Source organism: Aotus nancymaae, unplaced genomic scaffold (assembly GCF_030222135.1).
Source record: "Aotus nancymaae isolate 86718 unplaced genomic scaffold, 86718_ANA_hifiasm-v0.15.2.pri h1tg000051l, whole genome shotgun sequence".
In the NCBI taxonomy this organism is placed as follows: domain Eukaryota; kingdom Metazoa; phylum Chordata; class Mammalia; order Primates; family Aotidae; genus Aotus; species Aotus nancymaae.
In genome coordinates this window covers 24,866,314-24,988,209 of record NW_026988465.1, presented here as the reverse complement: position 1 = coordinate 24,988,209, position 121,896 = coordinate 24,866,314, and the positions used below count along the sequence as shown (strand labels likewise).

Here is a 121,896-nt window from a genome sequence, read left to right as displayed (position 1 = left end):
CTACTGCAATATTCATTTATTATCTTAATGCTAACTTTTAAAGCAATCATTATTGTCTAAGGATCCCTGTCTTTGAAAAAGGAGGGAGAGTGTCTCTTAGAGATATAATAAAACTTACAAAGACATTCCATGGAACATTCCCAGTTAGGGCTAAAGCATTTACTCCTGAGAAAGGAAAGAAGAATGTCAGTATTACGCAGTTTCTATGTGTAACTTTCATCCTGACTGATCTTTTGAGAGAAAAGAAGAAATGCACATATTTTTATTCAATTTATTTAATTATTTCCGTTTTTAAAACAAGCACTACATTCACATGATTAAAAAGTATAAAAAGTTGTATAGCAAAGTTTTGTCACTAATTACTCTTGCCACAGGTAGGACATTGTTATTAGCTTTCATGTGTCCTTTCAGAAACATAGATAAGACTATTATTTATAAGACTTGCATGTATAAGACTACTTATCTCTCCAAGATATACTGTTAAGTGAAAAAAAACATGATGCAAGACAATATGTATAGATGCTACTTATAAAAAGAGGTAAACATACCTGTATTTGAATATATATATAATTTTGAATATAGCATTTTACATGTGTGTGTCTATATTTACAATATAAATGTCTAGGTGTAGATACACTGTGTACTAGGAAATATTCATTTACAAGATATTGCCAAATTTCTTCCACAGAAGTTGTGTTGATTTACCCTCCCATCAATGTGAAAAGAAGATCAGACCACACCTGCTTATGTAGCCCTTACAAGAGAGATTATTGTTTCAACTAGCATTGTCCCAGATCATCTAAATGGAAGCTCAAGCACTCACAGTGCAGAGAAAGTGATTGAGAATCCTGGATTCTTATAAACTCAGTGAACTTGGTTTATTGTAGATTTTCTGGGTAACTACTGGCAGTTTATAAATTGGACTTCATAAATATTCAATATTTAATGAATTTTTAGGGATTAATGGTGTTGAGCTTTGTGTGATTTGAGAATATGACTCTTGATTTTTTTTAATGGTATTGAGCTTTGTGTGATTTGAGAATATGACTCTTGTTTGTTTTTTTTTTTTTTATAGTGAATGACAATTTTAAAGTTTCTAAGTTAGAGATCTGAAGTTGGATCACTGGCTTCAAAGCATTATTAGCTTTCGACCCGGTGTGATGGCTCATGCCTGTAGTCCCGACCCTTTGGGAGGCCGAGGCGGTGGATCACCTGATGTCAGGAGTTCGAGACCAGCCTGGCCAGCATGGCTAAACCCTGTCTCTACTAAAAATGCATAAATTAGCAAGGTGTGGTGGCACATGCCTGAAATCCAGCTACTCAGGAAGCTGAGGCAGGAGAATCGCTTGAACCCAGTAGAGCGAGGTTGCAGTGAGCTGAGATGGCACCACTGCATTTCAGCCTGGGTGACAGAGTGAGACTCTGTCTCAAAAAAGAAAAAAAAAAAAGCGTTATTATGCTGGCTAGATTGCTCTAGTTCGGTGGTTCTTGCAAGTGTGGTCTCTGATGCCTATAAGCCCAGCACTTTGGGAGGCTGAGGCAGGTGGATCAGGAGGTCAGGAGTTCGAGACCAGCCTGGCCAACATGGTGAAACCCCATATCTACTAAAAATACAAAAATTAGCCGAGTGTGGTGGCACGTGCCTGTAGTCCAGCTAATCAGGAGGCTGAGACAGGAGAATTGCTTGAACCTGGGAGGTGGAGGTTTTGTGAGCTGAGATCAAGCCACTGCATTCTGGCCTGGGCAACAGAGCAAGACTCCATCCAGAAAAAAAAAAAAAGAAAGAAAGAAAAAGAAAAAAAAAAAGTGTGGTCGCTGGAAAAATAACATCATTATCACCTGGAAAAAAAACCAAAACTCTAGGTCTGGGGTCCAGCAGTTTGTGCTTTAACAAGCTCTGCAGGTGACTGACGCTAAAGTTTGACTCTACCGCTCTAGTTTGGTCTTGTCTGTCCCTCCCCTTCTAAAACAGGGTTAATCTAGATTCTGTCTGATTTGGTAAAATCTCTCTCAGGATCCACTTTTCTCTCATCATTCCAACGACGTCAGTGTCTATCCCGCCAGGATCGATCCCTCCAACGCCTGCACTGTCGGGGCCCAGAGCAGTAATGTGGTAGTAAAGACACGAGCCGAAGATCACCGGGAACGAAGCAAAATCAGATTTAATACATAGAAGTGACAAGGCACTCCAGAGCCACGGGGACACGCAGCTCAACGGGAGGCTGAGAGAACTGTCTTTTCTAACGTTTGGGTTCTCACTGGAGGATTCCGAGGAGTCTAAGAGAAGCGGGACCAGTCCTGGGTTGCTTGGGGTTTCTGAGTAGCGGGGATTAGCTGGGGACTGGGCGTCTTCACGAGAGGAAAGCGTGCTCTTCGGTATCCCCAATAACACCGAAGTACCAAGTACCCAGTACCGAAGATGGGTGTGGCAAAGCGAGTCTGGCACTCGTACAAAGGCAGCAGGTGCTCCGAGGGGACACTGCGACATTTGACAGCCGCTGCAGGATCTTGGAAAACAGCGTTTCCTGTTAACTTTGCGTCTGGCGTCACCAGTGTCCTCCCAGCCCGGTAACAGCGGCGCTGCGCGTTTTGTTTTTGGTTTTGTTTCTGGGTTTTTTTTTTTTGTTGTTGTTGTTGTTATTTCAGTTGGAGCAGATTTCCTTTCTTCTCGTGGTGACAGGTTTTCACTCTTGCCAACGCTTAGGAAACCGTTCTCCGGCTCAGAGGGGTGGGAAGTTCCCGGGGACGCAGTTGCTCCTCCGGCCTGAGGTCGGGTTGGCGGTGGAATTGCCAGATAAGATCGGAACACACAATTAAATTTGAATTTCAGATAAAGGACGAACAAAATTTTGCATACGACTCTAGCAACACTGCTTGGCGACACCCCGCGCCCGCGAGCCGGTGCCGGGCGAAGCAGAGGGGAGGAGCGCTTTCTGAGGCCAGTGGCGTCTCATCCCGAGAAAGCTTCCCACTCGGCCTTTCCACCTGGCTGCCCAGGAGCTGGTACCCTAAGACAGGGTCCGTTTCTGGGGTCTCCAGGGCTCTGCCCAACCTGAATCACAGAGAGGGGGTGTTAAATCACAGAGAAGAGTAAATTAAATTACAAGGTGAGAACTCTTTCGTTTTGAAACATAATGTTCTCATTCCTTGGAATTAAATATATCATTAAGCTGGAAAGGAGTTTTTCTCAGAAAAGGAGAGAAATGAGCAGTTACTGGAGAGTGAACGCAAAACTAGACTCCCAGGTCTGGTTGAGTCCTAAACTGACATCCCCAGATTCCAAACGCTTTAACAAATCCTTACCCAACAGAGTAGTTGCCTCCGCAATACCTAGTGTAGTAAAATGAATTGGCTGCCTCATAAAGAGTTTCTGGCGAATGTGGAAGTTGCTATGCTGTTTGCTACAAGCATCACCTGTCTGCATCACCTTATGAGACTTAAGAAGAGCTAGGTTTGGGCTGAGGGAAAAGAAACGGGCACAGGTCCCCACTTCTGTTCCTGGTAAGGAAGGGGCAACCAAAGGGACTGGCAGTCAGCTGTAAGGTCGCTGTCAAACATTTCTGCTGGAGAGGGCAAATTCGCTTATCATTTATCACAATTCAAAAGTAGATCTCACGGTTCAAAAACAGACTCACGATACGAACTAATTTTCATCAAAGTTGTCAAGGTGATTCACTGAATCCTTTAGAGGGGAAAGGAAGGTCTCTTCAACAAATGGTGGTGTAACAATTGGACAACAGCCATGTGCAAAAAAAAAAAAAAAAAAAAGGATAAATCTCCATCCTCAACTCACAATGTATAAAAAAATTAACTCACAATGGCTTATAGACCAAAATAAAACCTAAAACTAAATCTACAACTCTGAGATTTCTAAAAGAAAATTTCAGAGAAAATCTTTATGATTTTGTTAGACAAGGATTTTAAAATAGGACACAACAACATAAATCACAAAAGAAAAATTAATAATTTGACTGTCAAAATTAAAAACTTCTGTTCTTTGAAAGGCACTTTAATAAAAATGGACAAATCTCAGACTCAGAGAAATCATATGTAAAGATTTTGCACAACAGGAAAACAATTCCATCTCCCAATAAAAATGGGAAAAATATTTGAATTACACTTCAACAAAAACGATATACAGATAGTCAATAAGCACACCAAAAAACCTCAATATCATTAGTCATTAGGAAAATTTAAAACCATACCTATAACATGCCTATTAGGAAAATTTAAAACTACATGCCTATTACAATGGCAAAACAAAAAAAATTTTTTTTTTAAACCTGATAATATTAAGTGTTGATGAGGATATGGAACAATTGAAATTCTCATACTTTGCCAGTGAAAATGCAAAAATGGTATGGCCACTGGGAAAAACAGTTTGATAAGTTTTTTTCAAAAAATTAAGTATATTCTTACTCTATGACCCAGCAATCCTCCTTCTAGATATTTACTCAAAAAATTGAAAACATGTCCAGCTGTAGATGAATGTTTATAGTAGTTTTATTTACAATTGCCTTAACTGGAAACAAAATCCAAATGTCTATCACCCAGTGAATAGATAAGCATATTGTGATACGTGCATGCAATGGAATATTACTCAGCAACATAAAGAACAAACCAGACACATGCATCATAAATGAGTCTCAAAAGCAATATGCCAAGTGAAAGAAACCAGAAGCCAGACTTAATTGCTTATACTGTATGATTCTATTCCAGATTAGGCAAAAGATAAAGTAAAAAATCACATTAGTAATTGTTAGGCTGGGAGTGGAGGGAAAGGTTGACTAAAGAGAAGTGAGGAAGAATGTTGGGGTGATGCTGGAAATGTATATCTTGTTATTGTAGAGATCTTTACGTGACTATATGTGTTTGCCAAAATTCATCCAACTACATATAAAAGGGTAAATTGTACTGTATGGAAATTAAACTTCAATAAACTGACTTTTTAAAAAGTAAGTATCATCACTCGGCTATTCAACTTTTAAAACTCCATTCTACAGAAATATTTGCATAAATTCAACAAGGTATGCACAGAGCATAAAAGAATGTTCAAGGTAGCAGTCTTTGACATAGAGGGTTGATATAAGTTTGGTTAAACAAATTACGATGTATCAACTACATTGAACTACAATATAACCAGTGGTGAGTTCCTGTCACTGCTTTCACTTGCTGATCCTTGCTATGGTGGTAGTAGCAATGCTCGTAACCACAAATGCAGATAAAATTAAAAGATATTATTTTGTTCACTATTCTGCAATATAATTGAAAAACCTGGTTGCAATGCATTTCTAGAAAATATACCAAAAAAACCTTTAGAAGAAATGGAAAATCACATATACCAATTATAACAGAACAAATAAAAGTTGTCAACAAACAGCCTGCCCCCAAAAAACATCAGACATAATAGCTTCACAGATAAATTTTTAAAAACCATTATAAAACAGATAATTTAAATGCATTAAAAACAGTTCCAGAACCTAAAAAGTGATGGGAATATTCTATTTTTTCAGAAACAATTCTTTTTGTTGTTGTTAAGACAGAGTCTTGCTCTGTTGCCCAGACTGGAGTGCAGTGGTGCGATCTCAGCTCACCACAACCTCCGTTTCCCAGGTTCAAGCAATTCTCCTGCCTCAGCCTCCTGAGTAGCCGGGACTACAGGTGCATGCCACCATGCCCAGCTAGCTTTCATATTTTTAGTAGACACGGGGTTTCACTATGTTGACCAAGCTGGTTTCAAACTCCTGACCTAGTGATCCACCCACCTCAGCCTCCCAAAGTGCTGGGATTATAGGTGTGAGCCACCGCACCCAGCTTTTCAGAAACAATTCTAACAGTAATCTCAAAACTGAAGATAATTACCAATAGAAAAATCCCAGTTTTTATTCTTTCTTATGGGGAATCCTAAATAAAACGGGAGCAAATAGAATCTAGCATCACACTAAAGGAATAAATAATTCACAATTACAAAATGGAGATGAGTGTAAGTATTGTTTACAATGGAGACACCTTTAGACATAATTCACCATATTAGCATATGTGAGGAGAAAAAGCATAAAAGGATTTGAGTAAATGCGGAAATGGCATTTGCTTGCATTAGGTCCATTTTTTTGGTAATAATTCTGGAAACTTTTAATAAAAGAAGATAGCTCCTTACTTCACATTAGAAAACATATCTAACTTACATCAATGGTCATCATCCTGCTTTTCAGAGAATACATTATATGCATTGTCTTTGAAATTAGCAGCAAGTTAGAAAGATGTCCACTTTCATGACAAGTATTTTGTAGTGTTCTGGGTTACTGAGAATTATTTAAATAAATAAATTTAAAAGAAGGAGATAAAATGTGGGAAGTTGAAAAGTTCCTCTTTAAAGTTTCCTTTCTTGTTAAAGAATAAATCATAAATGTGCTAATAACTCTTTGTTAAGCCCTATCCTATGTAGCTGTTAAACATGCCAGGCTTACAGGCATGTAGTACAGTCTTTGTCCTTTTACTTTAACCAAAATATCCATGCTGAATGTGCTCACAGGCATGTCCCAGCTCTCCATTGCTTTTGCCTGTTTAAAAAAGTTTTACGTTGTTTGCCAATCCAGTTTTAGTTTAAATTGTAAGGTCTGGCTCCAGCCAGCAGAAATCAGACACAGCAGTAAGGATGAACCCAAATGCATAAGGGATAAATATGTCTGCTTTCCCTTGTTTGTTGTACTCTCGTGGCAAAATGGCTAGTGAGAGTATCTTTCCTGCAGCCCAGGAAGTAAAAATTGCTGCTAAAAAATCCTTTGTCTCAGTGCTAATTTTTCTTTGCAGCACCAAGCATTTGTTTCCAATATAAAGTTATCATTATACTAGATATGTGAAGGTACACTAGGATTTATTTATAAAATTAAATGTACTTAAAAAATAAATAAATCACTTGCCTTCCTACCACAACACACAATAGAAGAAAAGACCCCATTTACAATAGCAACAAAGGAGATAAAATATTGAGAAATAAATTTAGAAGGAAATTACAAGACTAATATAAAGAATACTTCATCGATTTTCTCTACAAGTTAGTCTACATATCTAATACAATGCCAATACAAATTAAAATAGAGTTTTGTTTTCAAAACAAAACGCTTGATTGAATATAAAGCCCTTCATTGTATTCCTCCTTCACTAAAGATAAAAACTCATGATTCTGCTGCTGCCCTGGCTCCGGGATTGCCTCAATGCCCCCTTCCCATCTCTAGAGAGAAAACTAGAGAATCTACAGTTCGCTGCATTGAGGAAAAGACATCATTCTGGACCAACAGTTTACATTTTTCACAAAGAATCTAAAGTTTATACGAAAAATAAACAACATTAGTAGCCAAGAAAATTAAGAAAAGAATAATAAGGAAGACATACACCTTTTGGGTATGTAGACATATTTTAAGCTACAGTGAATAAAACATCGTAATACAAATAGGATAGAAAATCCAGCAGCAGGCACAAATATTTAGGCATTTGATAAAGTTGACATTTCAAAGCAGTGGAGAAAAGATGAGTTAGACTATAAAAGTTACTGTAACATCTAGATAGCTATCTGATACAAATAGAGCATAATCCACACCTCACATTTCACAATCGGGGGTTCAAAATTTAAACAGAAAAAGAAAATACCATAGAAACACTAAATAAATAAATAAATAAATAAGAAAGAAATAATTTGTTTTATAGTTTTGGCACAAGGGAGCTCTTTCTTAGTATCACACAAAACCTAGAATACATAAAAGATTCATAAATTAAACTACTTAAAATTTCTGTATAACAAAAACCACAAAGTGAAATAGAAAAATTCAGTGTTTATCACAAAGGACTAATTTCCCTAGTACATGATAATCATACAAGTCAACAAAAGAAATGCCATCACAGGCTGACCACAATGGCCCATGCCTGTAATCCCAGGACTTTGGGAGGCTGAGGTGGGCAGATCACTTGAGGTCGGGAGTTCAAGACCAACCTGGCCAACATAGTGAAACCCTGTCTTTACAAAATAATGCAAAAATTAGCCGGGTGTTTTGGGCACACCTGTAGCCCCAGCTACTCGGGAGGCAGAGGCACGAGAATCACGAACCTGGGAGGTGGAGGTCATAGTGAGCTGAGATCACACCACTGCACTCCAGCTCTGGGTGACAGAGGGAGACTGTGTCTCAAAAACAAAAAGAAACACCATCACAAATAGAAAAAGTGGAAAAAACATAAACAGAAAATTTACAGAAAGGAAATATACATGAATACTAATTGATTCAACCTCGTTCATATTTAAAGAAATATTCCTTTCTCGTTCCCTTGCAGCATCTTGGCTGCTCTCGGTTGGGGACCGTCTGGCACCTAAGGCAGGAAGATGGTGGCCATAAAGAAAACAAAAAAATCGCTGAAGTCCATCAACTCTGGCTCCAGCTCGTCATGAAAAGTGGAAAGTACCTGCTGGGGTACAAGTGAACTCTGAAAACGATCAGACAAGACAAAGCGAAATTGGTCATTCTCACTAACAACTGCCCAGCTTTGAGGAAATCCAAAATAGAGTACTACAGAATGTTGACCAAAATTGGTGTCCGTCACTATAGCAGCAATAATATTGAACTGGACACGGGATGCGGAAAATACTACAGAGTATGCACACCCGCTGTCCTTCATCCAGGTGATTCTGATATCGTTAGAAGCATGCCAGCACAGACTGGTGAAAAGTAAAGCATGCAAAAATTTCCTTTAATAAAACTTGCCAGAGCTTGCTTTTTTTAAAAAATGTTAATACTACAATAATGTACCATTTTTTACCTATTAGATTGTCAAAGATGAAAAAGTATGATGAAGGTGGGAGGGAAAATAACTTTCAGATATTGTTAGAGAGCTGTAAATTTTTATAACTACTTTGAAGGGCAATCTAGCAGTATGTATACATTCTAAAAAATTATATATTATACTTTTAAAACAAACATAAAAAAATCTGGAACAATAGAAGTTCTACAGATTTCATAAATCTTTTTTTGTTTTTAAACTAAAATCTCTAAACACACCTATGTCCCATTCCAAAATACTGCACAACATTCTGAATACAAAACGCTTGATTGTATTCCTCCTTCACTAAAGGAAAGGAGAGGTCTTTGTTTGTTTGTAGTTATTTTTTACTTTTATTTTTCAGAGCCATTAAGGGATAAGTAGACATCTTCTTAGCAAAGGTGACAGGTGAGCCTTCAACGCTAAAGATCCTAAGTGCAAACCTCTGAAAAGAGAGTATTGTTAGACTTCTCTCCGAGTTTAATGAGGAAACAGAGACCGGAGTGAGGAAATTAAAAGCCAATTTATTCGGCTCCCGGGCGAGGTTCTATGGTCCGGGAAGGGGCCAGAGAAGTCGCGCTTCTCTTCTTGGGGCGTGGGGTTTTATAGGGAGTAGAAGTGGCTGATTGACTACGGGGGAAACAAAGACAAGGTAGTTCTATTGGGTATTAAAAGACTGGGGATGGGCGAGGTGAACAAAGCGGGGGCATTTCCATTGGGTATGAAGGGAGTGAGCACGGACGAGGGGCTGGCCGAGGATGTACGGGGGAGCTACCATAGGGCAGGCTCTTGGCAGGCCTTTTCAAAATTTATGGCAGGTGCAGGCTGAGATTGGAATGCGGAAATGGGAAAGGGGAGCCTGCGTGGAGAGGGCAAATGCTGAGCAATGTGCTCAGTATGATGACGTAGTTTTTAGGCACGGAGAGAGAAGGGCATGTCCATTCGGCTCCCAAGGAGGCACCGGCCTTACAAGTATGTTTTCACTAAAGCAATATTCTGGGTTAATTATAAAGCGCACTCTGTGAAATACAGGTAAAGGAAAGTTTTAGAAAACAAATGCAAGGCATTCAACTAGAGTAGAGAGATAAGGGAAATACCACACTCTGTCAAAGACATCCATATTTAGGTGACTCTGTTCTCGAACAATATTGCTGATTATGTTCATATTAAATAGGGATAAAATCAGTATTCAGCATCGGCCCTTAAAAGGAAAATTATCTTGCTGACTATATAAGCCCTAGCAACTTTGTGCAATGAAGTAATCCACCTAATCTTTTAAGTGCATTCTAAGATTATTAACACACTGGTCAAAATAGGATAAAACAAAGAAACGGGAGGAAGTCATTTTTAAAATTAGACATTCCTAGTAAATAAACAGTAAGATATAATGTTTTCATATATAGTGTTTAAAATGCGATTTTTCAAAATAAAAACAAAAGAAAAAATAAAAAAGCTTTCACTCTTACATAGCGAAGTTTTTATGGATAAAATTATATGCTTGCTTTAAAATGCAGGAGGAAAAAGTTTGAAATAGATATAAAAAAATTGACAAAATATTACTAATTCTGAGGTTGGGTGATGGATATGAGGCTACATTATATTAGTTTTTCCATCTTTTTTATATTTTACATTTCCATAAAGTTATATAATATGTTCAACAACTTTTTTTCGTTGTATGAGTATCCCAAATGTTGTTGTTCCTGCACAGAAGAAATTAATAAAATGGTCAGGGAGAGTGTCAGTAGATAAGCAAATGCACTCTGCTGACAAGAAAAGTAAAGGCTGAGGCTTAATACCCTATTTGTCGGAAATTCCTCCATAACCTAAAAAAAAAAAGTAGATGCAACTACAAAATTGAAGAAACATCGCCGTTCATGGAATTCAAACCCGTGCGGAAAGTGCTCGCCGGCCTGCAGGTGCGGAACTTTCCCAGCGCCCTGGAAGGCTGTGGGTAGCTGCGGCCCCGCGCTCCACAGAAGCCGGGGCTTCATCTGCGCGCAGCGCGGGAGGCGGACGCCCGGAGACCTAACAGGCTCCGCGAGGCCTCGCACCGGCAGCGGCCGGGGTTTGGGGGACCACCTCTCTGCAGGTTGACTTTATTCCCGGCTTCTGTCTTCCAAGACCCCTCACACCTTAATAATAATAATGGCACACACCTGAGCAGCGCGGAATCCCGCCGGCGCTTTCCACGCAGGATTTCGTAGACTCCTGAACCGCCCTTGGGAGGTGAATGCCGGCCCGGGGTCGCGCTGCGGAGAGCGGCTGAGCTGAGGTTTCCCGGGACTGTTTCCACGGCCCGCGCTCTGAACGATCACACAGTGAGTGTTTCAGACGCCGGAATCTTAAGTTATTTCCCCCAAAGCGCAATGGAGACACAATCGTGTTTGAGCGCTTTGTTTGAGGCTGGTAGGGGTGGGGTGTGAAACCCGTGGTGTCAAAAAATTAAAAGCGGACCAAAGCTTCTGATATCAGAGCCGCTTTAAGGACCCAATTTCCCAAAAATCACCCCAAAAGCTGTGAAACTAAGTTTGCTCAGTGAGCGGGTAAGGAGCTCCCCGGGGCGGAGACTGGATTTATAACCAGCTCCACGCGCGGCTCCACGCGCGGCCGCGCGGCCCCGCGGCCCTTTGCCCGGCCGCAGCCTCCACCTCCACCCAACCGGCTGTCCCTCTCTGCAGCCGCGAGGGAATCGGGGACCCAGTCCTGACCGCCGTCTCCTACAGAATCACATGTCCCTGGATGCACGGAGAGGAGAGCCAAGAAGGATAGGGGTAAATTATAGGGAATTTGGGCGGTGCTGACACCGTTAAGGCCATTCCCGCCGCGCTGGGCCGCGCACTTTGCGTTTCTGAAATTCTCAGTCTATGATGTGATATCCCAGGAAAGCTGCCTGAGTCTTCCCTTTTGTTGAGCACCGTTGGATTCATTCTGTGGGTAAACCAACTGTTAGGACAGGAAATGGAAATATTTGGAATATTCAAATGTGTGTGTGGAGCGGGGCGGGACGTTAGGGTAGATGGTGACCAGGGGAGCTTCCAACATTTTCCCCTCTTGAGATCTGGAGTACAGCAGAGCCATAACTTTCCACCCACTTGTGATCGGTGCCAAGTAGCTTTTGGACATTCCAAGACCACAGATGTTTCTCTCAATCCCCCCACTCTGTTAGAATCCGTTGGGGAGCGTAGCTGACTTGCTCGCGCCAGAAACGCGAAGGAGCTGGATGCAAGACGGGCCTTGTGGAAGCTGAGCCAGTGCTGGAGCACTCCCTGAGGTTTGGAAGGATCTTGGGATTAAGAGCCCTTATCCAGTCCTCCAAGGGAGGCCTGTTCTGTAGTTAAAGGAATTGCTTTCCCAGACGCTAATGAATCAGTGCTCGTTATTTTGCCCGCGTTTTAAATTTTCTTATTTTTAAGATTGTGATTACCTCAAAAAATTAAATTACAAACATTCCTAAAATTCTTCCTTTAACATCACTTTTAGGAGAATACAAAACTGTCATATACCTACAGTTAAATAATAAAACCCTAAAATATTTTTTATTTTTCCATTTTCTGGGAGTGTCTGTTTGCCCTAGGTGAGGATCTTTATACGGCTTAGAAGATTTTACTGTTATGGGCCAGGCTGTACCTTATCAAAGGTTTATATCGGTTGATAATCCAGTACTGGAGGCTGGGAACCAGTATTTCTACGGAGATAAGAATCCCTTATATGAAATTACATTTAAACTTAGACCCTTGCCTATTTGTCTTAGTGTTTCGAGACAATTCTCAGAGAAAATGTCTGCCTCTTAGTAAAACTGTGGTGAGAAACCAGCCAAACATTATTCTTACCCTCTCTCAGATGATCTTTCAGCAACAGTCAAAATAACAGCTATTATCCAGGACAATGATGCTTCCAAGACTGTAGTAAAGTCTACAAAATGTAAAATAATCAAGTTTATGTACAACTGTACAGAATTTTAAAAATTAAAAATACCTCTGTCTTTTTCTTTAAAAGCTAAATCTGTTATGTCTCTGAACTCTCAAAGGTCTTTATCTACATCTACTGTAGTGTGTACAATATTCTCCAGATATTACAGTTATTTTTGCCTATGTCTCATTTTCTGTACACAGCTATAAAAATTTTGTAGACAAGACCGTCAATGACTGATTATCCTCTTTTTTTTTTTTTGAGACGGAGTTTCGCTCTTGTTACCCAGGCTGGAGTGCAATGGCGCGATCTTGGCTCACCGCAACCTCCGCCTCCTGGGTTCAGGCTATTCTCCTGCCTCAGCCTCCTGAGTAACTGGGATTACAGGCACGTGCCACCATGCCCAGCTAATTTTTTGTATTTTTAGTAGAGACGGGGTTTCACCATGTTGACCAGGATGGTCTTGATCTCTTGACCTCGTGATCCACCCGCCTCGGCCTCCAAAGTGCTGGGATTATAGGCGTGAGCCACCGCACCCGTCTTGATTATCCTCTTTACATGTCCTGGCACATAGCACATGGGCTTAGGAGTGCAAGTAACAGATATGAATTCTGTTGGAATTAAAGGTTAGTGTAGGAGAACCAGAGACAAATAACACTGAGAAACTAGATACAGTTTAGTGCCTGCCGTTAGTGAGCCAGAGCTTCCAAGTGCCAATTCCAATAGTCATTATCTCTTTCCTGAGTAACAAGAACCCCACCACTACCATCACCATCACCACCAGATGTCTACCAGTGACATGTATAAATAAAAATGTTACATGACCTCACATCTGTTAGAATAGCACACACACACACACACACACACACACACATATACATGCTATATATAGAGGGGGAGAGAAAGAGTTGTACACATAACGTGTTACTTTCATGTATATTGTATGTATGCTATATTAACAGATAGGATGTCACTATGTGTGTATATATATACACACACATACACACATATATACCTATATATGAAAATAACAAGTGTTGGTGAGAATGTGGGGAAATTGAAATGGCTTCAAAACAAAACAAAAGAAGAATTCAGTAGAAAAATATAACTTTTAAACAACTGCCCTTGTGTACTTTTTTATTGTACTGACACTTCATTGCATTTAAAAATGGTAATTACAGGTAAATTCCTTGACGTTTATTTTTCTAAATTCTCAACTCTCATAGTATTTGTGATTTTTATAAAAAGTCTTCAATGTGGCATCCATGATGTTCTTAAACAATGAAGTCCAAGAAACATTTTATCTCAGTAAAAAAAATCGTGGATACTCCTTGAAGTTGTCACCAAATAACTGGGCAAGACGTTCAGTTGTAGTGGATTCTCTGGTGTATATAATCAGGGCGGAGCTTCCACTGTAGGCTTTGCACCGCTCAGTCCACTCCCAGGTCTTTGCATAATGTGGCTTCTCTGACGTTGCACCAGTGTTGCTCTCTACCTATAGGCCTTACCACAGTCTTCACATTTATAGGGTTTTTCCTCGGAGTGAACGCTTTTCTATTTGTTGAGATCTAACTTCCAGCAGAAAGCTCGCTCACATTCAGAACACTCAAAAGGTTTCTCTCCTGTGTGGCTTCTGAGATGATGACTAAGACCTGTCTTCTGACTGAAGGCTTTGCTACACACTTATACTGATATGGCTTCACCTTGTGAATGCCTTGGTGTTTGATAAGATGCTCTCCCCTTGTGAAGGCCTTTCCACACTCAGGACTTTGGTATGTCTTATCCCCAGTGTCGATTCTCTTATGGTTCCTCAGACCAGTTGACCGAGTAAAGGTCTTGTGGAAAGATGTGTATGTATGCTATATTAACAGATATGTGGATGAGTGTGGAACTCATCACATTTATATTTTCTTGGCTCAGGAGGGCTTCCATGCTTGCCTTCTAACTTGTGTTTATTAAGGCCTGAACTTTGACTAATGGCGTCATCACATTCATCACATTTATAGGGCTTCTCCCCAGTGTCACTTCTCTGATGTATGATCAGGGTTGAGCTCACACTAAAGGCTTTTCCACACTCAGCACATTCATAGGGTTTTTCCCCTGAGAGAATGATTCTGTGACGTATTATTAGTTCTGAGCTCTGGCTAAAGGCTCATCCACATACAGGACATTCAAAAGGTTTCTCTCTAGTGTGGATTCTCTGGTGTTAGTTAAGTCCTGCATACTTAGTGAAAGCTTTTCCAAATACTTTACACTCATAGGGTTTTTCTTCACTGTGAATTTGTTGATGTTCAGTAAGATATGAATGCTGCCTGAAGGCTTTTCCACATTCATTACATTCATAAGGTTTCTCTTTGTTGTGGAATTGCTGATGTTGAATGACGTGTGAACTATGGCAGAAGGCTTTCCCACATTTCAAAGGTTTCTCTCCAGTGTGGAGCCTTTGATGGTTCATAAGAACTGATCTCTGACTGAAACATCTGCCACATTTACTACATTGATGGGGCTTTTCTCCAATGCGGATTTTAAAATGTTAGAAGAGTCCTGCCTTTTTTCCTACACTCTTTACATTTATAGGGTTTTTCCTTACCGTGAAGCCCCGATGCTGGGTAAGTTCCATACATGTGATGAAGGAGAAAATTAGCTGTTCAATGGAGGGATAAGACTCTTGTTATCCTAAGAAAATAATTTCATAGTGGATCATCTAATATTAATTCTATCCCCCAATGTTTGACTCGAATCCTTCAATCCTTTTGATCTAATTTGCAGTTTATAGGAAATACAGGGAATGTGAAGTGAGATAATGAAGAAACAAACAGAGAATTTCAGAGCATGAGTCAACTAGCCTGGACTCATCAAAAAGACTATGTTATGGGGAAAAAAGAGGCAGGAGGACTGCTCTAGAGTCAAAAATGAAGAGGCCTCACAACCATATGTATCATGTGCTTCGGGTTTGGGCAAATCAACTTTAAAGACATTATGGAAAAAATGGGCCAATTTGAATTTGGACTGAATTCAGGTAACATTAAAATATATTGACAGGAAAAGGAGAAGATTATTAACTGAAGAGAATCAGTTATAAAATACCATGTATAATATGAGCTCATTTTTGTAAAAGGTATATGTATATATGCATATATCCATGCACACAAATGTATATACATATGAACATGGAAAAATATGTGCATATATAAAAGTCATCAGTCATAATCTCTGGGTGGTAGAATATAATGCTTTATTTTCTTATGTTGCTACTCTGAATTTCTTTCTATAATGCATATATACTTCTTTGGTAATAATAAAAGGTAACTTTCCAAAAAAATCAATACAGTTTTACAGATTAGTACCCTATGAGAAATACTGAAGAATGTAACCATCAAAATATCTGAAAGTAACATTTATTATCAGACTATATTAAAAAATTCAACTATGGATATTTAACACTGTCCACATTACTGAGGCTGTGCTGAGATGACCTCTAACCTTTAAAATAATTATTACCTAGAAAGTCACCTTTGCCATATCCTTTTGTAACCCTCAGTAAAAGTAATTAACAAGTCGCAATGCAAAAATACCCGACTCAGCGTTCATTTCGGTTGAAATCCCCCAGAGAGGTTCTTGCCTCACCTTGTTCCTCCAGTGGTTGGGGTTCAGGTCCTTTTTCCTTGAAGTGGATCTCTGGGGGCTGAACCCAAGTGTGTGAAGAGTCTTCACCTGGTGTCTGAATGGTCATCGTTTGCAAAAGGACTTTCTGTTCCAGAGCACAGGCTGAAACCTGGAGACAAGCATTTCTCATTAAGCCTGAAGGATATCATGACTTTAACAGAGACTAAACCTCAGGAAGGAGTCCACAAGAAATATTCCCCAAGAGAGACTTGGAAGAAGAGAAACCAAAGCCTTATTTACCTCCCAGGATACTGAGTAGCACCAGAAAGGTTTGACCAAATCTCGTTTCTGTCACTTAACTTACTGGCTGTGTGCCCTTAGCCGTTATACAACCTTTCTGAACTCAGTTTTTACGTGGGCAAATGGGAGTAATGCCACCTACCTCTTTTTGTTGCTGGGACCTGAGTGATCTGTAAGGTAAGGAGCACAATGCCCATAAAATGCCTTCAGTAATTTTAGCCACCCTCCCTGAATCTGCTATGTTCCCCACTCCTGCCTTCTTTTTGCTAAGTCTGGCTTAACAAAATGCTCTATTTCCTGCTGAATGCTGGTCTTCCCATTGTTCTCAGAGCCTCACACGTTTGAGAACGTTTTGCTCCCAGTTCCCCACAACCATATCAGACCAGTGCCTTCTTACATTTACATGTCTCTTCCTTTCCAGATCCTCCCGCATGATCAGTGCTTCCTCCTCATTTTCTGGATTATGCTGCTGCCGCCAGCCCTGGTTCCTCAGGAAGGGTGGACAGGAAGTGCTCTAGCACCACCAGCTCCAGGATTTGCTCCTTGGTATGTGTATCCCGCCTGAGCCACTGATGGCACAGGTTTTGAGCAGGCCCAGCGCCAGACAGGGTCCTGGGGATTCCTGGTAGCAGAAGCATCTGAACTGCTGCCTACATATCCCAGGTAAGAGGCTGGTTCTGCGCAAGGCTGAGACCCTGATTCCTGGGGTGGTCCTCTTCCAACTTCACCTTCACAATCACAGACTCCTGCTGACCCCAAGGGCCGTGGCACAGTTGACCAGCAGCCTTTCTTTTGTCCAAGTCATCCTGCCTGGTTTCTGCTGGAGTTTGAACAAGAGCCTTCTGAGGGCATCCTGGGAAATAAGAATTAAATGATAAGGGGAAAATAGCAAATGCTGCCAAGAACCCATACAAGTAAGAAGACTTGTGACTAGAGTAAGTAGTTTATTCCTTCATTAAATCCATAAATGTTAGAGGCCTACCATGTGCAGAAGCTGTTTTAGGTGTTTGAAATATGTTAGCGAACAATGCAAAAGACCCTTTCCATTGTAGAACACTTGTTCTAGCTTGGGCAATGAATAAAGACAACAAATATGAAAAGTATATCGTATGTTAGATTGGGATACATAAAATGACATTGGAGGGGTGGAACAAGGACATGAGCTTAACGGGAGAAGCCTTCTCTAAATCCGATACTAAGTTCATGTATGTGGTCTTGTTTGTTTGTTTTGAGATGGAGTTTCACTCTTGTCGCCTAGGCTGGAGTGCAATGGTGCAATCTCAGCTCACTGCAACCTCTGCCTCCTGGGTTCAAGCAATTCTCCTGCCTCAACCTCCCTTGACTCTTTGTTATATTCCAATTATCAGGTATATCTCTGTGTTCTCCCATTTCTTCACAAGTTTCCTGCTTGTGAAGGTAACATCAGGTTACCATCTGAAAGAGTATACCATGAAAATGTGAGGGGAGAAAAAGATAAACATCTATTTTTAAGGTTTGAAATGATGGAGAAGTTAATTTTTAAAGGGAGAAATTTACATTTACTTAGTTTTAGGCATTTGAAGAAAGAGATCAATATTTAAAACACCTTGGCTAACATTTTTAAATTTTTACTTATTTTTGGAGTCTTGCTCTGTCACCCAGGCTGTAGTGCAGTGGCACGATCTCAGTTCACTGCAGCCTTCACCTCCAAGGTTCAAGTGATTCTCCTGCATCAGCCTACAGAGTAGCTGGGACTACAGGCGCGTGCCACCATGCCTGGCTAATTTTTGTACTTTTTTTTTTTTTTTGAGACGGAGTTTCGCTCTTGTTACCCAGGCTGGAGTGCAATGGCACGATCTCAGCTCACCGCAACCTCCACCTCCCGGGTTCAAGCAATTCTCCTGCCTCAGCCTCCCGAGTAGCTGGGATTACAGGCACGCGCCACCATGCCCAGCTAATTTTTGTATTTTTAGTAGAGACGGGGTTTCACCTTGTTGACCAGGATGGTCTCGATCTCTTGACGTCGTGATCCACCCGCCTCGGCCTCCCAAAGTGCTGGGATTACAGGCGTGAGCCACCGCGCCCGGCCCAATTTTTGTACTTTTAGTAGAGACAGTATTTCACCATGTTGGCCAGGCTGGTTTTGAAGTCCTGACCTCAAGTGAACTGTCCACCTCAATCTCCCAAAGTGCTGGTATTACAGAAGTGAACCACCGCGCCCGCTGGAATTTTTCTTTAAGGATACTGAAAATAGGCCCGGAATCTGTCCTGGCTTGTAATGTTTCTGCTGGGAAGTCTGCTGTTAGCCTGATGGGATTCCCTTTGTGACATGACCCTTTTCTCTAGCTGGCTTTAAAGTTTTTCTTTCACTTTGAGCTTGATGTGTCTTAGGGATGCTCATCTTCTATAGCATCGTGCAGGGAGCTAAATTCCTCCCTCCCTCCCTCCATTTTTGAGACAGAGTCTCACTCTGTCACCCAAGCTGGAGTGCAGTGGTATGATCTCAGCTCACTGCAGCCTCCACCTTCTGGATTCAAGTGATTATCATGCCTCAGCCTCCCAGGTAGCTGGGATTACAGGCATGCACCACCACGTCTGCCTAATCTTTGTATTTTTAGTAGAGACGGGGTTTCATGATGTTGGCCAAGCTTGTCTCAAACTCCTGGCCTCAATCAATCTGCCCACCTCCGCCTCCCAAAGTGCTGGGATTACAGATGTGAACCACCACACCTAGCTGAGCTGAATTTCTTGAATTTACATGTTGACCTCTCTAGCAAGTTTGGAGGAATTTTATGGATTATATCCTCAAATATGCTTTCCAAGTTGCTTACTCTCCTTGTCAGAAATGCCAGTGAGTCATAGGTTTGGTCTCTTTGCATAATTCCATATTCCTCAAAGGTTTTGTTCATTTTTTAAAAATTATTTTTTTCCGACTGGGTTGATTTGAAGGACCAGTCTTCAAGCTCTGAGATTCTTTCCTCAGCTTAGTCTATCCTGTTTTTTTGCTTTTATTTTTGTTTTTTTTTTTCATTTGCTCGTTTTCTGAGACAGGGTCTCATGCTGTTACCCAGGCTGGATTGCAGTGACAATTGATCCATTTCATCTAGATTTTCAAATTTGTGGGCACAAAGTTGTTCATAATATTCACTTATCACATTTTTAGTATCTATAGGATCCATAAAAGAACCAGGTTTCTGTAATCCCAGCACTTTGGGAGGCCGAGGCGGGTGGATCACGAGGTCAAGAGATCGAGACCATCCTGGTCAACAAGGTGAAACCCCGTCTCTACTAATACAAAAAAATTAGCTGGGCATGGTGGCGCGTGCCTGTAATCCCAGCTACTCAGGAGGCTGAGGCAGGAGAATTGCCTGAACCTAGGAGGCTGAGGTTGCGGTGAGCCGAGATAGCGCCATTGCACTCCAGCCTGGGTAACAAGAGCGAAACTCCGTCTCAAAAAAAAAAAAAAAAGAACCAGGTTTTGGTTTCACTGATTTTCTCTATGGATTTCCTATGTTCAATTTCATTAATTTCTGCTCTCTCTCTCTCTCTCTCTCTCTCTCTCTCTCTCTCTATATATATATATATATATATATATATATAAAATAGACCTAGGGCCTCACTTTGTCTCCCAGAGACGCATGCAATCATAACTCATTGCAGCCTTAAATTCCTGGGCTCAATTAATCCTCTCACCTCAACCTCTCAAATAGCTGGGACGAGGTGTGTGCTACCATGCCTGGTTATTTCTTTTTCTTACTTTTTTTCATTTTTTTTTTTTTTTTTTTTTTTTTTTTTTTTGAGACGGAGTTTCGCTCGTTACCCAGGCTGGAGTGCAATGGCGCGATCTCGGCTCACCGCAACCTCCGCCTCCTGGGTTCAGGCAATTCTCCTGCCTCAGCCTCCTGAGTAGCTGGGATTACAGGCACGCGCCACCATGCCCAGCTAATTTTTTGTATTAGTAGAGACGGGGTTTCACCATGTTGACCAGGATGGTCTCGATCTCTTGACCTCGTGATCCACCCGCCTCGGCCTCCCAAAACTTTTTTTCATTTTTGATTGTATCACACCTCCATCACAGAAGCCTGGCTAACTTTTTTTTTTTTTTTTAAAGATCTTTTGTAGAGGCTGGGTCTTGCTATGTTGATCAGACTGATCTTGAGCTCCTGGCCTCAAGTGATCTCGCACTTCAGACTCCCAAAGTACTGAAGTTACAGGAATGAGTCACTGTGCCTGGTATAAGTTGCATTTTCATTTAGTTCAAATATTTTTTCTCCTGAGACTTCTTTGAACTTGTATTACTTAGAAGTGTGTCATTTAATCTCCAAATATTCAGGGATTTCTAGTTTAGTTCTATTGTGGTCTGAGAGCACAATGAATTGTATGATTTCTATATTTAAAAATTTGTTAAGGTGTATCTTATGGTCCCAAATTTGATCTATCTTAGTGAATGTTCTGAGTCAGTTCGAAAGGAATGTGTATTTGTTGCCATTGGATGAAGCATTCTATAGACAACTAGTTCCAGTTGACATCTACTGCCGTTCAGTTCAATTATATTCTCGAGGATTTTTTTGCCTGCTGGATCTGTCATTTACTGATAGAGGTATATTAAAAAGTCCAACTATAATAGTGGATTCACTTATTTATTCTTGTGGTTCTATCAGTTTTTGCTTCATATATTTTGATGCTATGCTGTTAGGTGAATATACATCAAGAATTGTTACATCTTTTTGGAGAAACTGACTCCCTTATCATTATGTAATGCCTCTCTTTATCCCTGATTTTTCTTGCTCCAAAATTGACTTTGTATTGAAGTTAACATAGCACGCCAGCATTCTTTTGATTAGTGCTATTATGGTGTATCTTTCTTCATCCCTTTAATCTATCATGTCTTCATATTTAAAGAGTTACTTGGGCCAGGCGCAGTCGCTCACACCTGTAATCCAAGCACTTTGGAGGCCAAGGCGGGCAGATCACCTGAGGTTGGGAGTTCAAGACCAGCCTGACCAACGTGGTGAAACCCCGTCTTTAAAAAAAAAAAGTTACTTGAAGACAACATATAGTTGAGTCTTATTTTTTGATCTAAGTCTTTTTTTTTTTTTTTTTTTTTTTTTTTTTTTTTTTTTTTTTTTTTTTTGAGACGGAGTCTCGCTCTTGTTACCCAGGCTGGAGTGCAATGGCGCGATCTCGGCTCACCGCAACCTCCGCCTCCTGGGTTCAGGCAATTCTCCTGCCTCAGCCTCCTGAGTAGCTGGGATTACAGGCACGCGCCACCGTGCCCAGCTAATTTTTTTTTTGTATTAATAGAGACGGGGTTTCACAATGTTGACCAGGATGGTCTCGATCTCTCGACCTCGTGATCCACCCGCCTCGGCCTCCCAAAGTGCTGGGATTACAGGCTTGAGCCACCGCGCCCGGCCTGATCTAAGTCTTTTTTAATTGGTGTATATAGACCACTGATATTTAAGGTGATCACTGATATAGTTGGATTAATATCTACCCTATTTGTTACTTTTTTCTAATTCATTGTTCTTGCTATTTCTATTTTTGTTTTCCACTGTTCATCTATCTTCTCTGGTTTTAACTGAACATTTTATATGACTCAATTTTTCCTCCTTTCTTAGTATGTCAGTTATTCTTTTCTTTTTTTAGTGGTTGTTCTGGAGTTTGCAATACACATTTACAACAAATCCAAATCCATTTACATACTTTATGGGTAGTGCATATGCTTTATAATAGAATATTTCCAATTCTTCCCTTTTGTTCTTCATAACATTGCTGCCACTGATTTCACCTAACTGTAATCAACAAATATGTTGCTATTATTTTGAACAAATTGTTATGTCAGATCAGCTAATAAGAAAAATATTTTATCTTTATTCCATCTCTAAAGCTCTTTTTATGCGCATCACAATTTCCGACCTGTATCATTATTCTTCTTTCCAAAGAACTTTTAACATTTCTTCCAAATTATGTTTATGGGTGACAAATTCTCCCACTTTTTGTCTAAGGAAGTATTTTTTTCCTTCACTTTTGAAGGATAATTTTGCTGAATATAGAATTTTAGATTGGTGAGATTTTTTTCAACATTTTAAATATTTCACTCCACTCTTTTCTTCCTTGCACACTTTCTGAAGAGAAGGCCAAAGTAATTCTCATCCTGGCTCCTATATAAGTAATTTTTCCTTTAGCTTAAGGTTTTCTTTCTCTGGTTTTCTGCAGTTTGAATATTATATGCCTAGGTGTAGATGTTTTGTTTATTCTGCTTCATACTCTCTTGAGCTTCCTAGATCTGTAGCTTGGTGTTTAACTTTGGAGAAATTTCAGTCATTATTGCTTCAAATATTTCTTCTGTTCCTTTTTCTCTTCTCCTATGGTATTCTCATTACATGCTGTTATGAACTGAATGTTTTTGTCCCCTGCTCCCATTCGCATATTGATGTCCTAAATTCCACTGGAATGGCATTAGGGGAGGGGGACTTTGGGAAGTAACTAGGGTTAGATGAGGTCATGATGGTGGGCACTCATAATGGGATTAGTACCCTTATAAGGGGAGACACCAAATAACTTTCTCATTCTCTTTGCCATGTGAGTATACAACAAGAAGGCAACTCTAACTAGAAACCAAACCATGGGAGGCACATTTTTAGCTTAGGCTAATGTAGTAGGCAGAAATTTCCCCACCACCCAAATATGTCTATGTCCTAATCTCCAGAATCTGTGGCTATGATGTTATGGGGCAAGAGGGAAGTTTAAGGTTCCTTATCACCTGACCTTAAAATAGGGAGATTGTCCTGTATTATCTGTGTAGGTCCTGTGTAACTACAAGTACCCTTAAAAGTAGAAGAAGAGAATCCAAAGAGAACATGGAATGATATGATGTGAGAAACATTCAACTCAATGTTGGCTTTAAAGATGGAGAAATAGGGCCAAGGGACATGAAAAACCTCTGGAACCTGGAAAAGACAATAAAACAGACTTTCCCCTTTAAGTCCCCTAAATGAATGCATCTCTGCTGACATCTTGATTTTACCCTTCAAGTTCTTCTGCTCTGAAAAAAAAAAAAAAAAAAGATTTTAGCCCAGTAATACCCATTTTGCACTTCTAATTCCCAGGACTGGATCATAAATTTGTGTTAAGTGACAGTTGCTCTCAAAAGTCCCTGAAGAAAAGGGGCTATCATGATAAGGCTAAGATGCCGAACAGTCTCTTAGTTCACGAAGAACAGAAATCATTACATTCTAGTGATACTGACACTGTGCATACTTGTGACCCGGCAATTGGCTCCTTGGTATGTTCCTCAGAAAAACACTCCCAAAGGTGTTCAGAGCAAGACTGTTTTATTATAAAGAGTTGTTTAAAATGACCTTCATTAGAGGAATGAATCAATACATTCAATCACTGTACAGCAGTTAAAGGGGTGAACTAGACCTTCATATACCAACACGAATAAATCTCAAAAAGTAGAATGGCATAGAATGATACATATCAACACAAGACCAGTTTTGTAAATCAAGTATTTAAGGATGGGAGAAATAGGATTGGGATGAAAGGAATGGAGAAAAAGTGTGTAAGAATGAAAGCAAGGCCACACACAGACCAAAGATTATGATGTGCAATGCAGTGAGTTCATAATCAGTCCACACTGAGCACCCGAAGTTATTCATTGATCAGGTCTGGGAAGATGGTAGAATCCTATGGCAAACTTAATTAGAGGCCCCTCAGTAGGCTGGATTGAGCCAACCCACAAACAGAACCCTTGGAGCAGTCATTCGACAAGCATGTGTTAAGGGCTTTTTCTGTATCAGTCATTATTCTGTATATTAGAGACACAAACATAGATGAGGGCAACAGGGTCTGTTGCTCAGCATATTGCAGGTTCACACAGACTATTCACATTTCTATATGTTTTTTTTTTAAACAAAGGAATAGGAAATTTTGGAAAATGATTTGCCAAAACACACATTTATTTGCATCATTTCTGAGACTAACATCATAAAAACTAAAAAGGAGTAAGTCTGGAAGAAGTGATACACTTATTGGGTCTCAGGAATAAATGTCAAAATCATTCTTAGAAAAATTTTAATGAGCATTATGAATTCCAAACAAACAACAATATAGTCAATAATGTTTGGATTATCTAGGTTATAGTTATGTGATTAGTTATAAAGACTTACCTTTACTCTCTACCTTTACTACAGAAAATAAAAAGTTAACAGTATCAAAGACAGTTCAATATCCATAGAGACTGGTCACAGAAGTTTAATTCCTCAACTTTACCCATGAAGTGACATGACAATCTTTTTCTAACAATATTTGTCTTTAATTCCATAAAATAATGCCAGTTAAAGTGATTATATGCATTTGGTTTTTTTTTTTTTTTTTGAAATTTTCATTGTTACCACTCCATAATCATGACAAGTGATGTTGAAAAATTCCTCTACTATCTCTCTATTACATATTTGATTATTGAGGTTCATTTTTGTTGTGTATCCTCTGTTGCTTAGGAAAGGATGGGTTTATCAAAATGTTTCTTACATTTGTCCAAGTCATAAGGCTTCTATCTAGTGAGGACTCTGATGCTGGATAAGATCTGAACTTTGATTGAAGGTTTTCCCACATAATTTATAAAGAGCTTTACTCCATATGGGAATCCTGATGCCCTTTAAGTAATGAGCTAACACTATGGTGGTCATATGTATACAGTTTTGTTCCAGTGTGGAGTTTCTGATGCATAAGACTGAGCTTTTGGTGAAGGCCTTCCTACATTTTTACATTTATAAATTTTCTCTCCAGCATGGGTATTCTGATGATTGATAAGTGCTAGCTTCCAAATAAAGGCCTTCCCTCACACGCTACATTCATAATGGTGCTGCTCTCTGGTGTGGATTGTCTGGTGGGTGACCAGAGCTGAACCACAATGAACCTTTTTATTATCTTCTTCAGACCTGTAGGATTTTTCTCCAGTACAGATTCTCTGATTTTAATAAGGCTGTCACAGCACTTTGAGACTTTGCTACACCCACAAATATAGATAAGGCTCTTGTCCAAAATGAATTTACTTATGTTCAATAATACTGAGCTCACACAGAAGGCCTTCCACACTGAAGATAACCACAAGACTTCTCTGATGTCTGACAAGATGCAATATCTGAAGATTTTGCCATAGTCTTTACTCTCATGCAAGTCCTCTCCAGGATGGCTTATCTGTTGTTTCATGGGACTTGGGTTTACATTGAAGGTCTTTGCATGTTGAGGATACACATTCCAGTTTGGACATGCTGGTGTTTAAGTCAGGGCTGCTGGTGTGTTAAGGCTTTTTAAAATAGGGAGGGATATTTTCATAACAATGACTTTTCCACTAACTTTACATTGAGAAGCTGCTTCTTTTATTACAGTTGCTGAAGTTGAAAATCATGTGCAAACTGAATGAACAGTTTCCCACTCTCAGAGCATTGGCAGGACTGAATTTCAGAGCAAATTCTCCCAGGTGTCTCAGGTTCCTTTATCAGTGATATTCTCCTCAGCTTCAGGCAATGTCTGTTGTGCTTTTTTCCAAGGGGATGTCCCCTCACTTGGGTAAACTATTCACAAGCCCATGAACTTGTTCAGTGTTGGGTCCCTGATAAATGTTTCTATTTAGTCCCCTGGACATCACTCTGTGTTGGACTTCTTCTGGAAAACTCTGCTTTGAAACAGACTCCTTGTTTAAGGCCAGGAGAAAGAACAAGTTGATTATGCAATTAGCACCTTTTCCTGGAGACAGGGGAATTCTAATGTAACATATATGAGCAGCCTACAGAGAGAACCTACCTAAAACACACTCTTTATATATGAAGGCTCTAAGTAAGGATATATGTTTGCTTTTTCATTAATTTCTGCTCTTATTTTTAGTACTTTCTTTGTTCAGTTTTCTTTGGGTTTATTTTCCTGTTCTGAAACAGTAGGTCTAAATAAATGGTAGAAAGTAGTAGTATCATTAGAGTAAAACAGGAGAAGTAAAATAGAAGGAAGAGGATTGGGGAGATTCAATACTGATACAAGATCTACTATGAAGATATAACATAGAAAGCAGAAGATGAAAGAGGTCATCACATCAACATCAACGAAGTATTTTACTATGCACTTGGAGAAAGAATAAAAAATTCAAAGCTGAAGAGGTATCAGAGAATATCTGGTCTGTTTACCTTATTTGTAAGGATATAGAAAGTGAGGCCCAGGTAGGGGGCATGAGTCTAGGTAATATGGCTACTCAGAGGTAAAGACAGGATGAGATCAAGGGCTCCTGAATCTCACTTTTAGAGATTTTACTAGCACACTTCATAACTCTTCAAAGCCCAGCATGGTACATGAACATAAACCTTCAGATTAAAACTCTCATAATACAGCACTGTGGTTAAGAGAAAAGGTTGTGAAGTCAGACTTCTGGTTTCAGTGCCTGGCTCTACCATTTCCTAACTGTGTGATCTTGGACAAGTTATTCAATGTCTCTGTTCCTCAACTTCTTCAGCTGTAAAATGAGAATACAGAAGTATCTGTCTTAAAACATTGTTGTTCATTGAGAAAAATATACATATAAGACATTCAAGAAAAGCCCTGGTATAGAAAGCATTCCAAAAATATTGGCTTTCAGAGTATATACACTATTTCAATAACAGACTATGTTATTGTTCTTAATTACATACTGCCTTCTTTGTAAGGATTATTTTCCCAATCTCATAGATACTAGGCTTGGTAATTTTACTTGTTTTAGCTAATGAAGTGGAAGTGACATATGCTCCTCCTATAGCTAATTTAAATCCATCACATAATTCTACAATTGTTCTTTTCTATTGCCATAGAGCAGCACATTCAAGGTAGTACTCTCCTCTAGCCTGGATCCTAGAATACAGAGAATGTATTGCACAACAGCAAATGTCCCATAACTGATGTGTGATAAGAATAAAGCTATGTTATTGCAAGCCACTGAGATATGGGACGTTGTTGGTTACATAATAAACAATTAATTGATCATAATTAGCCCAAGATGACTTGTGCAATCTCAAGCTATCTCACCATATGCAGGGCTGCAAAGAATCCATAAAGAATAATAATCGTCCTGTAGTCAAAGAACTCACAAAGGATTAGGCATAGAGACAGATACAAAGTAAAACAGAGCCAGGCGCAGTGGCTCAAGCCTGTAATCCTAGCACTTTGGCAGGCCATGGTGGGCAGATCACCTGAGCTCAGGAGTTTGAGACTAGCCTGGGCAACATGGTGAAATGCCATCTCTATTAAAAGTAAAAAAATTAGCTGGGCATGGTGGTACATGCCTGTAGTCCAAACTATTAGGGGGCTGAGGCATAAGAATTGCTTAAACCCGGGAATTGGAAGTTGCCTTGAGTTGACATCGTGCTACTGTATTCCAGGCTGAGCGACAGAGTGAGACACTGGCTCAAAATAAAAACAAACAAACAAACCAAAACAGAAGATAAATCTTCTGAGAAAGAAACAGTGTGCTATGGGAGGTCAAAGAAGGGAAAGATTGGAAGTAGTTAGTTATAGTAATGGAAATACGTTTGTTTAGAAATCAGACGTCAATAGAGCTCACCCTAAAATGTTTTAGTGAACTGTGCAGCCACCAAGTGCGACTTGTTCTAAACATCTTCCAGGCTGAAGCTTTCCAACTTTTTGATAAAGAAGTTTGGAATCCCAACTAAGCACCCAAACTGTGATGTAGAAGACCCAAAGTTTTTTCCTGAGGAATAAATAGTGTTTACTTAGAAATTCCTCTACTACTCATGCTCATGCTGAAGTGGGTTGGCTTTATATATGGGTAAGAGTAAAGTTTAGCTATCTATTCACGCCTCCATCCCCTAAATCATCATAAAAAGAATCTGAGGTAGCTATAAAGAATATGTGATCACAGATGCTTTTCACAGAATTCAATCATGAATCTTAAGTGAATACTTGCTTAATGTGTGTGAAATCTGAGAGACACTACTTGATGATCATTTAACTTTCCATTCAGATTCTTTAAGTCTAACCCTTTTGATTATCAAAAGCAAGATTATATAAAGCAAATCCCTGAACATACTCTCTTAGCCCCATGTAGAAATGCTTCACTAAGTTAGAAATTTCATGGGAGAATGAACTATAACTATATTCAATAACATGGCTACATCTCACAATGTTGAAAGAAATAAGCCAGCCACAAAAGAGTTACATGGTATACACAAAGATCTGCTTTCAAACCCTGATGAGATAGACTGGTTTGTTTTATGATGCTGGCAAACAAATGGTTACAATGCCAATGACATATGAACTGATGAAAATGTTGTGACAAAAGGCTCACAGAAATTTAACCCTGCATTTCCTCTAGAAACAAGTTTAGTACTTATTAATTTGGTGTTTGTGGCAAACATAGGATCCAACTAACTATAAGTAATGAGAACTGACTGTATATAGTCTTTCCTCGGTATCTGTTGGGGACTGGTTCCAGGACACCTCAGCATGCATAAGTCCTTCATGTAAAATGGCATAGTATTTGCTGATAACTACATGCATCCTCTTATATACTTTAAAATCATCTCAAGGTTACTGATCATACCTAATATAATGCAAATGCTGTATAAATAGTTGTTATACTGTATTTTAAAAATGTTTTATTATTTTAGAAATCAGATATCAATGGAGCTCAACCTAAAATGTTTTATTGAACTGTGCAACCACCAAGTAAGACCTGTTCTAAAGTCTTGTTTTTATGCAGGTTGAACAGGGTCAAGAAAATGTGAAACTATTCTCAGCTAGTGCTGGCTGGCTCACACATAGGTAGTGTGGAAATGTTAAACTTTCAGGCAAGGTAGGTTCTAAAGATCAGGATCAAGATAACTTATTTATTTATTTATTATTTATTTATTTTTGAATACTGACAATACACAGTTGGTTGAATCCATGCAGTGCATTGGCTGTGCCCCAAATCTGGCATGAGCAGGGTAACTTTCCTTCATGAGGCATAAGGCCTTTGTAACTCCCTATGGTTGTGCCTGAAAAATGACACGTATAAACTTGGCCTGGAGTCTGAGTCTTCAGGTGGGATGTTTTGCTCTACTGGATACCAGAACAATGTAAAGCTATACTCATTAGGAAAATCTGGTATTGATGCAGGGCTAGACAAATAAAGCAATGGAACATAACAGAGAAACTAGAAACAGATCCATGCATTTTTGGAAAACTAATTAATGACAAATTGGCATTAATTAAGAACAGTGGTAAATGATAGGCATTTCTATAAGTGATGAAGGATGAAAAGAATATCTATATGGGAAAACAATAAAATTAGACTTTACCTCACTCAGGCAGAAAAATAAATTTCAAATGGATTACAGATATAAATGAGAAAGGAAATTAGAAAAGTTTTTAAAATGGTAGAGATTATCTTCATGATCTTAAGGCAGAGAAAGAATTCTTCCAAAGACACAAAACAAGACATGTGAGAAAGAAAAAGACTGATAAACTGGACTATATTAGAATTAAAAACTTATATTCATCAAAAGACACCATTAAGAGAATAAAAGGCAAGCTATAGAGATGGAGATAATATTTCCATCTTCTATGAAAAGAGCTCATATCCAGGATATATAAATAATTCCTATAAACATGTACAAGAATTGAAGAGGAACTTTCCAAAAGAATACCAAACAGTGTTCTGTAATAAGAATTAAGTAAGCAAGCAAGCTAACCTACTCTTGTTCCAAGAGATGTCACCTCGTCTTTCAAGGTTACTAGCTGAATAACAATAAAAAGTGCCCAAGTAAAAGAGCTGCCATGCCCTTGCAATGTTGGCACACTCAGCAAGGCATGTAGGAGTGCAAGGCCCAAGAAGGATGGCCTCTCCCAAAAATGGTACACTGAGTTCACAACATAAAATGCGTTTCTTACTGCACAAAAACACTGGCCTAGAGAATATGTTTCATGCTTTTTAGGAGAACGAAGAATATCATGGTGTAGTTATAATACACTACTTTCATATGCACATTCTATGATCCTTGAAACATAATCAACGTCCTTGAAAACTTCCTTCTTTCCCCCCAGAGGCACTATGCTTTTCCATATGCTATTCCCACTGTGCCTTCCCTCCTTCTTCTTTATTACGTGGCTCAAGAACTCATTTTTTCCTCCAAGCTTTCGTCCTCCTCCAAAACCGTTTCAATTGTTTTTGTAAGTCACTGTTAAATCTTCTTCGGTGCAAAGTACTCTATGAATTCGGTGGTTTTATTAGAGTATTTGTTGTTTTCTATCTATTCCCTTCTCCCTGTCACCAAATAGACTGCAAGCCCCCTGAAATTAGGGTGCTTTTTTCACTGATTTTTGTATTCCTAGCACCTGGCACAACACCCAACCTAAAACAAATAATCACTAGTACCTTACTTAGAGCTCTAAAGAAATAACTACAGTACACATGTCCTGCTCCCTTAATGCTTAAATTCCTCAACAAAATACATTTATTTTCAGACATAGCTGCTCCTTCAAAGTCTTCAGAATAACACTCACTCCTTAGTATTTATAGTCGTGCTGGTTTGGTGTGGGATATGGCATTCATTTCAGTACTGATTCCAGAAGGCTGTCCCCCAGCCAGATGACTCTGTCTGTAAACCTCCATTCTAGAAACAAACCAAGACAGCTGGGGTTAGAAAGGTAAACACTAAAAACATTAAAGATAACAGCACAGAAATGGGTTACAGGTCAAATCAAGGAAAAACTAGTCTCCTTCAATTGCCAAAGACAGGAAGAAGCAGGCAAAGGAATTCACACATGAACTTAGCACAACAAAGAGAACTTCCTGAAGCCCCTCATTTCTGCTATAAGTACAGTATGTGTTTTACCTTCTCTAATGTGCCACATTCCCTGAGTGAGGTTCATTTCCTCAACCTGAGCTCCAGAACCATGATCTTCTTTGCCTTCAATCCCCATATCCAGGCCTTGTGCAGGGTGGTAGGCACTACTCCAATATCAGAGGCTTCATCATGTGCTTTTTCACATGCATCTCTGACCTTAGTGCCTACTGGCCACAAGTTGGCTCAGAGCCTCATGAAGTCCAGTGTGTTTTACAGCTGACCTGCCTGAAGTGCTGATTAGGATAATTCATGGAAACTGGGCATCCCTTTGCAACACAGAGTCTTTCCAAGAAGTGAACACCATTTCACCTTCCCAGATAGTGTTCTCTACAATTTATTCCAAATGTGAACCATCAAAGCAATCTGCAATTTCCACTGATTTGGCATATTCATCTTGAACCTCACATGAATTAAATTTTAGGAATAAAAAATTTCAGGACTATTACTGAGGAGGGAGAAATTACTGTTAAAATAGAAAAGTAGCCTAACCTGGTGGCTCATGCCTGTAATTCCTGCACTTAGGGAGGATAAGATGGGAGGATCACTCGAACAGGGGAAGTGGAGACCAGTCTGGGTAACATAGTAAGACTTCGTCTCTACAAAAATTAAAAAATTAACAGACATGGTGGTACACACCTGTAGAACTAGCTATTTGGGAGGGTGGATGAGAGGATCACTTGAGCCCAGGAAGCTGAGGTGGCAGTGAGGTGGGATCACACTGCTGTACTCCAGCCTGGGCAACAGAGCAAGACCTTGTCTCAAAAGGAAAAAAAAATAGTAACAAAGTACATGTGCAAATATAGGCTTTGGGGATTAGGGTTAAGAAGTCAGATTATGGTCTGGTGGACAGCTGTAGTAGGATTCCCATACACAGCAAAAACATTTTCAAAATCAAACACACCTATCAAATCTGAGCTCTCTTGGTTGCATCAGGTAAAACCTACACCGAGTTCAGCAATTCCCCAGGTGTCCCATTCTTATACCTCAGAGCCTTTGCATATATGACACTGCACACAGTAGTGAGCTATGATCAGCTATGAACAAGGGTCAGAAGTCAGAAACACTTAAATCTCCTTGGAAAGTTCTTGTCTTTGTTTTGTTTGCATTGGTTGAGGAACCTCAGTCAAATTCAAAGGCTTACTGAGTCAGTAAGTCAAAAGCTTTGAAGCCTTCTGACTATGTAAGAATCACCTTAAAAAATTATCTATAGGGATTCCAACCTAAAGAGATACTCTATCTTCTGCCAAGAGGTCACAAACACATCTAATCATCCTAAGAGCAGAGTGGTACATCAAAGGCAAAGAAAGATCAATGGGTTGTCATTTTCCAGATTCAACTATGCCCTTCCTCTTTCACCAACCAACATTGCTTCTACTTTCAAAATCTAATGTTTTACCCATAACATCAATAGCAACAAAACAACAACAAAAGGCTTCCTCACAAGAGAAAAATGTTTGAATTGTTGGTTTGCTCTGTCAACACAAACTACATTATACCATATGGTTTTTAAATGGCTTTACCTTATGAGTTGTAAAATTACATTCTCAGAAGTAGATGTGATTTTAGAGCCTGAGCCACAATGCTGATGGAGCTACTTTTCAGTGATTTCTCACTTCAATATTTGAAGGGTGATGTGTCAATTAAGGTATTAACTTTTACTATACTCTTCTTTCGATGGTATCTTCTGATGTAACAAAAGCCCTTTGGAATATACTTCCCACATAAATCACTGATGACACTTTCCTTTGGCATGTATTTTCTGGTGTTTAGTAAGATTAGAACTCCCACGGAAAGCTTTTCCACACTCTTCACACTCATATGGTTTCTCTCCAGTATGGATTCTCTGGTGATGAATAAGGGTTGAGATCTGGCTGAATGCTCTTCCACACTCTCCACACTCATAAGGCTTTTCTCCAGAGTGAATCCTCTGGTGATTAGTAAGTGCTGAGTTCACATAGAAGGCCTTTCCACATTCCTTACACTCATACGGCTTTTCTCCTGTGTGGATTCTCTGATGCTTGATGAGGGCTGAGCTCACACTGAAAGCTTTTCCACACTCATCACACTCATAAGGTTTCTCACCAGTATGGATTCTCTGATGTTTGATAAGGTCTGAGCTCACACTAAACGCTTTGCCACACTCATTACATTCATAGGGTTTCTCTCCATTGTGGATTCTCTGATGTATAATCAGGTGTGCCCTTACACTGAAGGCTTTCTTACACTCATTACAGGAATAAGGCTTCTCACCAGTGTGAATTCTTTCATGCACAGTGAGGGTTGAGCGCACGCTAAAGGCTTTTCCACATTGATCACACTCATAGGGTTTCTCTCCACTGTGGATTCTCTGATGTCGAACAAGCCCCGAGCTCTGGGCAAACTTCTTTCCGCATTCACTGCATTTATACCGTCTTTCTTCCATGCGCCTACCCTCGTGCCTTTCTAACTGGTCCTTATACTTAGAGACTTTTTCATACCCAGGAGTCTGTAAAGTATTCCCATTATATATGCTAGGGACCTGCTGGTGTGGGTCCATCCTTAGAAAAATCTTCGCTTTATAGTTGACACCTTGTTCACACCTCTGGCCTTGATTCCTAAAATAATAAACAGACCTTTGAAATGTGCTTTATTCTCTGTTTCTAAAGCAACATAATATGATACAGACTAGAGCTCTCAAAACATGTTCAATAATCCCAGGACACACCAGTCATATGGCACTCAGATAAAATGTTTTCATTCAGCCTGTATCATGTCTCAATAATATCAAAGAACTGTTGGAATGAATACCTGCCTCAAATGGCTATTTAAATATATCTTCATGGCACACGCCTATCATCCCAGCTACTTGGGAGGCAAAGGCGGGATTGCTTGAGTCTGTGACACTGAGGCTGCAGTGAGCTATGATCACGCCACTGCACTCTAGCCTGGGCAACAGAACAAGAGCATGTCTCAAAAAATATAAATAAATAAATAAAATATCCTCTATAAAGGCATCTAAAACACATAATCTGGAATATAAATGAATATAAAAATAATATATAGTTCCTACTTTGAAGGGCGAATCATATTTAATTAAATAGGAAAACAAGACAGAAATGGAAGAGATTTGCAGATAGAGCAGATGGAGTACGGGAAAAGAGATGGCAACAGAAACAAATTCAACTGATAAGAAGTTTGGGAAAATGCCAATAACACCACTAACAGGTATGTTTTACCACCCGCAGGAGTCCATAACACTTGGGATGAGAGACATGGGGACCAAAAAAGCTCTGCTCATTGCTATGCTACTATGCTCCTACTATCTCTGCAGTTGTTATTGCTATGATAAACACTATCTCAGCAACAGGGATGCTTTGTCTCTGCTGGAATTGTGACAGAATAAACCCTCACCTCTCCAAAGAAAAGGGATGGCTGCTACTTTCTTGGGCACAAACCTAGTTTTGTGTCCAAACTTGATAAAATATTTGCTCCAAACTCAAATTACACTAATTACCCCTCTCTTTTTCCACCTTACAAATTGTTTTATGTCTCGACAGTTATAAGTTGACAGCATGCACCTTTGATATGATGAGAATGGCATTTTACCCTTGTGGTTTTCCTCCCCAGAACCTATAACCTCAGTATAATAATGACAAAAACAGTTAAATCCCAATTGAGTGACATTCTACAAAACATACTAACAACAACAACATCAACGATAAAAACCAATGCAAAGCAGAACTGAGGATCCAGGACCAAGAGAAAATAAGGCCTCTATTCCTGCACCCACCCTTGGAAATTTAGCCCTGTCAGAAAAGCAAGTTGGAGTCACTCCTGTAATTAGGAGTCTTATAAGCCTCAGAGACAGCCAGGGACAGGACGCAAACATCAGCCTGCCCCAGCTATCTTCTCTCCCAGGGCTTCTGAGGGTCCACTGCCAGTGCAGAAGGGCCAGGCAAGGATGGGATAGGGAAGCAAAAGAAAGCAGAGGCAGGTTGATGGGGAGGAGGGAGGTTGATGGGGAGGGAGGAAAAGGGGAGGAGTGTGAAAGTAGGTGGAAGAAGGGAGGGGTGGGGAAGGATGGAGGGAAAAGGTAGGCCTGAGGCAACCTGGCACAGTACAGTTTTTTCCATGTCCGAGGGTGTTCACCCCAGGACACACGCAAAACCCTAGAAGAAAGAGGAACTTACCTGGAAAACTGCGATTAGACTAACTGACCAAGTGACAGGACAGCTGTTGGCCTAGAAAGGTTGACTTTGACTTCTGCATATCCTGTGTTTGGGCATCTGGTCATCCACTCTAGGATCCTGGAGGCTTCCCTCTCAGTGGTTTGTGAGCTGACCAGAATGGAAAGTGTGAAGAAAGGATTGCTTACTCCCAAAAAGGCGTTTTATGCTTTTTATCTCACTTAATCTTACAGGGCAGACATTAAAGTCCTCCTCTCATATATATAAAAACTGAGAAGCAAATAAATTTTCTGAGGTCAGACACCTGTTAAAACAGGCAGGGTGAAATTTCAGTCTAGGGCTTGCTTCCCAGATTAAGCCACTTTATGGCTCCTCAGTTAGCACTCAGAGAGTAATCACCAAATTAATTCGTAAATTGAACACTATTTCCATGAAAATATCAACTTTTTAGATTTTAATGTTCACGTAGAAGACTAAACACGCAGGACTACCTGGGGAAACTAAGAAAGAAGGGCACTTGTCCTAAAGAACTTTGAACATATTATAAAGACTTAATACTTAAAGTGTGTGGTGCTCACGACAGACAAATGGTGCAGAATAGAAGGCCCAGAAATAGACACAATCAGGTATTAATTTAGCATGTTGATAAAGGGAGCAAATAAGTTAAAAAAAAAGTGAACTCTTCAAATGCATGGGGAGAACTGGATAATCATCTGGAAAGATAGTAAATTAGATTTCTATCTTACTCTATAAACTAGGATATATTCCAAATAAATCAGTTTTAAATGTTATAAATGAAACCATAAACGTACCAGAGAATACATGAGGTGAGTCCTTTATAACCTCAGAGTAGAAGGCCTTCTTCCTTATGAGCCAAAATCCAGAGGTCATTAATGAAAAGTTTGATAAACCTGAACCACATAGAGAGAATAAAAACTCCTGTGAGGTAAAACAAACAAAAGTACTTTCAGCAAAGTCAAAGACAAAAAATGGAAAAATATTTACAATTTCTATCTCTGACAACTGGCAGCCAAGATGAAGCTCCTGAACAATAAAAAATGTGGAAATAGCAGATCTGAGCTGGATTCTCTCCCATTCCAGCCTCACTCTGAACTTAATCAGACTCTGCTAAACATTCACAACTCACCTAACCTGATCCTGTTACATAGCAGTTTTTTAAAAGTCTCCTTAGGTCCCTTACTTCCAGACTTCCCAGAAGACCAGACAATGCCTAAGTTTAGCACAACTTGCCTGTAGAGGGAAAAGTCTGTCACTGACATTTCAGTGGTATATTCCCGGTGGCACTAGAGAATAACTATCTTATTCTCCCTCTGCTTCCAGAGCTGGCATTTCTTGCCTACTTCCTGACGGTATGCAAGAGCTGGGGCCAGAAAAAATTAAACACATGAATTTATGAAAGAATAACTGTAGAAAGGAATAAATCATCAGAAAAGGCCAATTCTAGGGAAGTAAGGACAGTAAGAAATAATTACAACGAATACCTAGATAGCATTTCCTATCTAGCAGGTACTGTTCATGTAATCCGCATAACAACTCCAGACAGGTGCTTTTATTATACCCAATTACAGATTGACATATAGGCACAGAAAGATAAAATGACCACGCGAAAATCACAGGTAGTACAGCTTCTGACTTACATGGTTAAAAAGTAGGATAAAAAAGAGAAGAATTCCTAAGAGATTAAAAGTTTTAAGGTGACTTAATACTATCTCTCCCCACCTGCTGTCTGGATTCACCCAATCCCTTGAAATCATCCAGCTTAGCCACTTAACCAAGGAAAATCCTCTCTCCCCTTGGTCAGTGCTGCTCCCCTCTCCCAGACCTGGTGTTTCTCAGACAGGATGATTGGGAACTGGCCTCAGCCATCGTCAACTGGGCTGTTGGAGCCAGCTTACAGTATGCCGGACTGCGGAGTTTTCTCATTAGCAGAATCCTTGGTACCAGCGAAACCAACTCCTCTAAAGATGCAGTCATGCACCTTTTCTTGCAATTGAAGAGTTTTCTGGAACACTTCTGTAAAAGAAACATTATTTTATTCAAAGAAAAAGCAAAGATTGCCATAGCTGTTACACTAACTACTAAGGGTTGGGGGGCGGTGGGGTGGGGAGTGCAATGTTAAATAAGGAGCTAATTTGCAAAGGGCTTTCAGATCACATGCTAGGGCAGCAGGTCTGCGGTGGTAATCTTCCCCATTGCCTTTGAACACTGCTTGGAGTAGAGGAAGGCCTCATGAGAGAACAGCATTGAGGTGCTGTAAGGTGGCCCTGGCGTGAATGGAAGTGACTGCTAAAGGGAAGGGTAGCCATTTATTGCCAAGCTGAAGCAGAGAGAAAACAAATTCTGCTTTCAAAAGGAATGTCAGCCAGGCGCACAATGGCTCACACCTGTAATCCCAACAGTTTAGGAAGTCAAGGCGGGTGGATCAACTGAGATCGGGAGTTCGGGACCAGCCTGACCAACATGGAGAAACCCCATCTCTACTAAAAATACAAAATTAGCCAGGCGTGGTGGCACATGCCTGTAATCCCAGCTGCTCAGGAGGCTGAAGCAGGAGAATCACTTGAACCCAGGAGGCGTAGGTTTGGAACAGTGATCTGAGATCGCGCCATTACACTTATCAAACTGGACAATGAGCGCGAAACTCCGTCTCAAAAAATAAAATAAACAAAAGGAAATGTCACGGGCACAGTTAGGTGGTGGAAGAAGCCTCTCCTGAATTTAGAGCACTGAACACTTTATTTCCAATTATTTGCAATCTCCCGCTTTTGATTGAAAAAGAGAGCTGAAGATCTGGTGGGCAGTGATACCAAATGGCACCAGAAGCACACTTGAAGTTGATACTCAATGAAGCTCTCTGAAGACGGCAGTAAAGACCAGGGTTGTAACTGAAAGGGAAGAAGTCCCAACTCTGGGCCCCTGCAGCACTAAATCTCGAAAAAAAAACCCTTTCCTGGAAGACTGCATTTGGGTACAATCCCCACCGTCCCAGGAGGGGTTGCCCCTCCTGGGTTTCTTGCCCACCCAGGGAGGAGCGGAGAGGAGGTCTGAGGGGTTGCAGCTGTGCAACACACACTCCAGCGGCACCAAAACGCATACCAGTGTTTCTCCGCCAGTGAGGAGCAACTAGCTCCGGGGCCTCGCCGCGGGGCGGAAGTCCCTCTCAGCACTTCCGGGGCGTGGCCCGGAAATAGCTGGGCGGGGCCTGGCTGTGCTCGAGTTGCCAGAGAGGGGTTGCAACCTCCACTTGTGCCGGTCGCAGTGCAGGCAGGGTTTAGACTGCTAGCGGTTTGCTCCAGGCCATGGGCAATGCTGTGACTTCTTTTCTCACCTCTCCCGAAAGTTGCTTTTACTTCTTGAGTTTTACCAAGGGCAGGACCACCCGTGAATCTTGGAATTTAAAGTTAGTGCAGCTGGTGAAATATCTTGTATGGGCCTTACAGGATGCCTTAAACCGACACACGGGGCCACACAACTCTGGTCTTAATTATTTGGGATCTGAAAGCCAACGCACTATATCTCGTGTGCTTTCTTAAAGTGAAAGCACCAGACCTAAGAGCAATAATGTCAAAACATGACTGCTATACTGCAAAATCTCTCTGGCTATTGTTATTTATGAAAGAATCTAACTCAAAAAAAACACTGTGGCCAGTAAATATAATGGTTTGGATATAAAACAGATAAAAGGAATAATTCCTAAAATGAAACATTACACGTGGAGGCACAAAGTTTGAATCCACCTTATGGCAGAGCATGAATTAAGAATATACAAGGATCACACCTGAAGACATAACTAGAGGAGAAAAGAAATGGGCAAAGCCCCAGGAAACCGAACCAAGTGGCCTCTTTGAGCCTCCATTTGTAGAATAATGGATTGCAACACTAAGCCTAGCGTTCTAGACTATGAATAACTAAATACGACAGAGCAAGCACTTATTTCTTTAGTGTATTACACATTTAAACTGATTTTCTAACTTGAGCTGAACTTTTCTTATTTTGAGACTGTTGCCCAGTGGCATAATCATAGTGGCACTGGAGTACAGTCGCAATCATAGCTCACTACAGGCTCAACAGATCCTCCCACCACATCCTTTTGAGTAGCTGGGACTATAGACGCATGCCACCACAGCCGATTAATTTTATTTTTTGAACTTTTTTGTAGAGACAGTCTGGCTGTAGCTCAGGCTGCTCTTGAATAGCCTTAAGCAATCCTACCAAAGTGCTGGGATTACAAGCATGAGCCACTGCACCCAGGGGTTGAACCTTTCTAAACCTGCTGAATAAAGTGCCATTGAACTACAGATAGAAGCTAGCGCTTCTAAAGGCCTACTTTTTAACGATTTAATCTAGGGAATCACATTTCCTCCTACATATTTGCCTTCCAAAATAAAACAGTATGTTAAAAACAAGTAAAACTGGAATGGTTTTATTTGGCAAACCGACAATATTCTGGCTTGTGGTTTCCTTGGAGAGCTGGTAATTCCAGCCTAGTGGTTGTCCATGGAACTGAGGGTCATGTTGTTCTCAAGGCTAAATCTTTGATATTACAGCCCCTCTGCTAAAGATAGCCCCCAGTGTTTCGCCTTTGATACTATAATGAACCAAGGTGTGGAAGACTAAAACTAGATTTGTTCTTCTGTAACACTTGTATGCCGAAACATTTGGCATAGGGATGATGGCAGATCTGATGTTGAAAGCAACCTTAAAACATCAATAATTTTATGGTTTATCAACACTCTTGACATATGTTGCTGTGAACAACAAACACTAAGGCTTCTTTTCATTTTATAATTTTACAAACCACAAAATATGCACACACTTAGGATTCTCTTAAAGCTAGGCAGAACTAATTTTTCTAATTGTATTGTCAGTACTTCATATCTCTTTCTCCTATTTACCTTAAATATATTGAGTCTTGAAATCTCAGCATTAAGGATTTTGGGCCAGATAATTCTTTGTTGTGGGGCGGGGTGGGTGGGGGGTGTCCTCCGCAAACATGATGCTTAGCAGCATCCCCTGCCTCTGTCCACTAGATGCCAGTAGCATCCCAGCTGCCCACCAATGGTATGACCAAAAATGTCCCCAGCCATTGCCAAATTTCTCCCAAAGAGAATCACTAATCTGATATACAAAACCTATTCTCAAGCACTTTTGGAATTATAACCTTAACACAATAGTCTTTAGTGCTTCTTATTTTCTTTCTTGACTAACAAGGCTAGCCAAATGGAGAGCTTCAGCTTTTCACACATACTCTCCTAAAGTTGAATTTTTTTGGCCTTACTCTTAGGTATAGGTAGATCCTGATATACTATACTAGTATATGGAAACAGGTTACATTTTTAAGCACCCGAAGTGGTAACAGACATTCTTGAAAACAGCTTAAAAACTTCTGTAGATAACACCACAAATAATCCACACAATACTTCAACAAGCATTTATTAAATGCCTACTATGTGCTCAGCACTATACTAGGCACTAAGGGGTGCAGAGATACAAATATAAAAGTAATTTTTCCTGCCCTCAAGGAGCTTACAATTTAATTTTGGAAATAAATACAAATATGAAACGGTAACAGTGCTAGAAAATAATCACAAAGCAACATATTAGTAAGTGCATGGAGACAGTATAAACTCAAAAGATAAGTGCTGAGGCAGCACAGAATGAGGGAGGTCACCACATGAGGTGATGGCAATCAGGGAGAGCTCACTCAGAAGATATAAAGATAGCTAGGCTTTGAAGGGAGTGATGAACATAGCTGGGACCAAAGAGCAATCTAAGCAAAAATAACAGCATGAGAAAGGCACAGAGGCAAGAGCTGGTAAGACATCAGCAGAGGCTGTAGGAAGTTTGAATCTGTTGAATCAAGGTGAATATGCTAAAGAGTAATGAAGGCTGACAACTATTAACCACAGAGGTAATGGAGAATTTGGAACACCACTGCTTGACAGGAATTATCTACTGAGTGTTACTTAGTGAAAATTAGATATTGTAAAAATGGACTTTCAGGAGGATCACCTTGGAAACTTTATACAAGATGGGGATCCTGAGAGCAAAGAAATTGGAAAAAAAGAATTACAGTAACCTAGGCTTCTTATCTACATGAAAGGCTAGTACAGAGATGAGAGAAATGGGAGATCAAGCCTCAAAGACAAAACTGATTAAAAACTGGACTGACAGCAAGTTTTTGGACATGGAGAATGGAGAGTAGAAAAAGGTAACTCCAAGTTTAGGGTAAAAATATGAAGGGTGGTGACACTTTTCAGGACAAAGGAATTAGGCAATGAGGCCTATTTAAAAAGAAATTGGGGGTTTGGTGTATATGATAATGAATTCTATTTTCAAATACCAAGTTGTATAAACAGGAGTATAGAAAATGAAGTGAGCCAGGCATAGTGGCTCACACCTGTAATTCCAGCACTTTGGGAGGCCGAGGTGGGCGAATCACAAGGTCAGGAGTTTGATACCAGCCTGACAAATGTGGTAAAACTCCATCTCTACTAAAAATACAAAGATTAGCCGGTTGTGGTGGTTCATGCCTGTAATCCCAGCTACTCGGGAGGCTGAGGCAGGAGAATCGCTTGAACCCGGGAGGCGGAGGTTGCAGTGAGCAGAGATCGCACCACTGCACTCCAGGCTGGGCAACAGGGTGAGACTCCATCTCAAAAGAAATAAAGAAAAGAAAAGAAAAGAATGAAGATGAAGTGAATAGAAGTAAGACAGGGAGAGTATTCTCAGTGGAGAAGGGGAGAAGAGGGAATGGGAAAGATCAGTTAAAACAAAAAGCCAGATATTGGAGAAAAAGGCTCATACAAGCCAAAGGAGGGATGATCCAACAATATAAAATATAAATTAGATCAAAAAGGACAAGAACTTTAAAAAAAAAAAAAAAGGCCTTACTATTTCTCCACAGGTGAGTCTAAGAACATTTCACTGGAATGCTATGTATAAAAGCCAGTAAGAAGTTGTTTTAGGAACAGATTAATGTAAAGTGGGGGTTGAGAAAAAGGGGGGTTGAGAAATGGAAGACACGTTTGAAAAATCATGAACCACAGAGCAATAGAGGAGAAACGGAATGGTAGTTGGAAATGGGCAATGAGGTTGAAAGTAGTTCACATTTTATGCTGTAGATGAATTTACTAGTGCCATCCTAAGTGACCATCTGCCTGGCCTGGTACATGGATATTTCATTTTCCTCCACCATTCTGCTTCCCCTTAGGCAGTTTAGAGAAAAATATATTTGAATTTATTACTGCTTTATCCTCCCAGTTACTCTGTTAAATATGTTTTATTTGCACAATTTAACTCTGTAGTACTACAAAGCATCAACATTTAAAGATGATATAATTATAACCCAAAAGGGCATTTTCAACCAATTTTCCAGTAATTGTAAAGTATTTGCACTCTACTCCATACTCTCTTCCCCCCACCCCTCATAACAAGGGCTACGTATTTTTAAACAGCTGGCTAGAATTACCATGTTCGTCATACACAGCATAGCACAGTAGTCAGGAGCATAGGCTCTAGAATCAAACCCTGTGGGTCAGAATCAGTTGTATCACTTACTGGCTGTGTGATATTCGTCAACTCATTCAACTCTCTAAGCCTCTGTTTCCTCATCTATAAAATGGGGGATAAAATACTGATATGGTTTGGTTGGGTCCCCATCCAAATCTCTTCTTAAATTGCAGCTCCCATAATTCCCATGTGTCATGGGAGGGACCCAGTGGGAGGTAACTGAATCTTGGGGGTGGGACTTTCCTGTGCTGTTCTTGTGATAATACGTCTCATGGGATTTGATGATTTTATAAAGAGAAGTTTAGTTCCCCTGCACAAGTTCTCTCTTTGCCTGCTGCAATCCATGTAAGACATGATTTGCTCCTCCTTGCCTTCTGCCATGATTGAGGCCTCCCCAGCCATGTGGAACTGTGAGTCCATTAAACCTCTTTCCTTTATAAATTACCCAGTCTCAGGTATGTCTTTATTAGCAGCATGAGAACAGACTAATACACCTATCATTACCCTGAGAAAGGCATAACAGGGTTGGGTACACACTAAGAGCTCAATAAATGTCAGCTTTTATTATCTGGAGACTCAGAACCAAGAGTGAAGTTAACTGCTCTGTATGGGAATCAACCACCACATTCTAGTACTGCACCTTGCTCCATGGAGAAAATCTCTGAAACCTAAGATGCCTCTTCCAGGGCTATGTTGGATGGCGTTAAGAGTTATGGAAGAATCACCTTATCATGTTAGGTCCTAAAATGAGAAGCTTAGGATGGGAGGAGAAAGTACTGATGAACGATTCATTTCAGATGAACATAAAGATAGAATCTGTAGGATAAAGGAGCTTAATGCATACCATTCACAGTTTAAGAGCTCAAAATGTCATATAGCCTAGTCAACAATATTTTATGCTAAGAGTGTGAACTTGAGACAAAGAATGACTTCTGCTGATGTCCTCAAAGAATCCACAGCCTTTTTCTATTGTTATACTATTTGGCTAATTCTACGTATGTGCTGTATCAGCTTTGATAATTCTTTCAAGACACAGTCTTTTCACATACTCCAATATAACACTAATTTTTCTAGTCATATTATTTTCTCTAAATTTATGCCAGATGCTTAGTAATTCTGAGATTTAAGTAATCTGGCTATACATTACTCTGAATACTGATGCATAAAGAGATTTTAGCTGGTACATCTGTATATATTTCAATATGTTGCTCTGGTCTATGGCCATACCACCCTGAATGCACCTAATCTTGTTAATATGTTGTTTTGCTAAAAGGGCTTTTTATTGGAATAGAAGGGAATTGTTCCTCTAAAATGTACAGCAGGTGTGTGTGTACATACACATGTGCACACACACGTATTGTCCCTCTGACAATGTACCCATCATACTTAATATTTGCATACAAGGTAGTACTGGCCCCAGGAGGAATCAGTATCTTACAAAGGGTAAGGCACAACTGAAAACAGAGAGTGAAGATCTAGATACAACCAGATTTACTTGTTTTTGGTTTCTTGAAATTTCAAGTACAAAGAAATTAGGAATGGTAACTTATAAATCAAAAAAAGAAACAAGAGAAGGGAGGATAAGAAAATAAATGATAATGAAAAGGACTGTTGAAAACCAATATGACAAATGATGGGTGCCTTCATTCACCAACTGCTTAATGAAATTGATGTAGATTAACTATGATGTTGGTGGTGGTCAAGCGCTTTAGGGAGGCAGAGAAGGAAAGTTACAGGGAAAGAATTTATGACTCAAAATGTGGTCCTCTATGAGGAAAGATTTTGATTGCTTTTTTTGACCCATCAATAAAAAATAATATGATTAACTGTTATTCCTTTTCAGGACAGTCACAGGGTGAAATCATGAACTTTTCACCAGAACCTATATAATTTTCTTCTGAATAGGTTTAATGGAGTCAATTAAGTTTGAAGGTAAATTTTGGTAAGCCAAAAATTACTCAATTCCAACTCTGGTAAATAAGTGGCTACTCAAATGATTAAAATGAAGTGTAACAGAGGGTTTTCTCATATTGTTTATTAAATGGGAATTCTAAGAGTGTTCCAAATATCTGGAAGCATATAGTAGTACTATTGGAATAATAGTACTTGGGAATAAGAAGTGATAACCCACATTGCATGTTACTTTAAGCAAGTCTCATTACTTTATACAGTATTCCTTGGTATAGTGAAAGCCTCAAAGATGAAATATAGTACCTGATGATACTGAGTTTAATAGTTTATCTTTGTTGGTAGATTACAGACATGAATTATGGATGGAGTACACCAGAGTTCAAAAGAATGAAAACTGTAAGGTAAGGTATTAGATTATCACTGTGGATATTAAAGTCATATAAACTACTGGCAAGAAATAGATGGAGAATAATGAGTGAGGTGCTGAGGCCATCTAAAGAGGTGGGTGCAAGGTAATGACAGGAGTGACAGACTATCTTGTGAGGGAGTTTGCACAGGCTGATAAGAACCTGAGAAAGCAGTACTGTAATGGGCCAAAAAGGACGAGTATACATTCTTTGTAAGGAGTTTTGTCTTCCTAAAGTACCTCTGTCTCCTTCTCCTATCTGATGCCATAACTAGGATAGTGCAAACATCTATTTGTACCACAGTGTACAATGGGGACGTGGAAGGAGAGTCGTAAGTCACCAAAATGTATAACTATCCAAGCTCAAGAACAGCTGGGCTGAGTTTCCACTCACTTCTTTCTCTGTATTAACTCCCATAACCATCACTAGTGTGCCCACTTCCTATGTTGACACAGGTACTGGGACTGGGGGTGGTGAAGGATATGTATGAATGCTCAGTGACTCAATGGAGTCAGTGAAGGTCATATATGAAGAAAAATGAGTGCTGTTAAAAATATAGCATTCTGAGTTTGTATGGGAATACAAATTCCCACTGACTAGAGGGAATTTAGAATAAAAAAATGCACACTTAAGCATAAATACATTAAGTGTCTGTAAAAATTTTTCTAGAAAGCTACATACAAATATAAGTTTCATGTAGAAGCTACTTCTGCCTCTAGAGCAGCTTCTTAGATCAGATTAGGAATACAAGGGCACCTCCAAGGGAATAAATGGGAGGGGGACCACAGGAGATAGGAAGAAGCAGAGGAACTAGGAGTAGCAGCCTGTCTCAATCCTATAGCTACTCACCCAAAAGACAAAATTAAGTGCCTCAAGCCATGACAAGCAACTTGCTCTAATGCTATTTTAAATTTCTAAAGGATACATTAGGCCATCAGGAGCTCCATCAGATACTTTCAAAGACAAGTCAAGCTAATCAATCTTCATGAAGGCACTGGGCCCAAATTACTAAAAAGCTATTCTAACTTTGCCACCACTATAGATTCTGGCACTAAAGTTGCAATGACCTTTCTGCCTTTTAGTACACTGAAAGACTTCTCACCAGTGTGTGGTTTCTCTAATGCTGAATAATGCTCAAACTATAACTGAAGCTGTTCCTAAACTCCTACAGATTCAGATTTTTCACCACTGTGGATTCTCTGATGTCGAATGAGACTCGACCTCTGAATAAAGGCTTTCCCACACTCATTACATTGGTAGGGCTTCTCCCCTGTGTGAATTCTCAGGTGTTGAATGAGACCAGTGTTCCCATTGAAAGCTTTCCCACATTCTTTACATTTATAGGGTCTTTCTCCAGTGTGGATTCTCTGATGTTCAATAAGACCTGACTTCTGACTGAAGGCCCTCCCACACTCATTGCATTTGTAGGGTTTTTCCCCAGTGTGGCTCCTCTGATGACCAATAAGATGTGAGCTCCGCCTGAAGGTTTTCCCACACTCATCACACTCATAGGGCTTCTCCCCAGTGTGGATTCTCTGATGTCCAATGAGGTGTGAGCTATGACTGAAAGCTTTCCCACACTCATTACATTCATAGGGTCTCTCCCCACTGTGGATTCTCTGGTGCAGAATAAGGCCTGCACTCTGACTGAAAGCCTTCCCACACTGATTGCACTGATACGGCTTCTCCCCAGTGTGGATTCTCTGGTGCAGAATCAGGCCCGTGTTCTGACTGAAGGCTTTACCACACTCCTTACAGTGATAGCGTTTTACTTTGTTATGGATATCCTGATGTGAAAGAAGGGCTGACCTGTAACTGAAGGCTTTACCACACACATTACACTGATAGGGTTTCTCCCCAGTGTGGATTCTCCAGTGGCGAACAAGGCCTGAGCTCTGAGCAAAGCTTTTCCCACATTCATCACATTTGTGTCGTCTCTCTTGTGTAGGATTTCCCCGCTGCCTCTCTAATCTGCCCAGAAGGTCTCGGGCTTCTCCATGCTCAAGACCCCCGATAACATCCCCGTTGCATTTGGCAGCTGTCTCTCCATGTGGTTGGATTCCAGTAGGTATTACCTGTTTTGAAGCCAATTCCCTGTTCTCACTCCTGGTCTCACCACCTGAAATTAGAATGTAAAAAATAAACATCAAGCCAATGTCACTTCTTATTCTTTATGCTAGCAGAAACTGAAGATAGGGGAAAAGGAAAGTACACATGGAACACCTGTAAGTAAACACAAAACTTCTATCTCCAAAATGGCTTCTTAATAGTGACTTTGCTTAATATGAGCTAGTCAACTAGGAAAGAGGTGCCATTAAAAAAAGAGAGTTATTGGAAGGGGAACTAAAAGTCAGGAAAGGATCAACTGAGGTGAGGTGAAATTGGGGAGTGAGAAGGAATATGGAACTGCTAAAAGAACTAATTAGCAGGATAGAAATGGGCAAATGCCCCTAAAGAGTCATCAAAAGGAGAAGAAACAATTAATTTATGTGAGAAAAATCTATGTGGGATTCCCATGACAACTTGGATAGGAAATGTATGAACTCAGAGAGTATCTGTGAAATGTCAATTCCCAAATGGCAAACATGCCAGTACCCAGGTACAAAATGTAAGAAAGTTCTGGACAGGAGAACAGAAGTTTCATGTAAAACTTCAAGAAGTCTCAACATTATAACCCTCTGTTGGATCTTGAGTTTAAACTCAACTATGTCTTTCAGAACGGTTGTAACTACCATACACATAAACAATAAACAAAACAAAAAAATCTAAAATGACAATAATAATGACAGCTCTCCTTACCCAGGGAGAACATGTTTCTGAAATTTTCTGGCCTGTTATCTCTACTCAGATTCTTCTGTGATGGATCAAGAAGCCACTCCTCTCGAATAAGGGACACAGCCATGTCTTCAATCTTCTCCAAAGTCTGAAACAAAACAAGATCCCCATTTGGGGACTGGACTGTTTCACAGCTCAAACCTAGAGTTTGAGAGATCCATCAGTATTGGGAGAGGATTAAGACTTGGGAATGTACTATGTAAAGGGATCTGAATAGCTGGGAAGAAGAGGAAAATGCATGAGATTTATCGGGGAGAAATTCAGGATCAATCTGTCCTTAGGCAAAAGAATTTTTGAGACAAGTAGGTACTGCTACAAACTAGACAGTCTAGATACTGGGCAGATGCCACAAACACTGCCAAGCAGAGCTATGGAGTTTCAATGAGAAAGAGCACAACTCACCTGGAACCCTGCTGTGAGAAGTGTAGCTGTCATTTCCTGGTTTCCAGAATTTCCTTTCTGGGAAGAAGTAGGACTCTGAGAAGTAGACATGGCTGAGAGGAGAAAGGAGCTATGAATGAGACCAGCCCTGTCCTGTGGTTGTGTGGGCTGGCACTCACCTATTCCAAATTATTTGTATTTCAGCAGATATACATGTGTGCCAAAAATTTTGTACATGAAATACTGGTATCTTGGATTCTGGGCCTATATGTATGGTTGCCCCACAAAGCATATTCATGCCGATGTCCCTGAAGTCAGACTGAAGTTCCACTAAAAAACAGAAAGTATACTGGTTTCCTAACAGGAATCACTTTTCAGTTTCTTCTCTACCATCAAAACTACTACTTTTTTTTTGACAGAGTTTTGTTCTTGTTGCCCAAGCTGGAGTGCAATGGCATGATCTCGGCTCACTGCAACCTGCACCTTCCGGGTTCAAGTGATTCTCCTGCCTCAGCCTCCCGAGCAGCTGGGATTACAGATGTACACCACCACACCTGACTAATTTTTTGTATTTTTAGTAGAAATGGGGTTTCACCACGTTAGCCAGTCTGGTCTTGACTCCTGACCCCAAGTGATCCACCCACCACACCCAGCCCAAAACTACCTCTATCTTTCTGCTTGTATACAGTATTTCCTTAGGTTCTGATCTCTTGGCAAACTAAGTATCAGAATTAATCTCTATTAATTCATTACCTTTCTGAAATGTCTACTATGGCTTCCAGTATTTGCTTTCTACAGATATCAAACAGCTTATTATTAAAATATAGATTACTGGGGGCCGGACGCGGTGGCTCACGCCTGTAATCCCAGCACTTTCGGAGGCTGAGGCGGGTGGATCACGAGGTCAAGAGATTGAGACCATCCTGGTCAACATAGTGAAACCCCGTCTCTACTAAAAATACAAAAAATTAGCTGGGCATGGTGGCGCGTGCCTGTAATCCCAGCTACTCAGGAGGCTGAGGCAGAAGAATTGCCTTAACCTAGGAGGCGGAAGTTGCGGTGAGCCGAGATTGCGCCATTGCACTCAGCCTGGGTAACAAGAGCGAAACTCCATCTCAAAAAAAAAAAAAAATATATATATATATATATATATGTGTATATATATATATATATATATATATATATATATATATAACTATATCTCAGGCAACAAGCTTTAGGACTTCAGACAAGAATTATTAAGGGTGTTTTAATGTTTCTTTAGAAATACAAAAAATTCATAAATATAAACTACTCTAAATCACATAAATGAAAACATATGAAATGCAGGGGAAGATGATACTGGAACATCTCATTCTGCAATAAAGTAAAAAAATTTAAGAAATGATGGGAAAATGTCAAGAGGACACAAAAGCTAGACTGAAGGGGCCTTCTATGGCCAAATCTCAGATTATTTAGCATCAAAATAAAGACACTGGCTGGTCACAGTGGCTCATGCCTGTTATCCCAACACTTTGGGAGGCTGAGGTGGGAGGATCACTTGAGGCTAGGAGTTCGGGACCAGCCTGGTCAACTTCGTTTCTATTAAAATACAAGAATTAGCCAGGTGTGGTGGCATTCACCTGTAATCCCAGCTACTGGGGAGGCTAAGGTAAGGCATAAGAATTGCTGGAACCTGGGAGGCAGAGGCTGCAGTGAGCCGAGATTGTGCCACTGCACTCCAGTCTGGATGAGAGAGTGAGACTGTCTCAAAGACAAAACAAAAACAAAATAAAGACAGTAACAAAATACTTATGGAATAAATAGGAATTTATGAGTCCATATTGATAAATAAAAATAATAAAATTGAGAGAACACTCTTCTTTACAATAAAGAAAGGTAGAAGGAATGACAGAGTTAAGAAATCACTATTTCATAAGCATTCTAGTAATCACTAAGTCAGTCAAGAAGCACCAATGAACACTAAAACTAGTGTTTTAGCAACAAAAGTTTAATGAGGACTAAGATATTTACATACACTCAAGAGTATCTTCCAAAAGATACTTATTAGTTACAAAGGGAAAAACAGTAACTATACAATGATTAACCTAGCAAGAATAACCTTAACCAAGTCATCAAAGATAACACCACCTATAATAGGACAAATTCCTGTTGTACACCTGAGAAGGAGTACATCTCTTGTTAAGACTTAGGTCATGTATCCTTGGCAGGGTGAGGTGTTCCTGCCAAATATATATGACCTGATTGTAAACATGATCAAACATCAAGTAAATCCAAATTGCAGCCATTCTACAACATAACACACCTGTACTCTTCAAAAAAAGAAAGGCCAAGGAACTATTCCAAATTAAAGAAGACTAAAGAGACATGACAACTAACCACCAAGTGCAATACTGGACTATGCTCTGGACCAGAAAGATTATAATTGGGGCAACTGACAAAATATGAACTGTGACCTACTATTAGTATTGTAGCAATATTATATTTCTTAATTGTGATAAATTTAGAAATTTATTTATTTAGGTTACCTAAGAAATGCTCTTGTCGGAGGAAATACATACTGAAATATTTCCAAATAAAGTGGTATGACAATATCGGCATAAACTCAAAAACACTTATGTTGTAAATGTACTGGGGTAACAGAAATATGTAAATACATAAAAAATACCCAAATTCTTTAATTGGTTCATGAGTTTGCTACTAGGATGAACAGTCTATATTTGAAGCCTCAACATTTAAACACAGACATTGGGACTGGTCTGTCAACAGGATTTCAGTTCTTGGTTCTTCAGGAACTAGATAGGTATCCCAAATGGACTTCTTTTCTCTCAACTTCCCCCACTTGTCATCAATGAAATCTGGCTACTCACCTCTCTCTTGTGACCCTTGGGACACTGGAGATTTATGCTGGGTTGCCTCAGATTGGAGCTGAGTACTTGGAGGCTCTGGTGCAGATTCTGAATGTACTACCTCCTCCCAGAGTACCCTACGTCCATGTACACGAGCTGAGATCTAAAAACAACAGACATTTGGATAATAAGGAATCCCTTTGAGAAATGTAGTGAACAATGAAAGAGGACCAAGAACACCTCTATAGGGATATATACTTGGGGAAGGAAGCAGCAGAATCTCCCTTACTTCTTAGAGATGGTAAGGAACACAAATATGTAGACTAGCACAGAAAGAAAGGCATCATTTTTGCTCAGTACTAAAGGAAAAGATTTCTGCTGATGCCTTCCCTGCTACACAGAACAACAATATTTTGTGCTCCTAAAGCACAGGATGGAGGAAAATAACAAACAAACTTAAAGCCAGTGCTATGCAGTAGAAAAATCCTTTAATAAGGAACTAGAAAGCCTGATTTCTCAAATTTATCTTTAATTATTTGGGTGCCCTAGAAAAAGTAACTTAAGCTCCCTATGCATCAAGTTCCCATCTGGCAAACAGGAACAATATAGTTGCAGGGATGTTACGATGACCAAAAAAAAAGAATTTATATCCTTTACAAAAGTTAAAAGAACTCTACAAGCCATACTATACTAAAACTATTTTCATCCTTATCAAACAGAAACTGATGCTAATCATTTGCTCTCCCACCATCATGCCTATGTCCCTCTACCGAGCTCCCAGGACTCCCACAGTCACAGCATGCACACCTCCTTCTACTTACTGGTCGTCCTAGTATATCAATCTGCCTTTCCAAATCCTCTAATAGGGTCACCACCTCCTCTCCGTTCTCTAGCTGATGTTCCTTAACCAGAGTCTGGAGCTCCTCAGGTAGGATGGTCAAGAACTGCTCCAGCACCAGCAGCTCCAGGATCTGCTCCTTGGTGTTCAAATCTGGCCTCAGCCACTGATGGCAAAGTGCTCGTAGTTGGATCAGAGCTTCTCGGGGTCCTAGTGTCTCCTGATAGCATAACTGCCTGAAGCGCAGGCGGAACAGTTCTTGGCCAGGAGGGTTATTTTCATGCAGACTAGATTCCTGGTCCCAACCATGATCCTCCTCTACCTTGACGATTACAAGATCCTCTTCAGGAGTCTGGTCTGGTGGGGATGGGGCTGAAGGCTTTCTTGATTCTTCAGCCATTTAGGGCCTGAAAAGCTCAGGAGACTCGTTTCCACTACCTTCTTTATCTTCTTAAGAGAAGACTCTTCTGAGGGTCTCTTTTCTAAGGGTACTTCTTCATGAAGAAAATATAATAGTGTTAAGGCAAGTCAAAAGTCACTGTAACTTACTATTGTATCTTAACAAGTTTCTTATTATGACATGGACTTCATGGCTCAGCCAATTAAATTATCCTCCCCTCCGTTCCAGAAATAACTACTTACCTCCTTAACTTTCTGCCATGCTAGTCATGCAAACTATCCATAGAAAAATCCCTTCCTTCTGCTTTCATCACCATGTTTGGGGATGTGGAACATGGCTAAACAAAGTCAGGAAACCATGTAGTTGAAATTCTGTGTTTAATCTCAGCTGGCCTTCAGGGATACTCACTTAACCCCTTTTAGCCTTTGTTACACCAGCTGTACAAAACTGGTTCTACACACTTCAGCTCTCAACCTTTCTCTTACTCTTAACAGATGAGACTAATTTCTATACAATCTAATTCAAGGTATTGTCAAAAAACTCCTAACACTCTGTTCTTCTACACCTAACATTCCTTATCCTACCTGTGCTCCCTATCTTTCCTCCTATCTCAAGGCTGATTTCCTCTACTATGGACTTTACCTCCAATTCAAGAACTCTCTATGGAGCACTCCAAGGAACCTGAATGCCCTATCAACACCTACAACCCAAAAGTCTACTCCCACCATACTAAACGAACTTCCAGAATCTCACATAAATAAAATCATACAGTATGTAGGCTTTTGAGTCTGGCATCTTTTACACAGCATAATACACTTGTTTTTATCAACACTGTAGAAGCAGTTTGTTCCTTATGTAGATGAATGTTTAAATGTTTCTCCATTTCCCAGTTGAGCAATATCTGAGTTGTTTTTTATTAATATGAATAAAGCCACTATGAACATCTACATGAGTTTTTGTGTGAATGTAGTTTTCACTTTATTTGGGCAAATATTCAGAGGTAAAATTGCTTTGTCATAAAATACATACACGTATAACTTTATAAAAAACTGTGAAACTGTTTTCCAAAGCACTTTGCATTCCACTATCCATGTATGAGAATTGTAGTTGCTCACCATTCTGACCAGCACTTGATATTGTTTTTGTTTTTAATTTTAGATATTCTAATAGGTGTATGTATAGCAGCAACTCATTACAGTTCTAATATCTCATATGGTTTTAGTATGCACTTCCCTACTAATAATGTTGAGCATCTTTTTATGTGTTTAACATCTACATATCTTCTTTAGTAAAGTATTTGTTCAAAACTTTTGCCTATTTTTTAAATTAGTTTTCTTTAAAATTAAGTTTTGAGAGTTCCTTATATAGTCTGGACACAAGTCCTTTATGAGATATGTAATTTGTAAGCATTCCCTTTTTCATTCTTTTCACAGGGCCTTTTGAAGAACAAAAGTTCATATTTTTTTAGAGACTGTGCTTTTGGTGTTATAGCTAAGAAATCTTTGCTTAATCCAAGGTCGCAAATATTTTCTCCCGTTTTTTTACTAAAAGTTTTATAGTTTTAGGTTTTACATTTAGGCCTATGATCCATTTTGAGTTAATTTTTTGTATAGAATTTGAGGTATGGCTGGAGGATCATTTTAAGGCTTCTCCTTTTATCTATGTAACTGTCTTTCTATATTTGTCAAGTATCAGTTCACTATATGTATGTATACATAAGGGTCTATTTCTTGAATCTCTATTCTGTTCATTGACCTATGCATCTATTCTTTCACCAATACAGAATTGTCTTGATTGTGTAACTTTTAAAATCTTAAAATCAAGTAGGTGTGAGTCTTGCAACTTTGTTGTTCGTTTTCAAAATCATTTTGACTTTTCTAGTTCTGTTGTCTATTGATACATATTTTAGAATCAGTGTATTTATTTCTTAAAAAAATCCTTAAGTTGTATTGTACTGAATCCATAGATCAGTTTAGGGACAACTGATATCTTACCAATATTGAGTTTTCCATTCCATGAACACAATGTGTCTCTCTGCTGAAGTCTTCTTTGACTTCTTTCATCAGTACCAACACTACCTTCTTAAAGGACAAGATAAAATACCGTCGCCTTTAAAATCCTATCCTGGTGACTCCAGTTGGAAGTTATTTTCCTCTGATTCTATACCTCTGTTACTTAAATGTATACTGCTTTAATGTTACTTTTCCTATAACTGTATACTTACTAGTTCCAAAGGAATTTTGACTTTATAACTTTATTGTATTTTCCCCATGGGCAAAGATCCGTATCTTTATCTTATTCATAGAATCAAAAAACATTAGCCATCTTTACAACAGCAAACAGAGTATGTTTACATTTCTTGTAAGGGTGAGGTTTACAAACAAGACCTGATATCCAAAAAAAGTTCAACTCCATGATTCCATTTCTTTGTGAAATATATGTCTACGATTTCTATCTTTGGTATAGACATCATCTTTTGCCTAGAATTGCAGTGGTAACCTTGGTTATGCTTTTTCCTATTTGTGTTCCACAATGTTGTCTGCTGTGGATTGAAATGTGTCCTCCAAAAAGATATGCTGACGTCCTAACCTCTAGTACCTGTGAATGTGACCTTATTTGGAAATATGGGCTTTGTAGATGTAATCAAGTTAAGGTGAAGTTATACTGGAATGGGCAGGCTATTAAACCAGTAAGACCGGCACATTTTCAAAATGAGAAATGATGAAAAGACACAGAGACAGACTCTCAGAAAGGAGAAGGTCATGTGAAGACACAGACACACAGATGAATGAGAGCTAAGTGATGACAGAAGCAGAGATAGAGTTATGCAGCTGCAAGCCAAGGAATGCCAAAGTTTGTCAGTGACAACCAGGAGCTAGAAGAGCAAGGCCCTGGTAACACCCTGATTTTGGACATCCAGCCTCCCTACCTATGAGACAGTAAGTGTCTATTGTATTAAACTACCAATTTTGTGACACTTTTTGTTTTACAGTAGCCCTAAACTGCCAGGGAGATTTTTTAAAAACATGTAATACGACTCATCTCCTGAAAATACTTCAAAAGGGAACCAAATTCTTTAGCACGGTATGCAAGGCCCTTTATAAATGTAAACCTACCTGGCTTTAACTACTTTAAACTCACTTTCATAAAGCCTTTCAGGCTGTAGGTTTCTCATACTTCCATTCGACTACAGAGTTCTCTACTTTAGCTCAGTGGTTCAAAACTGATGGCAATATCATCCTTACCCCCATCCCAGGGACCTTTAGTAATGTCTGTAAATATTTTGGTTGTCGTCACTTTGGAGGGAAGGGGTGCTACTATTATCTTGTGTATACAGGCCAGGGATCCTACAATGCTCAACACAGCCCCCACTACAAATTATTATTTGGCCCAAAGTGTCAATACCAAGGTTGATAAATCTTGGTCTAGCTAAAACCATTCAACTGTTAACAGTAATTTATCTATTACCTTTTTGATGAGTTCTTCTCTGTCATTCCCCTGCCATTTGTCATTCCTACCAAAGCATTTTTTATATGGTCCAAATATAGGACTTACTGCATTGTGAGAATGTGCAAATATTTGTTGGTGGAGGTGACCATTATCTTTGTATTTCAGGCAACACCGTAGAGAATGAAGAACAGCGTTAAGTAAAGGTAGCGCACCTAAAACCAGCTGGCATGAGATGTTAACATCAAGATAAAACCAGAGACCTGTAGTCCACAAAGAAAAGAAAAGATAAGTACTTACGAATAAAATCAGATTACTGTACATAGAATTCCCAATATGGATCATCAAGGCAGTGCTTATCTTTTCAGTTTTTTTTGGAGGCGGTGGGAGGGGCGGTTGGTTTAGACTCCTCAACCTAAAGAAAACACAGAACTTCTTTCCAGCGAAATGTTCATAGACACAAAATTTTACATTCAATTTCAGCAGAGTTCATAGACTCAAAGGCCATCCAAGAATGCCAGGAAGGTTAAAAACAAACAAATTCTATTTAGAGAGTGTGTACAGAAAAGGAAGAGAAGTTGAAAATTATTTTAAAAGTTAGACAAGGCCAGAAACAACAGGATGGGGAGTAAACTACAGATTAGAAGAACTAAGGAGCAAAATATATAAATATGGCAATTAACATCAGGGGTCAAGTTCATTGATGATGACTTTACAGAAAAGTGGAGGAATCTGCTAGAACAGTGGGATTTGGGTGAAGAGTGAATTTGAGGAAGATGCTGAAATTTTGTTGAGAAAGGGTAATCAATTTGGTTTGAACAAATTATTTGTTTCTGTTTGAATAAATTATAATTTAAGATAATTTATTTTAAAATTCTTAGTTCATTTTAAAATAATTTTTAAAATCAATTACAATTTAACAAACAAACTTACATTTTCTTAAAATAGCTACTTATGGTTTAATGCTAAAAACTTAAAGGTCATTACATGGGACATAAATTCTAACTGTTTAGAATGTGATGTTATTCTAAATAAGAATGGTGATAGTCTTATCATGCTTTCTTGTAAATCTCCTTTAAGCCAAGATTCATTTTTAACTACTGAACAACTGGCCATCCATTACTGGACAATCCTCATCCATAATGGCTATAAAATATTTATTATTAATAATATTATTTAGGGACAGGGTCTCACTATGTTGCTCAGGCTTGAGAGCAGTGTCTATTCACAGGTGCAATTCCATTGCTCACCAGTACAGAAGGCTATAAAATATTTTAATGTGAAGTGTGCAGCATTCAAGAACTTTATACTGTTGATGTGGCATTAAAGTCTCAATAGTGACACTGATGAAAGCCAGCTAATTTTCAGGTTTGTTGATTTTTTATACCAAATCAGCCAACAGGTCTTGTCCATTGCCCATCTTGATTATTCTATTTAGTGGCTAATTTTCCATTTTTTAGTCTTTTCCCTCTCTAATCAGCTAGTTTTTGAGAATTACAACTTACAAATAAATGAGTGCAAAATTACTCCACTATGTACTTTCCTCTTAGTTTTGTACATACATGTCTGTATTGAGTTGGTAAGCACTGTGTAAATATAGACTGATTTTTACATTTTCTCCCTACATTTTTCTTTTACATTTTCTATGCTTTATTGTTATCTCAAATTGCATTAACTGAAAGTTTTAACATCTACGACATTTTACATTTAACCACAACAGAAATTCAAAACATGTATACATATGCTAAAACAATGATTGCTACGTAAATATACTCAACGGAACTAACAAAAACAGAAATGTTTTTAAAGGTGGCGGTGGCAGTCAAAGTAGCCTGACAAAAATTACTCATTACTAACCAGAGTTTTGGAAATGGGGCCCCTCCCAGAGTTCCTAGTTGGCTAACTTCAGTTTGCTTTAACAAATGAAATAGGCATTCTGATAATGTTGAATTCTGTATTACCCGATATTAAAAACAAAAACAAAACTTTTGTACAATTATCCAGTCAACACACCACCAGTTTCTTAATACACTAAAGAAAGCAGAATAACAGCAAAAATGGATTTTTGTGGATAACTGGGGCTTCCAAAAGCAAAACACCTCTTTTTTAAAAAATAAGAATTTTTTTGTGACCGAAACGCAAAATAGTGCTAAGTGAAAACAATTCAGACCCTGGAAATAGTTGGATAAAAAATAACATGGGGGGCAGTTCCCCATTTTAAAATAAATACGATCGACTACAAAATCATACCACAAAACGATTAGCTACGAAGAAAGCGAACCTTCCTAAAAAGTGTTCCCTCGCGAAAAGTTCGAGGGCAATTCGCGGGCAGGTACTCTGCCTACACCAGCAACTAAGGCGTCAGAATCGTTCACCGGCGCCCACCACCGCACAGGCCCCTCTCCGGACCCCTCAGGCCTGTCCTCGGCTGCGGCCTGATCCAGCCACAAAGCACCCACTTTCCTCCGGCCCAGAGCCCGACCGTACTCACCGTGAGTTGCAGAGGCGGCCCGGCGTAGGGAAGGGAGGCTGCAAAAGGTAAACAGACAGGGAAGAAGGTCGGGGAGAAAAGGGGACGACAATTGTACTCGGACCTGCCCCTCCGGCCACTAACTTCCCAAATCAGCGGAGGCACAACACCGGCCAGCACGCATCTTGCCCCAAAGGCACTTCCGGAAGCTCTCTAGGAGTCCTGGAGGTCTAAAAGCTCTATGGTTGGGCAACTGAGGGTGCCAGAGTACCACGCCCCTCACCTGCGGTGTGCTGGGCCTAGGGTTCCTCTCGTGTCTGCATGCCTCAGGGTTGCGCGGTCGCTGGGGCAGTGGACGTGCTGGGCAATAACGGACTTTGGTGTCCCCTCCGCCTTGTGTGCCCGTGCAGCTCTGCGCGTTCGCTGGCGATAGTAACGGTCACCTGGGGGCCGATATCAGACGTGAGAAGGCCGGAGCTGTGAACAGGAGGCTGGGAAGGTGTTGGAGGAGGAGCACTTCATGAATCAGGATTCTAACGACTCGCGTTTGTACATACCCTGTATTTTACTGTTCTCGACTCATAAATATATCCAGCCCTCCCATATAGACTCCAAACTTCGTGAGGAATTCCTGCTCATCACAGTTCACAGTTTTGTGAAATCTCTGTGGCATGGTACTTGCCATGGTACCTGCTGCATTAGAGCTTTTATGAGACTGATAGGATTTCCGGGGTGGAGGTTGTGGTAAGTGTTATTTTTTGTTGTTTAGGTCCCACGTATTTATTTACTTCAACGCCTTTCCCCACCACCTATTTATTATCAGGGCTCCTCCAGTTTTCACCTTAATATCTCTCTTTATCTGCTCCTACTGGTAGCCACCACCAATGTTTCTATCCCTTCCCAATTACTAACTTCCCAGTATTTTGTGTACTGACCAGGTCGTTTTGGTTTAAGGGCTTTGTCATCTAATTATCATATGAAAACAAGTAAATAAAAAACACAAGGAAGCTACAGTGCTTCTGAACTCCTTCAAAGTATTTATTTTTGCTCTTTATTCCACAGCTGATGCCTTCCACCGGGGATGGTAACTGGAAGTAACTGGTGTCAGACTAGAACTCTTTCAGTTTCTTTTTTTACATTAAAAAATTTTTTTTTGGCTGAGTGCAGTGGTTCACACCTGTAATCCCAGCACTTTGGGAAGCTGCGAGAGGATCACCTGAGCTCAAGGGTTTGAGACCATCCCGGCCAACATGGCAAAACCCCATCTCTGCAAAAAATAGAAAAATTAGTCGGGTGTGGTGGCGGGCCCCGGTAGTCCCAGCTACTCCAGAGGCTGAGGCGGGAGAATCACATGACCCTGGGAGGTAGAGACTATAGTGAGCCGAGATCCTGCCATTGCACTCCAGCCTGAGCGGTAGAGCAAGACTGTCTCAACATAAACAAACAAACAAATAAATAATAAATTTTTAAATCTGAAGTTGTGCAGGTATGTAGTTGTACAAAAGCAATGTGCACACAACTATGACTGCACATACTATGTACAAAGTTGTGTACACATAGGAAGTAAAAGTGGCAAGCCATAGGTAGTTTCCTCAAACTGGACACACAGGCACTGATTACAACAGATAAAATTAATAAATTTGACTACAAATTTTTAAATTCATATCAAAATTTAAATCTTCTCATCAAAAAGCACCATTAAGAAAGTGAATAAAAAGCTACACACTGGAAAATATTTGTAATACATCTATCTGACAAATAACTAGTATCCAGAACATATGAACTCTTCAAAGTTTAATGAATAAGATAATCCAACATAAATAGGCAAAAGATTTGAACACTTTCTTTACAAAAGATAAACGAATGGCCAGTATGTACACTAAAAAGTAATCATTATTCATTAGGGAAATGCAAAGTTAAAACCACAGTGAGTTACCACCACATACCCATTAGAATGGTTGATAATATCACCAATTTCCAAGTTATTCAGGCTTGAGAGGCTTCCTTGGTTTACCCAATGAAATAAGAGATAAAGGAGAAATTATCAGAGCCAGATTTCTCCTTTGAAATGTTACTTTTCTCCATTAATGTAACCAGCATCCTCAGTTCTAATTATCTCACACCTATGTGATTGCAACACAATACTTATGTGACTGTGAGATAGTCTTCCTAACTATCCAAGACGTGGTCCTTAAATATCCTTATCATTCTCCCAATCACTAACCCTGGGTAGTTCCTTATTTTTAAGTAAAATTTAAACTTCTCTGCTTGCCTCTTATTTTTGTATTTTAAAAAATTAATAAAACATAAAAAAATCAATATAGAATTATATATAATTTTTAAAAGCTGACACCTCTACGCTCAAATAGTATTTACCTAGAATGTTGAGAGACAGTTGTTTAATGGTCTCTCAAATTACTTCTAGTCTTATGGTAGATTTTTCTTTCAGGTTAGCTTTTCAAGGATGTTTGTGTCTCCTTCTATAGCACATTTGTTTCCTGATCAGGATAATAAAGATAATGGCTCACTCTGGAGCAAGGCTCACTCTTGGGCTTCCTAAGCTTAGAATTCCTCTGCTAGGATGCAAACCCACTGTTCCATGCTAGGAGAGGAAGGCCAAGCTTAGCCCCCTCTATGGGCTTTGGGAACATAAGCTTTGGCAACAAGGGAATATAAAGCTCATGATGCCTGTGTTATTAAATAATAAAGTCTTCTGTCTCTGACGCAGGAGCCCAGTGTCTTCTCTTAGTATCCATAAAACTATGGCAAGCTAAATTATTAGCTTGCAAGTAGGGTAAGAGTTTCACCACTTTTGACATGGAGTAATCACTGTTAAGTTTGGAGTGCATCCTTTTCCTGCACAAATACCCCACAAATTACATCTACATATGCATTTTTTTCAAGAAAAATGGAATATATATTGTACTGACACTCCTTTTGTCACTGATTATTTATCATTTTAACAGTTGAAAGGTAGCATATGTCATATGTAATCTTCCCCCATTGATGGCCATTGATAGACAATTGTTTTCCTTTATTTCTACCACTAGTGTCCTGTCTGCCTTTTATTGCCTTCCAGAATAACCTCCCTATTCCATACCCCTGGTTACAATTCCCTTGCACTTCCAAGTCAAAGGACTTATTTCATTGCTCACTACTCAATCTAAAGACTCCTCAAGTATTCTAATAACTCTCTCTCAAGACTCTACTATTCCATTTTGCACTGATCACATTCTGTCTTATTTACTTGCTATTGTTACATTCGCTATCAATAGATTAAAGCTTCTTTAGTTGAGGTGTCTGTTCTGAGATCTCCCTCCCAGTTCTAGTAAGTGGCAAGCCCTTCAAATATGCAGATGTACCATACATTTCTGACAGGAAAAATGGTTTGCCTTTTTTTGTCAAATAGCTAATCAATCTGATTCATCCTCTCCCTTCCGTTCTAGTCTTATTCAATAATTCCTTCCTCCTAAGTAAGTCCTCATTCATTCAAGTACTTATCAAGCACCCACCATGTGCCAGACGCCAGGTAAGGTTAAAGTGCTGGGATGAGCACCTCTGTGGATCTCAGAATCTCCTTTACCCAAGTCCTGAACGTTTTTTCTTTACCCATGCTTCAGAAAAGCGAAAGTTGGTTACTTAGTCCCAGTTGTCTGACATGGATGAGAGTGACAGCAGACAAGGGGGAAGGTAGGGAAAGGCCTTTAGACTGTTCTTACATGCATTCTCACACTTGACAGTCAAAACCACCCTACGAAATAGGCACCACGTTATTAGCCTGAGTTACATAAACGAGAAAACAGGGCTTGGAGAGGTTAAAAAATAAATTGCCCTCAGTCCTAACTGGAGAGTGGTGGCGTCAGAATTTGAATCCAGGTTTAAAGGATTCTAGTGCCAGCATTCTGCTCCTATTTCGCTCTGGACACTCATTTCCCCTAAGGATCAGAGAAACTCAAAGTAGGCCACTTTTCGTCTCCGTTAAGTCCGCAAGGTCCTGCCAGATCACAGTAAGCAAATGCAGCAAATGCATCAGCAAATGCAGTCTGCGACCTCGCGACGTGAAGTGGGAAATGCTCCTCGGCGCCCCTCCTCCAGTCCATCTTAAAGTCAAAAACGTCCCAGCCCGTCTCTCTCCCGGGAGGCTAAGGCGCCCGCCGGCGGGGCTGCACTGAAACCGGAAAATCCTCCCTTCCCCGTCAGCGGTCGATGGGGTTCTCTCCCGAGGCGGCAGCTCCGCAGGACCGCTCTTGTACCCCAAGGCCCCTCGGCTTCGGCCCCCTCGGTGCCAGGGTCAGCGAGACCTCGCGCTCGAAGCCGCAGGCCGAGGTCGACAACTGCAGAGAGAGGGTCGGGGTAGGAAACTGCGGGCCGCCGCAGATGCGAGTCCCCAGGCATCCCAGAGGTTCCCACTGCGGCGAGCCTGGTTCAGACCAGCTGCCAGTATCTTTTTGGATCCATCCAAATGGGTCCCTTGTTTCTCCTTACGGGAACCCTGGGCCTCCTTCCAGGCCGGAACCCAAGTGTTTAGGCAGCCGGGAGAGGCCGGCCCCCTTTTTAAGTTCTCGCAAGACCCCTAGCCACTTCCGGTTGCTAACGGTTCCCGAGCAGCTCCCGAAAACGCTACGTGAGCTGAGCCCTGGGCCAGAGGCAAAAAACGGACGGAATGAAGTCTGGCCGGTGAGTGTCAGAGTGAGGGCGAGGTTGAGTGGTGTTCTCTGCCGGTGGATAGGCTCGACCGTCCGGGTTGGGACTGGGGCTAGGTATTAGGGAGCGGTTCAAAATTATGCTAATTGTTAAGATCAAGAGTATTATTTAAACACAGCGACAATACAATGAGTCCGTGAAGATCAAATGCCAGTTAACTGATTTAAGCAGCTTTGATAGGAAGAAAATGCTGAATTTAATGCTAACAAAAAGATCTAAGGGCGCTAATGGTAGGGGCTAAGACTTTCATAACATGAGCCAGGCACTGTTGTAGACCCTTCACGTTTAGTCACTCATTTAATTCCTATTTTATGAGGTAGATATCATTATAAGACTTTTACAGATGGGGAACCTGAGGCACAGAGAGAGTAAGTGTATTAGCCAATGTCATATAACTAGTAACTGGCAGAACGAGGATTCATACCCAGCCATTCTTCCTTTAAATTCTGTGCTCTATTGCTTTTCATTGATGACCTGGTTTTATCTCCTGTCCATCTGGACAGAAATGTGCTATCCAGATGGAACTGTAAGTTTGTACAGACATGTTATTGTAGTAGTGTTCTGAATCTCATCGGGTTTGTTGGCAATTTGCCTTTAAACAAAGGGTTTTTTTTTGTTGTTGTTTGACAAAGATGCCTTCCACATAGAGATTTAAGAAGAGAACAATAAAAATTTCATTTTAATAAATAAGCCCCATTTCAACGTCCCTTCTCCTGTTCCATTCCTCTGATTCTTCTCTGTCTTTATTTTGTTTCTATTAGGTTAAATTATTTGACATTTCCGGTATTTAACTATTTTGACCCACAAAAACAGGAATTCCATTTGTTTAACCTAATACAGAAACATCTTTTCATGCAGAATTTAGGAATTGACAATTAGCAAGATTCTGTTTTCATTTCCAAAATGTACCTTAAATCTGTTTGTTTCTCTTTATATCCACTGCAAACCCATGATCCACGCCACAACCTTCTCTTACTTGGGTTACTCAGTAGCCTCTGGACTGATTTCCTTACTTGTGCTCTTTTCTCATTCTTGACTCTTTAAGGAGCCAGAATGATCTTTTGAAAACAAACATCGGATTATGTTCCTCCCTTCTAGTAGTTCCCCATTACGTTTAGAATATACATCCTGGCCCCCGCTCACCTCTCTAACCTAATCTTATGTCACCTTCCCCTTAATCCAGTGCTTTCAACACGTGGCCTTTTTCAGTTCCTGTAACACACCGAATTCATTCCTATTCAGACACTTTGGGTTAGTTCTTTCCTTTGTTGGAATGGCCTTCTGCAGAACTGAAGGTCAGTTCTGTCTCATAAATAGGAATGTAATGGGATTCACCTATGTAATTTAAAATTTTCTTATTAGTAGCTATATTAAAAATGTAAAAAGACAGGTAAAATTATTTTATTATTATTGCAGAATATTATTCTGCAGAACTGAAGGTCAGTTCTGTCTCATAAATAGGAATGTAATGGGATTCACCTATGTAATTTAAAATTTTCTTATTAGTAGCTATATTAAAAATGTAAAAAGACAGGTGAAATTATTATTGATTAGAAACATCTAATCAATACAAAAATTATTAATGAAATATCCTATATTCTTTTTTTTTTTTGAGACAGAGTCTTGCTGTTGTTGGCCCGGCTGGAGTGCAGTGATGCGATCTTAGTTTACCCAACCTCCACCTCCCAGGTTCACGAGATTCTCCTGCCTCAGCCTCCCAAGTAGCTATTACAGGCATGTGCCACCATGCCAGGCTAATTTTGTATTTTTAGTAGAGATGAGGTTTCTCTGTGTTGGTTAGGCTGGACTTGAACTCCCAGCCTCAGGTGATCCGCCCGCCTCAGCTTCCCAAAGTGCTGGGATTACTGCATGAGTCACCGTGCCCAGCTATATTCCTTTTTTTGAAAGCCAATGTATTTATACTTATTGCACATCTCAATTCACATATTACATTTCCATAAAAAATAATTGATCTATATTGAGATTACATAAATTTAAAATGAAAAAAATAGCTTCATGTATCCAAATTATTTCACACATACTTAAAAGTTATCTAGTTTTAAAATTTAATTAAAATTAAAAATTTAGTTCCTCAGTTGCAGAGTCAAATGTACTTAGTGGCTACTGTATTGGACAGCACAGATTTAGATCAAGGATAAAATATCTATATTCATGATTGGTTCAAGGGGCAGAGGAGAAGTTTGCACCAGAAGTGTGGCAAAAAGGGAAGGGGAAAGTCCGCAAAAATGCAGTGTAAGCTCTTTATGCAAGTTACATTTAAGGACAGTTCCTCTGATCCTCACTAGTTAATGAGGTAAGGCTTTCTAAAGTAGATTACTTTTTAGCATGATTGCTGCATTGAGTTTAGGTATGTTGGGAATAATTTTCTGTGGTAGAGAAAGGGTCCAGCAGTGCTGGTCACAGTAACATTTCGAAGTAGAATTTTATTGTATATGATGTGGAACAGTCATAGAAATCTGATTGATTTTCCTATACAGCAGGGGTCCTCAACTGGGGGTGATTCTGCCTCTCAGTGGACATTTGCCCCACTTAGCCTGACCACCAAATTGTCTGGAGACATTTTTGGATATCACAAGTGGGGAGTGTTAGTGACATCTAGTGGGTAGAGGCCAGGGATACTGCTGAACATCCTACAGTGCAGAGGACAGCCCCTGATGTCAAAGAACTGTCTGGCCCAGAATGTCAATAGAAATAGTTTGTCAAGGTTGAGAAACCTTGATCTGAGTAAGAAAGCCTGAGATACCTACTCTTTTAAAACCTCAGCCTAAGTCCCTTGTGATATTACGATGGGAAAAACAGGTTGTTTTGAAGCATTTTGGTTTCCATTTGTTTCCATTGTTGATGGATTTTGTGATCAGACTATAATAAAGTAATTTCATGCTCAGGATAAGAATGTAGACTATTTAATAAAGATGATATAGTGTGTGCTGTACACGGAAGACTCAAAGTGCCTTGGGATCAGGAGCTAATCTTTTTACCTTTTTATGGCTTGTATCATATGATCTACTGTCTCCAACAACGATTGATGCCAATGTATTAAAATCACTTGTCTATCTTTCCTATCTCCATCCCTTGTTTTATAGTTGTTCCTCTCCCTATGCCCTTGACCTCCTTTTAAAATTATTCTCTTTTCATTCCTTTCTCTTCTGTTTTATTCCTCATCAGTGCCCACTGATACTTCCTACAGACTCTCCCTCAACACTCATCTATTTCTCCCATTCATACCTGTTGACACCCTCACTTAGAATTGCTAGTTCACTACCAACCCCCATCTGTGTCTGAGAGAGCTATCCCCCATATTCCCTATAGCTGTCTGTTGTAATTACTGTCTTGTTAGTTCATGAAAACTACACAATATAAATTCTTGCCTCCTACCTCAGGAAAAAAGCCCTCCAAAAAGATATGAAGAACAACAACATATTTGCTTTTTTTTTTTTTTTTTTTTTTTGAGACGGAGTTTCACTCTTGTTACCCAGGCAGGAGTGCAATGGCGCGATCTCAGCTCACCGCAACCTCCGCCTCCTGGGTTCAGGCAATTCTCCTGCCTCAGCCTCCTGAGTAGCTGGGATTACAGGCACACGCCACCATGCCCAGCTAATTTTTTGTATTTTTAGTAGAGACGGGGTTTCACCATGTTGACCAGGATGGTCTCGATCTCTTGACCTCGTGATCCACCCGCCTCGGCCTCCCAAAGTGCTGGGATTACAGGCTTGAGCCACCGCGCCCGGCCCATATTTGCTTTTGACACAGTTCTCTGAGGAACTGCTTTCCATATTCGGGGTGATTTTGTTTTTGTTTTTAAGACTAAGTGCCATCCATTCAGGATGCTGGAACTGATACAGTGTCCAACATATCACACCTCCTGTTCCAAGAACTATGGCTGTGATTGAGCTGTATTCTTTCCAACTGGTTGCACTCCCACCAGTTTCCTCTGTGGGTTTCTACATGCTTACTAAAACCGTGCCTGTGTCTCCACATACTAGCAACTACTTAAGATTCCTTTGACCTTATGCCTCTTTTGCCTTTTGCCTGCAGTTATCCTAGATCCCACTGATGGTTCTTCTCTTACCTACATCATTCTAGGCTGTCTCTGACCCCATGTCTTTCTGTCCCTCCCTGACTTTTACCCTTCTCGTCAACATTAGACCAAAACTGTGTGGGGCACCGTGGTGGCAATTTGGAATCAACATGAAACCTAAAAAGGGTAGAATGGTTGCAGTGCTTCAGACTACTCTTCACTCAGCCTTTCAGGGTGTAGAACTCTAAGACTACAGCAGTTCTTTGTACATAACGGATATTCGATACTACTAGCAAAATGGAATGTTGTCACATAGAGCAGGGGTCCCCAAGGCCCCACCATGGCCAGGACAGCAGGAGGTGAGGGGCCAGAGAGCAAGCAAAGCTGAGCTCCACCTCCTGTCAGATGAGCAGTGGCATTAGATTCTCACAGGATCGCAAACCCTATTGTGAACTGCACATGTGAGGGATCTAATTTACACTTTCTGTAAGAGAATCTAATGATAAATGAAACCACACCCCCTTCCCTGTCCCTGGAAAAATTGTCTTTCATGAGACCAGTCCCTGGTTCCAAAAATGTTGAGGACTGCTGATACAGAGGATGATAAAGGAAGATCAGTCTGTCATGTGTTTACCAGTTTTAGGAAACCTAATCTTGGGGTATCCAAAATCATCTTTCTCTAAATTCAAGGAAGGATGAAATCAGAAACACGAGTTTCCCCTTTAAAGATTGTGAATAGTTTCTAAGCATTATAGTGTTTCTTAGAAACACTTAAGGTAAAAGGGAAAAATCCATTATTTAGAAAGCACACAACTTTATTTTTTAAAATAAAGATGTTTCTGATACTAAATATTCATACTTTACTTTTCTCTTCATGACCATTAAAGAAAATCCTTTCTTTGACTGTTTCAAATACTTTGAAATATTACTCAGGTAATTATACTAAGTCATAAAACAAGAATTCGTGTGAAACCTGACGTTTAAAAAATGTGTTGAGGTAAGATATTCAAAACAAATATACTTTTTTTAATTTAGAGGACCATCATGTTCAAGGGACATAAAAATTCAGTTTATCTTTAGGGCATTATGAGAAATACCTTGAGATTCATTTTCCTGGCTGGGCATGGTGGCTCATGCCTGTTATCCCAGCACTTTAGGAAGAGCATGCGAGGCCAGGAATTCGATAGTATAGCTTGAGTAACATAGTCAGACCCTATCTCTACAAAAAAAAAAAAAAAAAGCCAGATACGGTGTGTACACCTGTAGTCCCAGCTACTTGAAAGGCTGGGGTGGGAGGATTGCTGGAGCCCAGGAGTTCAAGGCTGCAGTGAGGTATGATTGTGCTATTCTACTCCAGCCCAGACAATGGAACAAGACTCTGTCTTTATTATTATTATTTTTAAAAGATTCATCTTCCTATAGTAGTAGACATAAAAATTATTCTGGTAGTTTTCCTGATCTTAAACACAATGATAAAGCAGGTGTTAATAGATCTCTTCAATTGAAATCTCTTAATTGAAAACAAGAGATTTGAAGAGATTAGATCCCTTCTTTCCTGATTGTTTTGGTGATCGTTATTCCTAGAACTAAGCAAAGAATCAGAGCTGTACCCTTGGCAGTTTGATTGGTGGTATGACTTTGAATGTGCAGGGTCTTCGGCCATAATTCCTGTGATGCTATAAAATTCTCAAATTAGAGATGTGGCCAGGTGCGTTGGCTCACGCCTGTAATCCCAGCACGTTGGGAGGCCGAGGTGGGCAGATCACTTGAGTTTAAGACTAGCCTGGCCAACATGGCAAAATCCTGCTAAAAATACAAAAATTAGCCAGGCATGGTGGTGCATGCCTGTAATTCCAGCTACTCAGGAGGCTAAGGCAGGAGAATCACTTGAATCCAGGATGGGGAGGTTGCAGTGAATGGAGGATCACTCCAGCCTGGGCAGAAAAAAAAAAAGGTGTGTATCTGTGCTGTCCAATATAGTGGCCACTAACATGTAGCTATGAGTATTTGAAATGTGAGGAACTGAATTTTCCATTTTATTTGAGTTAATGTGGATACTGGCTACCAATCTGGACACACTGGACCACCTCAGATCAACCCCTTCCCATCTCCCTCAGTTTAAAATAATCTGAAATCCAGAAAATAAGTGATTTACCTAGTTATGGATCCCTTCCTCTCCCCAGCAGCTCCTAATAATCACGTACTACTTTCTCCTCCATTTTGTTTTCCTCAGCCTCTGTTTTTTTCTCTCTTTGAGATAAGGTCTTGCTGTTGCCTAGGCTAGAGTGCAGTGGTGCGATCATGGCTCACTACAGCCTGGAACTCCTGGGTTCAGTCTTCCCACCTCAGCCTCCTAAATAGTTGAGTGGAACTACAGGTGTATGCCAACATGTCTGGTTAATTCTTTTTAAGTTTCTGTAGAGATAAGGTCTATGTTGACCAGTCTCGCCTCCTGTCTACTGATGGCTTATTCTTTATTATTGGCAAACAAAAACTTACAAAAAATAATCACACTCCCCACTTTAAGATAAAAAGGGGATGAATATTTAGGATATTATATGAGTAATGATGGAAAACAATTAGCATTGTTTTAGTTCTTAATCTCAAAAGTCGTTTTCATCTGTTTTAACTTGTCAAAACATACCTAGCGGGCCTCTTATCATCTACACTTTACAGAAGGGGAAATGAAGGTAGAGAAAAATTTGTACGTCTTGCCTAAAGTCAGACACTGAATGGTCAACTAAAAAGGATCTAGAGCAAAGACAGGTAGAATTAATTCACTTTCATCCAGGAACCATTGATCTTGGGCCGCAAGTAACCAGTGATGTCAGTGGACAAGGCTTTCTGAAAGAATTCTTGATTCTCCCCCCAAAATTGAACTCATTTGAAATAAAAGGATATTTTACTCAGGTAGTTTCTTTGGTGCTAGAGAAGTTTAATGATGACTGAAGCTTTGACCACATTGAGGAAACTCAAGGTTTCTAAAATAGATTTTCTGATAACTAGTTAGGCCTGAGTATCTGAAGAACTTTTGATATTACTACTATATTAGTAGAGTTTATTTGCTGTATGAATTCTTTGATGTCTAATAAGAGCTGAACTTACTCGGAAAGGCCTTCCACACTCATCACACTCATAGGGTTTTTCACCTGTGTGGATCCTCTGATGCTGAATAAGACCTGTACGCCCACTGAAATCTTTCCCACATTCTTTACATTTATAGGGTTTTACTCCAGTGTGTACTCTATGATGTCCAATGAGATGTGAGCGCTGAATGAAGGCTTTTCCACACTCATCACATTTATAGGGCTTCTCTCCAGTGTGAGTTCTTCTGTGTTTACTAAGGTCTGAGCTATGACTGAAACTTTTCCCACATTCATCACATTTATATCGTCTTCTTTCCCTCTGTTGCCATTCTGATCTGTCCTCATTTTCAATATCTTTGGTCTTAGGATGCTGAGGAGTATCTGTGTTAAGTCTGCCATTTATCTCCCCAAGGAATTCCTCGTCTTTGGGCATATCTTCCTTCTGGAACAACTCTTCATTCGTAGTCCTAGTTTTATCTCCTGTAACAAACAAACAGTATACAAACGGTCCTATTCTATGTTTGAGAAGCAAGCAGCCTATGGAAAAAAGAACATGTAAATATTATAAATGTGTTACAAAATAATGAGAAGTCACATACAACATACATATCAGATATTTGGTACCATCTTATTTTTGGTATCATCATGGCACAGAGTCAAAACGTAGGGAAGAAATTAAGAAGTAAGGAAGATATCAGCAGGACAAGTTATTTGAAAGTAGACTAAGAGAAGAAAAGGCAAAAATAGAGCTCAAGAGATAAACCAGCAATACTATGTAAGGGACGAATGATAAATGAGGAGACTATAGATGTGCCAAAGATAATTAAGAGGAATTGATAAAGAGACTGGAGAACAGAGATGTGGAGGGAGCTAAAAGTTTCGGAGAGACACACAGGGGCCTGAAACATAGGTGGCAAGTAAAATCAAGTAAAAGTGACTGGAAAGGATAATAGGATTTGGGGCCTGAGAGGAATATAGTGAATAACAACCATCCCAGGAGGGGAATGTGTTTGAAGGCTAATAATTAGCTGGAAGCAGGGTGAGAGCATGCAGGTCAGGGTAAATAGAGGAATGAAAAGGAACAGGAAATGACAATGGATAGTGTATATGCTGGGCAAAAATTTTTTTTTCCCTGAAACTGATGTCATTGCTGTCATCTCCATCTGTCTAAATCCTAGCTCAGTGCTTTCTAACCTTATTGTGCATCAGAATCAGCCGGACGGTTTATTAAAACACAGATTCCTGATTTTCCTTCCCACAGACTCCTCCTTATCAGAATCAAACTCAGAGCAGTTGCTATTCTTAGAATGTTATGCTCTGATGCTATTTTTTTCAAGGATTTATTTATTTATTTATTGCCTAAAATTTCACCCCTTTCCAGTTCCCACCTGACCTTCTCAGCTCAAGCAAACCTACTCTGTGATACTTTTGCAGGCACACCTCAGGGATAGCTGTTGTCTTTGTAGTTCACAGTGTATCTCTAGTGTAGTAATTATTATCGTATTGTAAATGCTCACTCTCCTGTTTCTTGAAGAGAAATAATCTAAGTATCTTACCTTTGAATTCCTTAAATTTACTATAGTGCCTGGCATATAGCTGCTACTCAGTAAATGCTCAGTGAAAGGAATGAATCAACAGACAGGCTGAGCTAGGCTTATAAGCTCACACTTATAATCCTAGCACTTTGAGAAGCTACGGTCGGAGGACCACTTGAGCCCAGGAGTTTGAGACAAACCTGGGAAACACAGTGAGACCTCTCCTCTAAATAAAGTTAAATAAAAAAGAACAGATAGGAGGTTCTGAACCTCACTTCTAAAGCCAAACAGTAACCAACCAGCACTCCACTCCTAAAGCACTGAAGGGCTTCTTTAAATTACATATAATTAAATGTCATCCTTTCCAGATAGCAGCTAGGAACATCTTAGCTCAAAATAATTTTTCAGATTAGACAAATAATCTGGTAGGGATCCTACAGAATGGAAAAACTATATTGGTAAAATTTAAGTAGTAAGAATACAAAATAGGCTGGAGTATAAGGAACTACCTGGAGAGGCATTATTAGACATGAGGGCCTCTAGAGAAAGGGCCGTGAGCACTGGAAAGGGTAGGGTTTGGACAAGCTGAAATTTAAACATTTAAAATTCACCTGCTTCTTTTTTTTTGAGATGGAGTCTTGCTCTGTTGCCCAGGCTGGAGTGCAGGGTGCAATCTCAGCTCACCGCAACCTCCGCCTCCTGGGTTCAAGGGATTCTCCTGCCTCAGCCTCCTGAGTAGCTAGGATTATAGGTACGTGCCACCACGCCCAGCTAATTATTGTATTTTTAGGAGAGACAGGGTTTTACCACGTTGGTTGGGGCTGGTCTCGAACTCCTTACCTTGTGATCTGCCCACCTTGGCCTCCCAAAGTGATGGGATTACAGGTGTGAGCCACCGTGCCTGGCCTCACCTGCTTTTTAATGTAGCTTGGGGATACACTAGACACCCCGGTTTGTAATTAGGGAGCTGGGATGGGGGACCAAACCCAGTTAATTTGACATGCAGATAAAAACAAGAAACTTTGCTATATTGACTGATCGTTGTCTCTCTTCCCTACTTCTTTCATCATGGGAATATGTTATGACTTGTGTTTCTCCCCAAATTCATACATTGAAGCCTCAACCCCTTTCCAACATTACTGTATATGACAGTAGGGCCTTTAATGATGAAGTTCATATGGGTAGGACCCTAATCCAGTAGTACTAGTGTCCTTACAAGAGGAAGAGAAACCAGGAGTGCGTCTGTATAGAGAAGGGCCATGTGAAGACACAGCAAGAAGGCTGCAAGCCAAGGAAGAGAAGCCTCACTAGAAACTAACCCTGTAAGCACTTTCATTTTAGATTTCCAGCCTCCAGAACTGTGAGAAAATAAATTTCTGTTGTTAAGCCACCCATAAGTCTATGGTATTCTGTATGGTAGCCCTCACTGACTAATACAGGGTGCCATAAATTCTATCTCAAAATGGAAATTTAGGGGAATTTGGAGCTAGAATCATTAGATAACAAATAGAATTATAAAGATATTAAATAAACCCCAACCTCATCCTTTGAGCCAAATAACAGGTTTTTTTTGCCTAGTGAAAAACTAAAATATAACTCCATCATAGAGTAAGGGTAAGAAGAGGATAAAATTATCCAGTGAGGTGGAGGACAAGCAGGAAATCTTTAAAAGGAGAAGATGAAAGTCAGAAAGTTCTTCCCAAACCTAAGGAAGCACCTCTTCCCTCATGCACACAGAGCTCTTCCTACTTACCATTCCTGTGTGGCTTCCCAGCTTCCTGCTTCAGCTGGGTCTTCTTGGGATAGAGCTGGACAGTCAGTGATTCATACGGCCTTCCCAAGGGAGCCAACTTGTCCATGAGTATATCCTGTCTTTCTGAATTGGTTTGGACCTAGGGACAATGAGGTGTGTAAGGTGAATTTTATGGAAACTGAAGTAACTTCAGATAAAACAATCAAATGAAACATCTGCCAGGGACATAGAAAGGGGGGACAAATTCTCATTTCATTGTAAATGGCAGTAATGCCTAGGAAAAGGAACAGAGGCTAATCTCTACAATTCAGGACACTAGAGAGTAAAATTCAATATCTCTTCTTTCACTGATCTGCAGAGGTCCAGGATCAGAGCACTGGGATTTGGAAGGTAGCTTAAAAATCATGTAGCCCAACTTCCAGCAAATGGGAGCATTTCTTCTATAACCATGCTGTCCGATAAGGTAGTCACTAGCAAAATGTGGTTACTGAGTACTTAAAATATGGCTAGTACAAATGAGATAAGCTAAATGTAAAATACATATCAAACTGAAAATTTAAAACACAAAAATCTAAAGTACCTCATTTAAAAATATTGATTACATGATCAAATATTGTGGGTTAAATAAAACATATTTTACCTGTTTTTGTTTTTTTAAATGTGGCTACTAGAAAATTTAAATTACATATACAGCTCATATTATATTTCTGTGGGACAGTGCTATTCTGCAATATCCTTGATATCTACTTGAATCTCCACTTGAATGCCTTATATGGAAAGGGAGTTTCTTATGGGGTAGCCTATTTTATTTATGGGTAGCTATGAATGGCAGAAAATTATTTGTTTTCCTGTGATACCTGATTGCCTTTCGGTAACTTCCCACTGAACCTAGCCTTCCAAACAGGCATAGAATCAGTCTAGTGACTCTTTTCTCTTTACCCAGCCACACTTCAATTATTTGACATAGATAGTCAGGTCCCTTCCTATGCCTTGTTCGTTAGGGTATACATATTAAATATTTTCAGATGTTCTTTCATATGCCTTTTGCTTTGGCTTTTTCCATATTCCCTGATCACTCACAGCCAAATGACTGCCCCTTCACACCTGCTTTCCAGGTTCATCAAGCTCTCTCTCCAGATCCTCCAGTACAGTCACTGCCTCCTCTCCAGTCTCTGGATGTTGTGCCTGCACCCATGCTTGCAGGTCTTTAGGAAGAATGCTCAGGAACTGTTCTAGCACAAGCAGGTCTAAAATCTGCTCCTTGGTGTGGCATTCTGGCCTCAGCCACTGACGGCAGAGCTCCCACAGCTGGGAAAGAGCTTCACGGGGTCCAGGTGCATCTTGATAGCAGAGCTTCCTGAAATGTTGCCTATAGAGTTCCCTCCTGTGAGGACTGCACTTTTGTGAGACGGAGTCCTGTCCCCAGTAATGGTCCTCTGCCTTAATTATCAGAAGTCCTTTTGGTTCCTTAGGTTCCAGGGCTGTGGTCATTCTTGGATTTTTCAGGAGATTTATCCTCTATCTGGGATTAAGTCAAAGATAATTTCTTAGAATCCAGCCTCAGAGCCACTCCTAAAGCATAAAAAGTTGTTACCATAGAGAAATTACAAAAACTGCTGTGAACATAAACACATCATAATGAAGCCAAGCCACCAGAAGTGAATCAGAGAAAACAGTCTTATAGGATGCTGAAAAAAAAAAAAAAAAACCAAAAACCCTCAAAAACCAAAAAACAGTGATGCAGGTACATGATGTGAATCTGTGCTCTATTGTGTAACTTAGAGGAAGTTATTTATCTGGACTAGAACTAGAGATCCTCATGTGTACAATTCTCATGTGTGTTACAGGGTTGATATATAGATTACATGAGAACGTATGCAACATCCCTGGCATGGCAGCAGCACTAGTAAGCACTAAATAAATGCCAAGTAGTATTAACTGCTTTGTTAAAAGGTTCTTCATTCTAGTCCCGGGAGATGCATGGGCCAGCTTGTGTCCCCAGGACTCACTGGTTATAGGATATGTTTGCCACCCCTGGAAGGGGATCAGATGGATGCCTCTGCAGAGGAACCCGCAATCAGTGTCCCCTTTCCACCCGTCCTCTCCCGGAAGGTCGGGCCAACTCCTCGCCTGTAGATCTGTCGGGGCACGGAGGGAGGGACAGGAGTGCTACACTGTGCCCACGACAGGGAGTACTGGGGAGGGTGTTGCTGACCACACCTGCACCCTGTCCCCTCTTCATCTGGGAGCCGGGAGACACTCACCTTGCGTGCAGGGAACAAGTGCGACAGCTAGCGTCCTTTGGACAGCCCCGAACAAAGACTAGACTCAAAGACACCAATCGGAGCCCGGCCGCTGCAGCCGGGCACTTCCGGGCCGCTCTAGGAAGCTACGCCTCTGTGGCAGTTTCAGGGCTTGCCTCCTCAGCCCTAGCCAGTGGAGGACCTGGTTTCTGCACCTTGTATTGATGGGATTGCGGGGCCTGCGAGCAAGTCTTATTTGTACTTCTTTAAACGTTTTTCCCTCTCTCAAGATTTTTTTCGGTTTAGTTATTAAATAAGTAATATGGATAAGTAATGCATCCACATACATTTATTAAAAGGAGTAAATGTCCCCCCAGCGTCTAGTTTGACAATATTTTTCGTGACTCGTATATCCTGCCATAGATACATTACACCGTTAAAGATTGTCCCCGCTTTCCCCCTCTGCACAAGTGGTATTTCTGTACCTTGCTTTTTTTTTTTTTAACCAAGTGATCTTGATAAAGACTTTGCTCTTTTTTAAACAACTGCATGGTATTCAACAGTGTATTATGTGCCATAATTTATTAATAACTACCCCACTGGTGGTCATGAGGTTGTTTCCAATTTTTCTTTTTCAAACGTTGCTTCAATAACTTACTGTGAACACATCATTTTTCATGTGTAGGGATATATCCATAGTCTATATTTCTAGAAAGGGAATTACTACAGCATAAAGTAGGGACATTTGTACTTTTGTTAATGCCAAATCATCAATCATGGAATCTACCAGCAATATTCTTATTTACCTATACTTGTCAACACAGTGTTATAAAATATTTTTATCTTTGCCAAACTGATGGGTGAAAAATGCTTTCAAGTTTTTTTCTCCCTCTTTCCCTTTCTTTTACAAATGTTGATTTACCTACTGTGCCAGGCACTATTGTGGAAGCTTGAACTATAGTTTTGAGCAAAACAATGCCCTTTCTTTCATGGAATTTATAATCGTGTGTGTGTGTGTGTGTGTGTGTGTTGGGAAAGCAGGCAATAAACCAAAAAAATATAGTGTATAGAGATGGCAAATGTTAGTGCTAACGAGAAAATAAAGGAAATAGGGAATTTGGGGTGAGAATGAAATCATGCAATTTAAATAGGGTACTCATTGAGGACCTGACTAGTAAATTGACATTTGAGCAAAGACTGAGGGAGCTGAGGGAATGGACTATTAGGGGTAAAGATGTTTCAGGGAGAGGGATAACAAATGCAAAAGCCTGGAGTGGGGTGCGTTTTAAGTATTTTGAGCAAAGGAAGGATGTTTGCATGTCCGGAGCTGAGTGAGCAAAAGAGTGTTGGGTGTAGAGATAGTGAGAGCCTTGGGTGAGTGCAAGGATATTTTTACTCTGAAATGATAAAATGATAAGCTACTCAAAGTTTGTTTTCTTTTCTCTTTGTTTTTCCTTTTTTTTAGAGATGGTCTCACTCTGTCACCCAGGCTGGAGTGCAGTAAGTGGCGTGATCATAGCTCAGTGCAGCCTGAAATTCCTGGGCTCAAGCGATCCTTTAACCTCAGCCTCCTGAGTAACTGGAACTACAGGCATGAGCTACCCAGCGTGGCTCAGTCAGGGTTTCTGAGTTGGAGGAGTAACATAATTTAACTTAGATATTGAAATTATTATTTTGGCTGCTATGTTAATAATAGACTTGAATGTGCAGGGGTTGGGCATGAGCAGAAGCAGGGAGACAGGTTGGAAAGCTGGAGTGGGAAGTGCCTTTTTAAGAATAATACAAAACCCTAAAGATATAAAACTGAAAAAGCCATGGAAGAAAAGATAGATGAAACTGGCCTTGTAAAATTAAAATTTTTGAATGAAAAAAGTAAGTTTAAAATATAAGCTAAAAGTAAAATATGCCATGCATCTAAAAGACACAGCTGATTTTCCTAATATAAAGAGACCTTTTATCTTACTAAAAAATAAAAATATGAACAAGCCAATAGAAAATAGACAAAGTACTTAACCTGCATGAATTTATAGAACACATAATTAAGAATAATGAATGTGAAAAGGTTCACAAATAAGAATTTAAATAAAACGAGTGAGATTTAAAAAAATCTTTCAGATTGCTAAAGACAAGTGATTTACAATATTCACTGTTAGAATGTGTATGGATGTACAGGCACACTTACTTGTACAGTTTTAGAAGGTAAGACTTATTTAGAAGAAGTTGTCCATATCCCTCGATTCAACGACTTAGCTTCTTGGAATTATCCGTATAGAAATGCTTACGTAATTGTTTGAACATATGTATAAGGAAGCACTGTTTATTTAAATTGGGAAACTCGAATGCCTAAAATTTGGGAATTTAAATTTCTATATGTCTGTTCATTAAAATCTCACCCAGTTTTTAGAAACTAAAATATGCCAAAGCTATATTGAGTAAAATAAAAAGTTATAAAACTTATGCTATGATTGTTTTTGTGAAAATTATTATCTTAAAAATGTTCACTGTGAGTGTCAGCTGGGGGTAAACTTAAGGAGAGCATTTTATACATTATATGTTTCTGGATAGTTTCTATTTTTTATGAAGATTTGCTACTGGTATAAATAGGAAAAGATAATTGTTCTTAAAACCCTATTTATTTTCCGCAACCTACAAAAAAAATTTCCTGTTTGGAGAACTTCATCAATATCTTTTTTCCACCTCTGAAATTCTTTGCCTTACAAGTCAAAGATAAGTAATGCATTCACATAAATTTATTAAAAAGAATAAATGTCCCCAGCATCTAGTTTGACAATATTTTTCATGACATATATATCCTTCTCTAAATATATACCTTTTGTAGATATATACCTTTCATCTTAAAGGAATTATACCTTACAAAAGGGTATAATTCCTTTAAGATGAAAATCAGATTCAACTTCCCTGTGCTTTTTAAGGGCAAATATAAGTGAGCAAATAAATCTGTGTAGAACGTTTAAAAAGTGTAGGTATAAATGACTTTCAAATAAACTTTAGAACACTCTCCATGCTGGGAAGAAAATTTTAGAAAAAGGATAACCTCTGCTTTTCTTTCCATTAGACGTATATAATCAAAAGCTGAAGTCCCTTCTTCCCTTGACTGTGACATAACATGTCCCTCATAGCTAACTGAATAGATAAAAATTCCAGACAATGCTTAGCAATTTCTTCCTTCTCCTTTCATGCACAGTGTATTATCAGTATGTTTTGCCCTCTTTATTTAGTATCTTGCTGAATTAAATTATCTCATCAAGTTTTTAAGCACAAGCCCAGCCTGCTTTCTGGATGATGCCTGCAACAGGTCATCCTTCTGAACTTCCTAAATAGCCCAGAATATTCTTTAAATGTACCCCTGGCTCATCATCCAAATTCAGAGAATCAACTTGCCAGCACCTTGGAGCACCTGCTGTGGTAACGTGAGTGCCTGAACACCAGACAAATGAGACTTCCAATCACTGTTGCAGATCTTGTTAAAATCCTGGCTCTATCCTCGGCTTAGGTATATTCTCTACTAGAAGAAAGTCTCTCTGACCTCTTCATTAAGGCCTAAGTATACAGTCTGGTATATGAGAAGAAGGACCTTCCTCTTTTCCCCTTGTATATTCTAAAACTACACAAACAGAAAGCCCCCAACCTCCTCACTACCACCACACACAGATTCCTACAGTTGACTATTTAAAAAATAACAGTACTTGGTAGATGTATATTCTCACTTGCTTTCATTATTGAAAAAGAAAGAAAATAAATGAACTAAACATTCAACTCAAGGAATTACAAAAAGGAGAAAGCTTCCCCTGCCCCCAACAAAAAAGTTAGAAAAAAAAAAGGTAAAAGCAGAAGAAAATGGATCAGAAAATAGAAAAATAGTGACATTAATAAATAAGTACAAAAATAAAATCTTTATTAACAAGTTCATAAAAGCAACAAGTCTATGGTAAATCCAATTGAGGGAACACATTTAAACATTATAAATCACAAATAGCAGATGAAGAGGAAAGTAGGTTACTAACATTTTTGAAAAGCTCAATGAAATTAGTGATTTTTTTGGGAAAAATATGTAAATAAGCCAACCCAACCCTAATGACAATAATTGAAAAAGTTATCAAAGAATAATCTCTAGAAAGACTCAGATAATTCTGTAGCATTTTAATTTTTTTTTTTTTTTTGGAGGATAGAGTCTTGCTCTGTTCCCCAGGCTAGAGTGCAGTGGCATGATCTCAGCTCACTGCAACCTCTGCCTCCTGGGTTCAAGCGATTCTCCTGCCTCAGCCTCCCTAGTAGCTGGGATTACAGGTGCCTGCCACCATGCCTGGCTGATTTTTGTATTTTTAATAGAGATGGGGTTTCACCATCTTGGCCAGGCTGGCCTTGAACTCCTGACCTCGTGATCCACCTGCGTTGGGCTCCCAAAGTACTGGGATTACAGGTGTGAGCCACCACGCCCAGCCAGCATTTTATTTTTTAAAAAGTATTTACATGTGTACATTCATCATACATGTGTATGATGAATTCTTTCTAACTTTTCCATTTGGGATATAGAGAAATAGGAAGAAAAAGGGGGAAATCACTCTGTTTTCATCACCTAAATGCAGTTGAGTTTGTTGTCATTTCCTTTCAGTTTTTACTATTTTAAATGCTTTACATATTTGTGATTATATTATGTAATATATTCAGTGATGAACATAAGCACAGTTATGCTACTTGACATTTTAATGTAATAAAAACTTGTCATTTTATTATAAACTTTTCATAAGAATAATTTATATCTATACATTGTTTAAGAAAATATGTGGAACCTAACAGAAGAATTGGAAAGTTTACATGAAATATATAACGTGCTTGGTACAATGTCTGGACCACAGTAAGTGCTCAACAAATGGCAGCTACTATTACTATGGTTTATAAGGGCTCTTCCTTTTGCATGGATCATTTATTTAATTTGGAATGGATATTACTATCTCAGAAAATACCATTGCAGGGTGGAGAGGGGGAATGGACAAACTTCTTCCCAAAAAGGAGCACTCTGGATGCCTCTTGAAGAAAAGCCACGAATATATTTTTGCTCCTCAGGAGAATCTTTTTGCTGAGTTGACATCTAGGCTGAGCAGGATTCAACAAATTGGGACCTAGAGTGGTAGAGAAGAGAGGTCTCCTGTGTCAACACTCAGAGACTAACACAGGGCAAGGATCCTGAGTGGACCTCAAGTAGTAGTAGTAAGCTTCGATTTGGGTTAGGATCCTTCATATAAGGCATTTGGCCTACATAGCATGGAAATAAAAGGTTATTACTCTGAAATCAATGATAAAAAGAACATAAAGTGCTCCAATTTCGAGAGACCTTGAGCCTCCACCTCACATTTCTCTAAAGGTTGCTGCTCTCGCCTCTACTGTGCTTTCACTAGCTTGGCTTCCATTTCCTCTTTGCAGTTTGTTTTCGTGGTGCTGTTGTCCTTTTTTAACCACTTTTTCCCTTTCCCCCCTAATTTCTCTTTACTTCCCTGTGTTCATAGCGTTTATCCCCATCCTTCCATTATTCTTAGCTGCTTTTCCCCCCTACCTCTCCACTTTCCCATTTTGGCCTCATCCTACTGTTTTCTCACAACTGCTCCTATTACTAAATGCTTCAAATGTAAATTATTCTCTCCTCAGTTTAATACCTGCTTTTGGCCCAGTACTTTTTCACTGTTACACTTAATGTTGACCCTCTTCATGTGTTTTTTATCTTACTCAAAGAACTAGTCTCTAAGGAGTCTGCTAAAAGCTATTATAGTTGACTTTCAGTAGATTACCCACAAATTCTATCCAAATAAAATTTTGAAGTGCTTTCCTCTAACTTCAGGTGATCAAAGAATATATTTAAAAGTTTTAATGTAAATCTTCAAATTTGTTAGCAGAAAACCCATTCTTCATAGAAAAATTTAATTGGAAGGCATATATGTAAAACGAGTGAAAGTGAAGCTGTTTGGGTGGTAAAGCACCCAGAGTCCCTGAAGCCCCAATAAGAAATCCTTAGGGTACACAAGTTAAATGGGTGAATGAAGGGGGGCAATATAAGGCAACAGAGGCTGTGTGGCAGTGAGGACCATGTCCAACTGGAGAGTAGTGAGAATCAGCTCATCATCTGTTGCCGTGTGGGAATGTGGTGTCTAGTATAGTGACATCATGCATTTTTGTAACAGTATCTGGAAAGTTAGATTTTATGTGAAATCTTCAGATTCTTAAATAATGGCAATAGTTTTAAATATTTTTTAAATACTGCATTGGGCAGGGAAATGCCTGTGCAGGCCAAATACAGCCCATTTGGTCTGCTTGCCATTTTTAAGATGCGAAAGGTCACTGGGAATTTGCATAATAAATCTTCTTTTACCCTCACAGAAGCAGTGACTTTTGTATGTCACAATGCTTTTAGGGTAAGGAAGTAAAAGGCTATTGTATTTTATCAAATTAAAAAAAAATACAGGGCTTTTTTTTATGTAGATCAGATATTAATTCTAATTTCACACTCTAGACAAGATTATTACTCCAACTCTAAAGAAATAGAAGAGGAGAAAAAGGGAAGGGGAACAAGAACAGTAGTAATCGCTAAAACCTCCGATATATATCTAATAGAATGTTTAGATTTCCTGAGCCACTTGCTTTAGAGAAAAGTTTGAGAGTATGGAATAAGCCCCTGCAAAGTCCCAGTTTATCAGGTGATATGCCTAATGGCAGAGAATCAGAAAGCCTTGTTTAGCAAGCTTCCAGGTGCTTGCCCATTTCAGCCTTCATATGTATTTGCTTTCCTTTTTCTGGGACAGAGTCTTGCTGTGTTGTTCATGTGTGAGTGCAATGGTGCAATTATAGCTCATTGCGGCCTTGAACTCCTGAGCTCAGGCAGTCCTCCTGCCTCACCCTCCTGAGTAGCTGGAACTATGGGCATGCACCACTATGTCCAGCTAATTTTTAAATTTTTTGTATGTTGTATGTAATTTTTTGTTGTATGTAATTTTTCTATGTTGCCCAGGCTGATCTTGAACTCCTGGTCTCAAGTGATTCTCTCTGGGATTACAGGCATGAGTCACTATGCCTGGCTGTATTTTTTAAGTGACTACTGAAATTGCAATAGTGATTGCAGAGTTCCCTATATCACTGCATTGGTGGCATCTTATTCTAGTTGTGCTTTTTTGATGTTCCACAGGAATGAGCATAGCTGAACAATGTTGTACTATGCTTGACATCACCAGGGCTTCTTTCCATTGTGGATTTGCTGATGTTTAATGAGGAGTAGGCTCTGCTGGACAGCTTTTCCATATATATCACATTTGTAGGGCTTTTCTCCAGTGTGCGTTCTTTGGTGTCCCAGAAGATGTGAGTTGTTACTGAAAGCCTTCCCACACACATCACACTTATAGGGCTTCTTTCCACCATGGATTTGCTGGTGTCCAACAAGAGCTGAACTATATCTGAAGGCCTTTCCATGCTTGTCACATTCACATGGTTTCTCTCCACTGTGGATTTTCTGGTGACAAAAGAGGCCCGAGCACTAGTCTCACACTCACTACACTGCTATGGCTTCTCTACAGTATGAACTCTGATGTTGTATTAGATATGAGCTCAGAGAGGATTTCCCAGAATCATTACACTGGTATGGTTTCTCTCCCTTGTGAGTTCTCTGGTGTCTCTCTGGTAAATTATCTGAACTGTAATGAAAAGCTTTCGCACACTCATTACATTGGAAAGGTTTCTCTCCTGTATGGGTCCTTCAGTGTTGAATAAGATGTGAACTGTAATAAAAGGCTTTTTCACACTCATCACAATGATAGGGTTTTATTTGGCTATGTATTCTCTGATGGTCAGTAAGTTGTGAGCTCTCAGTAAAAGTTTTGCTACATACATTACATGAATAGGGTATCTTACCAGTATAGATTCTTCTATGTCTAATAAGGCTTGAGTTTTGAATGAATGTTTTCCCACATTCATCACACTTATATTTTCTCTCAGTTGATGTATTTCTCTGATATATTTCTTTTTGTTTGTTTTTGAAATGGAGTCTTGCTCTGTCACCCAGGTTGGAATGCAGTGGTGCGGTCTTGGCTCACTGCAACCTCCACCTTCCACGTTCAAGTGATTTTCCTTTTCTTGGGAATCCATATCTACAGTAAGTTCCTGCTCTTGAGTGAGTTCTACTTTATTGATTCTGATAATATCATCTGAAATGAAAAGTAGAACATTCAGATGTCACTGGGTATACAGGAACTAAAATACACATACTAGAAGTAAATGGCTTAAATACACCAACAAAATGGTTTTAATACATTTGAGGAGGAAATTGGGAGATGGCAATAGAAGAGAGAATGGACTGAACTTCAAGGGCATGATTGAAGAAAATAATGGAGAAAAATAGGGAGAATGATAATCATGATCCAATGAACAAGCATAGTAAACAACAGAAGAGATCTAAGATAAGAACAGGTTCTCCAGGGAAGGCCCAAAGTTGAACAGAGAAAAATAAAAAGAGAGAAAGGAAGTCAACAGGGGCAGGTACCCCATAAGTGCCATGAAATAGTTCTGTGCAGGTTGCCCTGAAGGCCTCTGGGAATACTGAAAAAATGAGGAAATCAGAGCACAGGGAAGTATCCCATTTCCCATGTGCAGAACAAAAAGATTAGGCTTGACACCTTGGACAAAACAAGGTTTATCACTGGGGATAGAACAGAAATTGCTTTGGTCCCTAAAGACCTCACTACTTTTCTTGTAGAGAACACTGGGGATCTGTCAAGCTTGAAGCTGTATTCTGTGGGTCATTTCAGACTTACCAGGCTAACAGCCACTAATAGAGAGAAGGTTTTTTAACAGACCCTCCACTTCCATCTGTCTTTACCCAGGGGGACCATGTTCCTAAAATTCCTCTGCCTATCTTTCCTACAGAGGTTTCTTTGAGTAGGGTCTCAACACCCTCAGTTTCTCCAGGGCAGGGAATGTGGCCATATCCTCAGTAATCTATAGTTTTTGAAAACATGAGATTTTCATACCCAAGGGATGTTTTTCTGAACTTAATCCCATTTTTAGGACCCAGAGTAAAGGGCAGAATTTGTAACTACATAGCAAGAACACAGGGAAAAGCAGTGCTTTGAGTGGATAAGGAACATTAAATGGAAAAAAAAAGAGAGAAAAGACAATCATGACAGTTGAAACACTAGGACACAGACAAGTCACAGCTAACTCTAGGCAGGGGCAATGGGATTCATTGTGCTAAAATGTATTGACTAAAGAGACTTTGATGAGAGAAGAGAAGGAGCCATGGTCAGATCTTCGAGAGTGTGGATGAGGAACAAAGTTCACTAGCAACCTGTCTGAGAAAAGTGATGAAGGTCAGGAACCCAGGGATGAGGCAGAGCTGAGAAAGCACATTGCAAGAGTGAGATCAACCTTCCCTTGGGGCCTTGTTTTACACCAGAGCCTGCAATAAATAATCTCATCGTACTAGTTTGCCACATTGCTTAAAAGCCCTTCACTGTTAGTGGTTATTTAAAGTTATCTTAGTCTTTGGGTACTTTAAAATTTTATGTTACAGCTACCTGTCTTAGTCCATTTTGTGCTGCTATAACAGACTACACAGAAGAGATAATTTATAAAGAACAGAAATGTATTTCCTGACACTTCTGGAGGCTTGAAGGTTCAAGATCAAGATGCTGACATCTGGTGAGAGTCTTCCTGCAATGCTATGGCAGAAGGTGGAGGGGAAGAGAGAGAAAGAAAAGGGGAAAGTGGAGGTGGGGGATAAAAGAATACACTAAACTCATCCTTTTATTAGGAACCTACTCCCGTGATAACTAACCCACTCCCACAATAAAGGCATTACTCATGACCTAATTATCTCTTAAAAGGCCCACCTCTCAACACTGTTGTACTGGGGATTGAATTTCCAGCATGTGAATTCTGCCGGACATGTTCAAACCATAGAGCTACCTGAAATATATCTGTGTGCAGAATCTGAAAGCAAATTACATAGATATTATAGTCTTTTTAGAACAATTAGCAGATAAAAAAGTGGCTATTATAGATGGCATCCAAAAGACTGTTACAGATATAAGAACTAAAATCCGTATTAGCATCAGAAGAAACTATATGGATTATAAAAAAGAAGCACAACATAGAAACTCAATTTGTAACTGAATAAAAGAGGTTGAGGAAAATGGTGTATTTCCAGTCAGGATGGCACAAGTGAGTTCATGCTTCACCTCCAAATATACAAAGTAATGGATAAAAATTAAAAATCTGTAAACACATCTGTGAAAAAAAATCCAACAGATACATATTTCTGTGGACCAGAAAGGAAGCGAAAACACAGAATGGTGGCTATAGCTGAAGCTCTGGGCCTGCTGGGCTCCAGGTCTTACACAGTGACTAAGTCTTGTCATCAGAGGAACCTGGAGAACTACAGGTGCTCCATGAGAGGGGGGATGGGCAACATCTCACTGCATGGTGCCAAAGGCTAGGTGGAACACACAGGCACACACATACGCAAGTACCTTAACATGCATAGAACAAGAGAGAACCCAGTGACCAAGAACTATGTGAAGCCACCTGGAAGCCTGTGACTACATGTCTACATTGATGATATTTGTGATATCACATGGAACAGGAGTCCTGAAATATCACTGTATAAAACCTTGTTCTGGCGGGGGATTGGGGGTGATGCAGGTAAAAGTACAACAGAATTGGTAAACAAAGAAGGAGAGAATATAAACAGACCAGAACTCAAAATGAGCCTGGAAATAGAAATTTCTATACAAATGAATTGAATGCTAAGAAAGATGGTTACAAAATCACTAATTGGAATATCAAACAGCCTGACGAAGTTAATAGATTAAAGATATGGAAAAACGATAAATGATAACATACATCCATGGCAAATAAACATAAAATTATGAAACAAAATAAGCAGAACAAGGATAATTGCTATGAAAACGGAACAGAAATTTTAGAAATAATGATAGTTTTTGAAATAAAATCTTCAGTTGAATGGATAGGCTGAAGACCGTCAAAGGGAGAATAAACTGGAAGATACTAGAAGAGGAGTCCACTAGGATGTACCACAGAGAGACAGACATGAAATATATGAAGAAGCAGTTAAGTGAAATGGATGATTGATAAGTGGTTCTAGCAGACAATAATATAAGGAATAAAAAAGATGCTTATTTAAGGAACTCATAGCTGAGAATTCCCCAGATTGAAGAAAAAACATGGGTATTAGAGCAAAAGTACATTTACAGGCCAAGCGAGATGAACAAAGATAAAACCATATTGGACATACTTAGTGAAACTCAGAGCATAAAAGTTAAGAGTAAATTTAAAACCTATTAAAGAGGAGAGATGGAATTTTTTTTAAAGGCATTTAGACTGTTAGTGGCTTTTTACTAGCAAACAATAGAAGCTAGAAGACAGTGAAATATTAATAGTATCTTCAAAATGCTAAGGGAAAAAAAAACCAATTTAGAATTTTATCCCAGTCAAGTCATGATTTCATAGGAAGGGCAAAATAAGAGCACTTTTAAACATGCAAAAGCTCTGTCTACCACCCAAAGAACCTCACTAAAATAATTTTTAAAGGATAGATTTCAACAAGAGGGAACCCAGAGGAAAGGTTTTAGAATACAAGAATGGTGACCTCAGAAATTCATAAAAATTATCAAAAAAATTAATTTACTATTAAAGAAAAAAATATGCTTCACACCTAAACTCATCTGTTGAGCATACAAGCCCTTTATGATCCTAGAACTGGGATTCTCGACCCTAGCTACACCTAGAGAGTTAAGGGAAAAAAGCAAGCCCATGCCTGGGCCCCACTCCAGTCCAAGGAAAATGCACTTTCTGAGGGTGACGCCCAGCCACTGATATATTTTTAAAGTCATCCAGAGGCACAATCACATCACTCTTGATGTGAGACTGTCCCTGCCTCCCTTTCCAGATTTCATTTTCCTAACTCTTCTACTCTCTCACATTTTTACATTCCATCTGGGCTGTGAAGACAGACTATTTAAAATTATCTGCTATCTATTACTATGGTTGTCTGCTACCATTTTAGGATAAATCTGATAGACCTACCTACCTAAGCCTCCAAGGACAGCAGTGAATGCAGGCCAGAGTGAGCACTAATTAATATTTCTAAATTATGGATAATAATTTTATTAATTGAATTAATTGTAATTAAGTTTTCATGAAAAGGATTGTGTTCAGCCTACTCCAAGAATATGTTATACATCTTAGTAAGTTGCCCATCAAATAATAAAATTTGACCAGCAAATAGCAAGCTTCAGTTATTTAGGAAAACCTGAGCATGTGGAACACCTTATTTTCTAATAATGCTGTTACTAGAAAATTTGGAAAACATGCATTTCAGAATGATTCTAGAATGAACAAACATACCCCTATAGTTAAGAAGTATCCTATAGTCATTAAAAGTCCTCCCTAGGTATAACAAAGATGACCATAATGAAGAAAGTATAGCTCATATTTTTTAGATGACACTATTTCTAAAAATGATGTTTTCATTTCCTTTGGGAAAGTGAGCATCATTTCCACCCATCAGACATAGAAAGATTCCAATCCTGTTACCCTGGATCCCTTACTGAAGCTAGGAGAGGAGTCAGAAAGAGCCACTCTGTCCTCTTTCCAGTACCCTCTGGAGCTTTAGGACAAGTGATCTAGCTACATCTCTCTCTCCCCCTCTCCATCTACCACCTGAAACTGCCCTACTGTTGGCCCTCATAATGTTGAGTTGGAACTAAAGTAATAGTCTTCAAAGTGGTCCTTTTTCTCCTCCCTCTGCAATCCAGCTTATATCCAGCTTACAGGGCACATGTTCATTCCTGCTTGTATAGTCCATTTTCAAACTGCTATAAAGATCCTGAGACTGGGTAATTTATACACAAAAGAGGCTTAATTGACTCACAGTTCTTACAAGGTGGCAAGAAAGCAGAAGTGCACAGGGAAAACTGCCACTTTTAAAACCATCAGATCTCATGAGAACTATCATGAGAACCGCATGGGGGAAACTGCTCCCATGATTCAGTCATCTCCCACCAGGTCCCTCCCTGGACACATGGGATGACAATTTGAGATGAGATTTGGGCTGGGACACAGAGCCAAATCATATTACTGCTCAAATCAACCCCCATCTCAAGAAGGAGAGAAAAATAGGCTCTCTCCAATTTTCTTCCAGACCACCTTGTTAGCATTACTCCTCTATCAGCTACTTGGTCTCAACAAACTGATGTAGTCACGTCCTCTTACCACGATTTGCACTTTTCCACGTTATTTCTCTGCTCAGACTTCATTATTCACCTTCACTGAGCATTTTCTACATATCAGTTGTGGGGGATATAGAGGAACTTTAGACAAATGAAGCAATAATATAGTATGCTAATGCTAGGACAGAGGTATGCACAAGGGGCATCATGTAACTCAAACATGTGGTGGGAGGGTATCAAGAAAGGCTTCCTGAAGAAGGTGACAGCTGAATTGAATCTTGAAGAATAGCTATGAATTGGGTTGGCAGAAAAATGGAGAAGGTTTGATCAGAGGTGGTATTTTACAAGACTAGTTCAACAGGGTAGAGGTGTGTGTGTACATGTGGGTATGTGGCAGTGGGGTGGAAAAATGTTGACCATATTTGCAAAAAACTGAAATGTACCATGGGTCTGATGGGACAGGGAAGGAAAGAAACATTGAGAGGAAAAAAGGGATGAATGACTATAAGTCTTAATGTGACTGAAGAAGATAATAGAGGGACGGAGAGCTAGAAGAGGGGTAAGTACGAGGAACATCGTTCCTGATGCTCTCTGCCCAGTGATATCTACCGGTTCTTTATGATCTAGTTCAAATTCCAGCCATTCCACTAATGCCCCCACCAGGGCCTGAAAAGACAGATTTCTCCCTTCTCAGAACTGTTATCTCTGATTTGGCAATCATGCTGCCTCAAATGAATAGCAGGCATTCTGTTGGCACTCAACTCCTGTAGGGCGGGGACCCTCATAGAACCCAGAGCTAGGTTTTACACACTGTGAAAGCTAAAGATTTCCTGATGTTTTGGCAGAGGGGAATGGAGTATCGCTATGGTGCCAAGGTTGGTCTCAGACACCTGGACTCAAGCGATCCTCCTGCCTCAGCCTCCTGAGTAGCTGAGATTTTCTAACTTCTTAACAGGAGCCACAAAGCCCTCATGCCCTGGCCCCTGACCACTTCTTCTCTAGGGTTCTGCCTCCACACTCTAGTCACACTAGTTTTCTCTCAATTCCTCAAACCCACCAATTTCTTTTCCACTCCAGTTTTTGCACATGCTCTTTTGGTCTGGAATGCTTTCCTCTCTATTATTCACTTAGCTAATTTCTACACCACTTTTAAGATTCAGCTCCCATATTACTTCCTCAGAGAGGCCTTCCCTGACTACCCTCTCTCCCCATATACAATGTCACAGTATATTTATTTGTGTATTTAGTACCTCTGTCACAAGACTGTCTCTGTGAAACCAAAGATCATGTTTGCTTTGTTTACTATTCCTAGTGTCTTGCATAGTGCCTAGCTCATAAAAAGTAAATATATATTTGCCAAGCGATGGATGATTAGTCTAAAGTCTCCAGGGTAGCCATATGATCTAAGTGTCAACAGTAACCACAATCCTTTTGCTGTTGAGAGTCCTCAGAGTCACTTTTAAGCTGAGTCTCTACAAATTGAGGCTGGAGATATGTTGCTTCCTTAGCCAGATAGACAGGCACTGATGTCTCAGAAAGCACTTCCTGGCCGGGCACAGTGGTTCAGGCCTGTAATCTCAGCACTCTGGGAGGCCAAGGCAGGTGGATCATTTGAGGTCAGGAGTTTGAACCTGACCAATGTGGTAAAACCCCGTCTCTACTAAAAATACAAAAAAAATTAGCAGGGCATGGTGGCATACGCCTATAGTCCCAGCTACTCGGGAGGCTGAGGCAGGAGAATTGCTTGAACTTGGGAGGTGGAGGTTGCAGTGAGCTGAGATCGTGCCACTGCACTCCAGCCTGGGGGACAGAGCGAGACTGTCTCAAAATAATAATAATAAATAAATAAATAAAATAAAATAAGGAAAAAGAAAAAAAGAAAGCATTTCCTGCACATGGGCCTGGGCTGAAATCTGAGGACAAGCAGGCTCACTTGGGCATCGGAAGGGGCTACAGCGCACATGATCCCCGAAGATCCCACAAAGGACCGGCTTGGACACCCTCTCCAGGCTGTTCTACCAAAGTGCATAGGACCCCTTCCTACCTGCTGGTGTGGTTCATCCAGCTCCACTTCCAGATCCTCCAGCAAAGCCACTGCCTCCTCTCCATTCTTTGGATGATGTTCATGCATCCAGGCCTGGAGTTCCTCAGGCATAATGGCCAGGAACTGCTCCAGCACCAGCAAGTCTAACATCTGCTTCTTGGTGTGCATCTCAGGCCTTAACCACTTACAGCAGAGCACCTAGAGCTGGCTCAAGGCCTCACAGGGCCCAGGAGTCTCCTTGGAGAAGGACTGTCAGAAGCGCTGGCAGAATAACTCCTGGTTGTTTGGGCTATCCTTTTTGGGCTGGATTCCTGCTTTACGGCAAGCCTTTCTCTGTTGTTTACTTCAAAGAGCTGTTTTGTCTCCTCAGGAGCCCAAAGAAGGGACACAGTGGGCATTGTAGCTCGAATGGGCTGAGAGGATTGCTGCTGTGTTATGTTAAGGCACACTCCTAAGGTAACAAACTATAGCTCAAAAATAAAAGTGTAAAGCAGTTTAAACCTTTTCTCAAATAGAAGGAATGTTTGTCAAGAAACAGCAGTTGTCACAATCCTGAGAAAATTGTTGGATGTTTGTTTCCCAAAATAACAACAAAACAATGTTGGTAAGGCAAAGTGAAGTTTATTCTTAGGGGTGATAAAAAGAACTGCCTTGACAGAGTCCTAGTAGAATCTCTGAGGGAGGAAGGCAAAGTCAGGATATTTACAAGATTTGAGAGGTTTAATGCTGAGTTTTCAAAGCAGAATTAGAACTGGGCAAGGATGGTGACACAATTTAAGATTGATGGACACATTCATTAAGATGAAGGTTTTGAGGTGAGGGTTTCGAAAACTGCATGCTAATTATTGAAAGTTGAAGAGTTTGATGTTCATTTAAATAGATTTTTTGAGGGAGAAGTTCTTGAAACAAAAATAATTATTTGCAATTTTTATCTCCTACAGCAAGAATGTCCTGGAATTGTAAAATCATGTTGATAAAGACAGTGGAATAGTAGTATTACATTAGTAAAGACAGTTGAGTAGTAGAATTATGCTAATGTAGGTAGGATGCTGTGTGGGTATATGCATTTTCAACTTTCCAAGTAATAACTGATTTAGGCAGGGTCTATCTGTTACCCAGAATTAGCACGGTGGGCGGTGGTTAAGGGCACAGGGTGAGGAATCCAAAAGCCCTGGGCCCAAATCTTGTCACATTCTCTTATGTGTAGTGGCTTAATTTCTCTAAACTTCTATTCCCCTTCCTCTTAAACAAAAAACATTTTAATTTTGTTTGCAACTTTTTATTTTGAAATAATTTTAAACTTATAGAAAATTTCCAAAACGGTATAGAACAATCCCTATATCCTTCACCCAGCTTCCTATTATGTTAACATCTTACTTAACCACAGCACAATTGCAAGGCCGAAAAATAATATTGGTACAATGTGATTAACTAAACCACAGACCTTATAATATAAGGTTGTTTTAGAAAAATTACAAAAAGTATTAGATCCAGTACTGGAAAGCATTAGACTCAGTGCCTAGCACTTAGTAAGACGTCAGTAAAGTACTGCAGTTATCGATCAGTATGACCTGGTCTTTGAGGGGCTGGCAAGGGAGACCACCCCTAGTGCTCAGGGACACTTCTCTGTTTTTTGGCACACAACTTCGGACCACACAGTAAGGCCCTCTAGTGCCTTCTCTGTGCTTAGCTTCTGGTACTCAATCGGCATCTTTGAAAGACATCTTCACTAGCTGGGCTCTTAAGGATTAATTTAGGGGCTTCTGGAGCAGGTTTGGAGAAAGCTGTTTCAGGAATCATTCAAGATAAAAGGCATGCAGTGGCTTTTACAGGTTGCCTTCCACTAGTTCAGATATTTTAAAGAACAGGGCAAAATACAGAGTTAACCAACCAGACTACAAACACCTTTCCTGTTTACCCTGTAACATAAATGACCTGGTAGAGCATCAGCGAACAACCATAACGAGCCTCGAACTCGGGATGATCTGGCTATGTCCCTTAAACCATCAGGACCTGACAGATCATAAAAGACTTCCAATAGTCGGTGGTCACGTTGGAGAAAGGGTGTCCGCATAGAGCCACCGGATCGGCATCTGTGAACCCGAGTCTGGACTTCGCAACTTCTGGGGAAACGTCTGCGCCGTGCGGGGAGCTGGGCTCGGGTTGGCTAGAGCAACCTCACGGTGCCGGGGCCGGACGCCCACCGGTCAGGTCCGTGCAGTGTCTCGGACGGCGCTTCCAGCGCGGGCACAGCAAGGACGGGGCTCCTCCCGCCCGCACCTGGCTGAGCTGGGGGACTCGGGCCGCGGCGTCCCGCCCTCTTCCTGCCGGTTCTACTACCTGGGCCGGGTAGAACGGGAAGCCTAGCTCCAACCAGCTCCTCTGCGCCCCGCCGGACCGCAGGCGGAAGTGCATCTGTGAACCTCTTCCGGCCCTGAGCCCCAGCTTCCAGCGGCTTCAGAGAGGGGCGCACTGTGTAGGGCGCGCAGTGCGCGGCGCAGAGTTTTCAAATGGGGTCTCTTAGGCATGGGGTTTTGTTTCATAGCTTGTCTCATCCTAAAGAAAGAGTTTGAGTGCCAGCTCCGCAGCGTTGAGTCCGTCCGTCTTCCCCGCTGCGGTCGGCAGGCGGTAACCTCCCCAGACTTCATCCCTGTCCACTGACGTGTAGTTTCAGTTTTCTCACAAAAGTACACTTTCCCCAATCACTGTAACCATTAAATGGCTCAAAATAAAAATGAAGTTTTTCTTGACTCTGGAAAACAAAATATAAAAAGAATCAGAATTGTTTCAAACAGAAAGTCATAACAGATCTTTGCAGTCCTCAGCTCAGTCCCATGTAATTGATTCTTGTTCTGCTTGATGTTGGGTTAGTAATCTTCATGAATTCATCAGTTTTGTTTTTTTGTTTTGTTTTTTTAGAGTTCTGGAAGTTGTTTTTACCTAGTCCAATGGTGTGATTTCCAAAGTTATCAGAAACCTGTATTCAAGAGTACTTGTCAGTGTCCTTTTCATGAATTTTCTTTAAGAAAAATAAAAGACTGTAGCGAATTATAAATCACTTTTTGCGAAGTAAAACAATAATTGTCTGTGGATGACAAAAGCCTTGAGTAGTCATGGTTAAACACACAATTAAGAAAATTTGGTTATTTATGTGGCCTACAAAATTTACCAGAATTATAATTATGACTGATAAGGCACGTCAGACTTTAGGAATATAAAATTTTGGAACGCATGTTAATAACTTATACAAATGTGACTCAGTTTTTTTTTTTTTTTTGCCTTTTCTCACATGTTCTAATCAACGAAAGTTAAATGCCATTTCTTATTTGACAATGCTTCCTGTGTGATTTTAACATGCCAAATAAACCTACTATGTCTCTCTTGGACTATCAGGCATTCCTTGTAGAAAATACCTAATTTTAGAATTTGAAATTTGATTTTGAGAAGTATGTCAAATATCAAAGTCTTAAAATCTTTGATATCAAAAATAAGATCACAAGTCATAATAATCATTTGTTTAGCCCAAGTGATAATTGAAATATTTAAAAAAGCATAGACCTTTATCTTTGAAAGAGAGGGGATTCAGTTTTTCAAATAATAATCTGTCTCTCTCCTTTTTACATTTTTTACAGTTTATTCAAAAGATGAACATCAGTCTTTTATCTCTTATTAATACTATATTGTTCAAGCAAGAAAATGAAATTCTACGTTTGCATCAGTGCAGTGTTAATATTAAACTGAAATTTAATAGTACCTTATAAACAGCTCCATCTAATCTCAGTCAGCCTTGACCATGCAAGATAAGATTTCCATAAACTTTTAATAATCTTTTACAATTTTTCCCATTCTCTTTCCCCAAATTCCTGTATTCATTCAGTTCTATTATTTTTTAAAATCCTTTCACCTTAGAGCACCTGTTTTTCGTTGTTGTTTGTTTGTTTGAGACAGAGTCTCATTCTATTGCCCAGGAGGGAGTGCAGTGACACTATCTCTGCTCATTGCAACTTTCGCCTCCTGGGTTCAAGCGATTGTCCTGCTTCAACCTCCTGACTACAGGCGTCCGTCACTATGCTGGGGAATTTTTCTTTTGTGTTTTTAGTAGAAATGGGGTTTCAGCATGTTAGTCAGGCTGGTCTCGAACTCCTGACCTCAGGTGATCTGCCTGCCTCAGCCTCCCAAAGTGCTAGGATTACAGGCGTGAGCCACTGCACCCAGCTACTTTTTTTTTTTTTTAATTTAAGTTCCAGGATACAAGTGCAGAACATGTAGGTTTGTTACATAGATATACGTGTGTCATGGTGGTTTGTGGCACCTGTCAACCCATCATCTAGGTTTTAGGCCCTGCATGCGTTAACTATTTGTCCTAATGTTCTCTCTCCCCTCACCCCCACTCCCTGGCAGCCCCCCTGTGTAATGTCCCCCTCCCTATGTCCATGTGTTCTCATCTTTCAACTCCCACTTATGAGTGAGAACATGTGGTGTTTGGCTTTCTATTCCTGTGTGAGTTTGCTGAGGATGATGGCTTCCAGCTTCATCCATGTCCCTGCAAAGGACAGAACTCATTCTTTTTTATCACTGCATAGTATTTCATGGTGTATATGTGCCACATTTCTTTATCCAGTCTATCATTGATGGACATTTGGGTTGGTTCCAAGTCTTTGCTATTGCATGTGCATGTGTCTTTATAATAGAATGATTTGTATTCCTGTAGGTATATACACAGTAATGGGATTGCTGGGTCAAATGGTATTTCTGGTTCTAGATCCTTGAGGAATCATCACACTGTCTTCCAAGACCTTTGTCAGATGGATAAATTGCAAACATTTTCTCCCATTCTGTAGGTTGCCTGTTCACTTTGATGATAGTTTCTTTTGCTGTGCAGAAGCTCTTTAGTTTGATTAGATCCCGTTTGTCAATTCTGGCTTTTGTTGCAGTTGCTTTTGGTGTTTTTATCATGAATTCTTTGCCCATGCCTATGACCTGAATGGTATTGCCTAGGTTTTCTTCTAGGGTTTTTATGGTTTTGCATTTTACACTTAAGTCTTTAATCCATCTTGAGTTAGTTTTTGTATAAGGTGTAAGAAAGAGGTCCAGTTTTAGTTTTCAGCATATGGCTATCCAGTTTTCCCAGCACCATTTATTGAATACGGAATCCTTTCCCCATTTTTTGTTTTTGTCAGGTTTGTCAAAAGATCAGATGGTTGTAGATGTGTGGTGTTGTTTCTGAGGTCTCTGTTCTGTTCTACTGGTCTTTATGTCTGTTTTGGTACCAGTACCATGCTGTTTTGGTTACTGTAGCATTGTAATATAGTTTGAAGTCAGATAGGCGTGATACCTTCAGCTTTGTTGTTTTTGCTTAGGATTGTCTTGGCTATGTAGGCTCTTTTTTGGTTACATATGAAATTTAAAGTAGTTTTTTCTAATTCTATGAAGAATGTCAGTGGTAGTTTGATGGGAATAGCATTGAATCTATAAATTACTTTGGGTAGTATGGCCATTTTTACAATATTCATTCTTCCTATCTATGAGGATGGAATGTTTTTTCATTTGTTTGTGTCCTCTCTCATTTCCTTGAGCAGTGGTTTACAGTTCTCCTTGAAGAGGTCCTTCACATCCCTTGTCAGCTGTATTCCTAGGTATTTTACTCTCTTTTTAGCCATTGTGAATGGAAGTTCATATATCATTTGGCTCTCTGCTTGTCTATTGTTGGTGTATAGGAATGCTTGTGATTTTTGCACATTGATTTTGTATCCTGAGACTTTGCTGAAGTTGCTTATGACTCTGAACTCCTTAAGACTTTGTTTAAGGAGTTTTGGGGCTGAGATGATGGGGTTTTCTTTTCTTTTTCGAAATGGAGTCTTACTCTGTTGCCCAGGCTGGAATGAAGTGGCACGATCTTGGCTCACTGCAACCTCCACCTCCCAGGTTCAAGAGATTCTCCTGCCTCAGCCTCCTAAGTAGCTGGGATTACAGGCCTGTGCCACCATACCTGGCTAATTTTCATATTTTTAGTAGAGACGGAGTTTCACCATGTTGGTCAGGTTGGTATTGAACTCCTGACCTTGTGATCTTCTCGGCTCAGCCTCCCAAAGTGCTAGGATTACAGGCATGAGCCACCGCACCTAGCCTAGGGTTTTCTAAATATACAATCATGTCATCTGCAAACAGAGACAATTTGACTTCCTCTCTTCCTATTTGAATACCCTTTGTTTCTTTCTCTTGACTGATTGCCTTGGCCAGAACTTCCAATACTATGTTGAATAGGAGTGTTGAGAGAGGGCATCCTTGTTTTGTGCCGGTTTTTCAAGTGAATGCTTCCAGCTTTTGCCCATTCAGTATGATATTGGCTGTGGGTTTGTCATAAATAGCTCTTATTATTTTGAGATATGTTCCATCAATGCCTAGTTTATTGAGAGTTTTTAACATGAAGAGATGTTGAATTTTATCAAAGACCTTTTCTGCATCTATTGAGATGATCATGTGGTTTTTTTTTTTTTGAGACGGAGTTTCGCTCTTGTTACCCAGGCTGGAGTGCAATGGAGCGATCTCAGCTCACCGCAAACTCCGTCTCCTGGGTTCAAGCAATTCTCCTGCCTCAGCCTCCCGAATAGCTGGGATTACAGGCGTGTGCCACCACGTCCAGCTAATTTTTTGTATTTTTAGTAGAGACGGGGTTTCACCTTGTTGACCAGGATGGTCTCGATCTCTTTACCTCATGATCCGCCCGTCTGGGCCTCCCAAAGTGCTGGGATTTTTGGCGTGAGCCACCACGCCCGGCCGATCATGTGGTTTTTATACATCTACAGATAACACTTCTGCTCATTAGAAAATGATCCAGTTGTGTTCAGAGGTTCGATGACAGCATAAACAGAGTTGAGTGTGATTATACACCTCATTTCTCCCACAGTGCTGCTGTGCTAATGCTTCTGGGAGACAGCTTCATACTGCCAGCGCCAGTAGGGGAGAGAAGAGAAAAGGAAGTCTCTCCACACCTTCCCGGGGCCGTCTTGATGTGGTGAGTGGTTGGGAGGGACGAATTTGGTGGTCCTCAGTCGCAGCCTCCTCTTGCAGCTGCTGCCTTCATCCCCGGAATCCTGTTCAATAGGAACCCTGAGATAAGTTACAGGGGTGAAGTGCGCACATAACCCTGCCCCACAAACTAGGCCCCGGATGCCACAGGACAATCGGTGACCCGGGCGACACCACCTGGCTGGAAGATGGGCGGGTACCGGGGCTCCAGCTGCTTCTGGCCCCTCTAGGAAGAGGCTCTCTGGGTGGTGGATTCCCTCGCCCCCTCCCCGGAGGCAGCCGCTGCGGGGTTGGAGGCCATAGTGGACTCCTGGCCTAATAGGTCACAGCTCCTTCCATGATTTCGAAATGTTGGTCTGTTAACCTTCTAGAAGGGTGCTAGGTCTCCCCCTTTCCCCTGACCCCAACTTTAGAGTTGTGGTGTACAAGCGATATATTTTCTGATATTATATCCCAAGGGAATATTTTCAGTGACATAATCAAGTTTAAGTGTTAAGAACTAGGGCCCTGGAATAAAATGTGCGTTAAAATCCTGGTTCTACCACTTACTATGTTACCTTCAGCAAGGTAGTTCACTACAGCTCAGTTTTCTCATCTATAAAATGTGAAAAATAATAGCCCTTACAGAATTATGAGATAGGACATACTAACACAGTGCCTGTACATTACCTTAAAAAACAAACCAAATATTGTGTTACTTAGATGCCGTAACGACATTTTTAAAGTCATTGAAAGTAAATGCTATTTCTTATAACGCCTCTTAGTGGGAAATTTTGTACATTTCACATTAGATTATCACACATCTAACATCAAGGTCCTGTTTACATTTTATAATGTAAAAACCTTAGATACTGTGGAATGTTTAAAACTTAAATCATTCCTCTCTACCCTCTTTCATATACTATGGCTCTGTACATTGTAGTATTTTCTGTAGAGAGCAGCCAGCAGCAATGAAATAACATTTCAGGACCACTATTTCCAGTACTAAATTCCTCAGGAATCTTTCACAATTGCCAGTGGCCAGAGAATCCTGTCCAGTTCTGTTAGGAGAGCTCCCTATAGTCCCTATCAACCTACCCCAGAAAGGTGCCAAAAACCAGTAAAAGCCTGGTTATATTAAGTCTCGCCTCCAACTTCTGAGGTTTAGTTCAAGTTGAACAACTTTTCTCAGTCTTAACCCAATTTTTGTTTAATTCTGTTTTCTTCCTGCCTTACTTCAGTCTCTGGACTCTGGCCTCTTCCCTGGCATGCTATTCTGGTTTTTTACTTCCTGGTATGACCTCTGGACACAGATTTTGGCCTCATATAGGAATGTGACCATTACATATGCCCTCATTTGACATGACTAACTTAACATGACCATTTAATTTAGTTTTGTGGTCTTTAATTTTTAAAGGGATGCTCTGAAAACACTGTTCTGCAGTGCACTGTGCAAGCTATTTCACTCCTGGCTTTAGCTGATCTCACCTTGTGCAAAACTAACTAGGAAAATTAACTAGGGCTGATTATCAATCTCTTTACTTAAATCTTCCTTTTCTTCCCACACTGCAATCATGGTTATTTCACCAGACAATCTCTGTTTCTCTACATTGCACTAATAAATAGACTACCCTATTTATTAGCCCCCCTAAATGTAGCTCTTTTGGTTTGACTTTAGTAGTCAATGAAAGAAGGGGCAAATCCCCAGTCTCATAGAAAGCAAACACACACAGATGAAGACCAGACACTGATCTTTCAGTCTTCCATCTTGTCCAATATTTATTTTTTATTTAATGTTTTTCACATTGTTCTATTTCCTCAGCATCTACATACAAACTTAAGTTCCTTACATTAATAGGTTTTCCCTCCTGTGAATTCTCTGGTGTTGACTAAGGTGTGAGCTCTGACTGAAGGCTCTCCCACACTCACTGCATTCATAGGGTTTCTCTCCAGTGTGGATTCTCAAATGACGAATAAGATGTGAGCTCACTCGGAATGTTTTCCTACATTCACTACACTCGTAGGGTTTCTCTCTGGTGTGAATTCTCTGATGCAGGATAAGATGTGAGTTCAGGCTGAATGCCCTCCCACATTCTTTGCATCCAAAGGGTCTTTCCCCAGTGTGAATTCGCTGATGTCTAATAAGATCTGAGCTCCCTGCAAAGCCTTTCCCACATTCATTACATTCATATGGTCTCTCTCCAGTGTGGATTCTCTGATGCCTAACAAGTTTTGAGCTGTGCCTGAAAGCTTTCCCACATTCATTACACTTATGAGTTTTCTCTCCACTGAAAACTGCAGCATGTTTAGCTAGCTTTTGGCTCTTGAAAGATTTTCCATATTGGTGAATTTTTTCTCCAGCATAAATTCTTTGACGGTTAATAAAATCTGAGTTCCATTTGAAGCTCTGGTCACAGGTACCATGTTTATAAGATTTCTGGTGTGTGAATTCATTTGAGTTCAGATTTAATCTCCTCTCACATCCATCATGGCTTATTATTTCACCTCTGACTGTATTTTTGTGGGTGAGGATTTTACCAAAATCTCCATCCTGGGTAGAGGATGGTTTCTGAGACTCCCCTGATTCTTTTTCCCATTGCCTCTTTACCCTGCCAGCAGACCTACAGATGTCTTGAGATTCACCAGATGCTTCTGATATGTATCCTGAGATTCTTCCAGATACAATTCTCTGCGATTCAATTTTTTCAAAAATTTCCAGCTTTGGCATGGATCTACTGTTTTCACTCTCAGTATCTAAAATAAAAAAGAAAGAGATAAATATCACCTGTTTGCTGCACTAGAAGAAAAGAAAATTTTGCAGCATGCTCAGGATAGTTACATATTGATATGTCCACTTTAATATATTACCTTTCACATGAGAGGAATGAGAGAATGAAAGAGGATGATAGGAATGAAAGAAACATTGGTAAGAGCAAGTAATGCCTGCAGTGGTTGACAGAGAGAGGAATCAGCCGTGTGAAATATATATATTAGAAAAGATTGGGAGGAGGAGTGCCATCAGCAAGAACTGGAAAATAGGAGGAGACAGAGCAAGGAGAAAGAACTCTAAAATGTTGACTGGAAGGGATCTTGAGAACCTAAGGTCTATGATACATTTCTCATGTTAGACTTACAGGGAAAATGGAGGCACTACCTTAAAGAAAGCAGATGAGGACAGAAGAGAGAAAAGTAAAGCTATAAAAGACTGAAGTATCTGTAAGAAAACTTCCATCCACCCCATCATGTATTTCTTCCTCCTATTCCATGTTTAATCAGTCTTCCAAATTCTGTCATCACTGTCTGCTAAGTGTATCTTTTTTTTTTTTTTTTTTTTGAGACGGAGTTTTGCTCGTTACCCAGGCTGGAGTGCAATGGCGCGATCTCGGCTCACCGCAACCTCCGCCTCCTGGGTTCAGGCAATTCTCCTGCCTCAGCCTCCTGAGTAGCTGGGATTACAGGCACGCGCCACCATGCCCAGCTAATTTTTTGTATTTTTAGTAGAGACGGGGTTTCACCATGTTGACCAGGATGGTCTCGATCTCTTGACCTCGTGATCCACCCGCCTCAGCCTCCCAAAGTGCTGGGATTACAGGCTTGAGCCACCGCGCCCGGCCAAGTGTATCTTGTATAAATCCCTTCCTTTACATTTCTGCTACCTTCACCATTTCCAATCTAGAGACTTTAACTGCCTCTTTGCTGTTTTGACCCTGTACTTTTCTTCTTCCTAGTTATCCTAAAGATCCTTTTTAGACTAATAGTCATTAAACAACTGCCGTCCTTTCATACCCTACTCAGAAACTTTGAATCTCTTTTTTTGTTACAAGTCTAAACTTCGAGGCCTGGTTTCCAAGGTCCATTTATGATCCTGTCTTCACAAATCTCACCTTGTAGCTCACAACTATATACTGTGCTATAGTTGAACAGCCCTTCTTTGTCACAAGGTTTCCTTTGTCTAAAAAACGCTAGGGTAGGAAAGAGGGTTAGGGAGTGCTGTTCGTGGGGTGAGGAAACTTTGCAATTTTTTATAGAACAGATGGAGATGTTTCTAGAACAAAACTGAAGGCAGAATATGTAGAAATGTATTAAAAATGAATGGTGGCTGGGCGTGGTGCCTCACTCTGCAATCCCAGCACTTTGGAAGGCCAAGGTGGGAGGATAACGAGGTCAGGAGTTTGAGACCAGCCTGGCCAACTTGGTGAAACCCCATTTCTACTAAAACACAAAAATTAGCCAGGCACGGTAGCAGGCACCTGTAATCCCAGCTACTCAGGAGGCCGAGGCAGGAGAATCGCTTGAACCCGGGAGGTGGAGGTTGCAGTGAGCCGAGATCACACCACTGCACTCCAGCCTGGGTGACAGAGCAAGACTCTGTCTTGGGGGAAAAAAAAATACAGATGAGTTTTAGAACAGAGATGAGTATTCTATGGAAGTAGTCTCTAGAAGTATAGCTAACTTCCCATAAGTGTAAAAGAGCTTTATAAGACCAAGAGCATAAGAGGAAAAATATGAATCACAGTCTATATAACTTGAGAATTATATACTATTTCTCAATACATCATCATGTATCTGTTTCTCCTGATCATTTTATGTACTTATCTATGAACATGTTTTGCTTCTATCCATGTATTTCTTTTTCTTTTGCTTCTTTTCTATGATATTTTCTCAACTCATTTTTTATTTTCTTTAATTTGGTCATATCATAAAAATGTTCTATGTTTTGGAAATATTCTGGATAAGGAACAAAATTATCTTTTGCTCCACAACTGGCCAAACACTCACAGGAAAACAAGTTCTCTCTTTTCAGTGGGTAATAAAGGAAAGGATCACCTACAGTTACCAAGACTAGTCTGTGGAGGGAGATTCATTCTCCTGTTTCTTCAGTGATGAGCACTGTATGGCATTCTGCCCCTTACCACAGTCCCGTAAGAGCTGGGGTTCTGATGAACTAAAATGGGCTTTGGTTTCCACTGACTGTAACTGGACACTAAGTGCTGGTCCAGGAGGTGACACCTTTTTCCTGAATATTTCTTGTCCATGTTCATGGGCTTGAACCTGAGAAAAATAAAGTACATTTGGGATTGTAAAAGAATCTCGGTGTTAAACATCTTCTAATAACAAAGAGAAACTCCCATAGGAAAACAAAGCTGGGGAAGGAAGAATTGAGTCGGAGTCAATTGTAAAATGTAGTGTGGAATCAAACAGACAGGAAAGGAGACATAAACGCACAATGAACCAAGAGCTCCTGCAAGTCAGATACTCAATCTCGGGCCATCTCCTCCCACTGTGGGACTTTATTCACTATGGAGGTCTTAGATCTCCCTTCCCCTATGCACCTGGAGTACTGCTTCATTAGTGCCTCTCTCCAAATCTTCCAGTATGGTCACTGCCTCCTCTCCACTCTCTGGGTAATGTTCCTGAACCCAGGCCTGCAAATCCCCCGGCAGGATGGTCAGGAACTGCTCCAGTACCAGCAGTTCCAGAATCTGCTCCTTGGTATGGATCTCTGGTTTCAACCACTGACAGCAGAGCTCCCGGAGTCGGCTCAGTGCCTCGCGAGGTCCAGGGGAATCCTGGTAGCAGAACTGCCTAAAAAGCTGCCTGCAGAGCTCCTGCCTGAGGAGTTCACTTCTCTGTAAGCAAGTGTCCTGCCTGTGGATAAATTCTTCCTCTTCTATCTTCAGTATCAGAAGTTCTTCATCCTCTGGAGAGTTCTGGGCTGCAGCTTTCTTTGACTCGGTAGCCATCTCTGGATAGAATATTTTATCAGAAACCCACTTCTGCTTTGGGAAGGGTCTTCTTTAGTTTCAAGAGTTCTCCTGAGGGATCAAAAGTTACTATTACTGTCTAAGAAGATGACAGACCACATCATAAAAATCGTCATTCTCCATTACACAAAAATTTACTGGGCATTTATTGTATCCAAAAAGCACTGGCATACTTGCTCTGTAGAATACAACTGTTAGGATTTCTACTTCAAGACAGGTTATAATTTAAATTAAAAAATATGATAATTTAAATTAGAAACAATAAACTTAAATGTAATACTAAATATTAACAAGGTATATTTTATTAAATTTTAAAAGTCTCAGAGAAAATAAGGCTGTAAAAAGAAAAATGATAGAAATGCTTCATAAAATAGGATGTGAAAAAAATACAGTTGGTTGCAATGGTCAAGGGAAACTTAATTAAAAAATGAAATTCTGAAGAATAGAAGATTTGACTAGGATGTGGGAGAGAAAGAAATGGGAAATTACAAACAGAAACAGTCTGAACAATTGAGTAAGGGTAGGTCTACAGAAATGGAAAAGCAAAACGTTTAGTAGGTTTGTAAAAAAAAAAAATCATAGAGGCAACGCTTGGAGCCATACTGTAGAAAACATCAAATGTCAAGTTCATGAATTTGGAGTTTATCTTTTAGGCACTGAGGAGTCATTGAAGAGGAGTCAATTGAGGTGTCAATTTTTCTGAGCAGAATGACCTGCTGAACACTGTGGAGATAAATATGTTCTTCATTCCTAGGGTGGGTTGTAATATGAAAAATATGAAAAGCTAGAGGTCACTGTAAGTATGAGGTTCACACAAGTATGAGGTTCTTTTGTTTTGTTTTGTTTTAGAGATGGAGTCTCACTCTGTCACCCAGGCTGGAGTGCAGTGGAGTAATCTTGGCTCAATGCAACCTCCACCTCCCAGGTTCAAGTGATTATCCTGCTCAGCCTCCTGAATAGCTGGAATTTTTGATGTGCACTACCATGCCTGGCTAATTTTTTGTATTTTTAGTAGAGATGGGATTTCACCATGTTGGCGAAGCTGGTCTCTAACTCCTGACCTTGTGATCTGCCCACATCGGCCTCCCAAAGTGCTGGGATTACAAGTGTGAGCGACTGTGCCTGGCCTGAGTTTCTTTTACTAAACATTTCACTAAGTTGACTACTGACTGATGCAATAACATACATTTTATTAAGAACCTTATTACAAACAAAGCATTGGGCTAGAAGTTGTACAGCATTGGTTTACAAGACAGTCTGAATATGACACTGAGCTTGCTGCCTAATCAAGATATGGGATCTTTGTTAGAAACAGGTTCTTGGGCCCAATCTCTAGAGATGCTGACTTGGGCCCTGCTCCTAGAGATGGTAACTTGGTCAGTATGGCATATGCCTGGAAAATCTGTATTCTAATATACAGCTTAATAGATTAAACAAAAAGTGTTTGAGTTTGCAAACTAGTTGGGAAGAAATCACAAAACAACACATGGATATAAAACATTTAAATGAGAAAATGTTTCATATGACATTTACATTGTATATGTTTGTTACATGTTGAATGTTGAAGTATGAAATGAGTTTATGGTGGAGATACTAAATGTTCTAACTGTCCTGAGGTGGGAAGAGACTGTGAATGGTAGAAGGTATGTCCTAGAGGTGGTGGGGCTTAAATTGGACAATGAAGGATGAGAAAGATTCAGGAAAGAGAGGACAGGAAGAGTTGAGGAAGTGGGAATGAGCAGCAGGCTAATGGTGAGATCAGCTTGCAGGCTGTGATGACTGGAGTGGCTAAGAATTCTACTGGCACTGTTAAGAAAGTCCTCAACTCTAGACTAAGTTCTGACAATTACTAACACATACATATATAAATATATAAGTCCTTGTATTATTTATAGTTGTTTGGCTGTTTTTGTTTTTTTCTTTCTATCAACTGACTGCTGTTCCATGAGGTTAAGGACCAGGCATTATTAATTGTTTTTAAGGCTTCATATTTGTTGACTAAATGAAAGGCAAAATTAGGAAAGTTTCAGATGACTTTGGTTTTGGATAATCTGTACTTAAGATGATAATAAGACATCTACTTGGAAAAATATTTCCAGCAGAAAAAATGATATTTCAATAATGGAAAAGAACTTGGAATGGGAAGACAGATTTAGACAAGATTCATGAAAGGGGTAGCTGGAAGATATATATCAGTATTAATTCTCCAAGAGTATAAAATAAACATCATAGGTTCAGGCTGAACCTTGGAAAACAAACAGTTTGAGTAAGTAGGAACAAACTTTAGCAATGATAAAGAAAAAAGGCTATATTAACCAGAGAGTCTCAATCCCTCGTATTTTACTTGGCCATTCCTTTGCTATGTCTTGTTGTTTCCTACATGTGCTAACCAAGTAGTGTCCTAATGCTTAATGAGCATTATCTCATTTAGCACAGGAAGATAGGAGTAAAGTTGGCCCATATAATCCAAATGAAACTTCAATTATCATGCTGAGCAGCTGGTTCTACAACATGTTATCTCAGAGAGCCGACAGTCCCATCTCCAGGTGTTTCATCACTTCTCATCCATTTAAAACTTGAGTACCCCTAAAGTCAGTAGCTTTAAACTAATAAATATTTATTGAGCATCTAGTGCCTTATATATTGTGTTAGGGGGACTTATAAAAAACAGATGTGTAAACAAAGGCTAGGAGAACAGGGAAGAACGAGTAATTAATTATGAGTAAGGCAAAGGTTAAGAGCAGGGTTCCTGATGGATAAACAGCCTTGGTGGGCATGTTGGAGGAGGGAAAAACGGGACAGAGTCTAGTTGGTGGAGGAAGGGGAGTCAGGGGAAATCCGGTAGAGACCACAAAGCCGAGCAGAGACTTCGAAGTGCATGCTGGTACAGGCTCCCATAGTACCAGTGTTTCTCAAGGGCAAGAGGTTTCACTGCATCCTCAGCACACAGGAAATACTATTTACCGTGTCAACAAAGTTCAGGATAGGCAGGGGTTGTCCCCATATGTCCTACGAAAGGGCGGTTATTCTTCCCAAGGGAAACAGGAGATCGGGGATGGTCCTCGCAGCAGTTTCTTTTGGCAGACAACTGCAGATCCGAGACATGTGGCGCCCCTTCCCGTTCCATCTGGCTGGACTGGGCCACTCCACTAATCAGTGACCCCAGACTCAGGATCAGCAGGACGCCCCCCTACCCTCCACGCCACCACACCCTCTCAGCGCTCCACTATGACGTCACGCGCGGCAGAGGTAACTATGGAGACTGCCAAACCCTCACTAAAAACGGGTGCGCTCCTGCCCTCCCAACGCCGAAGCTGGTTCCACCTTTCTCAGGGATTCTTCTGAGGTCCAAGGTCTGGTCACCCAGTGGCTGCTAATTTCAAAGGCAATATGAAAGGGACTGGATATTTGGAGGGGGACACTGGGCCGGACATCTAGGTCCCCAAACCCGGACTCACCTCTCGGACAGGGCTGATTCCGATCGGACACTTCCGGTAGAAGGACGGAGCGGCACTACCCTTCAAGGTTTCCGTCCACAGGGACTTGTGAGTCTGCGCAGAAGACGGGATGCCTTTGAACTACGATTCCCAGAAGCCTTCCTGGGTCTCTTCAGGAGCAGACTTTTCGCCAGAGTCTTCAGGTTCTCAGGGCTTGAAGGAGGGGTCTTTTTTCTCCATTGTAGTAGTGTCTCGCTAGATAACAGAGAGGACTCTTTAAAAGAAAATGATATTTATCAGGCGCGGTGGCTCACGCCTGTAATCCCAGCACTTTGGGAGGCTGAGGCGGGTGGATCACCCGAGGTCAGGAGTTCGAGGCCAGCTTGGCCAACATGGTGAAACCCCGTCTTTACTAAAAGTATAAACCTTAGCCGGGCGTGGTGGCGGGCGCCTATAGTCCCAGCTACTTGGGAGGCTGAGACAGGAGAATCGCTTGAACCTAGGAGGTTAAGGTTGCAGTGAGCCGAGATCGCGCCACTGCACTCCAGCCTGTGCGACAGAGCAAGACTCAGTCTCAAAAAGGAAAGAAAAAAAACAAAGAAAGAAAATGATGTATATTCGGGAATAGGACATTGCAATAGGAATAGACGTGCCAGAGTGAACTATGTTTCTATTCAGGGATGTAAAAGAAGACAAAGGTTTTTAAAGGAAGAATGAGGAGGATTACATAATTGTTTTGAAATGATTATCCTTGACTACAAAGATCAATAACAAGGGTGACGCCAGTCTGAGGTTAGATAAGCAGTTGCTGGGCGGCTGTCCTTGCAGAAATATTTTTGGTGTAAGGTTGTGCTGGCCTTTGTGCAAGGTTGTGGGTTTTGCAGTCATATGTGATGGTTTTCTTATGAGGCATACAAGCCTGAGAAGTGTCTCTTCATAGGCCTTCCTGGCTCTGTCAGTTTATTGCTTTCGTTTTTTAACACTAATGGGCTGGGCGTGATGGCTCACCTCTCTAACTCCCCGCTTTTCCAGGCAAAAGTGGGAGGATCAATTGAGCTCAAGAGTTCGAGACCAGTCTGGGCAACAGAGTTGGGATCTCGTCTCTACAAAAATTAAAAAAAAAAAAAAAAATTAGCTGGGGGTTGTGGAGCGAACCTGTACTCCCAGCTACTCAGGAGGCTGAGGAGGATCCCCCGAACCCAGGAGGTGGTGGTGCCAGTTGTGAGCTGTGATTGCACCACTGCACTCTAGCCTGGGTGACTCCTGCCTCTATTTAAATCTCAGGCAGTGAAATTGAAGCCCACACAGCAGGGATGCAGCTGAAACTTCACCTCCTTTGCAAAACCTTCCTGCATTCCCAGGCAACTTCTCTTTTGAGCCCTTATTTGATTCATCCTCTTACCCCAGTGGAACTCAGATATTCAAAATGGTATTTATTATAACCACTGGCTGTCATCGGTCCATGCATGGCTTTAAAGTGTGAACATTTTTTAATCCATTACCTAGTCTATAAGAATTATAGATTGAAGACTTACATTTAATACTACTCTTTTTCTAGTCTTCTCTGTACTTCTTCTCGTCTGAGGACCCACTATCACAAGTTTTGTGTTTCTTAATCCCTTGCTTTTTAACAAGATAGTTCTATTAGGTACATAGTGTTTTGTCCCCTGAAAGTGGTGGCAGGGGAATTCACACAAGGGAGTGCCCAAAACCATCCTAGATGGGGCTGGTTGAGATTCCAAAGAAAGAAGTACTATGTATCAAGAGGATCAGTCCAAAGCATTTATTAAGGGAACTTGCATAGTGTTGCAGAAATCCTCCCCACGGATAGTGGGAGAAAAGGGGTGTTCTACCTAGATATGTCTGCAGTGAGGGGGTCAGGGTATGGAGTTTATATGAGGGTTTGAAGAATTTGGCTCAGGGCTAGAGCTAGTTTCTTCCAGTGTTTTCAGCGACAATTCAGATACCTTTATCAGTGCCTGGGAATATTCAAGGCCCAAGTTTGGGTTCAAGCATGCTGGGAAAAATCTGCAGCTGGCTAGGTCCCAGAGAGGTCAAGGCACTCTGATTTTCAGTCACAGAGTAGTCAAGGCTTTATAATTTCCAGTCAGGGATCCTGCAATCCATCTTCTTGACTGGCTCTTACAATCTCACATCCCCATCTCTTCCTGTATGTTCCCTGAGCTGGTTGGAAAGGGTGGGATTATCTGCAATTCCTTTCACCTGACTTTATGAAACACTGCAAACAAAACCCACACTAACAGTAAATGCAGGTGCACATGACAAGATCCAAAATCACATTTCCCAAAAGGCTTGCTAGCAGAGCTTTCCACCAAGGATCTCATCCTGGAAAACATGATTGTGTGTAGACCACCAGGCATACCTTATGTGGTCAATAAGCTGTAATTGTTTTTGTGAATGAAGGACAGATTGATTAACTTCAGCTTCTTTGCTTTGTCTGGAATATACATGTATATTCCAGAATATACATGCATATTCCAAAAGTGAACAGTGTTCACTTTTGAAAAGGGCACAGGTTCCTTTTTGCACAGATGTCAGCATCTCTAGGGCCATTTGGTTTTGTAGACCACTTTTTTCATTGCAGCTGTTTCAGTGTTCAAGACCTCCATACCATGCTTGGTGTCATTCAAAGCTGTGGAGACAAATATTTGAAGGGCTTCCAGCTGCTACATGATATCAGAAGAACCTCCTGGAGGCACAAATATAGTCAATAAGTAATCCCACCAAGAAAAAACAGACCTCCACTGACCCCTCCAGATGGACTCATTAAGGGATATGGGAATGGTGTCAGAGATTCTGGAGTCATCCAAGCCACTCCAGGGGAAGCCAGGGCTGGAGGTTAGTAGCACAGAACCACTGGGTGCCATTTGGGGCAATATAGATAATTCCTGGCCTACAAGACACAGTTGTGACAAATCAATCTGTGTCCTTAAGTACAATGGTGTGTTTGCATTGGGCAGTTGGGATTCCTCGGTACCCTAGGAGAATACTTTAGGTATCATTTACCTGAGTGTCTTTAGAGTGATGATGTTGTTCCCAACAGATCTCTGTAACTCAAGAGAGGATCCTTGCTGTGGGGATGAGCTACAGAAAGCCATCCCACATTTGCCAGTATGATCTACATTGCCAGAACCTGGTGCTCTTCAGGGCAGTTTTCACTTTGATGGTTGCCACCCGTGGGACAGGTTTAGGAAAAAAACTTAAATTTTGTGCGTAGTTGTTCAGTGTCGTATCTCAGTCACTCACATTTGCATGTGTGGTGTTAGAGGAATCTAGGGTATCTATTTCTATGTATTGTTCAGTTATCCAGGTTTGTACAGAGATCCAGTCTTCACCCAGCACTGGCTCAGTCCACCATGGAGTTCCAACATGGCTATTCAAGGGCGTAAGACCAAACACTCAGCAGTTAGATTGGCCATGCATATGGCTGTGTGGTGGCCCTAGGCCAGGAAGACATTTTGGAAGGATATCCAGGTTCCATTGGGAATGATATAACAGCAAAGGAGAAGGCAACTTAAGCTAACAGTGAAAAGACAAAAAAATTATTAGAAACACATAGGGCGTCTCCCACCCTCTGGCATAATAAAACTGGTATTAACTCTGCCCTGCTACAATAATTTTGGTTTCCTTGGGAATGTTCCAGGAGGGCTGTACCAAGACTCTGCCCAGTGTGGAAGGAGTTATAGACACTACAGTGATAGGGCTGGATGACACTATTCTGGTGTCACTTCGATTCCCATTGGAATGGGGGTACTGCCTGCCTACTGCCATTGTGACCCAGACCCTTCATTGAAAGGGAAAATGGGGGTCAGATACAGGGAGATGGTGCCCTCCTGCCTCAGGTGAAGAAGGATGCCAGTCCAACTTGGTGGCACTTTCCACCGCAGGTCCCATCTCAATGTTCCCTACCCAGGCATTACGGGACCAGGGGACTGCAAAATCAGGGCATTCATGTGGAACTGAGTTAGGGCTTAATACAGTGTCTAATTTTTTCCATACCTGCCTGCTTTGCACCAGACTATGTCTACCAGACTTTCATAAACTCTCTCCTCCCATAATAGGGGGCTCATGCAAGAACATACAGCTTCCATTAAAGCCACAGCCCAATTTGTCGATAAGGGGAATCCTGTCAAGAGCTCAATTTGTTCCTTTAAGATGCCATTTTTTCTCTCTATAAGTCCTGTTCCCTGTGGGTTCTAGGGCAGATGAAATTGCCTTGTAATGCCCTCCTTTTCTGCTTAGTTTAAAATCAGGGAGCCTGTGAAATGAGTTCCTTAATCATTGATAATTATTCTGAAGTACCACACATTAATTGCAAGTGTTGCAGACCATGTATAGTCAATGTCTGGTTTGTTTTTTTCACAGGGAAAAGCTTGCAAATCGTCACTCACATTTTCTATGCATGTGAGTGCACATCACTATCCCTTCTGTGAGGGAGTGGGCCAATATAATCTATTTGCCACGTGTCAGTGGCTCTCTCTCCTCTTTTTATGTTTTTAGTGGTCAGTGGCACTTGCTGACGATGGGCCTGGCAACAAATAGGACAATTTTGTATTGTCTTTTCTACTTTTGTCTGGACACTGGTAAGCCAACTTGTTGGGCTCGTCTCCACGTAGTATGCAGCCCCTATGACCTCTCTTCTGATATATGCGGTGTGCTGTGTCTGCTTCTTCAGAGGTGATCACTGACTAGGCCCAGGCCAGAATATTGTCTTATATATTTCCATTAGGGGGTGATGGTTTGAGCTGCTATATGAAACACTGACTTCAGCCTTTGCTAGTTGCAGTTGGTCCCAAATGTCTGCCCATATTTGTGCTCCCCCCAATGCCTTTCATTTATGGACCATTGATCTTTTTCCACTGCTGGATTCCTTTTGCTAATATTTATATTTTTTTCCCTCATAATTATGAATGGGATTCATCTAGTTCAATTTTGCCTAGTCTCTGGAAGATTTTGATATTAATACTGCTCATTTGGAATACATTTGATAAGTTTTTAAAAGTATTCTGGCAACTATTTAAGCTTTGGTAGAAATACCTTATGAAATCTTCCAGGTTTGGTTCTTGTTGGATGTTAGTTCTTTAAAAAGTTTATTTATTCTATGGAAATCAATCTGTCCAGATTTTATATCTGTCAGTTTTGATAAATTGGTTTTTCTAGAAAAATACTCATTTTGTTTAGATTTCCAAACTTTTTTGCATAAAGTAGTAAAGCACCTTAGTTTCATATTTCTTCACATTTTCTGTTTTTGTAGATATTTCTTCCACTTCTTATTGTGTATATTTATGCTCTTCTCTTTTTTTGTTAATTAGTTTACATAGTAGTGTTTCCATTTTATTGATTGCTTTTAAAATACCAATCTCTTGAATTTAATTTACTTATTTTTCTGTTTTCTGATTCATTAATTGCTTATTTTCTCTTAATTTCTTTTGCATCACTTTGGTTTATTTTGTTGTCTTTTTCGAACCTTTCAGTTGGATCCTTGGTTAATTAGAAAATCTGTATTTTATATGCTTATGACTAAGAATTCCCCTTTGCACACTGCTGCAGCTCTTGTTATACTTCTCTTTTGTAGTGTGTTGATTATTATCATTTTCCAGATATCCTCAGCGTTTATGTTTTCTTCTTGAATCAATAGTTATGCAGGAGAGAATTAAAAATATTTCAAATGGAGGACTTTTCTCCTTCTGATTATGTCATGACTTTTTGGTTTTTTTAAATTATATTCAGAGAATGTCTTAACAGTTTCATTATAGGTACCATGACAGATGACATGAAGGAAGTTTATAGGTAGTGATCTTAGGATGAACACCTGTGAGGGAGTAAAAGCAGCAGCATTGGGCAGAAGGGAGAAGTTGGGCTGTGATGCAATCACAACAAAAGCTTTGACTGCTCCCATAGAACTAACATGACCCTTCAGAGTTGTCCTAAGGAGGCTAGGACTTTATACTCCCTCAAGAGACAAGTATCTGGTTGCAGCTTACCCTAAGGAGGGGACATGACTTTAGTCCAAGCTGTTTTTTCCAGCTGAGGGCACTTTCTGGAGAGGGGCTGAGAGTGACGACTGTCAGAGAAGGCTACTAGCCAACAACATTCCCAGCAACTGGAGAAATGCATACTTCAGTCCTGAAAGGGGACCTGGGAGGCACAGCATGGTGTTCAGTAGAGGTGAAGATTTGAGATATTCTCTTTCTTGGTCTTCCTTGTACTTAGGGCAAAGGCATGTGTTCTGTTTGACTATCACATACAACCTTCCTGCAATTTGAATCAAGGAGAGGTGGTACAAAGAACTAGAAGCAGTGGAAAATCGCATTAGTAGTGCTAGCAGTGGCAAAAATGTCCAGTTTATGGGTTAGCAGTGGCAGCAAGCTAGCAAAGGCATCCAGCATCCAGGGCAGGCAGTGTCAGTGGCACAAGCTGTGACACCCAATGTTCAGTGACAGTAACTTTGGTGGTCAGCTTCTGAGATGGTTCTGTATGTTGTTCTGGCTGTGGGCCTCTCAGTCTAGTTCTCCATGCCTTCCACCAATTTTTCAACTACTCAGCTCTGTCTCTGTCTTTTAAATCTCTGCTTCTGCCTGTAAATTATTATATAATATAAAATGGTTGAACACACTTTTACCAAGTTTGAAGAGATATTTTGGATTGTATGACTTAAAATTTGGAATATATGGCATATTAAAAAAATGCACCTTCTCAGCGCTCTAAGAGACATTGTAGACACAGAAAACAGCCTGTTAAATCAGATATGAGCTCCAAATCAAAAGCCACAAAGTCTTAAGTTTTCATTACAGGTATGCTCTACATATAGACAACTTTATGTATAGTCCAGAGTAAATGACAAATACAGAATTTTCAGCATTAAAATGACATTAATAGCATGCCAGGCAATTCTCGGAAGACTAACATGAATATTTGTATAGATATAGATATAGACACAAAGTTCATTTTTTACACATGTTTATACAGACAAATTATAGGATAGATGCAATATAATCATAGAATGTGAATAGGTACAAAACATCAGAATGAGAAATAACTCTATATCTTACTCTCATTAGTCTGTAATATGGACCCTATACCACATTCAGATTACTGTTTTCAATTGTTTATTTATCCTGACATACCATGCTCCCTCTTACCCACAAACCTTCATCGTGTGTTTTGAATGTTGTCATCATTCCTATGTAAAACACACCCATATTCAGGACCCATATTATGAAAGATGACCCTTCTGGGCTCCCGGTCAGCCGGCACGTCTGCCGGGGACTCTTGGCCAGCAAGAGGGTTCCAACCTGAATAGGAGAGTGCGCTGGAAGAAAAGAGAGAAAGCATAGAGAGGTCCGGAGGGTCAAGTAAGCTTTTGCTCAAATGACAAATTTATTTTTGCACACAGTTAGTATATATATCTTTGTCCTACTTCATTTGCAGGAACACACACCAATATCTCATACATCAAAGGGAACAGAAAGTCCTGGGATACAAGCTTAGGCAGCAGATAGCACAATAGTAAAATCAGGTACATAATCCGATACAATCAAGTCATCCAGACAGGTCTCATTATCAGGTTGGGGAAAGCTAAAGTTAAAAAGTTAACTATCTATGCAAGGCACCAGAGAGGCAGTAAGCCTGTTAACTGTGCAAACAGCAGTGAAGGCTAAAGTTAAAAAGTTAACTATCTATGCAGGGCACCAGAGAGGCAGTAAGCCTGTTAACTGTGCAAACAGCAGTCACAAGAACAAGCACAGGACCCAGCAAATGGGTAGACAAAGTCATAAAAAGCAGAAACAGAAAATAAACACAATGTCTTCTCAGACCACATAGGTATCACCTTATCATCTAGCAAAATTGCTTTTAGATATCCTTTGATCTCAGTTTAACTTTCCCCGATCTCGACTGCCTCCAACGAGAAACTGTGTCTGGGCTCAAGCTCACCATATGGTGAGGCCCAATTCCGAGGGGCCTCACATGGGAGTGATCCCCCCAGCTCTCCCTTCTTTATTCTTTAGACGCAATTCAAATATTTTGAGTTGCAGCTGTTGGAGGGAGGAGAACACAAGGTGAAAGAGTACTGGTAAAAGGATAATTAAAAGGAGTACACACAGTCCTATGCCAATTAGAGACGAAAAAGAAGGGATATGAAACCCACGAGTCCAAGAAGACAGAGTATCTACTATATCATGAGCAGTTGAATCATCAAATGGCAATTCTTTACGAGAGATGTCAATAGCATGAATTTGATGTTGTAGTCTTATGACATCTAAAGACAAATTATTATGAGTCCAAATGCCTTGTAAATGTGTCTTAATTAAAGGCCACTGCCACTCAGTGTCATTGTAAGGAGTATTGGTTACACATATATACTTAAAGTTTACATGACATCGCAATGCCATGCGATTTTGCATATTATAAACCTTATCACCTAGAATACTCACTGTTTCTTCCAGGGCATTTAACTTCGCTTCTAATTTTTTATCAATATCCATTTGAGTGCCCATAGAAACAGAAATATTCTTTGCAAGATGGTTTACGTAAGTTGCTGTTTGGACACTATGAGCAAGGCCTACTGCCGCTGTGGCAGCTGAAGCAACAATAGTTACAATAGCTAAAATGCTGGCAATTAAAATTCCTATAAAACGTTTAGGTCTAATCATTAATTCTCTCATTTGATGCAGTACTTGAAGTCCTCTTTCATCATACCAATAACCAGAGATATTAACAGGAAGCATGATATAGGGCGGTTGATGTACAATCATAATAACAGGAGTAGGAAATACAGTTGAATCAATACAGTTAGTAAGAACACAGTTGGGACAAGTTATAAAATAATGTCCACTTTTCTCATCTATAGATATATTCCCATATAGAATAACATAAGGAGAGGCTACACAAGCCTGTTCATGAATGATTTGTAGGTCAAAATAGCCAACATGGCTATGAACATTACAGCCAGAGTTTTTGAAATTCCCTGTGAGTTCACAATTTGGGCTGCTTTAATGCAAAGATGCTTCATCTGGCCCCAGGTAGGCAAGGGAAGACATTGGGTGTTCTGTGTCTGGCGACGCTTTCCTTCAGCAGCGCCGAAGAGGTGGAGGTGGTGGTGTTAGATGCAGCTGTCTAAAGCTCGGGATCAAGGTTCCGGTTTTTCCCATCAACAGGAGGTCCATGTTTCACCAACTGCTCCGGTACCCACAACGGGCTTTCAGCAGATCTAGGGAAAACACAAACATGTCCTTGTCCCCATATTAGGACGGGATCAGGTCCGTTCCACTTGTTAGTTAAGACATCCTTCCACAGCACCTCAGCTTGTGCTCTGGGACTAGGGTGCCAAAAACGCTCAGCAGCAGAACGTCCTTCTGCATCAAAAATATATAGAGCATGTCTAAGCCAAGTATGAGGAGTCTTATGTAAATCAGCTCCTGACTCCCCCTGTTTTATTTTTTGTAAAGTTAATTTTAAAGTTGCATGAGCGCGTTCTACAATTACTTGTCCTTGTGGATTGTAGGGTATACCTGTACAATGTTGAATATGAAACTGAAAGCAAAAATGATTAAATCCTTTGCTGGTGTAAGCAAGAGCATTATTTGTTTTAAGGAATTTAGGAGGGCCTAAAATAGAAAAGACCAATAAGCAATGGGCTATAACATCTTTAACAGCTTTACCTGTATGAGCAGAAGTCACTAAAAAATGAGAAAAAGTATTAATAGTTACATATATATATTGAAATTTACCAAAACGTGTAAAATGAGTGACATCCATTTGATATACATGCTCACTCTGTAGTCCTCGAGGATTAACTCCATAATGAAAAGGAACTGGCAAGTGAGGAAGGCATGCAGAGCATTGTTTAACAATTTGTTGAGCCTGTTCTCAAGTAATTTTAAGCTGTAAATGAAGACGGCGAGCATTTTGATGATGCAAAGCATAAGATGCCTGTGTCTGTTGAAGAGGAGTTAACACTGGAAAAAATAGAATGAGTAAGAAGATCAGCCTGTTGATTTCCTTTACTAAGAGGTCCTGGCAGATTAGAATAAGCTCGAATGTGACCTATAAAAAAGGGATGAGAGTGCTGTTGAAGAGATTCCTGCAGAGGGATTAAAAGGTGAATGATAAAGGAGGAATCAGTTGAGCACAAGGGAGCAGTCTCCAAGTGCTGAACAAGTTGAACAACGTATTGGCTATCAGAGTAAATGTTAAGAGTAATATTCCAATGAGATAAAACAAATTGCACTGCAAGGAGTTTAACTCATTGAGCTGAGGTTTCCTGAGTCTGAAAAGAAAAAGGTTGATTATTAAGTGAGCCAGCAGCAATGCCAGGTGAAGATCTGTCTGTGAAAGCCAGGTGTGCTTGTGTTAAAGGTGTCTTGACACAGATCTGAGGAAAAATGAGTGAATTAAGAGTGTAAAATTGTAAACTTTTATCAGCGGGAAGATGACAACTAATGTTTCCTGGAAATCCAGCAAAAGCAATTTGCCAAGTTTCTGAGAATTGCCAAAGCCAATTTTGTTGAGGGTCTGTATAAGAAACAACAATTTTTGGAGGCTCGTACCCAAACAGAGCAAGGGCACGAGTCCTGCCTTTAGCAACCAAAGCTGCAACTAAATCATAATAAGAAGTCACTACCTTTCCATGACTAGCAGGGAGGTGTAGCCATTCTAATATCCCCTGCCGCCAGAAAACACCTGTGGGTGTGTACTGCGTATATAGCACACAAAAGTTCCAGGGTGTCTTGTCTTGAATTCTATTTAATTTTTCTTCTGCCAAGGCTTTTTGAACAATCTGGAGTGTTTGCATGGCTTCAGGAGTAAGCTGGTGTGGGGAAGCAGGGTTGGAAGGTCTCTTTAAACTATCAAATAAGGGTTTTAAGTCTCCAGTGGTAAGTTTGAGACTAGGTCTGATCCAATTTAAATCACCTAAAAATTTCTGAAAATCATTAAGAGTTTTTAATTGAGAGGTATTTAATTTTGGAATTTCATAAGATATTTTTTGTAACTCAATTATTTGTCCCAAATAGTGATAAGGAGCAGAAGATTGGATTTTCTCTGGAGCAACCACAAAGCCAGCATTAGTCAAACATTTCTGCAATTGCACAAAAGTGGATTGCAGAAGAACATCAGTCGAAGCAGCAATTAAAATATCCATATGGTGAATAAGAAGAATGTCAGGATATTGTTGTCCGACTGGAAGAATAGCCTTTGCAACAAAAGTCTGACAAAGGGTAGGGCTGTTAGCCATGCCCTGAGGCAACACTACCCATACATGTCTATCCCAAGTTGTTCATAATTAGTAGATGGAATACTAAAAGCAGACCTTCTACAGTCTTGCCGGGCAAGAGGTATGGTTAAAAAAAAAAAAAACCAGTCTTTTAAATTAATAACAATTAGTTTCCATTCTTGAGGTATTACCACATTGAAAACATTTTTGGTTGCTACGCTGATAGTGAGCATTACTCATTTGATTTTTAACATAAGCAGCTAAAGACATACCAGCTTGAGCTGTGGCCATAGCCAATCCTTGTTGATAAGAGGACCCAATATCAGCACAAAGCCGAATATAATCAGCGATAGTGCCTTTTTTCTTCCATGGCCATATGGCTGCTTGACAGGCTGGATTAGCATTTTCAAACACCAATTGTTTAACTAACAAAGTGCCAGCCTTTCCATCCTGAACCACTCGGCCTACTGCCTGTAAAAGGCAGGACACAAAATCTTGATATGGCTCATCAGGTCCCTGCTTAATTTTTGCCAACTCCTCAGTCTTAACCCCGGTTGCCGGGATCTGCTTCCAAGCCTGCAAGGCTAACATGTTAATCTGCCCATAGGCTATCTGGAGGAGTTGTGCTTGTAAATGAAGATCTTCAAACTGACCTTTGCCAGTAAACATAGCAAAAGAAACTGGAATTTGATGAGTACGATTTCTTTGTGCCTGATCAAAAGCACGATTATCATAATTAGCTCTCCAAAGGAGATAATCCCCACCTGAGAGACAAACTTTTGTAAGGCGGCCCCAATCATGCAGGAGTAAGGTTTTTTTAGCCAAACCTTCTAATAAAGAAATAGTATAAGGGGCAGTAGGGTCATATTGAGCAACAGCCTCTTTTAATTCTTTCAAAGTTTCAGGTGGGATAGGCTGATATTTACGGACTATTTGTCCCTGAGCATTTTGAACTTCTATAACAGGGAAAAGGGAAGGGAACATACTATTTACATTAGCAAATCCTTTCTTATTAGATAATAAAGCATGAGTTAGGGGAGTCATTGAAGCAGCATCTGTGGCTTGTTAAGTTATGGGCACACTCCCAGTGGAATAGCTTCCTGCACCCATTTCATTTCCTTGTACTACAGGAAAGCACTGCTGATTAGAGACACCACGTGAGCACAGCGAAAGTAAATCCTGAAACTGTCGAGCAAGATCAGGAGGCAAAGTAAAAGTTACCGGGCCAGGGACCCATTGTGGTGTAGTTTGGGGAGTCCTGGCTGAATCAACAACAACCTCCGTCAAAGTTTCCAATGGATCAGGCTGGTATTCGGTATGAGAGTTGACGAAGTGTCACTCTGACTCTTCCTCCTGAGCCACCGGAGGTGGTGCAGTATACGTATGTAGCACCACAGGGGAGAGAGCAACTGTAGAAGTACAAGGAGGTGCGGAAGAGGGAGAAGGGCAAACACAGCCACGGAGTTTAGACCAAAGCGAAAACAAAACATCAGATTGAGGTAACTCTTTGTTATAAAAGCAAAAGTATTCAATTTTTCCCCAATAACATGCCAAGTACGTTCATCCAATACACCACCTTCAGGTACCCAAGGACAAATTTCTCTAACTATGTACAAAAATTCCTCTATCATCTTTAACTTTACATCATGACTCTGAGACTTTATCATAGACTGTAATAAATGTACAAACAACTTATGCTCCTTCGATTCGAGTTGCCCCATTTTACTCCGGATGAACTTTAATAAGCTTCAAAGACAAACTTAATGAAAATTATAGAAAATATTTACAAGATTATAGCAAAACAACCTTAAGTAAAGAACATACACTTTCAAACTTACTACCGCGGTCTCACTTCGAATTAGCGTCACTGTTGTCCCCTATATTCAAGTCCCACATCGTGGTCGCCAGATCTGGGCTCCCGGCCGGCACGTCTGCCGGGGACTCTTGGCCAGCAAGAGGGTTCCAACCTGAATAGGGGAGTGCGCTGGAAGAAAAGAGAGAAAGCATAGAGAGGTCCGGAGGGTCAAGTAAGCTTTTGCTCAAATGACAAATTTATTTTTGCACACAGTTAGTATATATATCTTTGTCCTACTTCATTTGCAGGAACACACACCAATATCTCATACATCAAAGGGAACAGAAAGTCCTGGGATACAAGCTTAGGCAGCAGATAACACAATAGTAAAATCAGGTACATAATCCGATACAATCAAGTCATCCAGACAGGTCTCATTATCAGGTTGGGGAAAGCTAAAGTTAAAAAGTTAACTATCTATGCAAGGTACCAGAGAGGCAGTAAGCCTGTTAACTGTGCAAACAGCAGTGAAGGCTAAAGTTAAAAAGTTAACTATCTATGCAGGGCACCAGAGAGGCAGTAAGCCTGTTAACTGTGCAAACAGCAGTCACAAGAACAAGCACAGGACCCAGCAAATGGGTAGACAAAGTCATAAAAAGCAGAAACAGAAAATAAACACAATGTCTTCTCAGACCACATAGGTATCACCTTATCATCTAGCAAAATTGCTTTTAGATATCCTTTGATCTCAGTTTAACTTTCCCCGATCTCGACTGCCTCCAACGAGAAACTGTGTCCGGGCTCAAGCTCACCATATGGTGAGGCCCAATTCCGAGGGGCCTCACATGGGAGCGATCCCCACAGACCCTGTCATCTTTTTCCTGAAGCTGTATTTGACCTCTTAAACCCTCGCCAATATCCTCTCTCTTTGACCCCACATTGCAGCTATGGTTTGACTCTTTCATTACATAGTAATTTTATTCTACAGTGTTTTTTTTTATGTACAACAATATGGTTACCTACTCAAGTCCACTCTCGGAGGAGAACAGTCCTGGAAAAATTCTCCATTTTGTGCTCCCTGTGGTATATTCACATATTTGTCTGAGCTGTATGTGATGTCTTAATGATACATTCAAATATTTATTTCATATTTTTATTGTGATTTTTAGGGACTTTATATATAAATAGTGGTCCACATCAATAATATCTTAGGGAGTGAAAATTAATAATAAGATTATGTTACTCCTAGAGTTTGTAGTAAACTTAGGTTAGTAAAAATCTAATTAGATATTTAG

The 121,896-nt window shown here is 40.2% G+C and overlaps 4 protein-coding genes and 1 pseudogene across 18 annotated transcripts; 1 reads left to right on the top strand and 4 right to left on the bottom strand.

Annotated features, from left to right (window-relative positions):
• Positions 1-8,327: 8,327 nt before the first annotated feature.
• Positions 8,328-8,718, top strand: LOC135269260 (large ribosomal subunit protein eL30-like; annotated as a pseudogene).
• Positions 8,719-15,079: 6,361 nt separating this feature from the next.
• Positions 15,080-40,560, bottom strand: LOC105726402 (zinc finger protein 239-like). 10 transcript variants are annotated; one of them, XM_064363113.1, is made up of 8 exons: positions 37,482-38,674; positions 36,451-36,577; positions 35,642-35,788; positions 32,993-34,066; positions 31,129-31,238; positions 17,018-17,473; positions 16,342-16,489; positions 15,080-15,358 (listed from the first exon to the last, which is right to left on the bottom strand). In XM_064363113.1, the coding sequence occupies exon 4, from the start codon at positions 34,006-34,008 to the stop codon at positions 33,199-33,201; it is 810 nt and encodes a 269-aa protein (XP_064219183.1). In that variant the 5' UTR covers positions 34,009-34,066; positions 35,642-35,788; positions 36,451-36,577; positions 37,482-38,674; the 3' UTR covers positions 15,080-15,358; positions 16,342-16,489; positions 17,018-17,473; positions 31,129-31,238; positions 32,993-33,198. The 10 variants fall into 10 exon arrangements, with proteins under 10 accessions (XP_064219183.1, XP_064219182.1, XP_064219176.1 ...); XM_064363112.1 differs by lacking the exons at positions 15,080-15,358; positions 16,342-16,489; positions 17,018-17,473 and adding an exon at positions 25,441-26,299; XM_064363106.1 differs by lacking the exons at positions 15,080-15,358; positions 16,342-16,489; positions 17,018-17,473 and adding an exon at positions 38,756-40,560 and having other exon boundaries at positions 30,082-31,238; positions 37,482-37,672.
• Positions 40,561-41,076: 516 nt separating this feature from the next.
• Positions 41,077-58,899, bottom strand: LOC105726400 (zinc finger protein with KRAB and SCAN domains 8). Of its 2 annotated transcripts, XM_012465853.3 has the most exons (7): positions 58,731-58,899; positions 56,540-56,654; positions 52,376-52,886; positions 51,576-51,717; positions 48,727-48,818; positions 48,289-48,412; positions 41,077-47,608 (listed from the first exon to the last, which is right to left on the bottom strand). In XM_012465853.3, exons 3-7 carry the CDS (start codon positions 52,790-52,792, stop codon positions 46,647-46,649), a joined length of 1,737 nt encoding a protein of 578 aa, XP_012321276.1. In that variant the 5' UTR covers positions 52,793-52,886; positions 56,540-56,654; positions 58,731-58,899; the 3' UTR covers positions 41,077-46,646. The 2 variants fall into 2 exon arrangements, with proteins under 2 accessions (XP_012321276.1, XP_064219174.1); XM_064363104.1 differs by lacking the exons at positions 56,540-56,654; positions 58,731-58,899 and having other exon boundaries at positions 52,376-53,904.
• A 9,799-nt stretch (positions 58,900-68,698) lies between these two features.
• On the bottom strand, positions 68,699-76,178 carry ZSCAN16 (zinc finger and SCAN domain containing 16). Of its 4 annotated transcripts, none has more exons than XM_012465863.3 (4): positions 76,091-76,178; positions 74,931-75,348; positions 73,827-73,965; positions 68,699-71,075 (listed from the first exon to the last, which is right to left on the bottom strand). In XM_012465863.3, the coding sequence occupies exons 2-4, from the start codon at positions 75,315-75,317 to the stop codon at positions 70,501-70,503; spliced, it is 1,101 nt and encodes a 366-aa protein (XP_012321286.2). In that variant the 5' UTR covers positions 75,318-75,348; positions 76,091-76,178; the 3' UTR covers positions 68,699-70,500. The 4 variants fall into 4 exon arrangements, with proteins under 4 accessions (XP_012321286.2, XP_012321288.2, XP_012321285.2 ...); XM_012465865.2 differs by having other exon boundaries at positions 68,699-71,018; XM_012465862.2 differs by having other exon boundaries at positions 74,931-75,398; positions 76,091-76,160.
• Positions 76,179-100,121: 23,943 nt separating this feature from the next.
• Positions 100,122-108,253, bottom strand: ZNF165 (zinc finger protein 165). Of its 2 annotated transcripts, XM_012465861.3 has the most exons (4): positions 107,592-108,253; positions 103,702-104,184; positions 103,282-103,420; positions 100,122-101,122 (listed from the first exon to the last, which is right to left on the bottom strand). In XM_012465861.3, exons 2-4 carry the CDS (start codon positions 104,110-104,112, stop codon positions 100,215-100,217), a joined length of 1,458 nt encoding a protein of 485 aa, XP_012321284.2. In that variant the 5' UTR covers positions 104,113-104,184; positions 107,592-108,253; the 3' UTR covers positions 100,122-100,214. The 2 variants fall into 2 exon arrangements, with proteins under 2 accessions (XP_012321284.2, XP_064219173.1); XM_064363103.1 differs by lacking the exons at positions 103,282-103,420; positions 107,592-108,253 and having other exon boundaries at positions 103,702-103,780.
• Positions 108,254-121,896: the final 13,643 nt, after the last annotated feature.

Excerpts from the sequence above, each read along its gene's own strand:
- LOC105726402 (XM_064363106.1), bottom strand. The coding sequence starts at position 34,008 with ATGGACCCACACCAGCAGGTCCCTAGCATATATAATGGGAATACTTTA.
- LOC105726400 (XM_012465853.3), bottom strand. The coding sequence starts at position 52,792 with ATGGCTGAAGAATCAAGAAAGCCTTCAGCCCCATCCCCACCAGACCAG. Across the intron at positions 51,718-52,375 it reads TTGATATACTAGGACGACCA|ATCTCAGCTCGTGTACATGG; the intron begins GTAAGTAGAAGG and ends TGTTGTTTTTAG. Across the intron at positions 47,609-48,288 it reads CAGAAACATGTTCTCCCTGG|GTGGTGAGACCAGGAGTGAG; the intron begins GTAAGGAGAGCT and ends TTCTAATTTCAG.
- ZSCAN16 (XM_012465863.3), bottom strand. The coding sequence starts at position 75,317 with ATGACCACAGCCCTGGAACCTAAGGAACCAAAAGGACTTCTGATAATT. Across the intron at positions 73,966-74,930 it reads TTGATGAACCTGGAAAGCAG|GTCCAAACCAATTCAGAAAG; the intron begins GTGTGAAGGGGC and ends CATTGTCCCTAG. Across the intron at positions 71,076-73,826 it reads TGGGAAGCCACACAGGAATG|GCTGCTTGCTTCTCAAACAT; the intron begins GTAAGTAGGAAG and ends TTTTTTCCATAG.
- ZNF165 (XM_012465861.3), bottom strand. The coding sequence starts at position 104,112 with ATGGCTACCGAGTCAAAGAAAGCTGCAGCCCAGAACTCTCCAGAGGAT. Across the intron at positions 103,421-103,701 it reads CTAATGAAGCAGTACTCCAG|GTTCAAGCCCATGAACATGG; the intron begins GTGCATAGGGGA and ends TATTTTTCTCAG. Across the intron at positions 101,123-103,281 it reads CCAGCTCTTACGGGACTGTG|ATACTGAGAGTGAAAACAGT; the intron begins GTAAGGGGCAGA and ends TTTTTATTTTAG.